This window comes from Marmota flaviventris, chromosome 6 (assembly GCF_047511675.1).
Source record: "Marmota flaviventris isolate mMarFla1 chromosome 6, mMarFla1.hap1, whole genome shotgun sequence".
Classification (NCBI taxonomy): domain Eukaryota; kingdom Metazoa; phylum Chordata; class Mammalia; order Rodentia; family Sciuridae; genus Marmota; species Marmota flaviventris.
This window is the reverse complement of record NC_092503.1, coordinates 157,989,644-158,129,594: the sequence shown is the minus strand read 5'-3', so window position 1 is coordinate 158,129,594 and position 139,951 is coordinate 157,989,644. Positions and strand designations below refer to the sequence as shown.

Here is a 139,951-nt window from a genome sequence, read left to right as displayed (position 1 = left end):
CATTTTCAGCCCACAACTGGGCTGTTCTCTCCCCTTCACCTTACAAACATGTTATCATCTTTCTCATCTAAAAAGCAATTCTCTGCACTTCCATTCTTCTCCTAGGACCCTTCCTTTCCTCTCGCCTATGCAGTTCCTTGCAATCCTGTCCCCACTGCAGAAGATCCTCTTGGGCTCACTTCAGGCAGAACTCACCCAGTGCCTTTCCCTACAGGGTGAGTGCAGCCCACACTGCTGACTGTGGCTACTTGGCCTGTTAGCCATACTTTGTACAGGTGATCACTCTTCCCTTCCCGGAAACGTACCGCTGTTTACCGAGCCCTTGCTTCCCCAATGCTGAAGTATAACACCAGAGAAGCAGCACGCCGAGGCAAGTTTAGAGTGGAAAGTAGAAGCTTTATTAAGGACAGTAGAAAAGACTTCTCCCCAGAGGAAAAAGGGGACCCAAGAGTGGAATCCATGAAAGGGGGGAGGTCTTCCCTCTTTTATAGCTAAGGTCTTCTTTCAGCTTTCCCGCATTTCTGCCCTTTGTTCCGTTTTCAGTGATGAAATGTAGGTGGGAAGGCCCAAAAGGAGGGGCAAATGGGCCAGAGGAGTCATCTGGGCAGGAAGGGCCTGGGGCGGCCTTTGATTAGCACCTCTCTGTTTGCTGAGAGCTGCTTCATTAACAGTTCCTTAGGATGGGCTCTGGGCCTTGGGGACATCAACATTTCAATCTCCCTCAGTGCTGCTCTGCTTTCCTGGGCTCCATTCTCTATAATGTCCTCCATTTTATCTATCTTACTCGACATTAGGCCCGATTGACCTATAACCACACTGACTGCCTGGCTTTAAATCTGGCTCAGAAACACTGCTCGTTCCCCCAGGATCACCCCTGCTCCTGATCCCCTCAGTCCCTCCTTCCATTCCTCCAGTTTCTCCCCATTTCCCTGACCTGAGCATTGTGGTAACTCCTCCCTTGGCTGGGAACACTTCCCAGCTGTCTGCAGTGTTGGTGTCCCTGTCTCCCTAGGGTATTTGTGGACTCGCTTTCCTGCACCTTCCCCAATGGCCCCCCCACCCCATGGGCCTCTGTCATGCTCATAACACCTACATGGATACAGCTGTAGAAGTCAATTTTCCTCCTCTTCATGGGAATGCAGGCTCAGGGCAGCAGTGATCTACTTTGTGTAAGTACAGCTATATATTCTGCTCCAGAACCTAGAAGACTGGCTTGCACCCAGCAGCTGCCAGCAAATGCACATTTGTGAATGGCTGCCTGAGGAGGAAGGACGTGAACATAAAATATGAAATAGGTGAAAGTTGTCTCCAGGGCCCTTGGACCACCTGTGGAGCAAGACGGAAAATGATCTGATGCTCTGACCAGCCGCAGTTATGATGCTCCCCTCCCACAGCCCCTCATTGAAATCACAGTGAGCACAAACTCCAAGGCACAGAGGCATGAGTGATATTTATTTTCTGGGAGGAACTTTAAGCACCATGGCTAAGAGTTACACAACTATGCACAGTGGTCAGAATCCTGAAAATCATTTCTAAACCTCCTTCACTTTAGGTAAAAGATAATCTGTAAGGATGAGTGTGGATTATTGAAAGAATACATCTATAAAAAATAAAAACAAAATATTCCTTCTATGCAATTCCCAAGAGAAGATATACAATTAGAACATATTTAATTCATTTTTGATAAACTTTGTAAACTACTTTATGCACCAAGTAAAAAGGTGGTGCTGGGTGTGAAAATGTCCTTGAGGACCTAGTGACCTTCTCCTCATGCACTCTGACACCCTACAGCCTCTGATAATAGTTCTGAAGAGGGTAGAGAAGAAAGTGGTGAAACATGGGCTTTGTCAAGGAAAAGTGAAGCTTTTAAGAGAATTCGGAATCCCCTAAGTGGCTTCCAACATGGTGTAGCCACAGACATTACACCCTGCCTCCTGATTACCTGCCTGGCTCCAGATGTCAATTTGAAAGTGATGCATGTCTAAGCAATATTCAGATGTGGGTGAAAATTATTGACATTGTTGTTCTCTGGAAATGATTCTCAAAGAGTTTATTTACAAAGGAAGAGTACATTTTATTTGTGGTGCCAGTAGGATACACACCACGAACCTCTTTTTGCAGAAGTGATGGAAATGCTAAGCCAAGGGTCTACAAATTCTGAAGGCTGGCTGCACATAGGACCCCTTAATAAGCCTCATGGCCTATCATCCTATTCTAATTAGATAATAAAGTGGGGAGAGTCAAATATGTTCTAATGTTCCCACTCTTTGAAAATAGTAGAATATCCTCCATAATCAAGACAAATCAAAGCCCATTCTCACAAATCCTAACAGAGCCACAAAAAATCTAACCCATCTAGAAAAAATACAAGAGTTCATGTTCAAAAACAAGAAAATATGCACATTATGTCTGGCAATGGTGCTTTGAAGAATATTTATTAGGCCTGTGGTATATTTTCTGGGACCTCTAAGCGACTTTCTTAAAATTTTGAGGAAGTGTGAATGAGAAATTGTTAATTGTTAATTCCTCTAACTCCTAAGGGTGCCCCTGTCAACACGTCCAACCCTGTCATCCTTATTCACTTGCAGAAATTTTAGCATGTTTTTCCACATTGTGGGATGGGATTCCTCCCAATGATAGGTCAGGTCTGAATGTCCTTTGGATGGACATTTATTCATTTAACATAAATCATTTAAGTCAGTTTCCATTGTCACTGGAATTCTGCTGTTAGCTTTGTTGGAGTGAAGGGATTCCTATGGTTTCCCAAACTCTTCTCATTCCTCCTGCCTTGATTAAGGTTATTCTGATAGCATATGGGGAAGGTAGAGGCTAAATAATCTTCAAACGTTTTAAGCAAGAGACTCATCATCTTCCCTTATTGCTAACAAGTAGTACTGAGAAATTATCCCCTCTGCATGCAGCAAAAACTCACAATCTTGTTTTGTCTCTTCTTCTTCATGAGCTATTGCTTCACAAAGTTGAACATACATGTCATTGAGCTCAGTTACATAAAAGAGTTAAAATACACAGAACCTACGACTCCCTGGTATTGGAGGTGCTAAGGTTAAATGGTTGACCAACTTATTTGGACTCTCGTTCAGGCGTTTGGCACTACAAAGGCACTGTAGGGCACATTTAATTTTCTAGATGAAGCATAGGTGCTTCTTTTGGACTATTTGAAGCAGTCTCATCTTTGTTGAGGACCTCCTGGGTATAAGTCACTGTGCCAATCTGGCTGGCCACCACATTCACAGCTGGTGTTTCCCACACGTGTCTCACCCTGAGTCAAGCCCGAGGAAAGAACGCTTGGCTTAGAGGGACATGAGGGGCACTGAGGTTGGTCCACTGGAGGGGCTGCATTCCCTCAACCTCACCATGCCATTTCCAGTCACATCAAGGGCCTCCTGGGTCTACACTGCCAGACACCCATTCGCTGGCGAGGTCCAACAACACCCACGGACGAGTCCAAGGCGATTCCCACCTCCCACCATTGCTACTGCCCTTGTGCTGGCCCCTTCCCCAGCACCTTCTTCACTGCCTCTTTCACGTCTTTGTTTCTCAGGGTGTAGATCAGGGGGTTCACACTGGGCGTGACGATTGTATAGAAAAGAGTGAGGAACTTGCCCTGGTCCTGGGAATAGGCGTTTGCTGGCTGGAGGTACATGTAAATGATGGTGCCATAGAAGAGCCAGACGACAGCCAGGTGTGAGCTGCAGGTGTTGAGAGCCTTCCTGCGCCCCACCACTGACCTGATGCGAAGCACAGCTCTGGCGATGTAGCCATAGGAGGTGAGGATGAGCAGCAAGGGTGTCAGGATGATGAAGATGGCCAAGGCGAAGGCCAGCGCCTCGAGGGTCGTGGTGTCTACACAGGCCAGGCCGATGAGAGCCGGCATCTCACAGAGAAAGTGGTCCACCCTCCTGTGCCCACAGCGGGGCAGCAGCAACGTCTGGGGGGCCATGATGAGAGAGTTGCTGAAGCCGCTCAGCCAGGCTGCAGAGGCCAGCTGCCCACAGAGGCGCGGGTGCATGATGACCGCGTAGTGCAGAGGCTTGCAGACTGCAACGTAGCGGTCATAGGCCATGACGGCCAGGAGCACGCACTCCACGCCTCCCAGGGCCAGGACGAAGTAGAGCTGGACCGCACAGCCCACGTAGCTGATGGTCTTGTCGGGGCCCCCCAGGTTGTAGAGCATCTGGGGGATGGAGCCCGTGGTGAAGCACACGTCCAGGAAGGAGAGGTTGGCCAAGAAGAAGTACATGGGCGTGTGCAGCCGGGCGTCCAGGGCGGACAGCAGGATGATGGCCATGTTGCCCAGAAGCGTGAGCAGATAGAAGGCGAGTACCACCACAAAGAGGCCCAGCTCCAGGCGGGGGCGGTCAGAGAAGCCCACCAGGATGAAGCCCTCAGAAGAACTTGCGTTCTGCCTGCCCATCACCTGCCCCCACACGTTACCTGTTGGGAGAAAGCCCCTGTGAGCTGCAGGCACAGGTCTTCAGGACGGAAGGCGCGGGAGGACCGGGGCCGCCCTCCGATCTGCAGGACGCTTGGCCCAGGAGTTCCACAGTAGGACCGCTCACAGTCTGGTCAGAAGAGCACAGTATATGGAGTTTGGGGGGCCTCCTGTCTATGATGACATACCAACATGTTGCATCATTCTGTTCAATATGGCAGGATGCAAAGAGTCACTTTCAAAAGGTGATGATTTTACAAGGATTAAGCACCCAATTTTTTTTTTCTACTTGTTTTCTTTTTAAAGGGAAAGTATCAAATTCTCCTAGTCATCTGTAACCCTGGGTAGGAGAACTGGCTTGTGTCACTGAATCAGAAAACCACATTTGCCATCAGGTGGAATCTCATTCTAAATGGTGTGTCATCCTGAGAAGATTGGCATCAGATCCAAATCCAATTTCAGGAAGAAGAGTCTTACCTCATTGTTATTTTATCTGTAATGGATTCCCATCCTGCTGGCTGTGGCAGGACCCCGATGCCCACATCAGAGAAGCTGGTAACAGACAGCTCACCTCAAACCCCACAGCCCTCTCCCCAGCCTACCCCAGAGCTCTGTGGTCCATTGTGCTTCATACCATGGAGGTGTTTGCTAATGCTGGGACTGCTTCCCTGAGGAGAGGAAAAAAGCAATTCCCAGGGCCAACCCAGTGGGACTGAGGCTTCGCATCTTCTGCTAGCCCCTCCTTTAACAGGCTTTATTCTCTGCTCCCAGGAGTCCTGCCTTGATCATTCATTTATCTTTCCTGATACCTTTAGAGAACTAGCGGTTTTCTATCTTCTGTGACACTTTATATTCTCAGTTACCTGGCAGTGGATTCATGTCTTAGGGTGAGTGAGCAGTATCATGTAGGTCAACCATAGGCAGAACCCCAATTACTAATATTTTTTAAATTTTTCCAAAACAGGTAGTAAAAAGTAATTGGGTCTGACTTTTATTAAGAAGAAATATTTTTTTTATCTCTTGGGTACACTGGGGCACAGAGTGGGGTTCAGATCCACTGCTTCAGGATGCTTTGCCAGGATTACATCACATTGGCGTGTGTTCCGCAATGGTTATAAGATATTGTGCATTAGAACTGACATTTGCCAGAATTGAAGGATTGCCAAGGTCATCCTTGCAGAGGCTGAAACAAGCTTCTACAGGGGTGATGAGTGGATTGACAGCATTAACAATATCTAATTGGGTAGAGAATGCTTTGATTTGCTAACTGAGGGCCCATCCATGTTGTCTGTCCAGCGTGTCAGTACGGGCTTTCCCTTCATCTCCTGTAAATTGAAAATCCACAAGAATGGCATTAAGTGATAGTTTAGAGGGAACATACAGGTATGTGCAAAGGAGCCAGGAGGGCAGGTGCCAAAGGGAAAGAAGCCAGTGCCTCTGCAGAGGAAACCCATCAAAGCCTGGGACTTACTCTCTTTTGTTTCTTTAAAAATCACTGTTTGGAAGCATGACCATGGAGGAATGGCTGTTCATTCTGAGTGGCAGAGTATATGTATTGTTTCTATTAGTCTTAGTAAGTTTCAATATGTTTTGAAATTTCAAAATATGAAAGAAAAATAAAACTATGAATTTCAAGCCACTTAAATATTAGCCTGGCTGATACTGTGTCCCTCTTATGAGCTATGTATAGGTACAGTCATCCACCCCACTTTTTCCTCAGCTGGCCCAGGAGGTGGGCACTTTCACTCTTCAGCTTGCTGGTCATGCTGCTAAGCCAGGAGGGTGACGGATTAAGCTTCAGTCCTGCAGTCTCATCCCACGTCAAGGTGGGCGGCAGAGCAATTACACCAGACCTGCATGTAGGAAAGCTAGCAAGTCAAAGACTGCAACTCAGGTCTTTTGATTTGTTGCCCAAGATATAATAAGAGTTTTCCTGCTTATAAGTTGGACGAGGCAGGTAGGTAGCTGGCATGGCAAAGAGGCAGACAGAAACCACATTTTTACTCAGAAAATGAGGAATGTGATCAAAACTTGCTTGCCAGGTGGTGTGAATATGGAATGCATTGGTGCTGTCTGTCAGATCATCACTCACAGGAGGAGGTGCAGGAGGACTGATTGATAGTGACCATCTTGTTCTGGAATGTTCCTATGACATGTATAGGAATGACCATCAGGCACACTACAGAATGAAAGTAAGTTCTTTTCTTTCTTGATTCTCAAATCAACCAAGATTATCCAAGGATGATTGTCCTTATGAGTTTTTCATTCTGACTCAGTTTTCTGGTGGTTAGACCAGCCAGTCTGTCGGCCTTGCTCCTCGAGTCCATCACTGTGGACCTTTACCAAGAGTCCTTCTGTGAGACCTGCATCCTGCCTTCTTGGGCTTTAAGAAACCCATGGCCAATTCCTTTGTGGGCCAATAATATTATTATTTTAAATGGTATGTGAATGTGTTTATTCTTGTTTGAGCCTAAAGAAGTGACTTCTATATACAGTGGCTCGACAGTTCTTCACAAGGGCCACCACAGGACCTATTTAATGATAGTGAGGTAGTTTACCACTTCTGGAATTTCAGTGATCTCCATTGTTACGAAAACAAGATAAACTGGTTCGTGCTCTGTGACTTCTGGATCCTTGAGCACATAATTTAAGTCTCACAAGAATTTTTTTTAAATGAATCAAATAACTCTCCAATATTGACTATTATCTATTTAGCTTGCAAGGAGCTATACAGGAAGTTTGCTGCATCAAGTCCTAAGGTTAAGGCAGGTATGAGTGCCAAAGATCTGCTCATTCTGTGCCCAGGGGACATGAGGCCATGAAAAGTCCCAGGTGTCCCAGATTCTCCGTAATGAAGTTTAGCATCCCAGAGATGCTCAGTATGCACAATTACTAAGAGTTCATTATTCAATATGCTCAAAAAGGATAATAACTAGTATTTTTTATTCTTAAGATTTCCAAGTTCAGTAGATTCTATGACTTTCTAAATTCATTTTTTGGGGGCTGGGGGGAAGAACTCCATTAATGAGCTCAAAAATCTCCAGCTTCCTCACAGAACTTATACCAGGATCTCTAAGATGCCATCAAACCTATGAAAATAAAGTGCTCAGACATCTCGAGTGTAAAGTATTGGCATAATAAACTTCATTGCCCTTGACTGGACTGTAGGCCAAGGTTCTACGGGTTAGATCAGCTGGAAGTGCAGAGACCTGGGTCACTTTGCTTCCCACACAGGATGGTTAACTCACCACATTTGACTGAGCCTTTAGAAATGCCATATCCACAGCTCTTTCTCTTTCTCAGGAAGTCACTTGAGAGTCCAAGTGGAAAGACCAGAGAGCAGGAAAGGACAGGAGAAAGATGGCACTTAGCAGATCGAGGAGGAGGGGAAAGACTAGGCCGTGCAGGAAGGAGGACAGGGCGCTTAAGCCGCCTGATCTGCCAGGGGGCGCCTGCAGGTGCACCAGCTCCTGCCCCAGCGCAGCAGCCAGAGGAGGAGTAGCCTGAGGGAAGCAGTGTCTGTGCAGCACAGGGGCACTGCAGACCAAAGGACTCAGACTGACAGACAGAACTAGCTGTGGCACCAGGGCTGATCAGGCTGGCTGTTTCCTTTCCTGCCTCACTCTTGGGAGTGGAACTTTTTTTTTTCTTTTTCTTTTTGTTTTTTTCATTTAAAAAATCCCCTTAGCTAATTATCCATAACCAGGGCTGGGAGAGGGTGTAGTCTCTGAGGAGATGTCTATTCCTAGCAGGCCTCCACAGGTCCACCCCAGAGAGGACAGCGCCAGGTTTCCTCACCAGCGACTTACCCACCGCTGGGAGCAGCGAGCCCCAAGGCACAGAGTGGCTTTCACACTCCCTTCAGAATGCATCCTGTAATCACAGAAAGGAGCCACACTTGGCCTTGTTGAGTGGCTTTGTTGATCTTTTCACCTCCTGTGGCAAAGCAGGGTGGACGTCCATTGGCTTTTATCACTGTGTGTACTTGAGGTTATTTCCTGTGCAGATCTGCAACAATAAAGCTTAGTTGGAATGCTTTCTATTTAAAACAGATATGGAGGGAAGGAGGATGGATTAAAAAAGAAAAAAAATTGATTTTGATATTTTAAATCAATACAAACACTTGGTCAAAATATTAAAATAATTTTATCTCAATTTGCCTAATTAGGTATAAAATTATTAACATCTCAAATATGTCTCTGTGACTGACAATGACCTTATCTAAGCATTAGAAAATATTAACTGGTTTTGGTTAAAAAAGAATACCAGTATTCAGTTCACGTTACTACCTGTTAGTTACAAGGCAAACAGTATCTAAACATTTGTGTATCAAAACTAAATATTCTATATTTACCTGAGACTTCTAAGGGAGAAAAATTGCACATTTCATCTCTGTAGCTAAAGATCCTGATTGTACACATGAGATACAACATAAATGTGCTTTGTACATTTTAAATATTAGTTAAATTATAATAATAGTAATTACTGTTAATGATGTCCTGTGATCTACTGAAGGCAGTGACAATTTCTGGGTACTTTCATCAAGTAAAAACAAATTATCTGGCCATTGCCAGTCAAACCTGCTTTAACATTAAAAATCTTTAAATTCTTATCACACAACCTGAACACCATGAATCACGCTGCTTGGATGGGATGTGTCAGCTAGAAACAGTGATGACACCCTGATGAAACACTAAGACGAGCAGTTGAGACCAGTCAGTCCCAACTTTGTTTCTGAGCTCACTTTTGGTCACAGGTGGATGAAGTTTCCTGGAGAGCTGACTATAACACTGGGCCTCAGGCGTTAGCCTGCCCTGTCATTTTTTCGGCCCTCATTTTCACACAGAAACTTGTACCAACAGCTGGAGAATTACGTGCTCTCGTGAACTACTTTATGAGTCCTCATGAGGAGATTGGTTCTGTGAAGGATGTGATTCAGAAGCAAACTTCAGTTTCTTTCCATCTCACTTCTGCCGCTTGTGCTCACACTTGCCCACCCACCCACAACCCATCAGAAATGCTTCAACTTGTAGCTCATGAGGATTTCATAGCTGCAGAAAGTGCTTTTGTATGAGATAAAATAACACAGCCCAAGGGTTACAATGACGGCAGGATGGCTTCTTTGCACCCTATCCAGACTTCATAGGCTACAGGACAAAATCATAGGCTGACTGCAAAAGAGAGTCCACCTCGGGCATCTTTCACACCCCGTGCATCTTTCACACCCCGTGCAATCACATCTAAGTAAGTGCTCTTTCACTGCAATTAAAGCTAATTACTATCACTGCAGCTTTTGTGGAAATGAAGGAATTATTTATGTATTCACAAAATTTTATGTCAAAGATCCCCCACTTCTTTGAACTTTATTTCCTAAACCTACTTTTCATAATTTTCATCTGTGTGATCTGTGCTGCCACCAAATTTTAACACGTCAGTTTTCTCGAGTCATCTTTTTCCTTGAATACTCATGCTCATTAAGTCTGCTCATCCACCAAGATGTCTGTCTCCCATCTCCAGCTCCGACTTCTGTACCATTTCCCTTTCTCTCCTCCTGGTCTGCTTCCTCATTAACTCTTGTCCACTTGCCTTATGGGCCAGTTTGATTTGTTAATGCTTTGTGTCTCACAACTCCAAATCACCTCCACTTTGCTACCAAAGGGTCCTTTCTAAACTGCAGGTGTTCTCATGCCCATTTGTAAAGTCCCAAGAGCAAAGCCCCTGAGGCCCAGAGAAGCACACACTTTTATACTGATTGTTGTTCTGAACCAGCACAATCCCCAGCTCTGTCGTCTAACAAGCTCTTGTTTATTTTATGCCCCCACTGCTCTAAACTACTGACTGCTTCTATAAACAATAAAACATTGAATCATTTCTGGAAAAATATCTAGAATGGCTGAAATACCAGCCCAGAAACAATCACTTCAGGCAGAAGAATTAGAAAGGTCTCTTACTTGGGAGGCTGAAGCAGGAGGATGACAAGTTCCAGGCCAGCCTGGGCAACAGGGTGAAACCCTGCCTTAAAGCAAAAATGAATTAAGACACACAAAAACAAAACAAACAAAGGTTAGAAATCCTCATTACTATCACTGGGGAGAAAAATCACTTTGAAGAATTGTTGAGCTGTGAAAGCTAAATGACACTAAAAGCATGATCCATAAAAGGAAAGAAAATCAATAAATTGACCTTATTTAAAATCAAAGCCTAGCATGGTGGTGCAGCCTGTAATCCCAGCAACTTGGGAGAGCGAGTTGGGATGACTGCAAGTTCTAGGTCAGCTTCAGCAATTTAGCAAATCCTCTCTCAAAATAAAAAATGGCTGGGATGTAGCAGTGCCCTTAGGTTCAATCCCTAGTACCAACAAAGAATAGTTGCTCTGTTAAAAGCATAAAAGCCAGTTGTAGACTGGAAGAAAATATTTGCGATCCATATATTTGATGAAAGATTTATAACTAGGATCTACAAAGAACTCTCAAAATTCAACAGAAAAAAAAAACACAAATAATTCAGTTGGAAAACGGGCAAAAACATGAACTGATAATTATTATGGAGAATATATTATTGACAGCAATAAGTTCATGAAAATATATTCACCATCATTACCCATTAGGGAAGTGCAAATTAAAATCATAGTGAGAAGGTCAGGGTGCAGTGAGAGGGTAGAGCACGTGCCCAGCATGTGGGAGGCTATGGGTTTCATCTCAGCACCACACACACACACACACACACACACACACACACACACCAAAAAATCACAATGAAATACCACTATGCAATTAATAGGAGGCTAAAATTAAGAATACTGATAATACCAATTACTGAAAAGAATGAGAAGTGATCTCTCACATCTGTTGGTGGAAACGTAAGCATACACCTGCCAAATGACCACATCCCTGAGCCTTTACCCAGAAAAGTGAGAACGCATGTTCACATACCAGTTTAGACAGCACGGTTTTCCACACTTAGACACAGCCACCACCCAAAGCCCTTCTGTGAGGAAGCTGCACCCGTATCTCAAAACATGACTGTATTACACAGAGGAACAAACTGTCAACATGTGCAACAGCTTGGGTGGGTGGGAGGAAGGATCAACCTCAAGAGCTTACACTGCATAGTGTCCTGTGACTATCCCCACAATGACAGACCAGAGTGAGTGAGCACATCCGCAGCTGCCAGGTTAGGGATGGGCACTGAGAGGGAAGGAGATACTCTGCAGAGGGAAACCCCAGGGAGCCTGTGGGGATGGAGCAATCAAGCACCTGGATGGTGGCAACAGCTAACAAATCTACACTGCACAAAACTGCGTAGACCTACACACACACATGCACTCACATGTACACACACATGCACCTTATGGGGGGAAGGAACAGAAAGAACAGGAAGGAGGCAAGAGCCAACTCTCTGACACCGGAGATGGATTTGGAAGCCTAGGTATGAACTGTGGATACACACTTATATGCACCCACCCAAAGATGTAAAAATAAAATGTGTATGTGCATGTGCACGAGTGTATTCATCATTATTGCTGTAACAAAATGCCTTAAGATGGGGATAAAGAAAAAGCATTTAGCTCAAGTTTGCACATCTGAAAATCCCAAGGGCATAGTACTGGGACTAGTGAGGCCCTGGGTGACATCTCATGAGATCATGTTGGAAGCACATGTGACAGGGAAAGATGAAGATGTGAGACAGGAAGCCAGACAGACCGTGGAAAAGCCCTGCCACAGATCCCTTCTGCAGAACCAACTGGGGCCAACAGGAACCGCATTCCAAGGTGGAGCTCCAGGATTCACTGTGCTGTGGAGGGCTTGGATCTGCCACACGGGGGACCAGCCTCCAACCATGGACCTCTGAAGGACAACAGAGTGAACTCCAGTGTTAGTTATGCACATAAACATCTCCAAGCTCCATTAGCCCACAGAGCCTACAGGCAACCAGAAGTCAGGCAATGAACAGCACTGGTGTCTGGATCTCAGTCTATTCTCCAGTACAAAGAACCAGAAACCCTCAGAAAAATGGCTGCTTCCAGGACAGGGGTGGCAAAAGTACAAGATGGCCCTGAGCAGTTGGGAGTGGCACAGAGTATAGAGGAACTCAACATTAATGGGGGCGTGTTAAAAGGACACAGGTGCCAATTTGAAGATGCTCCCAAAGGCCAAAGTTGGAACAACCTAAGTAGCCACATAAATAACGACACAAATTAATTATAACCCACAGGACAAAGCACCACACAGACACAGGGCGCCTGCTCACCCTAAGCGAGTGATCATAAAGTACATCAAGGGATCATAAAGGACGTGGTGAAGACAGAAGGGCCAACTCAAAGGGACTGCCAAGGGACAAATCAAGGACAATCTAGCAGCAAGCTAAGTAGTACTGGACTATAACCAATATGACAAGACAAACATCCATGAGTCCATACTGACTTAAATAAATGATTAAACAAAGTGTGAGTGAGGGAGAAGGATCAGCTGTTTGTTCGGTAGCAGAGATTGAGCCTAGGGACTCTGAAGCACCAAGCCACTTCCTAGCCCTTTTTGTCTGTTTTACAGAGTCTTGCTGAATCACTTAGGGACTCACTAAGTTACTGAGGTTGGCTTTGAACTTTTGATCCTCCTGCCTCAGCCTCCAGAGCTGCTATAATTATAGGTGTGCACCACCATGCCCAGCACAGCTGTTCTTTCCAGAGAATTCCAATAATAAATGTAGAATAAATAATGAAACTAGAAATAGAAGTCAGAAACATTGTTGCAGGCAAGAGTCATTGTTGAATCCCAAGTGGCGAATTTAAGAAATTAAGAGTTCACTTCCATAATCTTAAAGCACCCCTCCACAGTAATCACCACTTACCAAAGGGAAGTTGTGAAGAGCATCTTGCCCAGGTGACAAGGTTAGCTAGCATCACACTGCTGCAGGAACATTGCACACTCTCCACAGACACAGGAAGAGGGCGCTCATCACCAATGCAACATTCCTGACAGATGTGCATCCTGGATCTGCACTGGAAGGAATCATCAGACAGACTGAAGGAGAGGGTATCTCTACAAAACATCAGGCTTTAAAATATCAAGGTCCTGAAAGACAAAGGCATCTGGGAACTGTTCCAGTTTCAGGAGATGAGAAGACAAGGGGATTAAACGCCATGTGAAGCCCGAAAGGACACCAGGAGATGGTGTTCTCCTGCCGTCAATTTCCTGTGCCTTGACAATCTTGCTGACTATGCAAGGTGCCAGCTTCAGGGAAACAAGGTGAGGGGTCTATGGGACCTCCACGAACTACTTTTGCAACTTCCTGTAAGTCTAAAATCATTTCAAAATGAAAGACAAAGACATCAGAATTCTTTCAGAACAACTCCTTTAAAGAAAATTTAATTTAAATGTAAAGCAAATATACATGTATATGCATATATATATATATATATATATATATATATATATATATAAACCCTATCTCTCAGGAAAATTAAGAATGTAAGGTGTCTTTTTTAAAATTTTTCAATATTTATTTTTTAGTTTTCAGTGGACACAACATCTTTACTTTATTTTTATGTGGTGCTGAGGATCAAACCCAGCACCCCGCACATGCCAGGCAGGCGCGCTACCGCTTGAACCACATCCTCAGCCCCTGTAAGCTGTCTTTTTAAAGCATTACCAACATGCTTCACCTCACTGTTTTCCTCAGTTGATGGCTCCTTGCCAAAAAAGATAACCTGGCTGCTTATACTCCATTTATATACAACATGTTAAAATGCATTCCACTCTCATGTACAACAAATTAGAACAAATTTTAAAAATAAAGAAATAAAAGGTAACCTCGCTACAAAGCTCTGACAGCCTTTGCTGAAATCCCTCAAGGGCGTATACTGCCTCTGGGTGCCACCCCCATTTGCCTCAGACAGATGGAGCATCTCTGGTTTTCTTGGCTGTGATGGCCAAGAGCCGGAGACACTTGCCTAGAGAAGGATGGGTCCCAGAGTCTTCTCTTGCTCAGGCCACACGAAGAGCCCACGTTTCCTGTGAGCTGATCTGTAATAGGCAAGAGCAATATGTTCAAATGGAGTTTGCTTCTCCTTCAAAATCGAAGTTAGCTCAGTTAGTCCATCAGTCCCTGTGGCCGCTTTAACAGATTGCCATTAACTTGGTGACTTAAAACAATGTACAACGTTTACAGTTCTGAAGGTCAGAAATCCAAAATCCATTTCAGGGGGTTAGAATTAAGATGTCGGTGATGAGCTGCCAGGTGTCAAGGTGGTCAGTCTGGAAAACAAGCCCAGCTGAAAGGGACAACCTTTCTTCCCGGTTTCCCAACATTCCATTGTCTCTGAGGAGCAGTGTGGGGCAAAGGTCCGGTGGGAAGGTTTGGAGGGAGGTAGTTCTGATTGCAAGAATCCTGCCCTTTCATGGGCCCAGAGAGCCCCTAGGGAGACAGGAAGGAAGGACCAGGACAATCGGTGACTCAGAGCACAATGCCTTCATGAAGGCTGCCCTCACCCCAAGGGCAGGCATCCAGACAGCAAGTGGCATCAGGCACTGGGCAAGGAGACTTGGTCAGTGACACTGCACCTGAAGGTGGCCCTGTAGGATTGTAACAGGGCTGGAAAGTTCCAGTTGTTCAGCGACATTGCAGCTGTCATAGTGTAACATAGCTCCCATGTTTGAGGTGATGCTGGGGTAGGCAAAACTACGGCTGTTGTGTAAAAGTGCAGCAGTCAGCTGTGCAGTGGGTGCACCCGATTCCTGCTGATGCTGCTAGTGAACGTCCTTACTGCAGTTCACTCTGACTGGTATCTTAGAGTGCAGTCCATCTGCTTATCAAACAGAGTTTACCTCATAGAACAGCAGCCCATCTTGTGCAGGCAGCAACCTCCTGTATCTTGAGTTTACTACGTCTCTTGTTTGATCATAAAAGGATTCAGGTTGGGCCTGTACCTTTTATGATCTTCACAATAGGAAACTTTACAATAAGTGTTGCATTTCTCAAAACATCTCCTGTCCTTAAGGGACCCAGGACTATGTATGAAAATGGCTGCTGGGGTCCCAGGGGACATGACAGGCAGGGCTGAGTTCCTGACTCCAGTTTCTCCAGGGACACACTGTCCTAGCTGCAGTGAGTTTGGTGTGCAGAGGACAGCAAAGGCCTGTGGTCAGGAAGGTTACATAGGACTGTGGCCAAGAACTCCTGCCAGTCATCAGGACTCTTCCTGGAGGCTCTGAGGAGAGCCTATCTCTGTGCTGGGTCTAGCCTTTACAGTTCTGCATTCCCTGGTGTGCGGTCCCTGCAGCTCTCTACTCCCCTCAGAAAAGCCATGGGATTACAATGGGCCTCCTTACAACAACCATAACTTCTCCATCTTGTGGCCTACTTAATCCTAACTGCAAAGTCCTTACAACAACCACCATAACTTCTTCATCTTGTGGCCTACTTAATCCTAACTGCAAAGTCCTTACAACCACCATAACTTCTCCATCTTGTGGCCTACTTAATCCTAACTGCAAAGTCCTTACAACCACCATAACTTCTCCATCTTGTGGCCTACTTAATCCTAACTGCAAAGTCCTTACAACCACCATAACTTCTCCATCTTGTGGCCTACTTAATCCTAACTGCAAAGTCCTTACAACCACCACCATAACTTCTCCATCTTGTGGCCTACTTAATCCTAACTGCAAAGTCCTTACAACCACCATAACTTCTCCATCTTGTGGCCTACTTAATCCTAACTACAAAGTCCTCTCATGGACAATGACATAGTCACAGGCTCTGGAAATTGGGGTGTGGATGTCTCTGGGACACCGTTCTGCCTCCCACATTCCTGAAAGGGAGAGGGAGGTGCAAGATGAAGCACCTTGACTTTAGCTTTAAAGTAGACACCTAAAATACTTTAAAGTAGACATCAGCAGGAAGTACTGGAGCACAATACTTCCAGAAGTGTCCTGATTTTTGTACATATAACCTTCCTCCATTGGTAAGGCCATATGTTCTAACCCGGTTATCTAAGTGGTTTGCATTTCCAGCTCAATTGGTCCATTTAGCATAGTGTCACTAGTATACCGAGTCAGGCTGAGATCCTGTTACATGACAAGATGGTGCAGGACACTGCAGTCTAAGTTAGGGCTCGGAGCTTGCGAGTTGACACAGCCCTGAGGAATCTATGTATAATATTTAGCCCCTTTTGGTGTACTGCTTATTGAAATAAATTTTCAAAGAAAACGCCGCTTTAATATATACATTCCAGGAACCAGAGGTTAGATTAACCCTTAAGATGTAAGAGGACTGTAACTCTGGGGTCAGTTGCGATTCAAATGGCCTTCTGACAAGGTGCATAAGCATCCATTTCATCCAGCAGATTCACTTGTCTTATGCACAGGCCACAGAGACAATACAACTGGGGACTAATGCCTCTGTCAAGTCTTTCATGGAAGCATTACTCTCTGAAGTCTCCCCGAGTGAAGAACCACTGAGTGCAGATTTGTGGCAGTCTGTCGACGCATGGAGTTTTCATTTGTGTTCATTCTATGTGGCCCCAGGGTGACCATCGTTCTAGTCTGTGGCACTTTCCCGACTCCTGACTCTCTCCCTTCCCTTTGGTGAGCATCTCCCTGAAAGTGAAGCCTAAGCTGATTGGACATTCAGGCCACCATATCAGAGAAGCTGTCATCTCTCATAGCACTTGTGTGTCCTTGAGGTCTTTCCACTGAGACACTGGTGTATTTACTGGGGTCCATCCTCTGGGGTAGCCATGAACTGTTGACTTTTACTCCTCATGCCATAAGAATGCTGAAAATCCGGCTGTATTTTTCAGAGGCCTTGGGCATAGTGTTTAAATTTCTTTCCCTACTTTATTTAAAGACTTGTCAAATACCAAGTGGGAAAGGTGCCTTGTGTCTTGCCCTCAAATCATTTTTGTCACTTTTGTTCTACAAAAATAACATTTCTCTTTGTTGTTTTTCTTTATCCCCTAATCATGTTTTCTTTTTTTTTTCCCAACTGCTGACAGAACGATCAACTTCCTTCTTGCATGCAGAATCAGCAAATTCCCATAAGGAAAAAGCAACTGCAGCTCAACATCCAAGTTGAAGAAAAGCACATGTCTGCAGTAGGGATCAGGCAAGATGCCCAGAGCACCCCTGATAAGAACCACCTACGCAGGAAGCAACCATAATACACATCAGTGAGACACTGGAAAGCCAAAGTCAGAGCATTGATGCAGTATTGATAGAGTGTAACACCGCTTAGTAAAAAAGGGAAAAGATACCAGGTCTCACAATAATGTGTAAGAATTTCAAAAGCATTATTCTCAGTAGAAAGTGCAGGCGAAAAGTTACATGCTATCTGATTTCACATGTAAGCAGTTTCAGGTCAATGGAAGAGTGTGCATGGCTTGCACCAAGTATCGGGAATATGTGAGGATATCAGGGCTCAAGTGAGGTGGCCCGCATGGCAGGGAGATTGACTACAAGAAGATTGCAGAAATGAGTGTTGATGAACCAGGTTTCTTCCACACGGGAAGAAAAGTATATATAAATAAACAAAGGCAGAAGACTCGCATAAACCCTATTGATGGAGCTAGAACGAAAGGTAAAATCCAAACTCCTGTATTTACTGTATAGATGTGTTCATTAGCTTTCTGTTGCTGTGAAAAAAATACCTCAGGAAAACAACTTCAAGGGGGAAGCACTTATATATGTTGGCTCAGTCTCTAGGGTTTTAGTCACAGCCATCTAACCCTCTTGTCCTGGCCCTGTGTTGAGGCCAGGATGGAGTTTGGTGGGAGGGCAGCGTGGAGCCAGCTGCTCACCTCATGAGGAGGCAGAAGCAAAGAGAGAGAGAAGGGAAAGGGCCAGGGACAAGATGCTCTGTGCAGGGCACCGCCCAGAGACCCACTTCCTCCAACTAGGCCCACCTTCGACAGATTCAGCCACCACCTAGTAGTCCCTTCAGGTACAACCCCGTCAAGGCGTTAAGCCACTGATGTGGCCAGATGATCAGAACCTCATGGTCCAGGCCCTTCCTAAAGCCCCACCTCTGTCTATGGCTGCGCGGGACATCAGACTGCAGCACCTGAGCTCTGGGAAGCTTCCCCTAGATCCAACCATGACTATAGGTGGATAGGCAGAGTGAGGGATATATCTGTGTGTACATGTGGGTGTGGGGACAAGCACTCAGTGTCCCTAGATGTGTGCATGTGGGTAGGGGATGGAGACCAGCACACATCATCCCTGGCTGCATGCATGTGGGAAGGGGGCAAGCACACACTATTCCTAGATTTCAGTTTCTAATTTCCGTTCTCTATTGAAAGAAGCCAGGGCTCTTCAGAGTAATAGCTATTTCAGGCCTACCTAACTGTGCTGAGATTGAGGAAACATTTATAGAACCAAGCGGAGAAGACAAAAGTTTATAGGAACCAGCTTGAAGGGACTTCTGTTGGAAACCTAGGAAAACTGGAGTATCTAAACAAAGATAGCAATCAGTTACAAGCAACTGAAGGAATCCATGAGTGTTAGACCAGGACGCAAAGAAAAGACCACTGACTCCAGTTAAAAATCAAATTTAAGCAAGCTTATTATTTCCACGGGCCGGGCTGCCTCTCCCAACAAAAACCACGGGAACAAGACAGCCGTCCAGCTTTCCTGCAGCCCAGCTTTATAGTCCAGAAAGTTACACAAAGGGGGGTGAACATCAGATAGCAAAACTCTGACGAGCATGACACAAAGGCTAGTTTACATTTTTGCTGGCCCTGATATCAGAATTTGTGAAGGTCATTAGAGCCTCAGAGAGACTCGTTATCTGTCCAGGGAAGGCCAAGATATATGAGGCATCACTAAAGCTTCTGAGAGGGCTGCTGTCTGGTCAGGGAAAGCCAGGCATGGGTGAGTTCAAGGCACGGGCAGGCATTCCAAGCAAGTTCAGAATTTGCAGCAATTTATAGTAAAGCCGAAATTAGCTTTTTATGTCTTTATGGCGAGATGGCTCTAATTTTAAGAGGGAATCAGACTGGGTTTATCAATGAATCCATACTGCTTTAAATTTGTGAATAAGTAAGTTGGCATTTGGCATTTGGTAGAATACCAACTAGTAAATTCAGAGGATGGTAACATTGGAAAAATCACCACTTCAAAGCCATCACTGTAGTAACTGACTCAGATAAGAGTCAATAAAGGCTGCAACTAGGGGTAAAATTTGAACAAGATAAAGGATGTTTACATAATTTCAAAGTAACTCTACAGATACTTCTTAGTTAATAAATGAAAAATACTTATGAGTTAATTTTAGAGTGAACAAACTTATCAGATTCTTTATAAAGCAGGTCATAAAAGACAAAATCTCCACAAATGAGACACATTGACAACAGTTACTTCTAAATATAACAAATGAGATCATAACAGCATTTCTGTGGCATTCCTGCTGTGTCAGGGTTCTCTAGAGGAACAGAACTAGCAAGAGGTATGGTTATAAACAGGGGATATATTAGGTTGGCTTACATGACCAGAAGCTGGTTAGACAGTGGCTGTCTGCATGGTGGAGAGCGGGGGGAGCCAGTAGCTGTTCAGTCCAAGATGCGGAAGCCTCAGAACATGAAGGATCAGCTATGCTACCCCAGTCTGAGACCATGGGTTTCTGGAAACTCCCTGGCAGAGCCAGCTTTGAAAGAGTGAAGGTCTGAAATCCTCAGGTGATTGCAGCAGTAATCAAGAACCCATTCAAGAAGAACTGAGCTTGCATCTACTGCTGCTTCCTTGTTCTTCCAACTTTTATTCCACCCAAACCACGATCTTATTGGACAGTGCTGACCACACTTAAGGAGAGTCTTCACTTCAGTTGGCTTCTCTCTCTCTCTCTCTCTCTCTCCAGTTGTAGCATCTATATTAAAATACTCATGTGCACCAGGGTTGCCAATTGACTGCCATCCATGAATGTGCATGCACACACACAGGCACATGCATGCTCACACCACACATCTATACATACCCAGCAGAAAGTCACTACAACCAGTTGCATTTTTCTATTATAAGAGTGACACATGAAAAAAAAAAAGGTGACACATGTCCAGTAAGGAAATTTAGAAAAATCAAAACCAAAAATAAAAAAGAGGAAATTCAAATTATTACTTATCTCACCACCCAGAGATAAGGTTAGTGTCATTAATGCAGAAATCAAAGGATATAAACTATCTATAAATTACCATCTCCAGCAGTTTGAATCCTGCTTTTCTTAATTTCACAATTATGACATCAACATTTCTCCACTTTGGCATTTCTTAATCCAATCAAGTTGACAATTCAAATTAACCATTACACAGCCCAAGATGAATAATGATAAAAAAGAAAAGAAGTCCCAAAGTCCCAAGTAGAGAAACCACCTGTTAAGTGAGGGACCTGTGTTTCCGAAGAAGTCCACATCATGGAAGACAAGGAACACGGAAGAGCTGCTCAGACACAGGGAGATAGGGACATCTGACAAGTGCGGGCAGCATGGCACTGGGCTGGACCTGGTGGAAAGGGTGATTGGAAAGGGCATTCTCAGGGACACTGACAGAATTTATAATGATTTGGATGTGAGGTGTCCCAATCCAAGCTCAAGGGTGAGACAATGCAAGAAGGTTCAGAGGAGAAATGATTGGGCTGAGAGTCTTAACCCAATCAGTGAATTAATCCCCTGATATGGATTAGCTGAGTGGTAACTGAAGTGGGGTATGGCTAGAGGAGAGGGGGATTGGGGGAATGGCTTGGGGTATTTATTGGTATCTGGCAAATGGAGACCCCTGCCTCTGCTTTCTGATCATCATGTGAGTTGGTTCCCTCTGCCATGACGTTCTGCTTCACCTTGAGTCCCAAGGAATGGATCTGGCCTTCTATGGACTGAGACATCTGAAACCGTGAGCCTCTGATAAACTTTTCCTCCCCTACAATTGTTCTGGTTAGGTCCTTTTAGTCACAGCAACAAAAAAAGCTGGCAAAAACATAATTCAAGTATGTGGTGTCGCTGGGATGGTAGTATTTGTATCAAGATTACTTTCCAACAGAAATGGTTAAACTGGAAACATTCTTGTCCTTGGGTTATACACTTTGAAGAATTTGGTGGCAGTGGGCATCATGTCCACAACTTGCAAATGATTCAAAAATGCACACATGAACATGTATGTGTAGGTATGCGTGCACACACACATAGGATGTGCACAACACGGAGCATGGGGCTTTTGTACTGAAGGCTTTGTTGGTTGTTTTTTTTTTTTCAGCCACATGAGTGGGATTCAGTGAGGAAATCGGTCTTGACTGCCCTTGTTTGGAGCAAGCCCCACACTCCCTTTGCTCACTTAAGACAATCCTTGTCCCCTGTACTGGGTGCTAGGAGTTCACTAGGAACAGGTATCCAGAGTTGGGAGTGTCCTAAGCCACCTCCACCCCTGGCCCAAGAAGCCATGTCTCCAACCTCCCAAGCTATGACAATGTTATCTTACAGAAAACCACCATTGTCTGTTGACTTTGTTACCGTAGAATTTGGTAGTAAAAGTCAATATATTTTTCTATTCTAAAAAAATAAAATGTTCAGAAAATAGCACTCAAAATAGACTGTTCCAGAATTCTTGCCAAGTAAAATGAGAGCTGTGCTAATGGGTAGCTTTCTGAAGAATAAGTTCTAGCAGTAAGAAGGGAGGCACAGGGTTCTTTGGGTGACTTGCAAAAGGAAAAATAATAATAAACAGAGTGGAATTTCCACATAATGCCCAGTTTCCTAATACGTTCTATTTTAAACTGCCTGGGCCTCATCCTACATCCATGGGATGGAGACAATGAGTGAATTGCCATTCTTCAGGTCTCCTGGAAGGACTGAGTGACAATCTTCTCAAAGGACTCAGCACCGAGCACCTGGCCAATGGGAGGAAGGGTCTTCTCTCTTTTCAGGACCTGGGAAAGTGGGCATCACTTGTGTAATTTCTAAGTTTAAGAATCTGAATCAATGTCCACTTGTGCATACTTAGTCATTCTGCAGAACAAATATTCATCTTTAGTCATATTTTCTTGCTTCACCATTGGTTTACTTTCTTTTTACAGTTTGGTTTTGTTCTTGAAATTGCAACCTGTTAAAAAATATTGTTAAAAATTTTCACATGTGATACAATTTTTCTCCTCACCATTCCTGCTCTTACTCCTACTTTTCTCTCCATAAGAAACCACTGGTATTACATTTTTTAAAAGTTTACCTGTACCCAAAGCTTTTGCTTTCTCTTTCAGTTTTGTTACATGTTCCATTTTCCTCCCCCCTCCTCCTCTTCCTTCTTTTCTTACTGAGAAGACATTGCCTCTGCCTCTCTCCAGGTCATTCTCCTTAATTATCTAAGTAGTGTTTTTTTTTCTATTATTATGGAGAAAAGCACTTGTATTTTCTCATATATTCTCATACAGCTAATACAGAAAATCCTATTTAGTGTGCTTTAAATCATTATTTTACAAAATTGGGACTATATTATGTATATTTCTCTGCTTCTTCAGAAATAAGAAATATTACTTTATATTAGAATCCATTTTGCTCATAAAGCAACACTTCAGGAAAATACCTGCAAGCCTATTAGAGCAATAATCCCTCATTTTAGACAGATGCATATTATTTCATTCAGTGAGTATATTAATTATTTAGTAAATTCCCTACCATCACACCGTCTCTGGCCATTAAGATATTTCTATCAGAACATCACTTTCCCTTTGTCCTTACCCTTTGTACTTCTCCATGGGATGGATTTCTAGGAATCATATACTAGACTGAAAGTGTACACAAATTTTTAGAAAATGCTGCCATATGCCTCTCTAGGAAGCCTGTAATACTTTCAAGATCCACCATTTGTGGAAGGAGGGGATTTTACCTTTAATTTTATCAGTAAAAACTTCAACTCTCATCTTGAAAATTATGAGTTGGGAGCTTTGTCATCATTACTTTAACATGTCTTATTTTTATTTAATAACTCAATCATATCTTCTCATCTCTAATGGTCATTTTGATCTTCCATTCTGTAGCTTGCTTAATTTATATAAGTTGCCATTTTTCTATTGAAATATTTCTGTTTTTTTTTTCTTTTTTCCAAATTTGTAAAAAACTTATTTTTCCTACTTCATGGATAAGAAATATTTTTTCCAGAATTTTATTTCTTCCAAATCCATCTATCTAGGAAAGAAATTGAAATGAAACTGAATATTACAGAGTATAAAATATGTGTTGCATTCTGGTTGAATTAAATATTATATTATAAATAAATACTAAGGCAGACAATTTCAGTGTCTATGCACAATCTTGAGCTGAGGAAAAAACTAAGCCTAGAGAGTCAGAATCCATGGATGAGGAGATGTACTAAATATGCTGAGCATATCTTAATCACTTTTTAAGTTGTTTTATGTGAAATATGTCTCAAACCAAGTTAATAAGCAGTTTTCATAAACAACTGGAGACTCCTTCTGATGTAGAAATCAAAGGCTTAGTCGTCTAACCTCAGTTGACACCTGAGAAAGTTAACCCGTGAACCAAAGAATTCCTTCCTGATGGAAGTAAGCGGCTGCAGAGAACTCACTGAAGAGTTTACAAATCCCAATCCATAGCACAACTACCGACCCGGACTTTTGTTTGATAAGGTATTTTAGTCCCATTGTCATTTCCTTTGTATTAGAAGTTCAGGATAGAGTCCCCAGAGAAAGGCTTCCTTCCTGCAAATCCACGATGCCAGAGGCATGCAGTGGTGGGGATGGTCCCTCCCCAGGGTGTGCCAAGCCACTATAAACGGTGGGGAAGGGACTCACCAGTGCAGTGCCAAGAGTTCTGCCAGAGACAAGAAGCCAACCCTGATAGGGAAAGTACTTGACCCGTAGCAAAATGGACTGGGAAAGGTCTGTAAGGTTAGCACAGATGTGAGTTTTGAGCGAAAGACACCATCAGAGCACACTCCAGCACCTGCAGGGCTGCCCCGACACCTGCCAGCCCTGAATGGGAGACCCCATAGCTTGCTGGTCACTGAGGAAGTCGATGTGTTTCACTGAGTTGCTACACAACTGAGAAACACAGGAGGATGTCATTTATCTGTGCACTTTAAATTGATCCTATTGAAAGCAAGACTTCTTGAACATAAAAATAAATTGATCTTCTCTAATGCTAAAAATCACAGGTAAGCAGAAAACACTTTTTAAGTTACTAAATAAAATTACATTGAAGTTTGAATGTCACTTTTTACATATAGGAGAGTCTTCAGTTCTAATCTTCAGTTTGCTATTTAATTTACTCTGGGAACTTGAGAAAGCAATTTAATTTCTCTGAGCATAAAAATTCATGTTTCTGCCTACAAATTTCATCTTTTATGAACTGGGAAATATTTATGACAAACATCCTTGTTCTGCTAAACCAATCTACAGAGTGTTAGCTGAGTGGGGAATAAAAGGATTTATGTCATTTATCTTTATATTCTAGCCAAAAGAAGGTTTCCGAAAAACTGTCTCATGTGGATGTGAGGTAATTTGAGAAAACATAAAACAATTCTTTGATGAAAGGAAAACATCAATCACATCATGTTATAAAAAGTAAAACTAATATCCAAACTATTGAGTTTATTACAGTTTACTACTATCAAATTAAGCAATGGCTTTCAGGCAGATTGGGGACTAAAACTCTTACTGCCTTTCTTGTCTTGATGTTCTTTCATGATGGTGTTTAAAAAGAGAATCTCGAAACTCTGCTGAACCTCGTCTTTTTGAATACTCAAGTTCAGATAGGGAATGAGAAAATTCAACAGGGTGATGACCAAAAGGCCAGCCAATGCACAGGTTAACAAAGGCAGTGAACATCAGTATTTGTCTGGCATGTGCTCTAAACTGGCTTAACGCATCCTGTGGTGATCACAGACACTGTGAAGCCCTGTGAGCAGCCTCTGAAATCGGGATCTGCTAACCTCTGCCTTGCTCCACCTCCACTGTGCTGTTTCTGGTCTGCTGGGCAGCTCACGGAGTTCAATGAATTCTTTTGGATCCCAGGTGCATACTTCCCACTTGAAAAGAGAAGAATATTATCTTGGTATGCTGGCAAGGCAGCTTTACCCGACATTGGGGAAATCTACCTGATGCCCCAAGATATGAGCACAAGTTGCAAATGACTGGGGCAGTTGTTCACAGCAAGTGGTCCGGAGCCTGCTGGACACGATGTCAGAGAGGCAGATCAGGCACCCTAGTTGTATATTGTTTTCTTTTACTCTTTATTTATTGACACTTCACTCCTGAAAGCAGTGATTTGAATAGATTTCAAATTACTTAAAACTTGTAAAACAAAATTTTACCACGACTATTTATCTAAAGATATGCTGCTAAGAGTGAACGGCATTTGAGGTCCCTGGAAGACGGGTTAATGAGCAAACACTAGGTAACGCTGGGTGTGAGCAAGTGGTACCCTGAGACACCCACCCCTTGCCTTCCAGCCTCCATCCTCCTTATTCTGACCCAGGTCTTCCTGCGAGTGGTCAATATTTTTCCTCTGCCTGGACACCCAGACAAGGCAGCTGCTACTTTGTAGTAAATGGAAGAGTGGGGAGGTCAGTTGGCTAACAGAGAATTCACGATTTTCTCAGCAGAGGATCCCTGAAGAGGCAGCCTTGCTGAGTTCTAAGGAGAATCTCCAAATCCAGCACTGGGTCAGGAAGGGCTGAGACCCAGATTGGAGAGAGAACAGGCCTTGGTCCCTGGTGGCCAGAGGGCTCGGGGCAGTAAGGGAAGATCGCTCCCCTCCTTGGTGCTGCAGGCCGGGACATCATAACCGTCCACACCACGCAGGAATCCCAGAGCAGAGGTGACTCCATCTGCAGGTGTACCAGGATGGCAGGGGTGCACCCGAGGCACACGGCACCCTGACAGTGTGGGTTTGAGGGAATCTGTGCAACTCAAGGACTCTGTGAAGTGGGGGACATCTGTCACTGAGCTACAACCTGCTTTGCAGGATTCCTAGCTTCTCTGGCAAAATATGTTTTGACTAAAGGAAGATGAAATGCTCCCGCACCCCACCCTTTAGATCCTAGTTTGTGCCTGAATTTTAAGGAAATATCAAGAGTTTTTTTAAAATTGGATTTCTTATGAAGATTAATACCTTCATGGAAACCAAAGTGTTCCCTAAAGCAAGGCTCGTCTGAGAGAAGAAAGCAGAGAACAAACTGGTGAGTAGGCAATCTTTTAAAAATTTCTAAAGTAACACACACTTATTAAAGAGTGGGGGAAGAAAAGGCAAATTTGAAAGTCAAGTTGGCTTTACACGCCCACCTCAGTTCCCAGGGTGAGACTTTCTTTACAGTGCTCAAGGTAGCCTTCTGTTTACATCTAACATGCGGCTGATACTGTTTTCCTCCTTTATGTTTAGTAGCTCCTTCTCTCTTAGAGATACACTGGGACATCACTTCTGTATCTGTCTGTATATCTCAGATTTCATATCAGACGAGGTCAAGGGATATTTTTCAGGAGACTGACAATTCTATAATAAGTAGGAAAAATTAAAACACACACTGCTAACCTTTGGGTAAATGTGAATAAAGCTGAATAATATATACTCTGATATTAATAAAATTATTTAATTACCATTGAGACTTCCTTGGGAGAGTTGGCATACTAGACCTTCAGGTTTAGGCTCTGAGCAGTCTCTGCTAGGAGCATCACAGTTCTCATATGAGCATTGCTCCTCTGCAGACCATAGCACTTCTCTGTCCTGGGCATTATGCACGGAGGACATTTGTACTTCACAACAGATGGTCCCTGTGTCTCTGTTGCTGAGGCTGATGCCTGAGGTTGGTTCCTATGTCTCTATTGCTGAGGCTGATGGCTGGGGCTGCTCCTGGTGTCCCTATTGTTAAGGGTGATGATTGGGGCTGTTCCTGTGTTTCTGTTGCTGAGGCTGATAGCTGGGTCTGGTCCCTGTGTCCCTATTCCTAATGCTGATGGCTGAGTCTGGTCCCCATGACCCTATTGCTGAGGCTAATGATTGGGGTTGGTTCCTGTGTGTCTGTTGCTGAGGCTGATGGCTGGGGCTGGTCCCTGTTGCTGGGGCTGAGGGGCTGGGGATGGTCCCTGTGTCCCTGCCTTCTGGGTAACATTGGATATTACATGAGGAATGGAAAGCGAGTTTCATCAGGCAGCACTCTTTCCACTGGCAACCCAGGAAATCTGAAGGTCTAAACATCATAATCCCTGTATGAGTACCTCGTTCCTTGGATCACTGCACTTTCTTTCATCCATACCCCTGTTCTAGAGGGCAGCATCTAGACTAAGAAGTGTGCAATCATGCTACATACCAGGAAAACAAATGAGGAGCCTGAAGATCAGAGGACCAGAACATTCCCAGAGCACTATAACTGACCTGAAAGGGAACTGTCTGACCCAAGGCCTGACAATTTCAAATGTCATGTTATTAAATCATCCTGTACAAATTCCACATTTTCTAAAAGTAGAAGAATGTGTCTCCTTAAACTACATCTGATAACTATCTAGGAAGAGCCTATCTGCATTCATTTGGGAGGTGGGCACGAATAGAGGGAAGGGGAGGTTAAACAATTTAATCCCCAAACCAAGGAATCTCATAGGCATTGAGGATAAATTAGAACCAGTGGAAAGGCAGGAATAGCATCTTAATCTGCCTGATAGAAAGCAGTGAGAACCAAGTAACAATGAAATACCAAGGGAAAACCCTGTGAATGTAGACATCGCTGATATGCTTTAACTTTCAAAGTCATCTTGCTAAGAAGCTGTTACAAAATTGTCAATTTTTGAAATACCTCGACAAGTAGATATTTATATTTTTCCAACTGTTTTCACATTCTTAATATGATCAATCTATAAATTTGTGCAAGTCACCAGCCAAATGCGTAGCTAACTGGCATAATCAATAAGATTATGTTTATTAATGTACTGATGTGTTTTTTATTTCAGGAAACCAAAGGTCGGGTCATTTATCATGAGCAGGGCTAACGAGAGTGCCCCACAGGAGTTCATCCTGCTGGGTTTCTCAGATCGACCCTGGCTAGAGCTTCCGCTCTTTGTGGTGTTCCTGGTCTCCTACGTCTTGACCATCGTGGGCAATATGACAATAATTCTTGTGTCTCATCTGGATCCTAAACTCCACACGCCCATGTACTTCTTTCTCACCAATCTCTCACTTCTGGACCTGTGCTACACCACCAGCACTGTTCCACAGATGCTGGTGAACATCCGCAGCACCAGGAAGGTGATCAGCTATGGTGGCTGTGTGGCCCAGCTCTTCATCTTCCTGGCCCTGGGTTCCACTGAATGCCTTCTGCTGGCTGTCATGTCCTTTGATAGGTTTGTGGCTATCTGCCGGCCCCTCCGGTACTCCGTTATCATGCACCATGGGCTCTGCCTGCAGTTGGCAACTGCCTCCTGGGTTAGCGGCTTCAGCAACTCGGTTCTGCAGTCCACCTGGACCCTCCACATGCCGCTGTGTGGCCACAGAGAAGTGGACCATTTCTTCTGTGAGGTGCCCGCGCTGCTCAAGCTGTCCTGTGCTGACACAACAGCCAACGAAGCTGAGCTGTTCTTCATCAGCGTGCTGTTTCTCTTAATACCCGTGACCCTCATCCTCATATCCTACACATTCATCGTCCAAGCAGTGCTGAGAATACAGTCAGCAGAAGGTCGCAGAAAGGCATTTGGGACATGTGGCTCACACCTGATTGTGGTGACACTTTTCTATGGCACTGCCATCTATATGTACCTGCAGCCGCCATCCCCCTCCTCCAAGGACCGGGGGAAGATGGTGTCTCTTTTCTATGGAATCATCACACCCATGCTGAACCCCATCATCTACACCCTGAGGAACAAGGAGGTAAAGGGAGCTTTTAAAAGGTTGATTTCAAGGGCCTTCTTAATAAACAAGTAAGGGATACCTGATGGCAGGCCTTGAAAAAGGCCAGAGGATTCACATGGCTTAATGTAGTCCCTTCTGCTGCTTTACTCTCAAGAAGATCATGGTGATCTGCAAATGAAAGGCTTCCATGGAGAACTGCATTTGTTTCTACTGCTTAAGTGTGTTTATTGGGTGGTCCTGAGAACTAGTCTTTTATGACTCCCCCAAATTCTGTGGTTTTAAATCTTTACATTCTCAAGCTTTATAAACCCTGGTTAGTATATTTGAAGAAGAGTCTTGGACTTCTTTGAGATTAAATTAAAAGCCCAGAAATTCTTCCCCAAAAAATAAAATGCTTTTATGCGCGCGCACACACACACACACACATACACGCTGACCTTTAGACATTTGCAAATCTAACAGAAGGCTATAAAGCTACCCATAGCCCCTTCTTGATTATAAACACAAGGTTAGTAGCCCTAGCCTAAATTGCAACATTATTCGCAATACTAAAATCCATGATAATTTTTCCCAGAGTTTCACTCTGATCTCCCAGTCTTGTTTCTGTACTTTCCACTTCTCCTGCATTGAAATCCCATCCCATCCCATCCACTGAATAAAACTGCAGCTGCAGCTCACATCCAAATCAAGTCACTGCCTCCTGACACTTTTCTTTCTGATTTCTCCTACTGTGTATATTCTCTCTCTTTCTGCGTGAAGTCTGGGTAGCTCATCACATAACCACATCCACTGCATGTTCAATGATCTTCTTCTAGGAGGAAAGCAGTTAGCTCAGTACTCAGCCCTCAGGGAGCACAGACTGTGACTTGTTTTTCTTGCACTAGGACTTCAGAACTCATCAAAGTGTGAAGGAACTATCTGCATGTTGGCAACTGCCTCCTGGGTTAGTAGCTGGGTTAGTTAACTACCTGGTTAATTGTGTGATTTGTTGCATTGCAATTAACTGCTTATTCACTATCCTTCTTTTTCCAATGCTTTCTTCCACCAAATATATCAAAAACAGAAAATACAATAACTAAGAAACACCATTAGGTCATTTTTTCCTCAACACCTTATAGTAACAACTGATATTTTGCCTCACTATAATGCCATGATTTATCTTAACACTGTGACATACATCCAAGTCCCTTGGAGGGCTTCTAAAATTCAGTTCACTCTTTTTATGTTTTCTAAAATGAACAATTGATTCAATATATTGTGTACTAGTAAATTTTAAAGACATTCACATAAATATTTTGCTATCAAGATATTTATAAATATATATAATAAAATAATTTGTAAATAAATATATGATCACTGAACTCCATTCTAGATTCATTTAGAACAACGACAATAAAAATCTAAATTTCAGTGCTTTAGAAGCTACAGACTGATTACAGTAGGGAATATTGTGTGTGTGTGTGTGTGACATGGTTGATTTCTGAGTAGAGTTTGCAAAATTTCTCATCATGCTTTTGCATAATATGGAGCAATGATGATCAAGATGATAGAACAACTGTTTGTTCCCATCTGCTTGTGAAACCCTACTCAAAGTGAAAATACAATACTAGGCCTTGGAAAGAAGCCCTACTGCCACAGACATACATCTCTGTCCTACTAGAATGGGCATTTAGTGATACATGGCATGAACTGAATGAGGACAGGCTGAACAAGCTAAAAATGACACTGAAGGGAGAGAAATGTCATAAAATCTAAAAACAGAACTTAAAAACAAAAGAAAGAGGTGGAATTTAGCATGGCTCAATATGGACATTTTACTTCATTGTACCTTCTGCAGGGCGTGGAAATAGGACAGGCAGTGAATCCCCGAGGGTCTCATCTGGGAATATGTGCTGATAATCAGAGGCTGATAAGCTGTTGGTTTGGAGATTTGCATTTAAGAGCTGTCTACAAAAACTAAAACACCAGCACAGAATAGTGGCTGATGCATGGAGTGAGACCACCATGCTCCCTCAAGAGCTCTGGAGCTTTGGGTGTGTCCATGTGGAGCAGGGAATGCTTAGGCCAAGCAGAGCAAGTGGCTGGCACCAAGCACCAAGCATCAAGGGTGGTCATGAGCACAGTGCAGTTTGTTTCATAAAGGTCACATTTCTAAATAATAGGTGAAAATTGACAGATTGTTTAGCATGATATAATAAAGGACTCACACTGTGATGAAACAGTTGAGCATTCTGGTATATGGGAAAAAGGAACGCTGAGATTGAGTTAAGAAACCGACACAATGCATTTCTTTTTTAAATTCTGTTTTAGGAACTTCCTACAGTGAAATCATAATTTGTCACAATCATTTAACCTGTTAATGATCAAAGGAACCAATACAGGGAGGGAAAACCATAGCTATAATCAGACCTGGGGGAAATGTCAGACTGAGGTGGTCTCTTGCAGCATGTAAGAGAAGGGCTGGGAAAGCTATTCTGACTTTGCACATACAAGTCAGCCCTGGAAAACACGGAATAACTTGGTGGGAAGACAGCTCTGTGGAGATATAATTTCAACACTGGAGGAAACTGGGCTACACAGCTTGTAAGATCCCTTCCAACCAAGAAGCCCATGGCTTTACCAATACAATATAAGAGGAATCCAGTTAGATATAAAAATAATTTCTATAAAATAAAATTTTGGATCAAGTGAAGTAACCAATGGTATTAGTTCCCTGCTAAAGCATACTGCCACATTATGGTGGCTTAAGACAACAGAACTTAGTTCTTTTAAGTACCAGAGGCCACAGTCTGAAATCCAGGGTCAGCCAAGGCCATACTCAGGTTGGAGTATGGAGGAGAAAGTGCAGGGCCCTGAAGGGTGCTTTGTGCTCCTTGGGTGCTTCTTCCCTGGAGCCACCTGACTCTCACCTGTGGGGAAGGGAGCTACATTCTTCTCTTCCTTGGGCACTTCTGTCAAATCTCTGCCTGTATCCTAAGGATTCATGATGGAATCCAGAATCCACCCAGATAATTTAAATAAATGCCTCCCCTTGAACTTCCTTACAATGTTTTTTTGCAGATAACTTTCACAGATCACAGGCATTACCACGTAGACATGTCTTTTGGGGGGTAGAGGGCATCACTCAACACACTATACCATCTGTATTGTTGAGAACTGTGTAGCCCATTGTGGGGAGCCACATTGAGTTACCACGCCTTCCAGTCCTGATGCACCATGGGATCTGAAAGATCACTGTAGTCTCTCACAGTAGTGCCATGACTCGTGACTCAGCCTTTTCCCCTGCTCTGATAGCAAGGCCAGTCTTCTGAGTAGGCCTACCCTGGGGTTGGGCTACACTCACCTATTCTTTTATAATCCTACCCCTTTGCCCTGTTTGGGATAGAATGTTCCATGGAATTCCCTTTGTGTGTCCTCTTCTCTTGCTCTGCCTTTGGGTGTGGCCTTCCTAGATGTCAGTCAATCTGCTGACAGCAGACATCATAAAGCTAGACTCAATCCCCTGAAACCTGACCCCTTGCCTCATTTGAATGGCTTCTCCCCAATAAAAGGGTTCAGCATGAGCACTCGGGAACACGCTCTGTTCTCTCTTTCTGTGGACCATTAAGGTCAGAAAAGTGGTCACAGGACCCAAAGAAAAAGGTATCTCTGTCTCTTGTGTAATTATTTCCTATAGCCCAGTTCACCTGGAGTGACCTCGAGTGTTTCAGTCATGAGAAACTCGACAGCCCATCATAAAATTAACATTTTGTGGGGAGGGGATCCAGATTGTATAAAAACAAACCCAGTATACACTGTCTACAAGATATAGACTTCATTCTTTTATTTTTATAAATTAAGTTTATTTAAACTGATTAAAATATAAAATGTGCACGTTAATGGCCTATCATGTGGTGTTTTGATACATGCATATATTGGGTAGTGTTTAAATCAGGTTAAGCATATCTCTTCAAGCATTTGTCACACTCAAAGAACTGTCTTCCCACTCTGTGAAATGTGCAGGGTATAATTGTCATCCATAGTCATCCTATTGTGCAGCATCACAACAGAGCCTCTGGCCCCATCTGACTTGGGCCCACTGATCAGCGTCTCCATTCTCTCTATATTCTGATTCCCCCACTCTACTCTCGACTCCTGTGAGATGGACTTGTTCTTGTTCCACTAAGAGATGTGCAGTACTTGTCCTTCTGTGCCTGGCTTAGCATACTTGACACATGATCTCCAATAGACAGGATTTCATTCTTTCCTATAGCTGTACAGTCTGCCAATGTGGATGCTTAGGACACACTTCCCCAAAAGATGACTGCAGAAGTCTGGTGTGCTATCTCAAAATACACTCCTGTGGCATGTTTTAACAGACGGCAGATTCAGGAGGAGCTCTGGAAAGCTGCCCTTTTGCAGAGAAAACATACATTAGCAAACATACCTGTCAGGAGGCAGGTTGTTCCAGCCACTTTTGTTACCTGGGACAGTCTTCAGCATAAGTCGACCCTCAGTCACTGTGCATTTCCTCCCTTCATCCTCCTCCAGTTGGTCTCCACCCCCACCTGATTCCCCTTTCCTATCTGTAGCTCTGGGTGCTATATGAGTGTCAATCATGGGTCTTTGTTACCCAAAGAGGACAGCTTCCCAGGCAGAGCAGGGTGCCAACCATTAAACCAATGGGTTCTGCAGATGAGAAATGGATTATTTACCAGGTGTAGGGAGATGGGAGCCCCAAGTCAAATCGGCTTCCATGAGGATATGATTCAGGGGCATTTGTAGGACAAAGAAGCCAGTGGTCTGAGGCATGGGGACAGACTGGAGGCAGAGAAAGTGAAGTATCTGGGGGTTGCGCCTGCTGAATCGAACATGGATCTTCATAAGCCACAAATTCAGATGATGGTGGCCTCAGCATGCTCAAGGGAGGAGCTTTCCGCCCTCTGGTGTCAGAAGGCTGTCATCAGACAGTTGTGAAGGTCCAGGTGGAGGGGCAATGGATGAAGTGGCCTCCACATTTCTTAAAATAATAAAAAAGTGACCACTACTATTGTGACCCCATGGTTAGGTGTCAGCAATGCTACTGGTGCACACTACTAAGCCATGTGACATCCAAAATTAAGCTACAGGGAAGTAAGGAAGAGTAGGAGAAGTCAGAGAATTTTTGGACACTTGCCCTTTTGTCCTGGGAGGCTTCTTTCTGTGCAGGACTTCTCTATATGCACATGTAACTTCACTGGTTTTTTCATTGCTGTCTTACATCGGTTTTATTTGAAGCTCAGCCCAACACCTTGCTGGACTATATGTCAGGCCTTGTTGGGTTTCCCCTTCAGTTTGCTCCTATCAGCTCATACCTTTTCTTCGTACAATCACATTTCTACATGGCAGTCCATGCTTTATCCAAAAATAATTCACCCTAGGACTTTCAGAATAGTTCTGAAAGTTCCCATGCCAATGAAAACCTATGTCAGATAACTTTGTTACTTTCTCTTATAAACCTGCCTATGGACATGTCAGCCTATGTGTTCTATGATGGACAGGAGAGGGGTCATCTCCTTTGTTGCCCCTGCTAGAAAGAACCACGTGTGAGGAATTTAAATGAAAGGATGACACGATCAACTCCTAGATCAGAGACTGTTTTGCTAGCCTCGGAGGGACTGTGTAATGGCTCAGGACAAGAGAAGCCAGAGTTCAGCACCTGAAGGAAAGACAGTTCACCAAAGTGCAGGTAGCAAGCACTTTGTTCCGACTGACCAGTAGAAGGAGCCATGCAGTCAGGCCTTACCACAGAACAGGGGCCTCTGTGGCTTCAGTCAGGGAGGAAGGATGAGGGTTGGAGAAGTCAGAGGAAGGCCTGGCACAAAATGCCGTTGCTGCACTAGTCCCCCTTCCTATGGACAGAGTCCCTTTCTCCCTGGGACCAGGAATTGTGAATTGAATCTGCTTCCAAGCTGAGACTTGTTTTTTATTCGAAGCTTCCAAAACTAGGGTGTTCTCCCCGCCGCACCGGTCTCTCTCCCTGTCCCAAGGATCCTCTGAAGTAACCTCTTCCTAATCTGAGTCATCTTTTTAAACATATTTTGGCTGACATCCTTCGTCAGGTAGGCTATTTACACTTCCTGTCTGTGCCTTGTCTCTGCATTCTCTAAACAGCGCTTTTCACTAAGCACGTTTTTAATTTTGAAACTGCTGGGCTTTTCCCCCACCATTTGGTTGAGGATTTTTCTGGTTACTTTCATAAAAGACAGCGGGATGTTATTTTCCTTTGTCTCCCAATAGTTTTTGAAACTCTAAAAGTTCTGGGGGATTTCCCCGCCCCTTTTTCCTTTGGGAGCGGAGTTGTGCTCGGCCGCAGTGGAACTCTGGCGGGAGGTGGCCGCACAGACACCGCTGCCGCGCGACGTCTCGGCGCCTCTATAAACGGCAAGCACAGCCTCGACCGCACGTCAGAATTCCCGTCCTTTCCAGAGCCGCCCGCACTCGGGCACTCGGGCACTCGGGCACTCGGGCACTCGGCACTCGGGCACTGGGCACTCGGGCACTGGGCACTCGGGCACTCGGGCACTCGGGCACTCGGCACTCGGGCACTCGGCACTCGGGCACTCGGCACCTCGGGCACTCGGGCACTCGGCACTCGGGCACTCGGGCACTCGGCACTCGGGCACTCGGGCACTCGGGCACTCGGGCACTGGGCACTCGGGCACTCGGGCACTCGGGCACTCGGCACTCGGGCACTCGGGCACTCGGGCACTCGGCACCTCGGGCACTCGGGCACTCGGCACTCGGGCACTCGGGCACTCGGCACTCGGGCACTCGGGCACTCGGGCACTCGGCACTCGGGCACTCGGCACTCGGGCACTCGGGCACTCGGCACTCGGGCACTCGGGCACTCGGGCACTGGGGCACTGGGCACTGGGCACTCGGGCACAGGGCCTCCGCGCGCGCTCCGACCGCCTCCGGTGCTATTCCAGCTCTCCCACCCCGCGCACCGCCTCACCTCGGCGCCTCGCGATTGCACCTCTTCGCCAAAGGGTCCCTTAGAGCCCTGGCTCTCCCTGTGCCTGAAGGAGCGTCCAGGGCTCCTCTGCCGCGGCGCTTCTAGTTCCAGACCCCGGAGTCCGCGCGGGGGTGTCCGGGCGCCCTCGGCTCCGGAGCCAGCGACGCTCGTCGGAGGGCGCCTCCGAGTCCAGGAGCGCCCGGGAACGCGGGGCGCAGCGAGCCAGCCGGCTCAGGAGCAGCACGGCCCCCACGGCCCTCAGGACCCCGACGCGCAGCCCCCCCACCACCCTCAGGACCCCGACGCGCAGCCCCCCACCACCCTCAGGACCCCGACGCGCAGCCCCCCACCACCCTCAGGACCCCGACGCGCAGCCCCCCACCACCCTCAGGACCCCGACGCGCAGCCCCCCACCACCCTCAGGACCCCGACGCGCAGCCCCCCACCACCCTCAGGACCCCGACGCGCACGGCACCCCCTTGACCCTCACGGCCCCGTGACCCCGCGCGAGCCTCAAGGCACCGCAAGTTCCCCCACCGATCCGCCTCGACCGGGTCCAGCCCCGAGAGTCCACCTATGTCGCTGCCTGAGGCTTTCAATTCATAGTGAGTGGGATTTCCCTGAGAAAAAAGAAAGAAGGGCCGCTGAAGCTCTGTTAGTAAAAGTGAAATTACTGAAGCTTACTTTTTTGAAAGGAAAATATGTCAACAGTTTGATTTAAAAAAGAAAAAAAAAAAAAAAGGAGGCAAAGCAAACATTCTTAGTACCATGAGAGGTAGACGCCGGCCAAGCATTGGTGGTTCAGTGGTAGAATTCTCGCCTGCCACGCGGGAGGCCCGGGTTCGATTCCCGGCCAATGCAGACTAGTGTCTTTTGTGCTTTTTAACCTTCTCGCCACTGCTTCCCCACTAGGAGCTGGCGCACTTCGCTTCTTCACGGAGAACGAAGCCAGCAGGCTGCGTGCAGAAGGGCTAGTTTCCTGCGGGAACATCAAGCTGCTCTCCTCTGGGATGTTTCCAGCCAGTTGCCCTCTGGGTCCTTTTATTTAGGAATGAACCAGGACAAACAATTCGCTTGCAAGAAGCTGAAGGTAAGGTAAGGTGGGGTGGGGTGGGGTGGGGCGGGGAGCCCTTCTGTGGAAATAATAAAGATGCTATTATCTCACGTCGGGGCCAGGCAGCAGAGTGGCGCAGCGGAAGCGTGCTGGGCCCATAACCCAGAGGTCGATGGATCGAAACCATCCTCTGCTAACTTTTTTCTGTCTTGCCTTTTCAAGGATATTTTCACCCAAAAATTCTTCTAAGATTTTAATACACGTTTCAGAAAGCAGACTTCGGTTAAGACATGCGAGGCGATAAATTAATATTAACCCATCACTGGGAATATTTCTATCTCTGCTCCTATCATACTGTGAGCCAGAAGTAAATTCCTGCCACTTCACTTGAAAGGAAATAGCTTTATGTAAAATGGCTCTCCCAACAATCCCTGCCGTGTTCCTCCTCGGCATTTATTAATATACTGTATTTTGTTTACTCTCTTAGTATTTTCTCCCCCATGGGAAGTCAATTCACCAGGACAGAGATCTTTGTGTCTTAACACTGTAGCTTTTCATTGTACTTAGAACAAACTCTGGTGCCACCTGGCACATCTTAGGTTCTGTTTTGTTTAATATTAGTTAAAGACCACAATGTCTAATTCATTGAACACCCGTATTCAACGTTATCCTTCACTGTCTTTTACTTTTTAAAAAACTATGGAAGAATACAAAAAGGACCACACAGAATTAATCTATTATTTAATATCATGATATTGACTACAAATCTATTTTATACTTTAATGAAGAAAAGCAACCATTCATAATATGTAAGTACTGTTCAACTCCATCCCCAGTCCTGTATCCACTTTCTTAGGGCAACTGTATCATTGATGTTTATCTGTCCCACTCCATTTTCAGTCTGGCCTAAATATGGACATATGGCAATACAATTGCCATCTGTCTTGAATTTTAAAACACTTCCCTGTGACAAGATTTTTAATCTCATAGATCTCCAAAGACACATGTAATTTGCCTGCAATAATTGCCAAGCGAGATAAACCATTATTTCCTATTTATTCATGGGATCTATTCAAGTAATGGATTTTTAGTTTTTTCTAAGACATTGTAACTACATAAAGAATACTATTTTAATGTAGGGAACTCTGTTACCTCCTAATTCCTACAAGGACTAGTTCTTGGCTCTATGCAGTTTCCTACTGGTAAGCATGGAAATGAAAAGGGTACAGTTGTATAAATGTACCATTTTGAAAAGAGCCAGCCCACAGGCCTCAAAGCACATTCTCTTCGTATAGCACTCTTCCAAAGACTGAAACAAATGTCATCTTAGTTGCGTCTGTTGTGATAGTTTCACTGACCCACAGGGAGGAGACTCATGCTGGAAGACATTCTAGAGATCACTTTTAATTGAGGTGAAGGGGATCAGGAAGACCAGACCAGTAAATCATACAGAAAGTGGATTTTCAAGCAGCAGGTTGGAAGACAGAACTCGAGCCTCTGCTTCCTCAAAGTGTAGTCTTCAGTTGCCCACTTTGTATTGGAAATGCCAACTGTGGAGATTTCCCAATCTCAGAATTTCCTAGGGCGGCCTGATACGCTCCCAACTGAGAACTGCATGTTTCTGTGAGTTTTGGAGGAGAAATGGGAACTGAGACTCCATGTCTGCCTTGTTTCCTTTCTACACTCTCCACCTGGAATAATTTGGTATTTTATCAATTGTTTTTACAACTTAAATTCTCCCTCTATTGAGCTGTAAAATAGTCTAATAAATCAAGGACAATCAAAGATGCAAATCCCATGGATTAGCTCATTCCTGGTACCTACCTAGAGTCTCCTCTGTCCACTTGTAACTAAGTGATGACTCAGACCCTTTTATTAGTAGTCCTCTTCTTCCCTATTACTTCTCCATCCCAGTGTTCAGCTGAAGTCTGTTTTTATCTAAGCACTAAGTTGACTCTTGAACATCTCACCTTGAAAACACAGGCCTCCTACTGCTGAGAGACTTCCTCACAGCTGCAGAGGGACAGAAAATAGACCCCACTGCTAATATTTCAGGTGAAGGATTTTCAAAGGCCACAGACTTCTGAAGACTTTCATGACCCATGAAAGTCCTGCCTGTGGTCCCAGCTACGCAAGAGGCTGAGGCAGGAGGATGATTTGAGCCCAGGAGTTTGAGGAATGCCTGGGCGACATAGTGAGACCCTATCTCAAAATAGCAAAAAACAAACATAACAAGCTAAAAGTCTGTCATTGACTTTTAGTCTATTAGTCTTGCTTCTAAAAAAAAAAAAAAAAGTGTTGCCCTATAAGATGCAAGTTGACATCTTTTCCCACTCAAAATGTTTCTTTAAACTAGACAAAAACAACTGGTTCTTCCTACCTCTCACAGAAAAAAAAAAAAAAAAAAGACTAAATCAGTGACTCGTTAGATTTCATTAGATAGCTGATTTAAGCCTAATCTGAGAGATCCTGTACTTTATTTCAATAGACTGTAGGAAGCAGTAAGACAAAACAGAAGGCATCAATCACAAAGAAATGGCAGGGAGTTCTAGAGAGAGTACCAAAGGAATTCAGGCAGAGGGGACTATATCACAGTGAGACAGAGGTGAGTGGTGACAGATTTGCTAATCATTACACATTGTACACATATATCAGAACATCCATTGCACACCATGAACATACACAACTGATTTGTCAATTAAAAATAAAAGCCAAATGCAGCAATGCCCACACCCTCCACTATTTCCACCTCTTGCTGTCAGCGGCTGAGAATTTTAATTTTTACTTCAGTTCACTTCTGTATACACTCAAAGAAAATGGCTCCTGACTGCCTGTGGTGCGAGACCCTGCATTAAAGAGGTAATTAATGGGCTAAGGGTGTAGCTCAAGAGTAAAGCATTTGCCTAGCATGCTTGAGGTCTGGGGTTCTATCCCCAGCACAAAAACCCTGTTTCATTACAGAGGTAATCAGGGTTAAATGAGGTCATAAGGGAGGGGAAGCCTAACCTGATAGGACCCAGGAGATACAAATGAAAATGTGTAGAGAAAAGTCCAAGAGAGCACAACCAGAGGGAGCCTTCTGCAAGCCAGGGAGAGGCCTCAGAGGAAACTGAATCTACCCACACCCGGATCTTGAAATTCCATCCTCTTGAACTGCAAGAAAATAACTGCTGTTCAAGCCACCCAGCTTGTGGCACAGTGTTGTCAACCTTGCTGAATTAACACAGGAGTTTTAACAGGATGTTTGGACACAGTGAGGCAGTAGAAGCTGTCAAAGCAGGACTAACAAACATTTGAAAAAGAAAGTCTACCTGCAAAGAAGGCAAGAGAGCAAACAGAACATAAGAACAACCATGTTAACGAGAAAAAGGAAAAGAAAATGTGCAAATCATTGAGGTTTCCAAGTTTACATTGGCCAGGTCACCGTGGAAAAACTTCAGCTGGGTCACACAATCATCCTGCCCCTAGGTGTTTTAGCCTAGGTGTTTTTTTGTTTGTTTGTTTTGTTTTTGCCTCTGTGACCAAAAAGAATAATTTTATAAAAGAAAAAGTTTATTTGGGACTCATGGTTTCAGAGGTCTCAGTTCATAGACAGCCAACCCCATCTCACTGAGCCTAGAGGTGAGGCAGATCATCAAAGCAGAGGAGTGTAGAGAAGGAAAGAAGTTCTGGACATGGCACCAGGAAGCAGAAATATAGCTCAGCTTACCAAGGACAAAATATAACACCCCTCCTGAAAAACCAGCCTCTACCTCAGAGCTGCCCAAGGAAGGGACGTGACCTTTGTCCTTGGAAAGACCCACAGAGCACTCCTAAGCACATTCCCACCCTGCTGAGTTGTTTATCTACAAATAACAGGAGAGATCTGCAGCACCAGGTGTCCCTGACTCAGTCAGGCTAGGTGGGGATCCATAGCAACCCCCTAGCAGCCACCAATCAGCATGAGACAGGGAAATACCTGGGATGCCAGATGACCCCCAGTAGTTTATGGTGGTGGATAACGTGTTGGGAAACCATGTAGTTCAGCAGTACTCCCCTCGTGGCCTAAACCAATCAATTCAAAGGAATCCCCCTCTTGTACTAACCAATCACCCCTACCCAACTAGTTCCCCCCAGTGAATGTGCTAATCATGTTTTAGAGTTGTTTTATGATTTTTCCTGCAGTGTGTGATGATTTGCTAAGAGATGCTATGATGTATGTGAAGTCCCTGCCTTCCCCAAAGAATGCATAAAACTGCTGCAAACCCTGGCCTCTCAGCGTCACCAGTTGCTGTGTGTGTGCGGAGGACCCAGCTAGCTCGCCATAAACGCCTCTTTGCTGCTTACATCGATCTTGGTCTCTGGTGGTCTTTTGGGGGTCCCGAATTCGAGCATAACACCCCCAAAATAAAAAATTTAAAAAAAAATGCCCCTGTTGACTTATCCCCTCCAGCCACACCCCACCTGCCTACAATTACCACCCAGTTGATCCATATCAGAGGATTAATCCTCTGATTCAGTTAAGACACTCAGGTACCTTTCATTTCACCTCTAAACTTCCTTGCATTCTCTCACACGAGCTTTTGGGTGACACTTCACATCTAAACTTCAAGTCATGACAAACCTTCCAACAGCAGCCTCGCAAAACTCAGGAAGATCATTGTTTTTTGTCAGTGTTTAGGTTTATAGGAAATATTTAGGTATTTGTTATTTTGAGGGCCAGAATTAGAAAGCATGATCCTATTATTTTCATTTATTTTAGGATACAGACAATTTTGTTTGTTTTTGTTTTGGACAGTTTGATCATACCACAGTATGTCCCCTCTCTCCCTCCACTCCCCTGCCCTCCCCATTCGCCTCCCCTCGCCCACGCTTAAACTTCAATCCTTCAGTTAAGACCATCAGTGGAAACCTTCCTCTAACGTGTAGACTGCGGCACAGAGAGATGGTGTCAGTCCCCTTAGAACAGCGCCTTGGGCATGGGTTCGTCTTCTACCACACGAGGGCAATAAGTCTTCTCCCGCCGGCTCCAGAGGTTCATCCCTCAAAGACAGGGAACAGTCTTCCCGGAAAGCAAAGAATGAAGGGAGGTGACAATTGTGAGGCCTACAAATTCAGGAACACCAGGAAGGCAGCTCTTCTGAGGACTGTCCCCAGTCCCAGTGCGTCCAGCCTGAATGACGGCGCAGAACTGAGGGACGAAACCCTGTTTTAGAAAAGTAAACCATAAATCCGTGCATTTTTCAAGATCCGCTGGCCTATTAGTATGACTTTGGGGCTCTTTGTTGCCTGTGACAAGACAGAGAACGCAACCCATAGCTTCAAGGAAAAGGAAGACAGAGCAACAGAAAAGCCTTAAATGGTGGTTTTGGAGTCCCTGGTGAGATCCTGGGAGGGTAGAACATGGATTTACAATACAAGTGTTCTATGGCAGAGAGGATAACAGGTGGCAGAGGTATTAATACTATGAAATGCCAGAAAGGAGAATTTAAGCACCATTGGGATACTGGGGAGGGAGAGATTGAGGAATTTTACATCAAGCATTGAAAGTCTCCAGAATACTCCTAGCGAGCCATGGCGTCTGTCTCTCTGCCTACCTCTGTGGCTTTGCTGGATATCTGTTCTTTAGGCACTAGGTTCTGCAACCTCTTTTGCTGATAATCAAATCATGGACTCTCAAATCCCAGCCTGATAGCTACCTCTCTGAACCAGCAAATGCTTATCTCCTGATTAAAGATTTTAAGAAAGTGGCTTCTCCACGTTGCTGGGTTCCTTGCTCAACATTTTAACCTGAAGGAGCTTCCCTGGCCTGTTGCGCTTGGATGCAAATCATTTCAGCTCGCCTAAGTGCAGCACTGCAGAGCTTATGCGAAACGGGCGCCAATAACAATTCTTAATTGTACCTTCCAAATAACTCCTTAAAAAAAATTATTCTTAAGTTTTAGGTGGACACAAAATCTTTATTCTACATTTACGTGGTCCTGAGGATCAAACCCAGTGCCTCGTGCTTGCTAGGCGAGCACTCTACCTCTGAGCCACAATCCCAGCCCCCCCGAAATAACTTCTTTGAAAAGCACGACCCCGTGACAACTTGCAACCCCTGGCGGGGTTTTTCAAGTACTGCTACTTCCGGGAGTTCAGTGAATTAATTACGTTGCCAAAAGCGAATTTTGGCTATTGTAGCAGAAAAGAAAACTACAATGCATTTCCGAACGCGATTGGGAACACAAACGAACCTGACACTGCCTTAAAGTGCCTAACGTTTGCAGCGCTTTTTGCGTTCTACCGGCCCTGCGGATTCTTTCCAGCTTCACTGAAGGAAACTAAACAATAAATATGTATCCGCTACTTTCCGTGGAAGCGTGGTTGGCTCTGAAGAGAACCTTTGTTGTATGGGCAGCCATTGGCGAGCCCACGTGGCGGTGGTGTACTTGGGCAGCGGCAGGCGCACCGTGGTCTGGATCTCCCAGAACTCGTGCGCGATTCTTTCCATCCTACTTCGGCGCCTTGGTCCGCACCTTCTTGAAGCCCTCGTGGGGACCGAGGCGGACTCCACTGGCTCGGGTATAGGAAACCTTAAGTACCCAAACAATCACTACCAGACGGGTCCAGTCCTCTTTCTTTAGAACTCAACTTGCAGCAGAGTCTAACTTGTGATTGGAGGACATATGGAGCTCTCGGTTCAGTATTGTCCAATCAAAATGCGTGTTTTAGAAATTGCATTTACAATATTTAAAATGAACTTACAACTTCAGCCAATGGCTCAGCTTCTTTTTCGCGCCCAAAGCGGCTATAAAGCGTGTGGGGTTTTTTGTTCTTTCACACACGTTTTTGGTGTAGTTTGAGCACGCCCATCATGTCCGGACGCGGTAAGCAGGGTGGCAAGGCTCGCGCCAAGGCCAAGACGCGCTCCTCCCGCGCCGGCCTGCAGTTCCCGGTAGGGCGAGTCCACCGCCTTCTGCGCAAGGGCAACTATGCCGAGCGGGTCGGGGCCGGCGCGCCCGTCTACCTGGCGGCGGTGCTCGAGTACCTGACGGCCGAGATCCTGGAGCTGGCTGGCAACGCGGCCCGCGACAACAAGAAGACGCGCATCATCCCGCGCCACCTGCAGCTGGCCATCCGCAACGACGAGGAGCTCAACAAGCTGTTGGGCAAAGTCACCATCGCGCAGGGCGGTGTCCTGCCCAACATCCAGGCGGTGCTGCTGCCCAAGAAGACCGAGAGCCACCACAAGGCCAAGGGAAAGTGAAGTCAGCTTCCCACTAACTTTCCTAAAACCAAAGGCTCTTTTCAGAGCCACCCACCCTTTCTGAGGAAGAACTCAGCACTTTATTCTCTGAATGTGTCAGGTGCCCGGTTATGTTGTATGCACATTGAAGTAGTAAGATCAAGAATGGTGTTTTGAAGATTCACTTTGAATAGAACCCCCCTCCCATTCTATATCGTCCCCTTCCTCTAAATATTTCCGGGTCGTTATATAAACATTTTTTTTGTGATTTGCCGCAGTGAGTGTAATGTCAAGACGACTTATTTTTCAGGATTTTTTTTTTTTTTATAGGAGAGTTTGATGGTCTCGTAGTCAACTAGAATTCCTTCCTAACAAACGGCCTTTTCAGGTCTGCTTATATTTAATGTAAAAGACCTTAGTGTACATCAATGCAAACATCACTCCGCGGATAGTAAGGGAACCTTGAACCAAGCAACCATTTGATTGCATCACCATCAGTTATGTCGGAGACTATTGGTATCATAGTCGAGCACATTTCTAACCCTTCGCCCCACGCGCCCCAACCACTACTTCCCCACACCAGGCAAGACAAACAAGTTTTCATGTTCCAGGAGCCACTGTGCCAATCTATTTTCAAACTTTTTTTTTCTTTTTTTCGGGCTTTGGTACAATCGTTAAAAGTAGTTATGAAACACTTTTATTTACTAACGATTGCATCATTCTACTCGTAACTTTTTCAATTTATCTGAAAAAGGAAACAAAGCTTCAAAAAATGCTTTGGTTTAAGAACAGTTTAGACTGACTCCCACGAATTCCAATTCCAATTCCATTTTCATTAGATCTTATTTGCTTGAAACCGTAAACAAAATAACAAAAATTCTCTCAGAAGAGAAAAATGGCTCAGAGGAAAACGGCTCGGAGGAGGGGGGTAAGAAACAAAGATTGAATTAGAAGCCAATCAAGTTACAGCTGCAACAGCTCTGACCAATCAGGATGAGATCGTCAGTATAAATTCAGGTCCTTGCAGCAACCTTACAGTTCCTTTTTCTGAGGGTTCTGGTGATTTCCCATGGCTCGTACCAAGCAGACAGCGCGAAAGTCCACCGGCGGCAAGGCGCCGCGCAAGCAGCTGGCCACCAAGGCCGCCCGCAAGAGCGCCCCGGCCACCGGCGGCGTCAAGAAGCCTCACCGCTACCGGCCCGGCACCGTGGCGCTGCGCGAGATCCGCCGCTACCAGAAGTCCACCGAGCTGCTGATCCGCAAGCTGCCGTTCCAGCGCCTGGTGCGCGAGATCGCGCAGGACTTCAAGACCGACCTGCGCTTCCAGAGCTCGGCCGTCATGGCGCTGCAGGAGGCCTGCGAGGCCTACCTGGTGGGTCTGTTCGAGGACACCAACCTGTGCGCCATCCACGCCAAGCGCGTCACCATCATGCCCAAGGACATCCAGCTGGCGCGCCGCATCCGCGGGGAGAGGGCGTGAGCTCAAGACTCCCTAGCCACCTTCCCAAAGGCTCTTTTCAGAGCCACCAAAGTTCTCAGTGATAGTGCTGCTCCACATTGAGTTAGGCTTGGTCTTTTCTTTTCCTCGTAGCTCACGTGAGAAGATCCTCGGCACCACAAGGTATTTTTCGTTACTCAAATCAGTGAACCTTGATCGGAAGGGCGTCAGGTTGCGGGAACTTGAAAGAGTTAATTTCACATTGGCTCTGGAGCCAGGCCGTGTAGTACAGTAGGCAACTGTGGGAAGTGGACTTGTTGTTTGGGGAGCTATTGGAGATTGAGCTGAGTCACATCCCCAGCCATCACTAAGTTGCTTAGGGTCTCGCTGAAATGCTGAGGCTAGCCCTGAACTAGGCTAGTCCTCGGCCGCAGCTTCAGGAGTCAATGGAATTACAGGCGTGCACTACCGCGCTCCGCTGAGGAGTCCTTTCAAAGGATGATTGCTTCCTCCACCAAGGTAGAGTTTGCCAATAGGTCATCTTGCGGGTTGTGAATGCTACATAGTTGGGTGGCGGACAACTATCCCTACAGGTTCCCAGGAGGTGAAATTGTTATGTTAAGGGATGGCACCTTTCAGGAAACAGGCACCCCAAAATGTCCTACCCATCCCACCCGGATTCATGAGATGAAGTGAGGACGTTTTACGTCCGTACCTCAGTAACAGGCACGAGACTATTAGAATGGCAAAGGAGAAAAGAGAACACACAAAGAGTGGTCCTTATAGAGAGGAGAGGGATGGGGTGCCCTCCAGTTTTATTGGGAATTCCCAGAGGTTTCCACAAGTCCCCATCTTTACTTGGGATTGACAGCCTGGGAGCTGCATGGACCTTCTCCAAGATAGGATGGTGTGATGTTCAGAATTGGAATTTTTAAGAAAATTGAGAACCCCTTCAATCAGTTTATTACCTACCCTTTGGACAGCTACCATCAAGCTTTCTGTGTAAGGGTCCTGATGTTCTGGTTGCCAGGGTGATGGGGGTTTGTGACAGGTTTCTGTGATAAGGGAGGGTACAGGCTACCAGGGAGGCTGTGACTTTGTTGTAGGGACAAACCAGGCCGAAGACAGCAGGAAACAGTTTTATTTGGCTGCAGCCAGGTTCAGAGGGTATAGCCTTTGCTGTAATCAATCAATCCCCTGAACCCCAAGTTCAGGGAGTTTTAGGATTTTATACCCAGCGTGTAAGGGGAGGGGCTCAGAAGTTCACATAAAAGCAGCTTTTTCTTTCACTGTTGTAGGCAAGTTAACCCTTCAAGGACAACACCTGAGAAGGGGAGAGCTTCTTCTCCCCTCTTTCCTCCCTCTGCCAGCTGTTACCATGGAGCCCAATTGTAACTTATCTTAAAAATGTAGACATCTCTGTGAAGCCCAGCTCAAGGCCAGAGGCCTTGTTTGCACATTTCTTCAAAAGTTTGTGAAAAACTAGTAAGGGGGTGTCCAGCACCTGGAGTGCTGGTATCTTCTCGGCCAGTGGCCTAGTAAACAGGGTGACATGAAAATAGGAAGTTTATCTACATTGGACTCTTGCAGAGACTCTTTTGTTGACAGTCCCCAAATCAGCCATGGTGAAGAGGGCTTTTCTGTGGAGAAACGGGGTGCCACTTCAACTTGATCTTGAAACTAGCTTTTTTTGTTTGTTCATTTGGTACTGGGGATTGAACCCAGGGGCACTTTAGCACTGAGCTACAGCCCTTTTTTAGTTTACAGTTTGAGACAGGGTGTCACTAAGTTGCTTAGGGCTCTGATAATTTGCTGAGGCTGGTCTTGGACTAGAAATCCTCCTGCCTCAGATGTGACTATGGGTGAGGGAGGTTTGACATACCAGGCCCCATCTTCCAGGTGCTTATCTGTCAGACAAGTCTCCCTGTGGTTTTCACTCCTTTCCTGCTCTTCCATTCAGGGCTGAACTAGCTACCTAACAGGTGGGTCTCATATTCTCTTACCCAGTACTATGATTGTTAAAGTGTCACAAGAACCAAACCTGAATTCAGCTGAGCCAGCTGAACCACTGTTACCAGAAAGAAGGACATGGTCGTGTTCAAATGAGCATTCTGGTTCCCATGAGAACTGACGTTTTGTCTGGCAGTGACTCACCTGATAACCTCATAGGATAAAGCTCTGAAATGTACATTCCCATGCTAAGATTGTGATGTTGTAAAGTTAGCACCTTAGCCTTTGGTCTTATTTGCAGGAGCCTAGTAGTGCAGCCATGGGCCTGAGGGGCAATTCAGGGGCATTAGGCCATCTTAACTGTAGGCCAATCACCTGATGCTACACTAGTGATTTACCAGGCAGAAGCCAGAGTGGATACCACCTGGTACAGACCTGTCTCACCTGGGGCAACTGAAAGCTTCTAAAGACTTGGATCCTTGCATGACTGATGTGCATGAAGTCCTAACCCAGGAGACAAGGTGCTGCCTAACATCTGTGAAGCTAAGTGGTAACAGTTACATTTTGCTATTTCTTTTTTCCCCTGTAGAAGATGCAAGTCATAGACCAAAGATTTGTTGTTTTTGCTCGCTGCTTTATTTCTAGGATGGATTGCTAATTTGCTATCACTCAGGCACAGATTGCTCCAACTCAGCCCTCCAAAGGCTTTAGGAAAACAGAAGATTCCATTTTGGAAAAGGCATCAATAGCCAGGGCAGAAGGCCTGATTTCCTTCAATGGAAAAGACAGACACACAGGCCCATGCAAAGGTCTTCCTGCTCTATTTCAAGGACACTGGCTGGGATTTTAGAGTCTTCTGAGGTCTGCTGTTTCAAATGGAATGCACACTTAAGTGTGAACTTAGAAATTATGGTTTCGTTTGATGCTCCTTCCTTCAAAAACTGGAGCCTAATTCTAGTCCCCTGCATGTACCCTGAATTTAGAGATGAGTTTCTAAGGAAAAAAAAGTCCCGCCGCTTAAAGACGAGGTCATGACAAGCACTGTACTTCCTACTGGCTAAATCTAGATGCTCTGGACCCCAGGGGCCATGTGGAAGAACCCTCCAGCAACCCCTTGGAGAGGCCTGCCTAGTAAGAAAGTGAGGCCTTCAACAGTCAGCCAAGAACTATAGCCAGGAAGTGAGCCAGTTCTGGCCCCTGTCAAGCCTCAGATGACTATAGCCCCTGCAACAAGTGGACTCTGCACTTCCTGAAATACCCCAAGCTAGACCCCACACAGCTAAACCACTGTGTACCTCATCTTCAGAAAGTGAGAGAGAGTAAACTTGCTTTTTTAAGCTGCTACATTTTTTAGTAATTTGTTTCACAGTGAGTAACTGATGAGACAGGAGAGTCAGGAGTCATCCTAAAGAATCAAGTAGCCCAGGCGGGAGGAGTGCCCACAGCTTGGTCCCTGGCTACAGGGAAGTCTGGTCCACCGGACCTCTCCTTTCCTTCCTAGGAATCTGCAGGATTTATTTGTGTTGCTATCCAGAGGCTGAAAACTAGCCTAGTACACTAAGAATTCAGAAGGAGGAGGAAAGCTGTGGCCTCTCAGGCAGAGCAGCTGTGCAGGTAAGCACCTCTGGCCAGCAGCTTTGAAGGAGAAAGAAATCTTTAAGTTTTTCAGTTCACTTAGAAATGAGTAAGACTCCAAGAAATCAATGTCCCTGTGAACAAATATTGACTTATTAAACCAGTATTCTATTTTGTTTTAATTTGCCATTTCCAAGGAAACTGGCTAAGAATTAACTCAGTTAAGAGACTGCATGTGCAGGAAGCCTCTCTGACCTTGCCCTGTTAGTGCTAACAATTGTTTCATGCCCTTCTCTTTTAAGCTTTCCCACATTTACTATCACATCTGACTATTAAAGGAACATTGTGAGGTAGGCACCCAGTTAGGGTGTAGCTCATTCATGCAGGGAAGGGGTGGAGGGGGCTTGGCCCAGAAAATGTTCTTGGTGCAGGTGGCCCAGGCATTATGGCTGCACCCTCCAGTTTTTGAAAAATTTCTGTGTGTCAGAGGTACCATCTCTAGTGGTCCTACTACTTGTTAAATAAGCCTTTACAAATCATTATTCTCCTTTTTCTACATCCCACACAAATTTATACCAATGCAGGGGAGGAGAAATATCTTCCTTCTGTTTAAATTCATAGGCCAGAGCTTCTGTAACAAAAGATTAATGAGAGAAAAGCATGCAAATGTATTAAATGTAAATTTTGTATGAACAGTCTTGTTAAGGCAATGAGTACTACCAAAAAAATATAAGTCCTCATGCCAATCCAATAATGAGGACACAATTGTAAGGAAAAGAAAAAAAGAAGTCTTATTGCTTTGCTAGCAAAGGAGAAATACAGGGGACTTCTACCCCAGAGGCTGTGATTCTGCCTGTCATGGGAAACAGGACTTTTAAAGAGGGGATTCAAAGGCTACATTCTAAGCTGTTCTTTGTCATGGGTCATAATTCACATGTAGCATTTCTTAGACCTGGGGCCATCCCTGAAGTCTAAATTACTTCATTCCTGTGGTACATAAGCTCAAGGACAGGTAACCTGGCCTAGGATGGGAAGAAAAGTGATCTTGATTCCCCAAGGTTAGGGAGGGGAAGAGGGAAAAGAGGTGAGGGAAGGGGATATCAGTTTTAAAATAAGCCTCAGTGGCAGAACAGTGAAGCATGAAATGAACCTGTTGCATTTGGACCCAAAGCAGTTAAACTGGAATGTTGCATGCTGGGGGTGGGGGTGGGGGGGTAGTTACCAAGGCCAGCTCACCAGAGGGAGTCCTGTGGCTCTCTGTCATTGAACATAAGGGCATTCCTTTCCTCTGGACTTAAGACTTCAAGGGAAGGTCAGAAATCCTTCTTGCATGTGCTATTTCTCAAGTTCCTGCAACTTTAAATACCCCAAATCCTGGGATAGCATGCTCTGAACCCATCACTCACAGTTGATTTCATTATTTGAATGCCATTTTCCTGAACTACCTGTCAGAGGTACCATCTCTAGTGGTCCTACTACTTGTTAAATAAGCCATTGCAAATCATTATTCTCCTTTTTTCTACAAAACAGGTCTTTCCCTTTCTTTAAGAGATGTTTTAGAGGTTAAATGAGGTGATATGAGACAGTGCCTTGATCAATGCCCCAGAGAACAAGTTAGTTTCCTCTCTGGATTTTGGTTAGGAGAGCTGGAGAAACAAACCGAAGTCCTCTGATGAGACTAAACTGGGGTTTAACTCTTGTCACTGGTTAAAACTTAGGAAGCTATCCAATTCAATGACTAACACATAAACAAGTCAATTTTATGGCTAATCTAATAGGCAAATAGCTAATCTTATTTCTTTGGCAATCTGTTAGCTTTTGTTTTCCACAAGGCAGACTCCCCCGCACTTCTCTTCAAATTCTGGACACTACATGGAATACATGAAGCATCAATCTAGGAGGCAGAAAAGATGTTGGAAACATTAGTTGAAAACTAACACTCACAGGGCTGCTGATGCTCCCCAGAAGTGCCGAGGTCCTGAAAGGCCTTCAACAGGAGAGCAAGCAGAGTTCCAACCATGCACTCTAATCCAAGCTCAGGGAGGTTTCCACTTCATAACGGGAGCTGCTGCCAGAAGCACTCCCCACTGGCCTGGCTCTTATAAGGATTTGGGCCATGGAAACATACAAGGGAGCATTCCTCTGGTGAGCAAAGTCCCGGAGGGTAAGGGGCACCCGGTTATCCACACTTGGAATATTCTAGTTTCTCCCTGAAACTAGTAAGATAACTCATACATGTCAGTGCCTAGCTGCTGTCCTTCATGAGGAGGCTCTGTGCTAGGGTCTTATCAGCCTCCATCTTACTGTCAGACACTCAGCTTCTGGGCATGAAGGAACTTAGAAAGTTCCTTTATAAATGAAGCTGGCCGCTCAGATGAGTAGTGCCCTTTTTACTTCGCCCCTGCATCTTGCTTGCTTCTGTCTCTTTCTGTTTCTTTATAGGCTCTCATCAGGAAAGAGGGTTTAAGATGTAAAAAACTGAATTTATTTAGGTATCCCTGCTGATAATAATAATAAAAAAACTTGAATACATTTAAAATGCTGTTCTTTCTGAAATGGAAAATGAGAGAAGCTGTATTAAAATTTTCATTTACATAAGTAGCCCGAAAGAGGGGTTACACACACTAGTTCTATATAAGAAAATATGCTTTGAGTGTTTTAATTTAAACTGAAGAAAAATCTTCAGATTTTTAATGGAGAAGAAATTTTTCGACTTCACTTGTATTCAGAGACATTCAAATGAAAACAGCAAAGAAGAACTGTATAACACCCATCAGACTGGCAGAATAAGAAAGCTAGTGTCTGAGTCCCCTAGCACTGTGACAGCAAAAGGTTCCAGAGCCACCTGTTTGTTGGCTTACGAACAAGATACTGCCCTCTGTTCTAGGCTAAGCAGTCCAGTATGATCCATTTCCTTGTTCACTGAACAGTGAACCTCAAGCTGTGTCCTAAGACTGCAGAAGGGGCAGGCAGAGCTCTGGGACCTCCACTATTAAAGCCCTGATCCCATTGTAAAATCCTTGAACTTGTGACCTGATCTCCTCCTGAGGCCCTGGCTCTCAGCACCATCACTTGGGGGATTGGGCTTCAACATATGAATTTTGGCACGACAGGAACATTCCATCCAAAGCACCAAATGTAACTGTGCCTTGGTAGGAAGTGGAGAGACCCATGTGCTGAGGTGGCCCTTTGCCATGACTTTGTACAAGATGGATTGGAGAACCACCTAGCCGTCTCTCCCATGCCAGGCCCGTGCCCCAAGGAAGCCTACAGATCCATGAAGTCATATTCATGATAATAGGAAGGCAGGGAGAATTTAAGGGGATAAGTAAAATAAGAGTGTAGGAATACCAAAAAATGCCTTCTTTTGTCTAAGGTAAGATTAGAAGTAAATGGCAAAAGCCAAAGCTGAACTCAAGACTAAGTCCCCCTTCCTACAGGCACCAGTTCACACCTGGGAACACCAGTGCTGGGAACTGAATGGGATGGCCTAGCTCTAGTCCCAAGTAGGCTGATGACCACAGAAGGAGTCCGACCTGTGTGGCTTTTAGAGAAAGCCACATGGGAGTGCCTGTGAAAACTCCTGCCCCTAGCCTGAGGCCAGAAAGGAGAGTCGGCATGGTAGTAGAGGGCTACATCATCTTTACCTTGGATTCTGTTCTCGCGACATCCAGGTTGGGAGATGTTAGCAAGAGGTGAGGAAGAGAGTAAGAGCTAAATATTGGCCTGAAATGCATGAAAACCAGCAAAACTGAGGGAAGTCTAGAGGGGAGCCTAATGATCTGCTGGGAGCCATTAGCCAAGTAGGTATGACAATTTCCTTGCCAGCGTACCCCATGTTGCTTAGTGGAAGGACTCGTGGAAATAGGACATTTTGCAGTGACATTGCATGTAGGTGACCTTGCTCAAGGACCAGGGCGGATCCGGGTTTAGGGTGTTCCCGGTTTAGTTTCCAGGTTTAAGGTTATTCCTGCTGGGAATAGGGCGTATCCTGCTGCCTGAGTTCCCTTTGAGTTCTCACGGGATTCAGACAGTATTTTTTGGGAAACAGAAGCCCAGTGGGGGTGGATTTGGGCAGAGAACGTGGATTTCCCCAGAACGTGATTGTAGATGGCTGGTGTGAGTTCGGGAATAAAGAGTTGCTGTTTGAATCTACAAGCTGTGTGGTGGCTCGTGATTGTGTGCCCAGCCAGACTGCGGCAATGATCACCATTGGCTACGTGCATAAGGACACCATAATGTGTCACCCAAAATATGCCTCTTTGGCATAAGGATTATTTTAAGCAGATGGTCTTGAGAAACTATAGACATGGGACAAGTTCTGAGACCAAAGGGTTCTTTTGTAAGGGGAATTTACATCTAAGCTGGAAGTCTCCATTTGTAATGCTCTCTCCCTCTCCATGCCAGGAAAGAAAGGAGGGCTGCCTCAAGATGGATTCTCAGTGACCATTTGCAGGCCAATCCTTTTCTTGTTGCCATGCTTCTCCAAGTCCCCATAACTGGCCTCCCATTCCTGCTCCTGTTCCAGCTGAAGATAGTTTCTATGCCACTTCTATGAGGTGCTCAAATTCCTTCATATCTTTTGTTTATATATGAAATATACATCCCAATAAAGATTTGTATGTTTTGTTTTTCTTCTGCTTACCTGTCTTTTGCTATAGGGTGTTCTACTTTTAAGAACTCAGAAAAAAGTAGAGGAAAAATTATTTTTTCTTCCCTGAACATACACGGCACCAGAACACTGCAAAAACAGCCAGGGCAGAGAGCGCACTAGGTCAACAAGAAAAAAGCATCAGGTACTGAAAGGCTCTCAGTACTGGAAGGCATATTTGGCTCTTTCTGTTTTTTTTTTTTTTTTTTTTTAATAGGATCTCCTAAATTGCTGAGTTGGGCTCAAACTCACAATCCTCTTGCCTCAACTCCTGAGTCATTTGGATTACTGCGGGACCATACTTGGGTCTTGAGAGAATTCCAGGAGCAAGTAAGGAGTTTCTCTGATAAAGTGACTTTACAATCAGATTCCAGAGGCTATAGAATTGTGGGCCTTAGGAGAGATGGTGGGATAAGGGCAAGAGAAGAGAAATCTGGATGGGCAGTGTTTTAGTCAGCTTTTTCACGGCTGTGACTAAAAGTCCTGACCAGAACAATTTAGGAGAAGAAAGTTTATTTGAGGGCTCATGGATCAGAGGTCTCAGTCAATAGACAGCTCAACCCATTCCTCGAGGCTTGAGTAAGGCAAAACATAATGAATGACAGAAAAGTGTGGCGGAGAGAAGAAGCTCACATGATGATCAGAAAGAAGAGAGAGAGTCCATTAACCAGATACAAAATACATACCCCAAAGGCAGGCTCCCAATGACCTACCTCCTCCAACCACCCTACCCTCCTTCAGTTACCACTCAGTTATTCTCCTCAGAGGATTAACTCCCAGATTAGATTAAGGCTCTCATAACCAAATTGTTTCTCTTCTAAACCTTCTTGCATTGTCTCACATATGAGTTTTGGGGGGATACCTCACATCCAAACCATAATAGGATGGATTCTGCATCTGCAACATTCTTTAAGTGGTCTTAGAGGAGCTTAGAAAACAATAGCACAAAATATGCCACTTATTTTTCCCCTCAAACCAAGAGCATCCGTGGAACAGCAAATGCAGGGAGAGGCTTTCTCTGAACAGAGTTCCCATCTATCTAAAGGCCTGATCGTTGAGAAGATATTCCATGTTGTGACTCCCTTCCACAGATATCTCATCATTAGCAGGAGACTGGCGCACCTGGAAGAAAGACCAGAGCTGACAACACAACTACAGCCCAGATACACTTTTTCTCAGGACATTCCCTGTCCATTCATCTTCCCTAAAATCCATGCACTCTTCTACAATCACCTGCATCCCTAGCTTCCCTCTCTCCTGAGAGGAGAGTTTATAAGGTGCTTGACTCTGTTAGGAGGTGCACATGATAGATTTGCATGCCTTTTCTCTGCTAACCTGTCTACTGCCAGTTTACTTCTCAGACTTGAATTCCAAGCCTTCAGAGGGAAACAGGGCTCTTCTGCTCCTACAGTCTTAATGACACATGGAGACAATGCAAACTGAAGGATCTTTAAGGAGGGTAGGGATGGTGTTTCTGCTCAGCTGTGACCAAGGAAGATGGGAAGTTCCATGTGTCTAGGTGTTGTGATCATGTTTTATTTGGGGTAAAATGCATGGAGGAAATATTTGAGAGAGTAAGTACATGGGAAGAAAAAGATTGAACAACTAATGGTCTTTGCATTAGTGCATATGTCCAGGTGTTCACATGTGTGTTTGGGGATAGGAAAATGAGAATTAGGAGAGGCATTGATGAACTATTTTTTGAAAGAAGAGAAAGAAAAGAATATACAAAACACAACCTATTAGAGAAACAAAAAATTATATGCAAAACACAATCCACTAGTCAATTCCAAAGCTTTAAGCAAAATAAGCAGGACAAAATCAAGTGTCAAGGAGATAAGTAAGGTAATATATCAAACTGAAAATTTAGTCACATTAAAAGAGATCGAACCCAAAACCTTGAATTAAGAACATTAAGAGATTGTTAATAAGACAAGTACAGATCAATAAGCAAAACATAGAGCCTTGTTTATTCATTTGATCAGAAAGAAAGGGAATTGTATGAAAACTGAAATGGTCAACATTTCTCTTGAGAATGTTATGCTCGAATTCAGGACCCCCAAAAGACCACCAGAGACCAAGATTGATGTAGGCAGCAAAGAGGTGTTTATTGAGAGCTAGCTCAGTCCTCCGCACACACACAGCAACTGGTGACGCTGAGAGGCCCCGAGCCGAGGGTTTGCAGCAGTTTTATACACTCTTTGGGGAAGGCAGGGACTTCACATACATCTTAGCATCTCTTAGCAAATCATCACACACCAACAACTCTAAAACATGATTAGCACATTCACTGGGGGGAACTAGTTGGGTAGGGGTGATTGGTTTGTATAAGAGGGGGATTCATTTGAACTGATTGGTTTAAGCCAAGAGGGGTGTTCATACTGAACTACATGGTTTCCCAACACCATAAACTACTGGGAGGGTCATCTGGCATCCCAGGTATTTCCCTGTCTCATGCTGATTGGTGGCTGCTAGGGGGGTTGCTATGGGTCCCCACCTAGCCTGACTGAGTCAGGGACACCTGGGGCAGCAGATCTCTCCTGTTATTTGTAGATAAACAACTTAGCAGGGTGGGAATGTGCCTAGGAGTGCTCTGTGGGTCTTTCCAAGGACAAAGGTCATGTCCCTTCCTTGGATAGGCTTTGCTCTGAGGTAGAGGCTGGTTTTTCAAGAACATTCATCTCCCCTAATGTAAGGAAAATACACAATGATTTATCACAATCAATAAGAATTTATTGGGCAACTCATGCTAACTAGCATTACTATTTCCTGGGGGGGGGGGGGGGGGACAATTTGCACCTACTTAATTTAAATGAAACTAGATTCTCCAACTCTTTAAGAAATCTCAAGAATCAATTAATTTTCTCCACATAGGTACAAGAAGAGAATTTTAAAACTCTGATTTGACAAAGAAAATTTACAAGCATTCACATCCCTAAAAAACACACATGTCCATGGTGTAGGAGTGACCCCTTTTCTTACCATTTTGCTGGTCCTGGCTGGCACTTGAAAAAAGACAGGCTAGGGGAAGAAGACCACAGCAGACAGACCTCATCGTTTCTCCAGACAGGGAGCCTTCAGAAATGAAAGCCCAATAACTCAGCGCAGACTGCTGACGTTTATGCTTAGACTTGGTGAGGAATGGGCAGCTGTGGACAAAAGGTTGCAAACCTGGTGTTCAAGGACTGCAGGGGAGCCCAGCAAGGCCCATCTGTCCGGATTCTTCCTGGTCTCTCTGTGGCATGCTTTACTCCCGGATATGGGGCAGGACCCCTCCAGAATGGGGTATCAAGGGAGATAGGAGAGAATGACCTCTCCAAGGGTTAGGGCCTGCCTCCTTGGGAAGAGAGAATTTCTAGTTTCTACTACCCCCTCCCCCCAGCAATTCTGGCTTCTATCACTAGCTTTGGAAAGGAAAGAAGGGCAGGGAAAGGCTTGTGTCTGAGGTCTTTCAACTTGAAGTACTAGTGCACAAAGTGCCAAATTCTGGAACATTGCTTTCTGAGCCCCCAACCAACAATGAAATATTCTCAAGGCCAGCCATTGTTAAGCCAATCAAACCAGAGCCCTTCCTGAGTTATATTTGCAGGGGACCATAATAATATTCAACTGCAAACTAAGCTACTTGGGTGTAAGGATTATGCTGAGCACATTACTTTAAGAAACAGCAAACACAAGAAAAGTGCAAAAACGGAGTAAAAGTTTACTCTTGAAAAAAGAAAAAAAAAATCCTTACATTAAGGAAATTTTCAGGGGTAAAAGTATCTTCCTCTACCATACCAGAAGAGGAAAACAACTCACAGAAGGACATTCTCATCCCTGAGATAATTAGAATCTGCAGACTTCACTACATAACCTTCATCTTCATAACACTTATCTTCCAGTAGTTTGCCCTGCAGGTTTACCTCACCCCTTTAAGATGGCCTATAAGTCCCCCTGGGGTCTATTTGCTTCTTTGGGCTTTCATTCCTTTTTTGTAAAATCTCCCATATTTATATATAACAAACCCCATGTTAATATGCCAATTTAATTTGTAAGGCCCAGCTACTAACCCTGAGCTGGAGGAAAAGTATCTGCTCCTGGCACTTCCTATAAAAAGTAGCACTCCTAAGGGTTCTCACTGTTTCAAGATTTCCTCATATAAAGTTTCACTTTAAAAAGAATAACTGCCATTTAATGACGAATAATGCCCGTGGATTTTCGAGTTGCAAGGGAAACAGATTATGGTGATTATGCCAGTAGAAGAAGCAGGGCTAACACCTTCAATATTAAACATGGGGATTCCATATTAGCCAGAAGACGGGAAAGACGAGTTCAATGAGAAACAGATTATATAACAGGAGCATGTAATTAATGCTTTGCATGTACAATAATCAGTTCACAGTGCAGGTGGAGAGACTAACTTCTAAAATATCTTAGACATTTGTTAAAGGAGTAAATAACCAACCAAACATGCCTGAAACAAAAAATAAACATTCCCAAGGTTGGGAAAAGGAAAGTTAAGAACTCAAGACTTGCATCAAGTAAAGGCAGCTGACTCCTAGAAGCCAGGGGAGGGTCAGAGGAAGTCAATCCAAACTACTGGCGAAGTGGAAACAGCCCAGCACTCTGCCTTTGAAACACTCTTTTCCCTGGAAATAAAGCATCCCTGGTTGCCGTATCGGGCATTATGTAAAATTGAGAAGTGTGGGCTTCCAGTTAATTTTCTTCAATAGAGGAGATGCTGGAAGGGCCCAAGCTACATCACATTTGCCTCACTCTCCAGAAAAAAAGAAAATGAAACGCCCTTCTTCAAGCAGCTTCCGCAAGCTTTTCCCAAGCAGAATAAAGACAATATTAGTCACTTATCCCCAGAAATACGGCGGCGGATGAAGGAAAGAAAAAGTGAATCATGAGAAGGGCAGACAACCACACTTTAGAACAGAGAGGAAGCTACACCTGAGCAGAAGATGGTCACTCCTCCGGCGGACTATGCCCAGATCCTAAGAAAGCACAATGCATACCAGCTAACTTCCCAAATACCCAAGTGGCTGCGATGGCCTCCCTTGAAATGGCCAAGTCGATTTCAGAAGCGAGAAGGAACTGCTGCGGCCAATGTTAAACAAGAGGCAGAGAACTCTAGGAAGGGTCAGTTAAAGGAGAGGGAAGGTAGCGCAAAATATTATGAAGTTGGACGGAGAAACTTTTAAATATGTCTCTTCCTAGAATCTGCAGTTTAAGCACCGCCCTTTTTTTTTTTTTTTTTCTTGAAAACGTGGGACGGGCTTTCTCTGGGATTTCAGTGAGCATGTGCCACTGGCTTGAGAAGTTCTCAAACAGGTCCGAAACGCTGCTATATACATCATCGCTCAGAGGTTACAGTGTCAGTGTCCACTTTCTTTGGCGGGATGTCTGGTCGAGGCAAGGGAGGCAAAGGCCTGGGCAAAGGCGGCGCCAAGCGCCACCGCAAAGTCCTGCGGGACAACATCCAGGGCATCACCAAGCCCGCCATCCGCCGCCTGGCCCGCCGTGGCGGCGTCAAGCGCATCTCCGGGCTCATCTACGAGGAGACCCGCGGCGTGCTCAAGGTGTTCCTGGAGAACGTGATCCGCGACGCCGTCACCTACACGGAGCACGCCAAGCGCAAGACGGTCACGGCCATGGACGTGGTCTACGCGCTCAAGCGCCAGGGCCGCACCCTCTACGGCTTCGGCGGCTGAGTGTCCTGGTGCCGCCATCGCTTGTCAACCAACGGCCCTTTTCAGGGCCACCCACGAAATCTCTTAAGGGCTGTAGGCATTTTAAAAAGTTTTCCCAAGTTAAAAAAAATCCTCACTAGCACAACAAATCTTGCGTACAAAGTTAGGCTGATTCTCCTTTTCAGCATTTCTGTTAAGTGTGGTTTTAGTCATACCCTGATCGCAACTATTTAGAACCGTCTTTTGTCTATTAAGGAATCAGTATGTCTCCCTTTGGTTTTCCCTTTTGCTTTATAGTGGCGAGGACTCCCCGTACATTAAGTCATAAGTATTTTAATGTAACCCTTTATAGGAAGTTAAGCATGGTAGCATGGCGCATGCCCAATATTAAACCAGTAAATTATTCGCAATTATTAAGCCGAGATTTCCCTGACACGTTTCCCAGCATGCTTTATTTTTTTATGTTCAAAGTAATGTGACTTCGACTGGCCACATTTCCTAGCTTTTTAATGCACGTAAATGCTAAAAACTCATTCAGTCAATAAAAAATTTCCTAAAAGATAAATGTGGAGGCGGAAAAGCTCCCTCTTTAAGAAGAGGATTGAAGTAAGAACCAATTCGGTGGGTGGAATGAGGAGCCACAGTCTGCTGTCCAATCAGGACGCGAAGCTTGCTATAAATACCGGAATTTCTTGCTCCTTTGCTCAGTGTGGAGAGTAGTGAGCTCGACTATGGCTCGTACCAAGCAGACAGCGCGCAAGTCCACCGGCGGCAAGGCCCCGCGCAAGCAGCTGGCCACCAAGGCCGCCCGCAAGAGCGCCCCGGCCACCGGCGGCGTCAAGAAGCCTCACCGCTACCGGCCCGGCACCGTGGCGCTGCGCGAGATCCGCCGCTACCAGAAGTCCACCGAGCTGCTGATCCGCAAGCTGCCGTTCCAGCGCCTGGTGCGCGAGATCGCGCAGGACTTCAAGACCGACCTGCGCTTCCAGAGCTCGGCCGTCATGGCGCTGCAGGAGGCCTGCGAGGCCTACCTGGTGGGGCTGTTCGAGGACACCAACCTGTGCGCCATCCACGCCAAGCGCGTCACCATCATGCCCAAGGACATCCAGCTGGCCCGCCGCATCCGCGGGGAGAGGGCGTAAATTTCTAGTGGCCAAAAGTCTGCACTACCCCCAAAAGGCTCTTTTCAGAGCCCCTCACTTATCACTAAAATGGCGCTGTTCCACGGATAATCTAACCCAAGGTCGGTTGTCTTCCCAAAGGACTTTGACGTTTTCTCGAGTCCTTTCACACCATATAGTGATGGTGTATTGTTGGGTCATTTTTTTTTTTTTTTTTTTAAGGCTGGGAATTCACTTTCAGTGGGGATTTAGAGCTGTTAACTGATTTTCATAAAACAGGCAAACTTCAGCTCATGTGCTCTTTCTGTGTACATGTCTCTTGGGGTGTGCACATCTTGACTGGGAATAGTTCTGGAAGGCCGAGTTCTAGATGTCAGCCAAACAGGCTTATCACAGCAGCTGGCTCTAAAGCTTTCTGGGAACTGGGCATTGATGAAAGAAAGTTCTGAAGGACAAGGCTAGAAGGTCTTCTAATTTAACCTCAAGCTCCTGCCATGCTGCCTCTTGCTGGCTTCAGTGTTCTCTCCCCCCATCTTCTGTTACCTTCCTGCCACGCTAGAGGTGAAACCAGGCGTCTAGACAGGATAAATGCCACACTGTCCGTTGCTAGCTGTATAATTTGCCAAGTCATTCTCTAGGCTTAGGCTTGTACAGCTATAAAATGTGGCAAAAGAAGTAAAGCCTGCAGAGAGTACTTAGGATCACTTGTTATTTACTAAATGCCACAAGAAAGGCATCCCATATGGTTACACACTTGTTCCCCTCAATAATGGGGTTTGGAGTCTTTCCCCTCATTCTTAAAAGTTTTGTGATTGAGATTGCGGAAAGCTCTTGGTTAGAGTATTGTATTGTTGATCTTCAGTTCTAATTTGCTTTGTTCTGAAAGAGACCTATAGCATCATCTGTCTGAAGTTCAAAAGAGCAAAGGGCCAAATAGCAAATATTTTTAGGCTTTAAGAGCCACATGGTCTGTGTCATGTATTTTTTTTTTTTTTAACCATCCTTTAAAATGTAAAGACAGTTCTTAATATGAAGGTCATATAAAAAAAGACCACTGTCCAGAAACAACCACTTTGCCAACCCTGCAACAGTTTTGCACTGGCAAGTACTAAAGCAACTTGATTTTCATTTTTTTTTTTAACTTATTATTGTTGTTATTATTTTGCTCAAAAAGAACCTTAAAAAAGAAAAAAGAAAAAAAAAACGGTTGATTTCATTTGAGATCTGAATTAAATCTGAACAAAACTCTGTCCATTTCCCTTTTCACCCCAAAACAACAACCCTCACCTACTTAAAAACTTCAAGGTCATTATCTATAACTCTAAGTCCATCATTCAATACTCAGTGCAGTCTCACAGTCCATATCCAGTTATTCCACAATATTTGTATGTCTGCACCTACACACAAAAAAATTCCATGCCCATGTATGCTGGCTTCTTACAAAAAAAGTATTTCTGATACTGCAGCTTATTAAATGCTAATGGAGATTTCACTGTGAACACTTTCAAACCTCACAAGGTCCCAGACCATCTAAACAATTTGTGCATTTTAGGGTTACAGAAAGTTCTCAATTTTCCTCAGGTTTTAGAAATTTTTTCAAAAGCAAATTATCTGTATTACACATTTTAATAAATTTTCCCAAGAAATAAAGAGAGAAAGAACTTCCACCAGAAAACATACCAAATTTAATTTTGAATTCAGCTGGCGGGTTTCTGAAGTTCAAGTGATTTCAAAATCTGCTTCAGCAATGGAAGAAATCACTCTGACAACTGAGTTTTGCCAAGCTGCAAAATCTCATTTTTTATAAAAGACATCTCCACATGGAAACTAGTAGGAGGCAGAACAGGTTTTTAAAATAAGGTCTGTGATGTTAATTTCAGATTGTAGCCCACCAGACCCCTGCGCCTGTGTTTCTTGCTACAGTTAGAAACAAAGTTTATGCCCCAACCAGGGAAACTATTGTCTTCCTTCTTGCAAAAATCAAAGGTGGAAACTACTGACAAATCCTTTCAAATAATGTTTATTGGACACTTACTAGAATAACATAATCCCCTCAGTCTAATGGATTCTTATGAAAAAACTAAATAAAGGGAGTTTTAAAAATATCTTTCATATACTAGGTGTGACAACAGACAATCATGTAGACATAGAAGATGTTCTCTTCCTTTTGGCGCTTTAAAACACAAAATTCTGGGCTGTTGTTTTCAATATTTAATCAAATTTGCGGGACTAACAAACACAATTTAGGAGTTCAACCTTGAGCCATAGCGGCCTGAGGGCGGTGGATTGGACGCTCCACCAATCACAGGCCAGCGCCGGCTTATATAAGCCTCAGGTCGGAGCTAAGGAGCATTGCAAAAGTTGCTCTTTAGATTTCGAGTCTCTTCTGTAGGAGTTCTTCCTATCGCCATGTCCGAAACTGCTCCTGCCGAGACCGCCGCCCCGGCGCCAGTGGAGAAATCCCCTGCCAAGAAGAAAACCACCAAGAAGGCTGCGGGTGCTGGCGCCGCGAAGCGCAAGGCGACAGGGCCCCCTGTCTCAGAGCTGATCACCAAGGCTGTGGCCGCCTCTAAGGAGCGAAATGGCCTGTCCCTGGCTGCGCTCAAGAAGGCGCTGGCGGCCGCCGGCTACGACGTGGAGAAGAACAACAGCCGCATCAAGCTGGGCCTCAAGAGCCTGGTGAGCAAGGGCACCCTGGTGCAGACCAAGGGCACCGGCGCCTCCGGCTCCTTCAAGCTCAACAAGAAGGCGGCCTCCGGGGAGGCCAAGCCCAAGGCCAAGAAGGCAGGGGCGGCCAAGGCTAAGAAGCCCGCGGGGGCCACGCCGAAGAAGCCCAAGAAGGCTGCTGGAGCCAAGAAAGCAGTCAAGAAGACCCCGAAGAAAGCCAAGAAGCCTGCGGCGGCTGGTGTGAAAAAGGTGGCCAAAAGCCCTAAGAAGGCTAAGGCTGCTGCGAAGCCCAAAAAAGCAGCCAAGAGCCCGGCTAAGCCCAAAGCGGTTAAGTCCAAGGCAGCCAAACCCAAGGTCTCCAAGCCCAAGGCAGCGAAGCCCAAGGCGGCCAAGGCCAAGAAGGCGGCTTCTAAGAAGAAGTAGGAAGCAGGTTGTTCCCAGCAACCGCAGCCCCAAAGGCTCTTTTCAGAGCCACCCACCGATCTCTGAAACCAGCTGCACACTTATTTTTTCCCCAGCTCTTCTCCAGAAACATAGCTGGCTCTGAACCATCTCGTGTTGTATTTCTAACGAGTTGTCATTCCACAACTTTCTACTTGGCTTTGTGGTGGCTCTCGGTCTTATTGGGCAGGACACCGCCTTGCGCGATGGTCACACGGCCCCGGAGCTTAGTGAGCTCATCGCTGTGGGTGGCAGCTGCAGGTGGCGCGGGATGGTGCGCGTCTTATTGTCGCGTGCCGCGCTACCTGCCAGCTCTAGGATCTCGGCCGTCAGGTACTCGAGCACCGCCGCCAGGTAGACCGGGGCGCCGGCCCGACCCGCTCGGCATAGTTGCCCTTGCGCAGAAGGCGGTGGACTCGCCCTACGGGAACTGCAGGCCTGCGCGGGAGGAGCGCGTCTTGGCCTTGCACGCGCCTTACCACCCTCCTGTCGGCGTCCAGGTTTTCTCAATAAGACAAACCGCCTAGGTCCCTTAAAGCTGATAGTCAAGTAGAACACACAACAGTCTCCTGGGCGCGAAAACGAAGCTGTAGGATTGGTTGGGTTTCATTTTCATTTTGATAAATGGAACGCGCTTTTGCATGTCGTGAACTGTGATGGGACAAAACTGCCACCTGACGTCAGGCCAAGTTAACCACCAATCGCCACAGACCTCTACTACTCCTCATTTACATAACGTTCCATACTTAAAGAGGCGCCGGTTGTGAACTCCTCACTTTCACCAGTTCGTTCTCGCCATGCCTGAGCCAGCCAAGTCCGCTCCTGCCCCGAAGAAGGGCTCCAAGAAGGCGGTGACCAAGGCGCAGAAGAAGGACGGCAAGAAGCGCAAGCGCAGCCGCAAGGAGAGCTACTCGGTGTACGTGTACAAGGTGCTCAAGCAGGTGCACCCCGACACCGGCATCTCGTCCAAGGCCATGGGCATCATGAACTCGTTCGTGAACGACATCTTCGAGCGCATCGCCGGCGAGGCCTCGCGCCTGGCGCACTACAACAAGCGCTCGACCATCACGTCCCGGGAGATCCAGACGGCCGTGCGCCTGCTGCTGCCCGGGGAGCTGGCCAAGCACGCCGTGTCGGAGGGCACCAAGGCCGTCACCAAGTACACCAGCTCCAAGTGAATTTGTCTGACTGCCCACATCTCAAAGGCTCTTTTCAGAGCCAACCACGGTTTCCAAAAAGACTGATGCACTTCGATACTTCTGGAGTAGCAGGCCAGAGGTGCTTTTCATCTGAAGCATTTAATTGAAAAGGCACATCAAGTGTGATTTTTCTGCTTTTCGAACTCTTACGTTGATATTCAAAGTGTTTATTTCGCTTAACATCAGGGTGGATTTAAACTAGTAATTGCCTGGTTTTGTTGTGTGTTTTGTTTTGTTTTTAGAGGGGGCGGCCATTTAACCCAGGGGAACTCCACCACAGAGCCACATCTCCAGCTCTTTTTTTTGAGACGATGTCTTTGCTGGGCTGCTTTGGGCCTTGCTAAATTGCTGAGTCTGGCTTTGAACTCGCGATCTTCCTTTTTCCTCAGAGCCTATGAGATCACAGTTGTGTGACACTGTACCAGATGGGCAATTTCTGATGCCTAGCAGGCCTTTGTACACCAGTGCCTTCAGGCCTCTCAGGAAGAGGTTCAATGGATCTCAGGTACATTGGACAAGGAAATTTTGTGGGTCCTTCCTGTTTTCTTTTGTAAAATAAGTGCTGGAAATGTGCCTTTTTTACTTTTTCTCAGCCTAATTTGACAAAAAGACTAAAGGGTGTTGGGATGGGACTGAAGAAAAAAGAAGTTAGGGCTTAAGTCTAGCATGGCTTCTCTCCCTAGCAAGGGTTGGATCCTCACTCCCTAGTCAGATGCTGAGCTGGCCTTTTTTTAAAAGCAGTGATACTGTACATTTGTCCTAGGTGGACCAGGGTTCTCTGCCCCTCCCTACCTCCACACCTTCTGTATGAAGTCCCTCTTGTCCCTAATACAGCTTGATCCTGCTACAGGTGCTCCCCTTGTTTTCACATGGTCACATTTTTTCTTCCTTATGAAACTGAATTTGCATGCACAGCCCACATGAAATCCAGAATGGCTTCTTCACACCCACTGGAGGCTAGGGGTGGGCTGGGACCCCAGCCTGACAGGCACAGGGGGAGCACAGAGAAGGTTGCTCACTGAAGCCTGTCTAACAGGTTGAATCCACATTATGTCAGTTTCCTGCTCTATCAGTTCCCTGCCTCCTCTCTTTAGATGTCCTAATTTTCAGATTTTGGAGATAGAACCTTTGAAACAATTGTCTCCTAGCTTCCCTCTGTAACAGGGCAGGGACCTTCCCTGAAACTGAGACAGCATGAAGACACTCCCCACTTCATCCCATGCTTGAAATTAGACCCCCCATATATACACCCTTCACCCCATGTCACTCAGAACAGGCATGAGTTTCTTAGAAGGAATATGAAAGGGAAATGGGGACCCGCTCAAGGGAGAGAGTGGGTCCTCTCACAAGGGCAGCCTTTCCAGCTTTACAATTTCATTGTGGTTCTCAGGGATTTCTAGAGTCCCACCCAGGTCCATCTCTTGGTTTTTGACTGACAGTCTGATGACATCAGACTTTCAAGTCCCCACTGCCAAGAAAACTCAAAGTCACTTTGGCCTATGCTGACCTGTTCTATTTGGACCCTGTTCTTGCAGATTTTACGGTTAGGGGGAATTATCTTTTTCTCCCTGAGTTCTGAGATCTGGTCTGTATAAGGGTCACAAAAGTCCCCCCCCCCCCCACACACACACACACAGGCCTGCATTTTCCTGCAGATAACACGTGAATGGCCAAGGAATGTGATATATCCTGTCCATTTAAGTCAGGCAAGGCTGTAGGTAAATTTCTTTTAAAAAATGAAAGCCTGTAGGGGTGAGCACAGTGGGCCCAGTTCATAGAATTATTTCCTTAACCTCATGTGCCCCCCATTATTTCAAAATAGGCTTTGAATAAAAATTATTTTCCTACCAATTTGACTGAGAATATTTCAAAAGCAAACAACACTATAACCCAACCTCTTTCTTCTGGTGTATATTAGAGTCCTCTGATAACAACTACAAGAGTTCAGAGAAGGTCAAGATTTATATGTTGTCTTATTTGTGAAAGCTAGGGAGGAAAAGGAAAAGAAAGGTGGTGATGATGGGGGAAAATCTCATGAAACTCAAAAGGAGATAACAGAGTAGAGGAAAGGGACCAATGGGTGGGAGGAGTGGAGGGAAAGGAGAAATACTGTTATATTGTGTGCATGTACAAATATGTAACAATGAATCCCACCATTATGTACAACTATAATGCACCAATAAAAAAATGAAAATTGCAAAAGTTAGAATGTAAGTCAGTTTCTTTTCTCAATCAGCTACACATTTCATTCCTCTGTTTTGCTCTCAGGTTGGTTTTGTTGTTGTTTTTAATAAGGGTAACTTTCTGAGCAAAACAAGCTTTTTGCAATATGAAGGAGGGATAGAAAAGAGACATTTTTTTTTTATCCAAGAGAGAAATGCAATCTCCCAATATTTAGGTTGACAGAGTCCTATCACCCCTTTCCAGGAATCAGTGGAAATATAAGTTCCAATCATTCCACAGACCATTGGATATTAAGATCTTAAAACCCAAACACCTTTATTGCTTTTCTAGATATAATTAAATCTTTTCCATTAAAAGGCAGGAGACCTTAAATGGACCCACAGGAGTAAAATGCACAAAATTTGTGCTTTTTGAGCTCATGAAGCAAAGGGCCAAGAATTAAGCCCTGTCTGCCAATATAGTGCCCATTCTCCTGGGCCTCCAGGTGGCTGCACACACCTGCAGACCTTTAGAAGTTTAGTATTAGTCCATTTTGCTACTAGACTCACTAGCCTTGTTGAATTTGCAATTAGTATTGATACTGATGAAAAGAAGAAATGGATTATTGGGCTCATAAAGTTCTTTTTTTCCTGAAATATACCTTCTCTGACCACTAATCAAACCCTGTCCTGTGAGCCCACCCTAAGGTTTACCTTCTGCAAGGCCTTTCCTGTTATTGAAGCTTGGCTGCTTCCCCTTTCAGCCTTTCTGACAGCACGCCCTGCCTCTGTTGGGGGTGCGGGGGGACAGGAGGGGGTATTCCTGTATTTCCAGCTACTCTAGGCCAAATAATCTCAGAAGTGTCATTTGTTTCTAGAGTCTTCTTTGAATTAAGGTTTTGTAATACATGCTTAGCCAATATGTCTGTCCCCTTTACTATGGCTGGTCTATGGGACCTGCACTGGTTCCCAGATTTGAAATTAGGAGACTCACCCCAAAACATCAGGCCACTTCAAGAGGTCAAGATTTTAACTCCCAAACCCTTAGTTCCTACACACGTAAACTGGAGACAGGAGTAATTCATAGTCATATGACTGTTGAGGCTGACAATGCTTTTTGCATTGTGGATTATATATATATATTGTTTCTTTTCTGGTGTCTTTTCTTGTATCTTTAGTTCTACCTTCCTCTTTTCTTCTATCTCCTTCTTCTCTCTCTCTCTTTCTCTCCATCCCTATGTGTGCATGCATACATACATTTTATTTTAGAATTTTTTAATTTTCAGCATTTCTAATTTTTTAATTGCTATGTAAAAATAAAATTGTACATATTAATAGGTGTCATGTGATGTTTTGATACACATATGCACTTTGTAAGGTTTAAATTGGGTTAAACATGCCTGACTCCTTCAACATTTACCATCTCTTATGGCGAAAGCTCAGAATCCTTTCTAACTTTTTGAATTATACAGTATATATTTGCTATCTATGGTAGCCCTGTTGTGCAGCACACACCAGAATTTCTTACCCTTATTTAACTGTTACTTAAGAAGCACTGATGGGTCTGGGGTTGTGGCTCAGTGGTAGAGTGCTCACCTTGCACATGCGCAACCCTGGTTCCATCCTCAGCACCACATAAAAATAAATAACTGAAATAAAGATATTGTGTCCAGTTACCACTAAAAAATTTAAAAAAAAGAAGAACCACTGATCAAACTTTCCACAACTCCCTTTCCCCCACATTATATCTGGCATCTGAAAGACTTCTACACCCTTGCCACTCATATAAGAACCTCAAAGTTTAGCCCGGTGTTGAAAACCCATATAGTAGTTTTCTCGTTCAATTTTTTTTCCAGTATATATTCTTCGGGCACCTGCTATGTAACAGGAACACTTTAAGGTAGCAGAAATATAGTAGGAACTAAAAAGATTATAAGTCATGCACTCACAGAGGTTTTTTTTTTTTTAGTCAGAGAACATATAAACACATACATTTAAAAAGAGTTCCAGATAATATTAAATGGGAGAAAAACAAAACAGAAGAGAAAGAAGGTCAAATTTAACTGAGCAGTAATTTAGCTGAGCACATCTGTAATCCAGCTACTGAGAGGCTGAGGCAGGAGGATCACAAATTGGAAGTCAGCCTGGGCAGCTTAGCAACACCTTCCTCAAAATTTAAGCAAAAATAAGGTAGGGGCATGGGCCTTTGGAGAAGACTATTAGAGTGGAAGAAAGAATGAATAAGAGGCTCCGGGGCCTGTGGGGGTGGAGACGTGTGGGAGGAAGAATGGAGGGGACAAGGCAGAAAGGACAGGAATTCCCAGATGTGGAGCCCTCTGTGACTATAATGGCTTTGGATGGTGTCCTACTTACATTTCCAGTGCTGTTGAAAGCTGTGGGTTCTATGGCCTCTCGCCCTGATACTGGATGCCAAGGGATATTGCACAAGGCTCACTGCCTGCGTTGTCATTTTCCTTTACTTAAATACCCTGGAGGATGGAGAGAATTGCCAGGTTGTGGGGGCATCCCAATTGTCAAATCTGTCCCTAAAGATGTGGGGACCCCAGGCCTTGCATTCCCAACATTTGCATTTGGTTCCAGAATAGATCCATTTCCTACAACCCCTAAACTCTCAAATGCCTGTGGAAGGTCACAGTCTGCTTCCTGTTTTGGACAACAGGGATCATGCAAACATGGGCCTCTGACAAAGATCATCCTTGAAACACTAAAGCCACCACTTGATGCATATGTCCACTCCTGGGTTTGAAGATTTCTGCCACTTTGCAAAGTTACCTTTTTTCCACCCTTGTCTCCAGAAAATGAAATCTCTCAAACTTCCCCCCATGAAACATTAACCATGCAACTGAGCAATAGTAAACAGGACTTTTCAATTGAATATCAGTCTTAGGATCTCAGCTTTGCATTCTCCATCCAGTGGTTCCCAGCTCTAGCCATGCATCAGAATTACCAGTAAAACTTTGTTTAAAGGCTTAGCATTGGCTAGGCTCCTCCCCAGAGGTTCTGCTTCAGTGCATCAAAGGCTGTGAGGGTGAAGATGTGCATTTCTGTGCCAACTGTGGGAAGCAGTCTACAAGATGTCACCAAAGGACCCCTGAAACTGGTTCCTATGCATGACTTTCCCACACTGTGCCACAGCTGGTCACAGGAGGTGGCAGACATGATGATATGTCCCTCCTGAGATGACAAGAGATCTCTGGTTTGATGGCTTCCACTCTATCTTAGAGTACTCCCTCTAGAGGAAGGGAGCCAGCCCTTGTCAGGAGCAGCCTCGAGGAATCCTGAGGCTCCAGTCCCCTGCAGCCAGTGACTGATCAGAGATGGGAGAAGAACATCCAGTCCCCCTGCTCCCAGAACCTGACCTTCATCACTCTGGCGAGAGTCACTAAACTTGGGGTAACGTCACATAGCAATTGATAATACCTTACACCAAGCAAAGTCTCAGCAACCCTTTAAGGGCTCACCTTTGTCATGCCTTTCCCAAGAAATTTCCCAGTCACCTTCCAGAATAATATTTACCCTTCCACATTTCCACATAAATATAATAATATGTTTATATAATAATATAAACATATTATGATATTTAGCAGTTAGTGCTAAATATAATAATAATAATTTACATATTATATAACTTATATAGATATTTGCAAAGATAATATAAAGTACAGAGTTTTATTTTGCCATTTATGATTTTATAACCTTTTTTGCAAAGTCCTTGCAAAAGAGGAGGGCCTTATTCCCATCTCTTGTCTTGCAGACAATCCAGGATCACAGTCACATTGCAGTTTCCAGGTCACCCAGCTCAACCATGGAGCAGGGCATCTGTCTCCCAATGGTTTCCAGGGCCTTCCCCCTCAGGGAGCTTTGTTAATGTGGAATATCAGAATAATCTGCATTAGTACCTGTCCCATTTTTCCCTTTACTGAATTTTATTATCATCCATGTTATACTTGCCTCCCTGCACATCTGAGAGTTCTTGATTTAGTTTGCTCTAATATTCTGGTGTTCTAATATACTCTCAGAGTTCACTTCATGGCTTTGTACTTAAGAATCTTCCCTCAAGCAGTGAACAATATGGCCCTTAATTTTTTTTTTTTTTTTTTGGCATGTTGCAGAACATATTGATGGCATCATCAGCTGCCTCTCCTGGAGTGTGTGATGTCTCCTAGATACCAGGTACTATCTAATTTGCTTCCTAGCCCTGCAAGGTTGGCACTAGTAGTATCTCTGACCAGCAGGCCAAAACAGAGTGGACTAGACATGTAATAGCATATGAATGTTTCCACTGCTATATATGGCCAATGGGCTATTGTAGCAAAGTACCACAGACTGATTGAAAAAAGAAATCTATTCTCTGCTATCTTCTGGCGGCCTGGTTTCCACTAATGTCTACCTCCTTAGCTTGCAGATGGCTGTGTCAGGAAAAATAAAGTGTCGGCTTTTCTTCTACTCATGGTGTAGAGCAGCGAGTGAGGCAGACAACAAAGTGGAGTCAATCCCTGAAAACTTTGGCTACATATTTCACTAGCCAACAGACACTTACAAACACTGAATATATGTTGATATGTTACTGGATGGTGTAGGACTGGAGTTATGGAATAATAAAAAAATGGACAGTCCATGTCTTTGTAATTTTTGGTCTTCTTAGAGTGAGGATGTTAGAAAAATGAAAATTTTGTTTTCTTTTCAAATAAGTGGAGACTCATGTGAATGTAATCACTGCAAAGAGAAAACCGTAATAATTTTCTTACATGTATTAGTTGTAGACTCATAAAATCAATCTTATACAATTGCATTTTAAAGATTCGAAGCACTGAAAGTCCTAGAATAATTTAGACCTTGACGTTTATGAAACATTTTATATTTTACTGTGCTGAGGAGTGTATTTTTAGTAATAGTAAATAAATGACTCGGATCAACCCTGATGCTTGGAACAGCTAGGAAATCATCTTATTGACACTGTAGGTGATAAAGTCTTCCTTTGCTCTCTTAAGGCTCAATAATGAACTCTAGGAAATAAATAGCAGGCAGGACAATAGGAAAACTGGTACAAATTTGTTATGTGCATCACAAGAAGGGAAAGGGGAAAAACAGATGTAGACACTTATACACTATCTTCATTAGGCACAGGGGAAGGGAAATAGGCAACTGGGGGAGTATAGGATTTGGGGGAAGTCAAGTGGTCCCTCAGGAGAACAGGGGACCGAACGAGGCAAAGTCCACCTGGGCCTGCTGTGAACCTCCAGCCTCCTCTCCTATGATGCCAGCCTTCCCTGGTGGACACATTCCCAGGGAAGGAGTCCCTCACCACTGAGTTCCCCCAAAGGATCTGTCTCTGGGTAGATCCTCAGTTTGAAGTCCAATCAGCATATTTTGGAAGGAATTTTCTAAACTCCTTGGAAAGTATCAGGAAGCTACCAAGACAAGGCAGAATCACAGAGCCGACAATCAGAAAAAGAAAACCCAGAGTGTTTTGCAGCTGGAAATAAGAGAAATTCCCTATGTGCTGTCATGGAATGATTCTCAGGGTATGCATGTTCTAAGTAAGATAAGCAAGATAGAAAGACAGTGTGTGTAGTATGTTACTATTAATCTAATAGGGGGCCTTCAGAGTATATATATATATATATATATATATATATATATATATATATATATATATTTTGTTTGTTATTTTTTGTTTCATTCTATTGTTTGTTAATTATAAGCATATATATATATATATATATATATATATATATATATATGCTTATAATTAACAAACAATAGAATGAAAAATCAAAACATTAAAAATTATTACCTGTCAGTTGATAGAGGCTCTGTTCTAGTCAGCTTTTTGCTGCTGTGACCAAGACTGATAAGAACAATTAGAGAAAGAAAAGTTTATTTGGGGGTCATGGTTTCATTAGTCTTAGCCCATAGATGGCCAGCTCCATTGCTCTGTGCTGGAGGTGAGACAGGGCAGAAGGGCAGAAGGGTGTGGCGAAGGATATGACAATCAGGAAGCAGAGAGAGACCTAACCTCACTAGGTCAAAATATAAACCCTAAGGGCACATCCCCCAGTCACCTACTTCCTCCAACCACCCCATACTTGCCTTTAGTTATTAACCAGTTAATCCCTACAAGGGCTTAATGCATGGATTAGGTTGAGGCTCTCAGAACCCAATCATTTCACTTCTAAACTTTCTTGCATTCTCACACATGAGCTTTTGGGGGATACCTCATATCTAAACCATAATAGGCCTTATGATGAAGGAAAAGATCTCTTTGAATGTAGTTTCATTTGACCTTGGAACTATGTAAAAATATTTTATGCGATGATAAAACTAAATATTAAAAAGTTCCAATCCCTAAACGTCAACAATGCAATGAGTTAAATGGATCTGTGTATCTAATGGGATGAACACAGAGAAGGGAATCTTCCAAATAGACTGGGAAACAGGATTGTAACTTCTCCTCTGTGACAGACCTTACAGCAGCAGTTCTGACACTTTGAACACAGGGCCCATTTATACTCTTGAAAATAATGAGAATCCAAGGGCTGGGGTCATGGCTCAGTGGTAGACTGCTTGCCTGATATGTATGAGGCACTGGGTTCAATCCTCAGCACCACATAAATAAATAAAGGAAGTAATAATGAGAACCCAAAGAGTTTATGTTTTATAGGTCATTATCATTGACATTGTTCATGTTCTATATTAAAATGAAAAAAAATATGTTGCTAATTTATTTTAAGATAATAATGATAAATCCATTTTATGTTAGCATGCATAGCATAGTTTATGAAAAAATAGATATGATTTTAAGAAAAAAAGTAAGAGAATGGCATTGCTGTACATCTTTGTAAATCTCTCTGAAGTCTCACTTAATAGAAGACTAAATCTAATTCACTTTTCTTCCGGATCTAAAAGTTTCATTCTTCCCTGTCATACAAAATATCCCCCTACCAAAGTTAAGTTACCATATTTGGGGTTGTTAATTCTAAAAAAAAAAAAAAAAAAAATGTATTTAAAGGACGTGTTATGGTGTGGTAGGAGGGGTATCCCAAAAGCTCACATGAATCCATGTAAGGATATTCAGAGGTGGAATGATCAGATTAGAAAAGCTGTAACCTAATCAGTGAATCACTCGACTTGAATGGATTAACCGGGTCGCTGGAAGCATGCCTTTAGAGTTCACGTCATTTTGTCCCTGGCACTTCCCTCTCTCTCTCTTTTAGCCTGGTACTGCATGTCAGTGAAAAGGATGTGAAAACTGAAAATAAATTTGGGGGATATTTTGGGATGGTGGCCCAGGCTAAGCAGCTGCCAGGTGCTTTGTTCCATGTTTGGCCATGGATTTTCACCCAGGGCAATCTGACTGATTTAGCAGGAGAAAATGTAGACATCAGGTGACCTGTGGCTAGAGGAGGCTCCCGAGGCTCTGCAGTGCAAAGGCTGCTGCAAAGCCTGCCCGGGAGGCCACTGGGCGGGGCTGGCCCCTTGTCTGGGTTGGCATGGCTGTGCATCATGATTTTAGCAGAATCAGTTTCCCATGGGTTCTTAAGGTGTATGTAGGAGCTCCAGTATCTCAGTGAACCCCAGAGGCGGCCAACAACTTGCAGTCCAATGTCCTCCTCAGCTTTGTTTGTCCATCAGGCTAAAGCTGCATGTGACTCTCATGGCTGTTGCCTTCCTTGAAAGCCAATGGGGTGGACACTTGCAGATGACAAAGCTCCAGTAAATGATGAGGTGGCCCGTGCCAGAGCTGCTGAAGAGGACTTATGACTTGGTGACCCTTTGGCCTGACAGGCTGTCCACCTCTTCAGCATTAAGACCCTCTGCTCATTCTATTTCCATAGATAAGCTGCTGGGAAGAAAAGGCACTTAGAACCACCAAACCAGGCATGTGGACTTACTGGCCTGTCTGGGCAGGTGCTCCAGAGTTCTGGTGATACCTCAGTTTTGCAGACTATTTCTGGAGACATTCTTGGATTTCTTCTAGACCCTAGCAGCTTTGCTGTGTCCACTGCATGGCTTCTACAGTAAAATAATTAATGTTGGTGTTCTCATAGAACAGTGCCAACCCTTAGAGAATATTCTAGAAATTAGGCAAGTCAGCTTTTGGTTGTCCCACTGATTAGAAAGAGATACACTACTAGTAAAGGACTAGACTTCCTGCAAAGAGTTGTCTTATGTCATGTCGCAACTCCACGCCACGTATCTCAAAGTAAACCTGAAGGTGAAAAATCTCTCTGAGCCTAGAACCTAATTCCTCTACACATAGGCACAAGAGGCAGGTAGTTTTTGTGTGTAGTTTAATATGCACTAAATTTTCCAAGAATGTAATCACTTTATGAATTAAGAAAATATTATATTTTGTTCTGTTCAATGTCATCCAAGAGTTATTAACATTTGCACTAAAGAAAAGTGGCATCATTGAGAGCAACTCTTGCTGGCATCTAAGTCACCTGAGTTGGCCAGCTCCATCTGTATTTGGGGTAATTCCAATTGAGATAAAAACAGCCAAAAACTTCAATTTTCTAGTGTAAGGCCCATGCATTTATATGTGGAGAACATGTCCTTTATTATTAAAATAACTCTCTCTTATTTAGCTTTTATACCATAGTAAGTTATTTTAGTGATTTTTTTCGTTTTTTCAAAACATTAAGAGAAACTTTACTACCTAAGAATTTGATTTCAGGCTGGAAAGGGGACCAAAAAAAATTAGATATAAGCAGATAGACTTGGGACTGACAGGTGTGGGAGCACGGCTTCTCACACAGAAGCTGTAACCTCACAGGAGAAGGTAGAAGGTCAGAACACCAGCTGTTGCTCTAGGCCTGCACTGGGACCTGGCCTTCGAATTCCCTGACTTGGGTGTCTGCCTTTGTGTCTTGGGATCTAAAGGTTCTCCTCAAATCAGTAACTTCAAAACCTCTGTTCCCTTCTCACTTTTCCTAATTTCTCAATTCAAAAATAGAAAGCATCTCTCTAGCAGGACCACAGAACTTTAGTTCAGGTGCTCTGTTGTTCTTCCTTGAACAGTGGAGTCCTGGGGCTCCTGTGGGGATGGCTTACTTGTCCTTAGAACCTATCAGTACCCAACCTCCAGCATTGCTCCTTCCACCTCAGGTCCTCCACAAACCCTGGTGAAACCACTCACATGCATCAACCCCAAGGAATATTCATTTGCAAGCAATTTCTTAATTATTTTCAAGTCTGGGAAAACACTCTTGGGTTGTGTTTTGATTCATTGGGGCTTTGGTGCTGCACTTTTGCATTACCAAAGTCTCCCAACAGGAACCAATTTAAGATCTGATGATTGTATCAGAAAAGCACAGCCACAGAAGTCAAAGTTAGGAAGCGAAAGGCAATGGATAAAATGTCCACCTGCAGAAGTAGTGTGTTTGAATGGCTAGCATATCTGTCCACTATAAGGCCATAATTGAAGCAGGGTGGCATGCCTGAATCTGGAAGGACTGAAGTTAAGCTCTGTCAAGTTTCTTACTGGCTCCCAGGGAAGGAGTGCTCTCTTTCCAATGAAGTTCCTCTAGGCTGAATAAGGGCCCCTTGTGGTGACACAACTTGGGGTAAAGTCCTTCAAGATCATATTCCCTCTTCTACTTCAAAGGTGGAGAGTGCTCTTTTCTGCTCCATAAATTGTTCTTCAGGGAAAATCTTTTTTCTTTTTTTCTCCCTAGTACTGGGATTGAACCCAGGGCCCTCTTCCACTAAGCTACATTCCTGGCCCTTTTTATTTTTTGAAACTGGGGGAAAGATTGACAAAAAAAAAAAAAAAAAAAAAAAATACTTGAAACAATTTATATAAATTATTGAAGATACCAGGTATGAATTCCAGAATAAAACAATGAAGCAACATCCTATTTTAAGTTAGGGGAAATCAGTTTCCCAAGCTGGGTGGTAAGAAATGTCATCAATTCATCAAGATTATTCAGCAACAAAAGGTTAGGCACTGGGGTCACCAAGATGCAAATAACACAAAAATCTACCCTTGAGTTCTTTTGATTTGGGATTTGTTTGTTTGTTCCTTTCTTTGTGTGTTTCCAGAATTTTGACTTTCTAAATAATGGAGACCAATGATGCTGATACATAAATCTTTTGAGAGATCACAAATTCCTTCTGTATGTTTCTCCATTCTGCACAGATTTTAGCCACCCTACCCCTGCATTCTTCTAGACTTCTTCCCTTCTGACAATTCCAAGTCTCTCATGTAGGTCCTGATAACCAAAACTTATTATATATGCCTGTGACTTCCCTGTGTAATTTTAATAAGCAGTAGCCTCTGTCATCTTCATCCTGGCTAGAGAATATACTTAGAAAACTTAACCCCTCTAAATCATTTTCATTTCCTCTCCTGGATTGTATCCGCTGCTTCCCTCATTCTGGATAACTGGTTAGACCAATTTGCTGCTGACTACATTGACAGAAGTTGAAAGTCACCTGTGCCATAAAGAATCATTAAATAAACATAGAGTGAATTTACCCTCCTCAAATATGTTGGTGGTAAGAAGTGGGAGAAGATATATAACTGAAAAAAAAGTACAATGCCTGTTCTAACAAAATGATGGAGGGATGCACACCCACACCTGTAACGTATGGCATACAAAATACCCATGCACATAGACACCACAGAGAGATGGCACGGAGATTCTGGGAGAGGCTGTGCAGATGTGAGGTTTACAAGAGCTGGAGGAACTAAAGGAAGTCTAGTTTTACCCAGGCCTTATTCTCCAGGCTCCAGCGGGAAACAGACTACAGCCAGCTTTGGAGGCTCACTGGGGATTTAGGTAGCTGCTGAAGCAGGGGAAAGAGCATTTCATTAGCTGAATTTCATGAAGCATGAATTCTACCAGTTTTGTGCTACATGCAGATTCAATACATCAAATAATGTGAAGAAACCAACTGAAGTCCCACCAGGATCCCCCAAGAACTTCCTAGAAGTCTGCAGAATCAGGAGCAAAGATATCTGGAGGTTGGATGCTGAATGAATGTTAACCAAAAGAATGAGCTTACTGAATCCATGGGCCTTTTTAATGGTCTGTCAGGCTTCTTTTCCCTTTCCTTCTCTCTAAAAGAAATAAAATCTGGAGAAGCACTACTAGGTACAGGGTTCTCATTTACACATTTTTCTGAATACAAGTTACATGGCTTGGAAGTTATTTTTACATGTTTACTTTCACTATTTGCAGTACAATATTTGATACATGAAGGGAACATAGATAATATACATGTAAAGTATAAAGCAAGCAAATTATATCAAACACACAGGCCAAACTTCTAACCTCCAAAATAAAATGCTTGCAGCTATTTGTCCTTACCTCTGTGGCTTTCCCCATTCCACTTCCCTGTTTTTATTACCAGAGGCCACTGCTGGATATTTTTAAAAATGTATTTATGAATGTCTCCTTTTAAAAGTTTATTATCATATACATGCTTCTAAATACACTTAAACACTATATAATTTGGGGTGTTTTTTTTTAACCTCTAACAAAAGTGATATCATTTTTTTTACATTTATAAAATGGTATCATGAAGCTAATACTGACGTTCCTCTGTATGATAAGCATCCTGTGAACATACCTCAATCTTAGAGTTTATCCTTTTTACCATAAACACGAGCTCGCTGTTAATATTGTTGCTCTATTCTTGTATGTTTCCTGTTGCACGTGCGCAGAATATTCTCACTTAAACACCCATAAATCAATTAGTTAAGTTACTGGAGTACACTAACTGAATAAAAGTTATCATTAAACTTTCCGCAAATAAAACTGTCCAGAGGCAGTCTGGGTTGAGGGATAGTGGAACGGCTCTTCTTTCTCCTTTCCTTTTCAAATTTATTCCACTTAGTAGAGACATATGAAGTGAGAGTGACAGAGAAAGAAAATATGTGGACCACATCAAGAAAGGAGAGCAGGAACCAACTTGTCCTAGAGAGTGAATTCCACAAAGTAAAGGATTCCCCCACCAACAGCCCCGCCTCAGTCTCCCAACTAGTCAAAGAAACGGGTAGCTAATTTTCAAATTGCCCGCGCAGCGTCTGGATTGGCTATTGAACCAACTCAGCCCTGATTGACGCGTAAGATTCACCAATGGGGTTCTGGCTTTTGCTTTTCTTTCCTAACGTTTGGCAAATTCAAATAGGGGAAAAACAGCATCGCTTTCAAAAGAAAAATTTAAATGAGTACTCTCCATGTCTTGATGTCTAGAGCCCCATTAATAAGGGACACTGGTAAATTATGCAGTGTCCAACTAAATTTCGCCAGGTACACGCACTTACAGAGTGGACTATTTTTGGGGAAGAAAAAAGTAACCTTCTTTATATGCTCGTGAATTGCAAAGTACTTTCAAACAAGACGTATGAAACATAGAAACTATTTTGTGCAACAAATAAATGTGCACGATAAAATATGCGAGTGCCAGTTCTCTTTGGAGGAGGGAGTGGCTCTTAAAAGAGCCTTTGTGGTGTGGGCTGAGGCTACCGCTCCGCGGTGTGCGAACTCACTTGGCGCTGGTGTACTTGGTGACGGCCTTGGTGCCCTCGGACACGGCGTGCTTGGCCAGCTCCCCGGGCAGCAGCAGGCGCACGGCCGTCTGGATCTCCCGGGACGTGATGGTCGAGCGCTTGTTGTAGTGCGCCAGGCGCGAGGCCTCGCCCGCGATGCGCTCGAAGATGTCGTTCACGAACGAGTTCATGATGCCCATGGCCTTGGACGAGATGCCGGTGTCGGGGTGCACCTGCTTGAGCACCTTGTACACGTAGACGGAGTAGCTCTCCTTGCGGCTGCGCTTGCGCTTCTTGCCGTCCTTCTTCTGCGCCTTGGTCACCGCCTTCTTGGAGCCCTTCTTCGGGGCGGGAGCGGACTTAGAGGGTTCTGGCATGGTGGAGAGGACCTGCCGAGAAGTACAACAGGAACAAAAAGTGTACGACTTAACTGCGTCTCCTTTGGAAGGTTCTGGGGCAAAGTTGAGTCCCTAATTAGTGGTGACTCTAGAAACGTCATCTACTAACTTTATCCAATCAAACTAAGTATATTTCACAGCCATCATACCATTGGTTAAAGTGAAAGTGTAATTGGAGCCAATGGCAGAGTGTCATTTTCGCGCCCGGGAATGACTATAAGTAGCCAGCTCTGGATAGTTCAGGTTAGATTGCAGCGACTTCCAAAGTCACTTCAGTATGTCTGGACGCGGCAAGCAGGGTGGCAAGGCTCGCGCCAAGGCCAAGACGCGCTCCTCCCGCGCCGGCCTGCAGTTCCCGGTAGGGCGAGTCCACCGCCTTCTGCGCAAGGGCAACTACGCCGAGCGGGTCGGGGCCGGCGCGCCCGTCTACCTGGCCGCTGTGCTCGAGTACCTGACTGCCGAGATCCTGGAGCTGGCTGGCAACGCGGCCCGCGACAACAAGAAGACGCGCATCATCCCTCGCCACCTGCAGCTGGCCATCCGCAACGACGAGGAGCTCAACAAGCTGCTGGGCAAAGTCACCATCGCGCAGGGCGGTGTCCTGCCCAACATCCAGGCGGTGCTGCTGCCCAAGAAGACCGAGAGCCATCACAAGGCCAAGGGAAAGTGAAGTCCCTATAACCTAATCTTCCTAAAACCAAAGGCTCTTTTCAGAGCCACCCACCAGATCAAGCAGAGGAGCTGTGATGCACAATTGTTCCAATAGTTGATAGCCTCCAGTAGTTTATGAAGAGTGTTTGGCGCTTACACGGTGTATGGGAATCCACGAATGCAAAGTTGCCGTGTGCCCGCATACTACACGGCTGAACTCCCATCTGGGGCAAATTAAGGATCCTGTGATGAGCGTCCCTTTTATCCTTGGGCACGTGTTAGTGTCCTGTAAACCCCCTTTGTGTAACTTTCTGGGCTATAAAGCTGGGTTGCTGTCTTGTTCCCGCAGTTTGGGGTGGGAGAGGCAGCTCGGCTGGTGGAAATAATAAGCTTGCTTTAATTTGGTTTTAATTGGAGTCAGTGGTCTTTGCATCCTGGTCTAACACCTCCAACCCATCAATCTCAGGTTTACATAAATGATACTGATGGTAATAAATACTAAGTACCTCATGGAGCAAGGAGGAAGTGCAAGTGCTTAGGGGGACCAGTGTTTTGGAGAGATACAAGGACTCCTGAAAAGGGCAGAGAACTACAGAGTATCAGAGCTCCTAATAATACATGCACATGCCTGAGCCTCCCTAACAATGCTTTTCTGACCCTTTTTCCCTTGAGGCTATTTTTGATGGCTCCAAAATTATAATTATCTGTTATTCCAGATTTTTATTGATTATGCTTAACATTTCAATTACTTACATGAAAGCAATAGCTTTACTGATATGATGGCAGTGTCTGAATGGGGTCTGTATAAAGAGGGACTGGCAGTGGGACATTGAAAGTGATCACCTTCCCTTTACAGTTTCAGCTGTTGTGACTGAAGAGGCTCAGAACATATCACCCCAAATAAGCAGTTTTAGTATTTTGATTATTTTGAGCTGAAGAGAACTGAGAAGCAGCCAACACAGAAAAATCTCCTTCACCCTCGACCGCATAAAATATATATTTCCCTTTTGTAAGGGAGACTCACACTTATAAAGGAAATTTTCACTAGCAAAGTCACTTGGACCAAAAAGCACACAGAGATGATTTTGTAACCTGAGAGACTCATCTGTATAACAAGGTGACTTTCATGCCCCATACTCTTCCCTTCAGCTTCCCTTTGTCCCCACTGTCCCCCAGGAACCCCAAAGTCTTATTCCTTTTATTCTGGGGGCCTCCATTATCTGGTAAGTCAGTTAATAATACAGTTAGAGATTTTAAATTTGACATATTAAAAAAGAATAAAAATTGCAGTTATTGGTTCCAAGTGTAGGGAAGAGGTAAATATATGTTTAGTGTGGAAAATAATTATTTAAAAAAAAAAAAAAATGTGTCTGATTAGCGAATTGCTAGGGAATTGACCAGACACCTACACAGAGCAGACCTTGCTATAAGCATTTGCTGTGTCCAGCAGTTAGAACCAAGACAGCAGAAATGAGGAGACTGGGCTTTCCTCTCCAGCTGCACTGTGATACCCACGCCAAAAGGAACTATAGTCTTTTGTTACTCCACGGGGTTTGCTAGTGTTGCTGCCTGTTTAGTACTCTGCCCTGGCCCAGCATCTCATATTACTGACAGAGGTCTCAATGGGCATTAGGAAATTAGTTCAAACCTTCATTCAATAAGTTCCTTGAATAACTACTGTTTCAAACCCTTACTTGGCACAGTGATACAAGGAGAAAATAAAAAGAAAAGAAAGAAATCCCTCTGCCCCCATGGTGCTACTTTTGCTAGAAGACAAACTAACTGGTTTTTAAGATCTTCACTTTGCTATATCTCGTGGCCAATTATCAGCATTCCGTCTTCATTTTACTTGGCTATTGAAAATACTGACACACTGGACTGACAATGTCTCTCTTCTGTACTTCCTTCACTTGAACCCCAACTCATCCCCACCCCCCTAGCCCTACCCACCCAATGGTTCTGTATCTACTGCTAGGCCATATCTTTTCCCCAACCCCTCAACAGACAGCAGCACAGGGCTGATTTTAGGACTTTTCTGTCTGAACTCACTCCCTTGGAGATCTCATCTACCAGAACCTTAAACTCCATCTGTACATCAAAGATTTCCACTTCTACATCTCCAACCCAGGTTTCCCTCCTCCAGACATATATTCAACTCTGCTTTCTTTCCTCACATGCATACTTCATAAACTAAGGGTGATATATGTAAAATGGAACACCTCATATTCCCCTGCCAAGTCTTATATTTAGAAATCACCCAATTTGGTTGATAATAATTTCACCTGTGTCTGTTTTTACATTTTCATTCAATTTTTTCAAGAAGCTTCTTCTTTTCTCTTTCAAAAAATACCCAGAAATTACCATCTCTCAAGACCTCCATCTGTGAGGGACTATCTCCTCTGTGGCCTTAGTCTCCTTAATGTTTTCTTGCTTCCACTTTTATCCTGTGGGAGTGATCTTGAGGCCAGGGTAGTCTCCAAATACATTACCAGATGAACTCTCCCATGGTACAAAAAGACTACATACAGCCAAATTAAAAGGCTGGGGATAGATGGCATATGGAGTCATATGCCCTGCAGCTCAGGAAAGCCAACAACAAGACGAGAATGGAGCAGGTGGGCCACAGCAGCGGCACAGAGGGATGGAGAGTGCTCATGTGTTCCATCTCTCTCACAGATGCATCAGCCATTGTCAGTGATGGTGGAGCTATTAAGAACAGAGTCCAGGTTCAGGCAAGGTGGAAGGTACCTGCATTTCATGGAAGGTACCCTGGTCCACGACAGGGACCTACTGTATTGAAGAAGAGAGACAAAATATGCCTGGCCACAGCTGGTGCTCAACACAAGCTAGAGAACCATGCATTTTGCTTGCTACCTGGGCACAGGCCACATGGGCCAGACTGGGTATTGCCAGTGGGCAGCTGAATTGAGGCACTTGGAATCTCCAGCATGTTTAACATCCAGGTGTATCCTGTAGAAGTACTGCCTTCTGATCATTTACTCTCAGTTCTTTATCCCCCCTTCCTTTTTTAATTGCAATATATTTGAACATGTGCTGTACTTACTAATCTTCTACCCTTAACACATGCGGGGAATTTCATCATCACAACTAAATATTGTCAAGTAAAACTACAGTAGAGCCATATTTTCAAATGTCAGGAAACCAAGACCATGAATTCTAGCAATTATGATCCAACCCTTAAACAAGTATTTTCATAATATGGTATTTGAATCTAATCATTTGTCCTACTTGGTCTGTTTTCATGATAGAGTTGTGAAGAGATAAAAGACTGCTTGTTTTAAGAAAGAGTGAGTCCTCTGTCAGTAACTACATCCCTATGAGAAGTACCGGGGCATAGTAAAATTATTTTGTATAACATCCAATCTCTCCTCTGTTGTTTTCTAAACAAGGCCAGTCCATATGTGTCGTATATTTCCTACAAAGACATTCTTAAGTATTCCTAACAATATATCAGAAGATGTTCAATATTTTCCTGAAACTGGAAATTGAAAAAGATAGCAACTAAAAGTAAGTTAGGAAGAAATTAGTAAAGGAATTTTAGCCACAATAAAATCAGTAATTTCACTCCTAACTAAATAATTCTAGCCTTGTTGATCTTGGGTGAAGCATTCTGCTTCTATTGTGTCCTGAAAATCTTAAATCAGTCCTCAACTTTAGTCTGAACGGTATCTGTAGGCTTTTCTTTTGATACTTCTTCTTGAAAACTCAATCTCAGATCTGTAATTTGTAGTAGGAAGCTTTGGATAAGTGTATGTAGATGATGGAGATTATGTCTTGTTCAGTATATCACTCAACAACAGTAGGCAAAAGGATGAAATTATTTATTTAGGTATCATACTGTCAATAATGGGGACCCAGACTTCCAGGCCTTTTGATTTATCCCATAAAAATATTTCCTATTGTATAACAGCAAAAGTATGTATACCTAGGAGCAAAACCAATTGATGTAAGGCCAATGTATTACCACTTTTGTGCTAATCTTTTTTTAAAAAGCATAATTGGTAAACAATATTAATAACATTTTATCTGGTTAAGAGACAAAATTTCCTTTCTTGACTTGCCCCTTTTCTTATATTATGCAGAATATGACTAACTATAAACTCTTGTAATATTAGGAAACAATACATACGACTTATGGTCCCTTAGGCACCTCCTAAAATATTTCATATATAAATAATGCAGTGGCTGCATGTCAAAAGCTGGCCCTTGATTTGGAAAAGGCTGTTGTTACATGTGTTACATGATGCTTCACTACATCAGGCAATAAGCACAAGTCAGATTTCTAAGCCAGATTTTAAAATGTTAAATATAAAAAGAACACTTAAAGTATGTGCAATATAATATACTTAGTTTCTCTTTAGCACTGATCAAATCAAAATCATTCAACAAATCAATGGAAATTATCACAAGTAGGTTTAAAACAAAAAAAAAAAAAAAACTTACCATATGTAAGGAAAATACCATACAAACAAAACCACCAGTCCAGAAAAATCCAAATACAATAAAGTTTCATTAAATAAGCATTAATCCAGAATGTGAAGCCTATCACAGGCATCAGCTAAAGGGGTTACAAAATAACGTTTATAATGGTATAACTCAGAGCTGCCTCCTTTTGTCTTAAAGGTTGCCTTGGTGAGGCAAGGGCACCTTATATCTTAACACTTCTCAAATGTGACCTCGTGTTTGTGTTAACTTTGTTGAAACCCTTTGATGGCTTCCCATTCTTAACATTGGTCTCAGAACCACTTAGCTTTCAAGTCCCTTCAACCTACCGATGATCCTAGAGAAAAAGGCTGAGTGAGACCATTAATAGCATCCACCCCTCGTGTAGAAGAAAATGCAAGGGGGTCTTGGAGTCTCCTAACAGGAACCCCGAAGCCCCAGTGCTTAGGGAGGATCCGCTTCATCTTAACCCGAGGTCGCGGGCACCAGGCCCAGTCGCGGGCCGGCGTGGGCTCGCGAGTTTAGGCGAACTTGTCCGTGCTGCGGCCCCTCCGCGGGAGTGGGCGGCCCTGAAAAGGGCCTTTAGTTGGGGAAAGCAGGTGATGGCGGCACCAGGACGCTCAGCCGCCGAAGCCGTAGAGGGTGCGGCCCTGGCGCTTGAGCGCATAGACCACGTCCATGGCCGTGACCGTCTTGCGCTTGGCGTGCTCCGTGTAGGTGACGGCGTCGCGGATCACGTTCTCCAGGAACACCTTGAGCACGCCGCGGGTCTCCTCGTAGATGAGCCCGGAGATGCGCTTGACGCCGCCACGGCGGGCCAGGCGGCGGATGGCGGGCTTGGTGATGCCCTGGATGTTGTCGCGCAGCACCTTGCGGTGGCGCTTGGCGCCGCCTTTGCCCAGGCCCTTTCCGCCCTTGCCGCGACCAGACATGGCAACTGCAAGCGAAGACCAAAAGCCACGAGCACAACGCTAGCCCTGGAGGCTGGCCTTTATACGTCTCCGGCGGACCAAGCTGAGAACCACGGGAAGGAGGCGGCAAGACGGGAGGGGGAGGGGAGAAAACGCGAGTTCGTACTTCCTGGTCCCATGTTTGCCGGGGAACTTTTTTCGCCCCGCCTTCAAGCTTTATAAAGCTGCTTTTGGACGCAAAACAACACCCTGTGGAAAACAGGCGTGCAGTTGGGTACCCTGCGGGGTCCCGCCGCACAGAACCCACCCTGCGGCTCACAGATCCAAGACGCCGCCTGCAGACAGCGCCAGACCGGGCGCTTGCAACTTCCATAGGCTGATTGCATTTTAATCAGTCTCCGTTGAGAGAATCCAAAAGTGATTTTCGAGTCAGACCTTTTCGTGAGTTCAAAAGACAGTCTCACCAATTCACTAGCAATCTGATTTTTTTTAAAATAACTCATCTTTTACCCACTTATGACCTACCACTTTTACCACGTGCAATTACTATTGAAATTCTAATCTATTACATAATTTAGCCAGTCTTCCTTGCCAAAGAGATTGTTTACAATTTGATTTTTGACAATCAGCCTCAGGAAAAATGTTAAAAGTCACTAAGTCTCCTTAATAGTCCATCATAAAAAATTTCTGATTCATTTTAACAAATGTCTAGTATTTAACAATAATATGCTTTCTCAATTTTCTCCTATAAAGGAAATTTTGATATTTTCTGGGGATGGCTTCTGTTGAAATGTTTTGTCACAGAGGGTGCAGCTTTAAAAGTATTTGATTAATATTACTACCTTACCCTCAGAAAGCTTTTTAATCCTCACTGAAAATAGCAGTAACTTTATAAGTGTACCCTCACTGGCTGTTGTGACTTTTGTAGGTGAAGTGTTGACCATGTGCATGAGGGGTCTATCACTGGGCTACACCTCCAGATCTAGTATGATTTTTTTCAATCTATTATACTCAGAATTTATTTTTGATGTAGATGATTGAGTCAGGTTAATCAGTTGGCCACTTAGCCCTTAGCCTGATTTATTGTTTTCAAGTGATAAAATATTCTTTAATATATTAACTTCTTGGGCTGGGGATGTGGCTCAAGAGGTAACGGCGCTCGCCTGGCATGCACGGGGCGCTGGGTTCCATCCTCAACACCCCATTAAAAAAAATAAAGATGTTGTGTCCACCGAAAACTAAAATAAATAAATAAGTATTAAAAAATTCTCAAAATATATATATATTAACTTCTTTACTAGGAAAAATTGATGTACTTTCTATTTCATTTCCACTGAAAAGTGTTTGAAACATTGTAACTAAATGCAAGTTTAAGTAAAAATAAATGAAATCTTTTTAGCATTTGGATCATAATTTATTAATAATTTGATCAGCGTTTATTAATAAATTGAAGCAGAAAGAGTGGCTGCGGGGATAGAAAGCTGTGATCCCTTTCCTCAGACTCCTATAACAAAAGACAGGCTAACAAGAGAAAACCATAAATTATTTATTTAATCGAAATTTTACATGACACAGTAGCCTTCAGAAACAAAGATCAAGAGAAAACTGTCTCCTTTTAGGCTTCGATTTGATGAACACTAGTTGTATTGAAGTGAAAATGTGCAAAAGGTTCTGATTTAATGGCAACAGGCTGAGAGGAACCCAGCAACTCCTGTCCAGATGTCTTGGCCTCTCCTGGCATTCCTCCTCCCAGGTGTAGGGCAGGACTGCTCCAGAAAGGTGGTTTTGTCTACCACCAGGCAAGGAAGGTCAGAGACTTTCTTCATGGCTAGCACTTACATAGAAGGGCATGAGGAGGTTAAGTCATATCTCTGTGTTTTATCTGTGTCGTTTGGAAACTCTTTGGATTTGTATAAAGAAGTGAGATGACCCAGGGTGGGGCCTGGTCACCCAGCAGCAAGACCAGCCATAGGAGGATGAAAGTCAGCCCCACCGTTCAGGGGGTCTAGGAATTAAGTTCAATCACAGAATGTTTCAGTCATGTCCATGTAATTCAGCCCATAAATCCCTGGACATCAAGGCAGTGAGCTTACAGCTTGGTGCATACATAGATGTGCTGGGAAGGTGACTTCCTGAACCTACAGGAGATGATTTCCAGAATCTGCATGGGAAGGGCACAGAAGTGCTGCTTTCAGGGAATTTCCAGGCTTTGCCCTGTGTGTTTCATTTTACTGACCTCAATTGGAATCATTTTATGATAGAGTGTAATCAGAAGGGCAGACTTTTACTTTATTCTATGTCATTTTTCCAAATTATAGAGCCTGAAGGGGTTGTGGGAGACTCTGAATTTGATGACAAGTACTTGGAAGGACAAGGGGCCTAGTAGCCATACTTGCAGCTAGTGTCTGAAAGTAAAGACAGCCAGTCTTATTGGAAACATGCTCTTCAACCTGCGCCCCTCAATTGGTCGTCTCCAGCCTCTTAGTGCCACAAATGAATTGCAGTACAGCAGTTGGTAGGACTAACTACCAAGCAATTCATGTACATGGTTAAAAATTCAGAAGATACAGATTAGACACACTGGGAAAAAAAAAAAAAAAACTAAACTAAAAATCACAGTTTAAAGGTAACCCTAGCACTGATATATATATCTATGAAAATATTCATCTCTTCACATATTTGTTATTTTTCAACATCTATTGGGATGCAGGTGTTTGCTGAGTGCCAACCCAAAATATGTTCATTTACACATCAAATTGAAGGCATGTGAGGAACAGCAAATACAGCAAGGGGCTTTCTCTGAATTCCCCTTATCTAAAAATAGAGAAAGAAATTGTGAGGAATTCTCTTCCAGGAATCTCATCAAGTAGTGATGAGCTGTATCCTAGAAGAGACTGAACGTCACCAGCATGCAGACAGACCTTGCCACAGGACCTCACCTGTTCTCCTGAGGGCCCTTCATCTTCCCCCAAAACAATTTGCTTTTCCCTCCCCATTATGAGGAGGGCATAAACTTCTAGACTAACAGGGCCTCAGATGTTCATCTTTCCTTCACGTGGTGCCCCGTGCATGTAGTAAATGTATAGGCCTCTCCTTATAGTTCATCCACACTTGGAGGGTGGAAAGTGCTCCTTCCCTCACAGATCTATTGTGCAGTTCTTCTAACTCTAAAAGAAATCTTCACAAATCCTGACACAATGTAAAAATGTTAACTACTTCTTTTTCAGGTTTTTGGTGTAGTTATGACCAGGGAATAGTAAATAGTTCATTCTACCATCAGACAAGCCTAGACTTGAACCCTGGCTTTGGTGCAGTTACTTCTTATTTTGCCTTAATTCCCTCATCTTTGTGAGTGTGAAGACAATAGCATTTGCTCCAGAGGACACTAAAAATTAATGGCGATAATCGAGTGAAATGATTAGACTAGCTCATAAGATCTTACTAGTCACATAATAGCTAAAAAAATCTATTGTTAGCATCTGCTCTTTTGATATTCAGTTTTGATATTCAGTTACCTGTTGACTTTTTATGTGTATACTTTAATTAACATTTATTTGTATTTATTAGCCTATATAAAGTGTTTATTACAATAATTTATTTTCTTTAAGTTCCTACTATATTTGGATACATCTTTACCTAGAATTTTGTTTTGAAACAATTTCTAAATAGTATCTTACAGCTAAAATAGGAAAAAGTCACATTAAGATCCTCCTTGAAGCTTACTCTCCTGTTTTCTACCTTCAAACATTACCACCACCTCAAACAGAAGATACACACGTACATGTGGTTAAAGTCAAGTCTCAGTAAGCAGACGAAAGATATGAGAGAGGAGTTATGAAACCAAGAAGCCACCTAAGAAGGAGATTGCTTTCCCAAATCTGTCATTACCTTTGTTAGAAACACCTGGTTTGTCTGTATGCCTCACGGAGGAGAAGAAAAATTATTTTCTCTCTGCTCTTTTGAGTTCTTAGTTGGAGCTGAAAAGAGAAGAGCAATGCAGAGAAGAAAGGGAAGGAGAGAGTAACAAAAGCCAAACAAGTCCATTGACCTGCTAATGGTGTATAGCATACGTCTCCCAGAAATCCTTAGTTCAGAAAGGTGAACTAGAGCTCTAGTTTACATAGCATGTTAAACAGAGAACAACATGTTTTTAGAAAAGTGGCAAACCAAGGAAAAGGATCATGCTTCAGAAAAATCAGCTGTGACATTTGAGTTCAATGCAAGGCTAATGAACATAGAACATGACCTGGTCCAGTTGGTCTGGCCGATGGCACCAGTGGCTTTGAAAAGCTTCCACATGTCCTGCAAGCTACTTCAGTCCATCCAACTCAAGCTGCTTTTTCCACTTTCATCTTACACCACCGTCTTACATTTTCATCATAATAAAATTCAACCATTACAGCTGAATAATAGCTACATGTTAAAATTGATCCATTGTGCAAATTTTCTAAATTGTTACATTGGGCCCGGTTCCCAAGGTGAATTCTCTCCTATCTCTCCTCCATTGAAAAAAAAAAGTAAAAAAAAAAAAAAAAAATCAGGAGCACTTTGACCATGAGTGATAAACAGCAGGTATGGTGTCTTCATTGAGGCATAGGAACAATGCAATTAATGCAAGGAATTGGTATAAATACCTCTAGTAGCAATGCAAACACTACTACTCTGGTTTATTAGAACACAGATTTCTCAGAAGTTGACTCATTATTTCTAACCATAAAGATCCAAAGGACATTTAAAGAGGGAACAATGGAATAAACTAGTTTAGCACTGCGGTTTGATTTGAATATAATGTTATTTGGATCAGAGTTCTGTGACTGTCCTGCTCGGTCAAGCCCAACTCTGCCAGAGACTTAGCATCACAGCTTCGCCCAAGCGTGCTCAAGTCTTCCTGAGCCCTGTCCTTGCTCTACTCAGGGCTCACCTGAGAGCCCCGTGTTAAAGACCGAGGGACGATGCACGTCTTGATTTCCCACCGTGTGCAATATTCTCTTCCTCGTAGGTTTGTTCTTGGCCTTGGCATTTTGCATGCTGTCGTTGCTTTACAGGGCTAGCCGCCCGCATCCCCGCGGAGCCGAAGCAGCTGGGGAGGTGCTCGCTCACCTCGCCAAGTGCGCGGAGTCCCCGAGCGGCGGGAGCTGCCCAAGCCTGGCAGAAAGCGTTTGCGGGGGACTGACCGGGAAGACAAGACGGGCGCAGGGTCCTAAAGACCGCCTGTTCTTTGCAATCTAGCAAGAAAGAATCGCGAGTGGGACGCACATAGTAGTAGGCGGAATTTATTTGGGAAAATAAGAAAAATACGTGTACTGGATCTCCTCCGAAGAAGAAGGCGTACGTTCCACAGAACCGGGAATTTTTAAGGAGTTTGAAACAGGCTGAATTTGGAAAGCCTTCCAGCTCTTAAATCCGGAAACACAGATGTCAGACCCCGGAAGCCTCGGTCCCTTTAAAGGTAATAAGGAAGGTTCCCGGGACTGAGAAGAGGCCAAGCCAGTGAGATCCTGCATCTTTGAGCCCCGGAATCTTTGGTCGACGTAAAACTCATGAATTTCTTCTGCAGATAACAGATTTTTGCTGAGAATGTAGCATAGCCTATTTACTTAAGCCAGGACAAGGCCGCAGGTAAACTGCCCTTTAAAAGAAAGCATGTGGGGGATCAGCACAGTAATTTAGACTCAAGAATTATGTCAACATCCGGCTCCCATTGCTCACTTCTATTATCTATCACTTCTACTCAAGAAGCTTGTGAGTTTAGGATTTCATGTATGAGAAGCTTCTAAATGTGAGGCTCCAGAAATGTGGCCCATTCCCATTTTCCTTCCTCATTGTCCCCTGTCTGAGCTGCCTCAGTGTTCCAGAACAACTCAGTCCTTGTGCCTGAGATCAACCCCTGGTGCCATGAGATTAAAGAGTTAGAAGAGTAAGAACAGGAGAGTTAGACAGATCCAGGATTGCATAGAGTGCAACTTTTTGAGGAATTATTGACAGAAGCATGGTTCTGGACAGCAGCAAGGATCCCTGCAGTTTAGGTCAGAAGGAGAGTATTTAGGTGAATTAAGACAAAAGCAACTTCATTCTGGCTGGACTGCAACTGGCAAGTCTCGAGTTAATATGGAAGAGTTGTGTACATTCCTTGGGCAGGGTCACGTTGTAAAGTTCCACACACCACTGCAAAGCTTTGGTTTACTTATAGTTTTCTGGAAAACTATGCAGGAAAAACTGACTGGCGTTCCTCTGGGGCAGTCGACTCAAGGCGGATGCAGGATGGTGAGCTGAATTCACAAACTGAAGCTTCCCCTTAGTCTCACTTCAAGCTTCATTAAGTTTATTCCTCAGATAACTTGCTGACCCTCTATCTTTTCAGCTATAAAGTGGGATTAATAGCAGAGCCTATTTAAGACTGTTGAGACAATGAAGTGAATTAAAACAAAATAATTTGAGTATAACTTACAGTTAACAAGCCATCAATAAATGTTAAATAGGTCAATAGGTTCATTATTATCCCTAGAAAATACTAGTTGGCTACACAAATTGCTCTATCAACCAAGGGATGTACATCAGCCAGAAGATGCATACTCTAGAAGTCTGAGGTCTGAGGAGCCTAACTTGTAGTACTCACTGCATTCAGGCACTTTGTTGATAGGCTGAAACATGAGAGTGTCTTCTCTGAGGGTCAAAAGCAGTCAAATGTTGTGTGTGGCTCAATTTAATATTCTACTCACTGCCATATTGATAGGATTTCTAACAATGCCTGGCTCATAGTGGATGAGTAATAAATATTTCTAGTAGGAATGAACACAGTAAATTGTCTTTTCCCCCAATCCTCCTTCTGCAAGCTTTTTCTTGACTATGTTTTGTGATAAGGAAGGTTCCAGGGACTGAGAGGCCAAACTTGCCGCAGTCCTGGTGAAATTCTGCATTTCAACAAAGATGAAATCTACATGCCATTCAGGTTTGTCCCCAACTGCCTTATTTCTAATCTTGCTGCTGAACAGAACCCCTCAGGATCTTAAAGGCCTCTCTGGCAGATCCTGCCACATTTATCCCCAACCACTCCTGACACCAGCAACTAACTCTAAAGGACTCCTCCATTCTACTCTGCTCAGATCCCTGCCTGACTGCACGGGTTCTTATCACTTGAAGCAGGGTCTACTTTGCTTCTTGCCCATTTTAGAGCCTACATTCCCATTTTTTCCAAGATTCCATTTGGACTTCCCCATTGCAGGAACTTTGCTTGGTACAAATTAGGCACTTAAAACCAGTTTGCATAGCAAATACATACGAGTAAAGGATGGTTAGATGGTCTCTTTATAGAGAAGTGCGTGATAAGAACAAATGGATATGCTGGCTCCAGATTAAAACAAGTCTTGGGCAAGCATGGTGGTGTACACCCATAATCTAGAGAATAGCAATGTAAGCAAAAAGAGGAAGAGTCTCGCCAATGCACCAAGGCTTTCTTAAAATAAGAATCAGCAGCAGATACAAAGAGACAATTCCAACAGGTTTAGAAAACATTTCTACCTCAAAAAAAAAAAAAAAAAAAAAACCCCACACAGCGAATTGGCTCTTTTTGAGAAAACGTGGGTGGCTCTGAAAAGAGCCTTTGGGTTTAGTGAACGCGGCCTCAGGAACATTTACTTGGAGCTGGTGTACTTGGTGACCGCCTTGGTGCCCTCCGACACGGCGTGCTTGGCCAACTCCCCGGGCAGCAGCAGGCGCACGGCCGTCTGGATCTCCCGGGACGTGATGGTCGAGCGCTTGTTGTAGTGCGCCAGGCGCGAGGCCTCGCCCGCGATGCGCTCGAAGATGTCGTTCACGAACGAGTTCATGATGCCCATGGCCTTGGACGAGATGCCGGTGTCGGGGTGCACCTGCTTGAGCACCTTGTACACGTAGACGGAGTAGCTCTCCTTGCGGCTGCGCTTGCGCTTCTTGCCGTCCTTCTTCTGCGCCTTGGTCACCGCCTTCTTGGAGCCCTTCTTCGGGGCAGGAGCGGACTTGGCTGGCTCAGGCATGGCGAGAACGAACTGGCAAAAGTGAGGAGTTCACAACCGGCGCCTCTTTAAGTATAGAACGTTATGTAAATGAGGAGTAGTAGAGGTCTGTGGTGATTGGTGGTTAACTTGGCCTGACGTCAGGTGCCAGTTTTGTCCAATCAAAGTCCGCGTCTTGCAAAAGTGCGTTCCATTGGTCAGAATGAAAATGAAACCCAACCAATCGTACAGCTTCGTTTTCGCGCCCAGAGGAGACTATAAACACTGCGTCCTTCCACTTGCCTTTCAGCTTTAGAGGCTCCCGGCGGTTCATCTGTGAGTATGTCTGGACGCGGCAAGCAGGGTGGCAAGGCTCGCGCCAAGGCCAAGACGCGCTCCTCCCGCGCCGGCCTGCAGTTCCCGGTAGGGCGAGTCCACCGCCTTCTGCGCAAGGGCAACTATGCCGAGCGGGTCGGGGCCGGCGCGCCCGTCTACCTGGCGGCGGTGCTCGAGTACCTGACGGCCGAGATCCTGGAGCTGGCTGGCAACGCTGCCCGCGACAACAAGAAGACGCGCATCATCCCGCGCCACCTGCAGCTGGCCATCCGCAACGACGAGGAGCTCAACAAGCTGCTGGGCAAAGTCACCATCGCGCAGGGCGGTGTCTTGCCCAACATCCAGGCGGTGCTGTTGCCCAAGAAGACCTAGACCCACCACAAAAACTAAGTGAGCTCCAGATTTGCAAGTGCTTAAAAAGGCTCTTTTCAGAGCCACTTACACAAGTCATGAAAAGGGTGACACTAAGTAAGCGTTAACGTCTCTTAGATGTCGTTAATACTGTCTTTTTGAGCGGTAAGACGTCCAGTGTGCGCAACCCCTTTCCTTACCATAATTTTCAGCTGGGAGCTATGAGGGACATGGGTATTTGTTGACTTGTGCTCTATGGTGTGAAGTTCTTCACAAGAACATTTAATTGGAAATAAACCCATTCTTTCAGTAGGTGATCTTTTATGCACCAGAAGGATGGTTACCCCTGATGCTTAGGAAATGTTTAGAGACGCAAGCAAAAAGCTGCTGTTGATTAATAAGATAGTCTTTAGATTTATTATTTTTGGTACTGGGAATTGAGCCCAGGGGCACTTGGCCACTGACATCCCCATCCGTTTTTGAGACTGCATGTCTTTAAGTTGACTGGCCTTGAATTTGTCCTCCCGCCTCAACCTCTAACTTAAGTTTCCTTTAATGTAATAGTACTCAGGCATAAGTTATTTTAGCCAATCTTTTTTACCCTCAACTATTGAAGTTGCAAGAATTTAAAACTAATAGTCCCGTGTAGGTGTGTTTCACATGTAGGTTTTGTTTTACAAAATACCTTTAAAGTTGTGTAAGAAGCATACTGATATTTTCCAGTTCTATTCTGTATATTTCTAGTTTACCTTTTTGTACCTGTGTATTCTCATAGACCCCTCACAAACATTGTTATGGTTAAATGAGTTAAATACCTCCTCAGTACACTAAGCAGACTAAATAGCTGGCCAGGTATAGAAGCCCAAACTCTGTTGTAATAATAATTATGCTACTGAATGCTGTTATTCCAGGAGCGCTAATGGGTGGATATCCTAAGTTGGAAAAAAAATTAAAATATATGTAATATATTTACATATATATTTATATATCCCTATACATAACATCCACCTATGTGTATATCCATATATCCCACCAAAAGCCAATGGCCATTTTAAGAGTAGTGAGGTCAAAGATTCTCATTGTTTTCCATATGTCTATACAGGCATAGTGAGTTTCTTTTATTCTGGAGCCTTAAAAATTATTCGAACATTTATGCCACTTACCAGTTTTTCCATCTTGGAAAATTCAGATGTAAGGACTACTTTTCTTTTTATTAAATTCTAGTTTGGCTATTCTTTTTAAAAAGTTGTTTCTGTCCTAAAGAGACAATTTTACTGAGAAGAAGCAGAACAAATAATGAAGATATTATAGCTAAAATAACCAAAGCATAGGTAATTAGGAGAACATAGAGGAATAGTATCTGTGGAAGGTAATGTGTGATATGAGGGAAAGGGAAATTGGAAATTATGGGGGATCCAGTAGCAAATGCCCATCACCAAAGACTTGGCTTTGCTGAAGAAACCTAATACGATTTTCAATTGACAGTATGACAAAGGTTATAAGAGACCGGCCAATAGGAATTTTGTAGGTCACTCCTTTAGTTTTAAATACTTTTTATATAATAATGACTTCCAAATCTTTTTGTCCATCCCAAAATTTTTTCCTGAATTCATACATGCATATTCATCTACTTTCTAGATTTCTCAGCCAAGAAAGTCATAAGACATACATACCCCAGATTGACCCTGTTTTAGTGAATAGCATTGCTATCTACCTCTTAGCATGAACAAAAATAATCTGGCATTATTGATTATTCGTTTTTGTGTGCCATTACTATAGCAAAAATGAATTCCTATATGGGAAGTTGAAAGCATGCATGCTCAAAGTTCAGAAAATATTACCAGACTACTGTAGTTTACCACAGAGTGTTTTCAGAGAATATCCATGTACTTATAACTGCAACTAATCACTGTCCCCTGAACAAGTGCTTCATATAATCAGAATCTAAGCGTTAATTGTGAGAAGTATATTGGCTGCAGATTCCCAGAAGGTGCCCAATCTATCCAGCAAGAGTAACATTTGATGTAAACCTGGAAAAAAAAATTATGTGGGGTCTTCCTGAATTATTAATGTTATTAACATAACTGTTAGTTTCTCGACCAGGAACGAAGGAATGCACTGCTTACAACACTCAAGAATACCGTCTGTTTAGCAATTAGCCTTAGCTTGGATCAGCAGACACTTAACCTGCAGTATTCACCAGAGGCTCTGTGATCCCATTGTTTCCTTCCTAAACAGTGTTTTCCTCCCCAGAAGAAAGTTAATTCCCAATTGTTATCTAAAGCTCAGTCCTTGATGCCAATCCAATAACGAGGATATTATTTTGAGAAAAAGGGAAAAGTTTTATTGCTTTGCTAGCAAAAAAAGGTATTCCTGTCCGAGTCTGATTGTCTAATTTCTAAAAGGATTGAGATTGTAATTCTGATTACTGGATAACAGACATTAATAAGGTTGATTCAAAATTGATTTTTTCCCCCCAGACATTTTGCAAACTGAAAAGTTCAGGACAGAAATGGGCAAATCTACTAGGTCTTATTTAGATGCTTATAAAATCACATGTTGGAGAACCCAAATGATATGGAACTAACGAGTACACGTATAATAGGACATACTTCAAGTTTTAGAATGAGATTCTAGGAAGTCCAGAATTGGGACTAGGAAGCACAAGCAACAGTTCTTTTAAGCGCGCGTGTGGGTGGCTCTGAAAAGAGCCTTTGGGAAGGTGGCTAGGGAGTCTTGAGCTCACGCCCTTTCTCCCCGGATGCGGCGGGCCAGCTGGATGTCCTTGGGCATGATGGTGACGCGCTTGGCGTGGATGGCGCACAGGTTGGTGTCCTCGAACAGACCCACCAGGTAGGCCTCGCTGGCCTCCTGCAGCGCCATGACGGCCGAGCTCTGGAAGCGCAGGTCGGTCTTGAAGTCCTGCGCGATCTCGCGCACCAGGCGCTGGAACGGCAGCTTGCGGATCAGCAGCTCGGTGGACTTCTGGTAGCGGCGGATCTCGCGCAGCGCCACGGTGCCGGGCCGGTAGCGGTGAGGCTTCTTGACGCCGCCGGTGGCCGGGGCGCTCTTGCGAGCGGCCTTGGTGGCCAGCTGCTTCCGTGGCGCCTTGCCGCCGGTGGACTTGCGCGCCGTCTGCTTAGTGCGGGCCATAGCTCCAGACCAGGGTTCGCGTAAAGAAAGAGAAAGCCGCCCGCTTACTTATAGTCGGAGTCTGAAGCTGATTGGACAAAAATAAGCCAGGCCCCCAACGATGATCAGATTGGTCAAGGACTTGAGACGTTCGCTATTGTACCTCAAATACTTTGATATTCTTAGTTTATATGACCTGTTCCCCCCCCCCCATTTTTCCTGTTTGCTTTATACCAGCTATTTCTAGTGGAAATAAATGCGAGTGATGTAATTTAACATTTCTAGAGCCAAATTACAGCAAAATAAAACGATGAGAAATGTTTCAATATTTTTCTTAACCCAATATGTCCACAATATTTCAATATAGTATTAGCATAAAAACTACCATACATTTTTTGGCACGCTAGATTTCGAAGGACTAGTGCCAAAAAGTACAATATTTAGTACAGCAGTTCTTACTTCGGACTTCCAACTTCGAATTTGCCAGTGATCACGCGTTTGGCTACCATGTTAATCACTTAAACTCTACCGGTGACCTCAATGTTCAAGCCTTCACTTTAAAAATTTTAATTTTATTTTGCACCAAGAAAATCTGACTTGTATGTGAAAAATTTAAACTAATAATCTGGAAACATCCTTGCACGAGATAGTTTTCAGTTTTGGATAACGCAGCACAATTCTATTTTTAAAGTGATTCCCTTACATTCATAAATCGTTTACCCATTTACACAAAATAAAGAAACCAAATCAAAGTCATCTTTAAAGTAGAATCTAGCATGTGAAAAAGGCCATCAACTTGTAGCATTCACAACTGCTTTAACAAAAAAACAGTAATGACAGTCAGACACACAAGCCAGTAATTGTTCAAGTACCATTAATTAAATTGCACCCTTGGCTCAGGAATGTAAAAAACCCTACGTGCTGAGGACTTATGTGCGAAAACTCAGGATATACCTAAAACCATTACATTTAGCACTGAAAATCCCTTCACCTGATCCTCTTTCGGGAGGACTAACAAGGGGGGGGGGGGGCGGTGAGAGTGGTGAAAAAACGGGCAGTCATGACACTTGAGTACGAAACATTTGAAAGTGTAGATCTTTTAGAAAACTACGATTTGAGGCTGATTGAGCCTGAAAAGACGTAAGCCCAGCGTTCAGTTCTTCTACGGAAAATTGTAGGTGGCTCTGAAAAGAGCCTTTGGTTTTAGGAAGATTAGGTTATAGGGACTTCACTTTCCCTTGGCCTTGTGGTGGCTCTCGGTCTTCTTAGGCAGCAGCACCGCCTGGATGTTGGGCAGGACACCGCCCTGCGCGATGGTGACTTTGCCCAGCAGCTTGTTGAGCTCCTCGTCGTTGCGGATGGCCAGCTGCAGGTGGCGAGGAATGATGCGCGTCTTCTTGTTGTCGCGGGCAGCGTTGCCAGCCAGCTCCAGGATCTCGGCCGTCAGGTACTCGAGCACCGCCGCCAGGTAGACGGGCGCGCCGGCCCCGACCCGCTCGGCATAGTTGCCCTTGCGCAGAAGGCGGTGGACTCGCCCTACCGGGAACTGCAGGCCAGCGCGGGAGGAGCGCGTCTTGGCCTTGGCGCGAGCCTTGCCACCCTGCTTGCCGCGTCCAGACATACTCACAGATGAACCGCCGGGAGCCTCTAAAGCTGAAAGGCAAGTGGAAGGACGCAGTGTTTATAGTCTCCTCTGGGCGCGAAAACGAAGCTGTACGATTGGTTGGGTTTCATTTTCATTCTGACCAATGGAACGCACTTTTGCAAGACGCGGACTTTGATTGGACAAAACTGGCACCTGACGTCAGGCCAAGTTAACCACCAATCACCACAGACCTCTACTACTCCTCATTTACATAACGTTCTATACTTAAAGAGGCGCCGGTTGTGAACTCCTCACTTTCGCCAGTTCGTTCTCGCCATGCCTGAGCCAGCCAAGTCCGCTCCTGCCCCGAAGAAGGGCTCCAAGAAGGCGGTGACCAAGGCGCAGAAGAAGGACGGCAAGAAGCGCAAGCGCAGCCGCAAGGAGAGCTACTCCGTCTACGTGTACAAGGTGCTCAAGCAGGTGCACCCCGACACCGGCATCTCGTCCAAGGCCATGGGCATCATGAACTCGTTCGTGAACGACATCTTCGAGCGCATCGCGGGCGAGGCCTCGCGCCTGGCGCACTACAACAAGCGCTCGACCATCACGTCCCGGGAGATCCAGACGGCCGTGCGCCTGCTGCTGCCCGGGGAGCTGGCCAAGCACGCCGTGTCGGAGGGCACCAAGGCGGTCACCAAGTACACCAGCTCCAAGTAAATGGTCCTGAGGCCGCGTTCACTAAACCCAAAGGCTCTTTTCAGAGCCACCCACGTTTTTCCTAAAAAGTGCTGGGATACTTATTGATGTCATTTTCCTGGCTTTTGCGGTTTTACGAGATGAAAAGACAAATTAACGGTGAGTTGCAACTAAGCAGTCACCAGATGTTGTTAGCGGATGAAGCCATGGAGTGTTAGGTCGTGGCGTTTGAGCTGGTACACCACCCCCGTGGCCGTGATCTCGGCGTGCTCCTTATAAACCCGGGAATACGCTACTGGGGTAGGCCAGGCAGCGGTTGGCGAGTTTGGTGATGCCTGAATGTTGTCACGTGTCACCTTGTGTGGCGCTTTCCTCCGTCCCCCCTACTCCCCGCTCTCTGCTAAACATACTTATTTTGGCAACAAACGTTTAGAAAACCAAAATCCGGTAAGCATGTTGCCATTGACTTTCCTTGACTTTCAAGGCTTCGGACCAAATTGAAAACTGGAGGAACAGCCTTGCAAACCTCACAGTTGTAGTTTCGTCTCCTGGAGGAGGAGACTATCAGCGCCGCCCGCTGGCAGTTATCCAAGCAATCTTACGTGACCGCAAGGCTGGCTCTATGCTGAAGCCTTGAGCATCCTCTAGTCTCCGAAATATGGTTATTTTAGGCAAGGAATTGCTCGGTGAAGATAGCTCTCTGCTTGCGGAAGTGGGAACGTAGTGTAACAAAGTTCACAGCCTAGGTTGGATAGGATGAAAGACCTGCCTTCTGGCGCCAGCGGCAGCACTTGCCATGTGTCACCACGAATAAATTTAAGGACTCAGTTATCTGTTTATCTGTAGAATTAATGTATTATTACTAAGCACAGCGTGTACAGTTTGGCATGTTACAGTGTTGGATTTGTGTTAACTTATTACAGCAGCACCATAATGAAGTAAGTACTGCCATCTTTGGTTTCTCAAATGTCCAAGGTCATACAAGCCCAAAGCGGGGTGAATAGAACTTAAGCAGCCGAACTCTGGAGGTGTACTGCTTGTCTTAGGTCATAACCCTGCAAATAAGCACTAAAAGAAGCCTTTGCTTTTATCTGTCACTCTTGCCTTACAACTGTTTGTTTATTCAATTTTGTTGGATATTAACATGTTCAGGTACTGTGCTTGACCCTTAATCCACTTAGGCCAGTTCTTACCTCTGTTTTGAAGCAGGTTAAGCAGTTTCTTGTAGATGTCTTTCCTCTGTAAAATGTGAATAACCTGGAGACTTCAATGACAATTTTAAAAGAGGATTCATCATCTAATAGTCACTCGGTATTTCTTTTTCTTTTTTTCTCTTGACCTTTGCATATATCAGAATCATGTATGTGAAGACAATATTACAATAATAAAGCATTTTCCTACAGGAAAACCAGTAAATCAACAATCTCTGGCCAAATTTTTTTTAATGAACTGCCATCCTGTTGCATTACGGTATTAACAGAAATTAGGAGATGCTTTTTAATCACCCTTTCCTGGTTCTAAGAGAAATTTCTGCAACTGACCAGCCCAAAATGATCAGTAAAAGTTAGCATCTTGACTCTTCTTAATGGCTTCACTAGCAAACCAGATACTAAAGTATATTTTTAAATGTTTTTCTTGGTACTATTAGGTAGAAATTAGACAAGAGCAGGGGATCAACCCTTTAGGAATACTTGGTACAGAGCACATGAGTTAATCAACAGCCCTACCTCATTGGCACTCAGTGATGTAGCCGACAGGACAGCTACTTCAGGACCCTTAAATGGTCTCAGCCTTACAAACTACTCCTTTAGAATAGAAGGAAGATAGGTAAATTCAGGAGAGGACAAGGATGTATTTGCTCAGAAGGGCCTGATTGATAAGATGTCTTAAACAAGACACCACACAAACAACCCAGACCAGAGATCCCCAGACTTGGGGAAGCAGGATGATTGAGACCAGAGCCTACCACCATAAACTATGTAAAACCAGTTCCAATTAGGACCTGTCAGCCAGGCCAAGATGACCCAGAGCTGCCTCAGGTTCTTAAGCTAATGTGTTTGTGAATCCAGAGCCCATAAGTGATATGAGGGCAGCACCTTCTCACAATCTCCCTCCTTGCCAAATAAAAGCTAGTACACAAAGAAGTAAGTTGCCCTTCTGAGATCGATATCTCTCTCCTCTCTTTCTCTCTCTCTCTCTCTCTCTCTCTCTCTCTCTCTCTCTCTCATGCTTCCCCCTTCTACTTTCTCTTCTAATAAACTTTGCTGTACTTTCACTAAGTCTCATATCTTGCTTGAAGTCCTCTTATGCAAGATCACAAAAGCAGAGATCACAATGCAATCTCTGTTAAAAACTTTTCCCAGGTATCATGTTATCTCTGCTATTGGTACCAGCTGTATTTCCTAAACCATTCACCACCCAGTAACATTTTATTCAGTATCTACTATTCACCATAATCCATTCATTGTCTGCTGGGATAGGAATGGAAAATCCTGAATAAGTCTTTAATTCTTAGTTCAATGCTGGTGATCCTGCAACCTTGTAGAACATTCAAAAAGAGTTTCACCAGGTGCAGTAGCACATGCCTGTAATCCTAATGGCTCAGCAAGCTGAGACAGGAGGATCACGAGTTCAAAGTCACCCTCAGCAAAAGTGAAGCACTAAGCAACTCAATGAGACCCTATCTCTAAATAAAATAAGAATATGGCTGGAGATGTGGATCAGTGGTTGAGTGCCCTAGAGTTCAATCCCCAGTTACTCCACCCCCAACAACAACAACAAAAGAATTTAGTAATATCTGTCAAAATTAAAAGTTCTTATATGTTTACACCCAGAAAGTCTACCTATATAAAATTACTATTTTAAAAAAATGTGCAAAATGATATATTTACAGGATTTTTCAGCAGCATAGTTTGAAGTGCAAAAGACTAGAAGCAATCTGAATGACCAGCAATAAATTTCAGTACACCATTCTACTTGGTGGATAAACAAATAGGAATGCTCTTTTTCTTCCCTGTGCCACATAATGTTCTAAAAGTTCTTTAAATAGTTTAATTTTTCATAGCAACTTTATGAGATTAAATATTATTATAACTGTTTTACAGATCATAAAGTGAGGATTCAGAGGAATTGCACAAACTGCCTGAGGTTGTATAGCTGGTTAGTAGTGACAACATGTTCGAAACCAGACTTTGGCTTCAGAGTCCATATTACAGCTACTGTATACTATACAGCCTCTCTAGGCACTTGTGGTGACAATCTTCAAAATTTACTGTCAAATACCAAAAGCAAGTAGAGGATAGTGCAGTAGAAGTGTGTGCATGTGTGGTGGTGGGTGGGTGTGCTTGTGTAAAGTGTGTGTGCAAGAGCATGTGTGTGTGCACATGTGTACATGCGCATTTGTGGTATGTGTTTGTGGTAGGTATGTGCCTGTGTGGGGGTGCTTATATAAATGCAAACTATCTCTGAGAGAATACTAAATAACTATAATTGTGGTTGCCTCTGAAGAAAGATAGCTGGATGGATGGAGGATCTTTTCATTATAACTTGTTTAAGGTGTTTGGATTTTGATTCATAAAATGCACTGTTCATTCATAAATAGTACAAAGAATACCTTCACTCAAATATTGCTAAAACACATCTTAAGACAATATAATGAATATTCCTGGAGAGGTGTGTGAAAAGCCCAAGGGGCACAGAATAAATAACATTGCTGATAGGAGTAGAGGGAATGCAAGACAGCTTTCTAGGCAATGAAGTAAGAAAATCAGAAATGGTGTGGTGGGCCTAAGGTCTGCAGGGACAGATGGAAAGAGCAGCCCAAGAGGAAGCTGTCATAGCTACACAAAGGTCTTCCTTTGAGGTGTCTTTAAATGATGACAGAGCTTGAGGATAGAACAAGTAGATATGAACTGTGAAGAGCATCAAGACTCTGAAATATGTACAATTCTAGATGCCAGTTTAACATGACATAGTTACTCATTAAATCAATCTAGCAATCACAGTGTTTCTTTGTTCCTCTGAGCAGGTGGAAGAAAGTACCATTAGTCCCTTTTGGAACTAGTAGACAAATCTGACAAGTAATAATTCACACTTAAAAAGAGAGAGATCAGCTTCCTCACGGTTTCTGCAACACGGGCAGGGGAGATCCAGCGGCTTCGGGGTGTCTGGTCCACTACCCGTCCTTGGTGCCATGTTTAAGGTGGTATCAGCATCCTACAGAAGAAGAATTAAGAATTCTTGCAGGGAAGCAACAAAAAGGGAAAAGCAGAAAAGACAGGAAATATAATGGTCACATTGAAAATAAACCACTAACCATTCCAAAGGATATTGACCTTCATCTAGAAACCATGTCAGTTACAGAAGTGGATACTTTAGCATTGCATTACTTTCCAGAATACCAGGTGGATTTCACAGTGGCTGCTACAGTTATATATCTAGTAACTGAAGTCTACTACAGTCTTATGAAGCCTACACAGAAAATGAATATCAGCTTAGTATGGTGCCTGCTGGTTTTGTCTTTTGCAATTAGAAGATGGTGGTGAAAGATCAGTTTGTGTCACCTTTGGATTTTTTTTCCTCGTCAAAGCAATGGCAGCTTTTATTGTAACAGAGAATTATCTGGAATTTGAACTTGAAACTGGGTTTACAAATTTTTCAGACAGTGCCAAACAATTTCTTGAAAAGCAAGGTTTAGAATCTCAGGGTCCTGATTCAAAACTTACTTTCAAATTTTTCCTGGATATTTTCTGTTCACTCATTGGGGCTTTTTTGACATTTCCTGGATTACGGCTGGCTTAAATGCATCTGGATGCCCTGAATTTGGCAACAGAAAAAATTACACAGTAAGCGGAAAATGTACATAAGCACATGCAGATAAATATATGTTTTCCATCTTAATGAAGAACATTACTTCATATCAACTTCTTGGCACTTTTATTTATGGTTCTGCTCTGGGTAAAACCAATCACCAAAGACTACATTATGAACCCACCATTGGGTAAAGAAAGTGTCCCTTTAATGACAGAAGCTACATTTGATGCTCTACGACTCTGGTTAATAATCCTGCTGTGTGTTTTGAGATTGGCCATGATGCACAGTCACCTGCAAGCATATTTAAACTTAGCCCAGAAGTGTGTGGATCAGATGAAGAAAGAAGCAGGCCGAATAAGTATAGTTGAGCTACAGAAAATGGTGGCTCGAGTCTTTTATTACCTTCGTGTCATTGCCCTGCAGTATATGGCACCTCTGGTAATGCTGCTTCATACAACTCTGCTTTTGAAAATACTAGGTAATCATTCCTGGGGGATTTATCCAGAATCTGTCTCTACCTTGCCAGTGGATAATAGTCTACACTCCATTTCTGTTTACTCTGACTTACCATCTGCTGATGGGAAGATGAAGGTAACTGTTACACAAATAACAGTGGCACTGAGCAGCTTAAAAAACACTTTCACTCCTCTCCTTTTTCGAGGATTTCTATCATTTTTGACATGTGTTTTGAGATTGGCCATGCTGCTTGCCTCTTTTCTACAAGCCTTTTTGGGCTCTTCTATCATCAGTATCTGACTGTGGCATGAATCTCAGTTAACAAAAAAGGTCATCCAAGTCACACTCTGAATTCAAATATTTGTGTCCTTGAAGGGCTAGCAAAAACCAGAAGAAAGCAAATACAAAGGGGGAAAAAAAAAAAAACATCAAAGTATCCTGTTTAAAATGCTTCCTCTGTATTCTCAGGGTGAGTTAATGTTGTAATATTTAAAATCACAAGGTGGATTGTTAACTATTACACTGTGTCATTGGAATTTTAACTTACTGTTTTAACTAATGTGAGAGGGCTATCTGCAGGGGTAATACTTGTGATTACCTTGGTTTACAGAAACCTCCAGCAGTCTTTCAAACTTCTATTATGACTCTAGTTACTGAATGCTCTTCATGGTATTAAGGTACTGTTAGTAGTCCTAGTGGCTGCCTATAGAACAATCTTCAAACTGAGCCATGCTTTAGGGGAGAGAACAGAACTAAAGTCATTTCTGTTGGTAATATATTAGTTACTCTTCAAACAACAACAAAAATCCAACAGAAAGGAAGAGATAGCTACGTATATTACAGTAAGGAAAGCTGCATAGATACTTTAAATTTAATGGAGTTGTATGTGCTTGATATCTGCAAGTACTGCTCCTTGAGAGTAGCAAAAGTGTTGTTTTAAATTATATTTTACCTAAGTTGAAAGTTCTTTTTTTTTTTTTTTTGAGAGAGAGAGAGAGAGAATTTTTTAATATTTATTTTTTTTTTTAGTTTTCGGCAGACACAACATCTTTGTTTGGATGGAACATGGGCATGCCAGGCAAGCGCAGTACCGCTTAAGCCACATCCCCAGCCCAGTTTAAAGTTCTTTTAAAACTGTTGGCCATATGAACATTTGCAGTCTTACTGTTAGGTTTGGGCCTGCCATATTTTATGTTATTCTGTGATCCTAGATAGTTTCTTTTAATTGTCTAAAAATATTTATCAGTACTGATCAGACTTTTAAGAAATTACTTTGAAATCCTGTTGACTACATGTATGTATTGTATATATAATATATTAAATATATAATATATTGAGATTATAAAAGATGAAAATATTGGGATCCTTATAATATTTTAAGCTCTGAATGTATGTTAAAAACTGATTTGAATGAGATGTATTTGTATCTAGAAATTTTATTTCTGTTTGGAATGAGATTAAAATACATTTTGAAAGTTCAAAAACAAAGAGATATCAGATATAATATTGCTAGTTTATAGCTTATGATCAAATAGGAAATGGGTTGGAATTGCACACCACACAGATAGAGATCTATGGGATGTGCAGCTATGTCTAGTGTTTGCACATTTAAGGAGACTTGGTACAAGTGAGATGACCCTCCCTGTTTGTGTTAATTTGAACAAACAACCTGGTGCAGTGGTACAAAATGCCATCTGGTAAGCAAAGCACCATCCCTCAGCAAACTGAATATATTGGCTCCACAATCTTGAAATCCTGCCTCTAGAAACATATGAATAAGTTTCTATTATTTACAAGCCACCTAGCTTATGGATTTTTTGTTATAACAGCCTAAATGGATTAAAGTGCACAAAACTGTATCATGTGGGAGAGAGAAAGAATTTCACATGCCATCTCAAATTCTTTGACCTCATTTATAAAAATAATTATAATTCTTTTTGCTTCAAGAAAAAGGGAACATGTCCTTTGATTTTCTTCTAGTCATTTTGTTAATTACAAACTTCATTTATGAAACTAACTAGATTCTGAATTTGTATTTGTAAATATGATAAGATAAAGTAGGCCTGAATGCATATTTTGCATGAAGAAACAGGAGAAAGCTGAAGAAGATGCGATTTCATAACAAGAGGATAGAAAGCATGTAGAACCCATATAGTATGCTTTGTTTTTTTTTTTTAATCTTCATATATTTAGTGTAGGTAGATTCAAATTCTTTTACGCAAGTTTTTTCTCATTTTTCAAAAATATTATAGCCTCATGTTTCCCTATGAGAATCTGCTCTTCAGTCTCTCAGAACATATTTATAAGACACAAGATAGAGTGGAATAATCTGGGGGATTTAAGGCTGGGAAACCTTGAGGCATGTCAGTCCGTTTGTGCTGCTATAAAAGGATGTCTGGCTCTTTTGCTCGCCCATGGCATTGACAAGATGGGCAAGTTTCACCGTCTTCGTACTGCCAGGAAGCTCCGTAGTCACCAATGGGACCAAAAGTGGCATGATAAACAATACAAGAAGGCCCATTTGGGTATAGCCCTGAAGGCCAACCCTTTTGGAGGTGCTTCCCATGCAAAGGGAATTGTGCTGGAAAAAGTAGGGGTTGAAGCCAAACAACCAAATTCAGCCATCAGGAAGTGTGTCAGGGTCCAGCTGATCAAGAATGGCAAGAAAATCACGGCTTTTATACCCAGTGATGGTTGCCTGAACTTTATTAAGGAAAATGATGAAGTTCTAGTTGCTGGATTTGGTCCAAAAGGTCATGCTGTTGGTGACATTCCTGGAGTCCACTTCAAGGTTGTTAAAGCAGCCAATGTCCCCCTTTTGGCCCTATACAAAGGCAAGAAGGAAAGACCAAGATCATAAATTTTGCTGATGAAAACAGTATTCCAGAAATGTTTTGTATTTTATTTTCTCCCTCTTGCTGCCACAAGTTACATTGTGTGCTTTACCAGTTTTAGGAAATGGAAGAATGATTATTTGAGCATTTGTTAGAATAAGTGGGATTAGTAACCTAGAACAGCTTCCCTTCCTTCATGGAATAAAGGAAATGACTTAAACCTTTAATAAATGCACAGTTTTTTTACTCTAGAGTACTTTTTAAACTGATTGAATTTCTAGATTTTATTTTAGTGGTTCTCAGGTTTCATTGAGCAGGGATCCATGGGTATCCTTGGAAGCACATGCTTGCCACCATCTTCCTGGGGCTCCAAGATGATAAAGAACCCTCATAAGTTGCTCCCTGTTCCGTTGAATACCTAAAGGTATCAGGATGTATGTTGTAATTCCATATTTATGTTATTCTGTTTAAAGTGGGAATGATTTAGTTGATGGAAGTACCTGCCAGGCAAATTGAGGCATAGAGGGAAAGGTTATCAAAGAGCAAGGAAGAATCATAAGCCACATAATTAGTCTTTTGGGTGCCCTTTCTCATGAGTATCAGTAAATGATATATTTTGACCTTGACAAGCTTTACTTGTATGTTGTGTTTTGATAACTGTTGAAGGTGAGTGTTGAGTACATGGAACTTCTAACTGTCAAAATTTTTGTTTTTGAAATTTCCATAAAGGGCATGGCTGTTAGCCTTCTGGATTACATTAGTGATCTAAAAGATTTCTGTTGACTGCATTCATAAATGTGGTTAATTTAAAATAAAAATAAAAGAATCTCTGACACTGGTTCATTTATCAAGAACAGAAATTTGTTTTCTCACAATTTTGGAGGTACAATTTGAAGTTCAAGGCCCCAACAAGTCTGGAATCTGGTGAGGGCCTGGGCTATGCTTCTAAGATGGCTATTGACCTCTGTGTCCTCAGGAAGGGGGAGGGAGTACTGTGTCCCCACTGCCTACTGCAACCCAAGGGCAAAAAGCAACCCACCTCTATCTCCATGGGACACTTTGATGATGGCATTGACCATAAATGAGGACAGAGCTTTGTGACCTAACACCTCCCAACAGGCCCCACTCCTCAATGTTGTGGCATCTGGATTAAGTGTCTATCACATGAATTTGGGGGGACGCACACAGATCACAGCAAGCAAGGCCCCACACACTGGACTCTCCCCTAGCCAGTTCACATCAGCAGTGTGATAAGGTGTAATTGACTAGTGCAAGCAGGGACCTTATCAGGATGCTTGCACTTGATGGATACACTCACGTTGCCAAAACTTAGAAGGCATAGCAGTGCATAGCAGAAAGCTTACGAGAACTTTTAGAAATTGCTGTTATAGAAGATGTGCCTGGCCTAAGCTCTGACCACAAGTTCTCCATCAAAAAGTATTTTAGCGAGGAAAAAAAAAGGCAAAGTAGATGAAGTAGCCTAATCACTAAGCAGCATTCCCACAACTCCAGGGGTGTGTTATAACTTTTCTCACTGGCAGTCAACACTCTTCTGTTTTCCTTCACTTCTTAGAATTTCTTTCTAGATTTTAAGCATGCCAGTTATAGACTCATGCTCGGGTCTGTCATTAAATTGTTACCATTTCACTTTGACTTTTACATTTGACTTGATGATTTTCCTAAGGTCTGGGAAAGAATATTTTATTGTGGTTTTGCTCATATGATAACCAAGTTCTATCCTTTCTTCAAATTCTGGGAAAGAACTCCATTTGAGGCCTATAACACAAATTCCTTGATGACAGCCTCAGAAGATGCATCTTAGAAAGCTTAGCACAGCTCAGTTCTCGAGTATGTTGAGCTGGAATTTCAGTGTCTGGGTGTACAGAAGTCTACAGGCTCAGAATTTTAGTCAATTTTGCTATGTATAAGAACTGTGTGTCAGAAAGAAAGGAAAAGAGTGCAAAGACCTGCAGGCTTGACCACGCAGATGAGTTTAAGTTCCCATTCAGTCGCCCACAGCTCTTCCTGTCCCTCCCCATTCAATGGAAGTAGGAGCTAGACCATCTAGCCTGATTCTGAGGTCAGAGAGAGAAAACAATCAGGATAGGCAGACAGACAAAAGCAAGAAAGGGAAAAGAAACTGTAACTTTAAATCTGAGCAGCTCCACACCTTCACCTTTACTCCCCAGGCCTGAATTCCTAAAATGCCTTTAAATCTTAGAGTACTGTGAGTCTAGATGATTAATGCCTGCATGCATGGCTAGCTTACATAACCTATTTTCTTTAGACTAAATAAAGCCAAGGGAAAAAATATTGTTAGAGACTTGTCGTGGGTATATTCCAAACATCATCTGTTCGCTGGATGCAGTCAACCTAGAGATCCTGAAAGGATCAAGTACTGAGGAGCCTGTCTGTGCTCCATGGCAAAGAGAATGCAATTCACCAGGCTGTCACCCCAAACAGTCCCAGTCTCACCATTTACAGTTTCCTTTAAAAGAAGAGCCAAAGACCCCAAAAGTGCCTCCTCTCACATGACTTCTCCCTTTGAGAGAGCATCCTGCACTATTGCTGCCTTCCTGAATAAGTCGCCTTGCTTTCCTAAAAAAATCTTTTCACGCATCCTGAAATTTCTTTCTGGGCAAGTCAAGAACCTGCCAGGACTGAGTTGAGGTCTCTTCTTCCTTCTGGGAACCTCCTCAGACCCCTATCCAGTGACCATTCCTTGATGAGAAAACAAAAACAAAGCAACAACCTGAGGATCTGAGGCCACAAAGGGGCCTCCAGCCCAAGGAGGCAGTTATTGCTGTGCAATTAGACCTGTGCGGAGACTCATTCTACCCAACCTCAACTGCAGAGTGGGAAGTAGGAAACCAGCCCGGTTTCATTGGAAAGTGGTAAGAACCAAATAAGAAGTCCCTGCAACAGAAATAATCAAGCACCATGCATTCAGGGGGATGAGAATGATACTGGAATCACAGGGGGACTTTGGGGAGCGTTTTCTTATCCCTAATCATCTTATTAATATTTTTTACTTTTTCACATTTCACTCCACTCTCTCACACCCCAGGTCAACAACATGGTGACCAACCATCAGTTCTTAAATAGTCTCGTAGGGAATCTTTGAACGTAGTTGTTCACTAAAGCATTAGTTAAGGCAGCAGAAAGCTGGGGTTCGTCCAACCGGACGTCAGTGAGAGAGTGCTTAGGTCAAGATCCTGTGCTGGTTCCTACTGCCACGTGAACCAGCCTGAACCCCGGGGGCATGAAACACATGTCATATTCCCGGTCCGCAGCCAGAGATGGCCACGGGCAGTGATGCAGACGGCGGGCGAGTGTCTGCGCTCTCTAACAGCAAGGCGGCCCGTGCGCAGCCGGACGGTCACCGACTAGCTAGGGAGGGATTCCGACTCCACGGACGTCGGGGCAGCGGCGAATTCCCGTTTCAAAATGAAGTGAATAGGTCCTGATGAGCGCTGCCAATCGCCTGCGAAGATGATTTTGTGGAGGCTCCAGACAATCCCGGGAACGAGCATTTCATTGCCAGAAAAGGCCCGGGAACACCCGGTGGATGCTCAAGCTGGTTTTCCCAAACTTGTGCGTCCTGAGGTCAGTCCCCGGTGCCGGGCCGCAGTGGGCGTGGCAAGACTTCCAGCATCACCTACCCCGACCGTAACCCCCAAAGGACGGTTGGCCCTGGACCCGCAAAACACCCACAAGTTTCCCAAATGCTCCGCTAGGGGGCGCTGGGATCTCACTGAAAACGAGCGTCTTAACATTTCATGGTGATGGTGCAGGGATTAATTTTTGTCACAAGAAAAACTTGTTAGAAGAGGCTGCTTGCTGGCCCCATGGTGTAATGGTTAGCACTCTGGACTTTGAATCCAGCGATCCGAGTTCAAATCTCGGTGGGACCTCATCCCTTTTGTCACTTTTCCCTGCAAATCCACCGATATGTTTATCCTTTGAAATCCACTAACACCTGAGACCCAAATCTTATCTTTTCAAACCTTCGTGTCATTCAGCCCACCCACCATTTACTCTCATGAGCAAAGTATTCTCAGTCCTCAGAAGTGTGAGCCCACCTGTGCAAGCAAGCCCGTACGCAGAAATCAACACTTCTAGATGGTGAGGGGCTCATCCCTCCGGGGTCTCCCTTTGGCTTGATTCCTAGAAAGGAATGTGTGCATAAAGGAGAAGTGCCTGGTTTTAAAAGAATGCTCACATTACCTGCTCCATGCCTGGAAAGCAGCATCTAAACTCAAAAATCGAGGGCAATGAACTTGGACCTGCGCTTCCTCCAGGCTTCGCTCTTCCACGGAAGGTTGGCCTACAAGCCCAGCTCAGGGAGGGGCTGGGTTGTGGCTCAGTGGTAGAGTGCTCCCCTAGAGTGAGGCCCTGGGTGAGGCACTGGGTGAGATACTCAGCACCACGTTAAAATAAGTAAATAAAAATAAAGGTGTGGGCTGGGGATGTGGCTCAAGCGGTAACGCGCTCACCTGGGATGTGTGGGGTGCTGGGTTTGATCACACCACATAAAAATAAAATAAAGATCTTGTGTCCACCGAAAACTAAAAAATAAATATTAAAAACTCTCTCTCAAAATAAGTAAATAGAGGCGTTGTGTCCACCTACAACTGAAAAAAATACTTTTAAAAAAAGAGTCGAGTTCACAGGTGGGAGCAGAAAGCATCATGGCTGCAAACCTCACTGCCCATGGTGAAGCCTCTCCCTTGCACTGGGTTTCTCTGTACCGCACTTAGCGGTTTGAAGTGCACAGCCCTGGAGAATCACTCCAGTCCTTTACCTTCTGCTTGAGGCTGCTCTCTACATACCAACAATTGTCACCCTAGCCTGCACACATCTCCAACCTATTCGCCACTTTTCCTGTCACACACAAAGCCCAAAGTCAGCTTCCATTTCGTCCACTCATTGTTTCCTATTCTTTTGTTTTGCCTGCAAAACTTTTTTTTCCTCCTCTCCACCTTCATGAGATCTAGATCTCTAATTCTCTTACATACTCATTTGGACCTCCCAGACCTTCCTACTGGGGCCTTCCTAAAGGGATCCCTCTGCTGGGATCCCTTTACCTGGGTTCAGCTATCCCATCTGTGTCTGGTTTGGGTTACCTGCCAGTTGTAGGAAGCCCAGCTCCCATCCTAGGTCTGGCTCCTGGACGGCACTGTCTACATCTGGAAATTAAATTGAAGATTTTATCACTGCAGAGTAGTCAAGGATCTAGGCTGAAGGCGCCTGTCTCCTTCCTCGACATTGGCACTTACTCTTCCCTGGTCATCAGGGCCTTCCTTGATGCTCTATTCCAGCTGACCTGCAGGAGAGTCTGACAGCACTGCAGGCTATGGCCCCAGAGAGAGCAAATGAACTCACTTTTGACCCCAGGCAGGTCTGCTGCAGAGGCACCTCTCCATGTGGGGCACACTAACTAACAACTCAAGAACTCCATGGAGACAGAGTCATCAGAACTATTTTCCCCTTTGGCATTGGAAAATGGGAGAAAATCAATGTATTCCCTTTGGGTGGATATGCTCAGGGACCAGAAGCCCATGAGCTCTTCCTGTGCAGGTAAAAATCATCCCCGTCATAAGGTTTTCCCACCAGGTTTGGGCATTTGGAATCTTCCTGTGGAAAAGTTTGACTCTCTCCTGCAGGGTTACTACCCTCTCTATGCAAAGAATTGTTCTTCATCATTCTAGGTCTTCTCTAGGCCTGAGGAAAAGTCAACTGTTCAGAAAAGACCTGATATAAAGACCTTGTCCTGTGACAGCCACTGCAAGGGACACTCACAAGAAACCTGTTATTTGTAGGATGTGTTAGTCAGCTTCTTATAACTATGACAAATACCTGAGAAAAACAACTAAAGGATAAACCATGTTTTGGCTTATGGTTTCAGAGCTTTCTTTTTGGTTGGCTGGCTCCAATGCTCCGGGCTTGAAGTGAAGCAGAACATCAAGTCAGAAGGGCCTCAGAGGAAATGTGCTTAACTCCTGACATCCAGAAAGCAAGAACAAAGAGGAAAGAGCCAGGAACTGGGAATACTCTTCCAAAGCATGTCCCCAGTGATGCCTCACGGTTTCCATACATCTCCCAACGCCATCAAGTTATGAATCCATCAGAAAATAATCCACTGATGAGATCAGAGCCCTCATCTCATGGCCCAATCACTTCCCAAAAGCCCCACCTCTGGACTTCAATGCGCTGGGACCAAGCCTTCAACACAGGAGCCTTTGGCGACATTCCAGATCCAAGCACAACACTGGAGTTACCCGGAGGTGGTTTGAGATTTGTTGGGGTGGGGGTCGGGGGAGCTGGCGCCTGAACATCCGCAGGAGGATGCATCCTCGGCTGGGCATCCTCGGCCTCTGGAGTCCCCGGCCGTGACCTTGGTGAAATCTTTCCTTATTTGTCCTCAAAAGCGCCCATACCACCCGAGGAAAGGAGGGTTTCCATGGAATCAGTAAGATCTGATAGGGCAGCGGAGTCGAGGGTCCCGGGTCTCCCACAGGCTCCCACCTGCCAAAGAGAGCCCACGGTGCCAGCTGCCCGCGCACTGCGAGCCTTACGCGAGGCCAGCTGCCCAGGCACTGAGAGCCTTACACGAGGCCAGCTGCCCAGGCACTGAGAGCCTTACAGGAGGCCAGCTGCCCAGGCACTGCGAGCCTTACAGGAGGCCAGCTGCCCAGGCACTGAGAGCCTTACACGAGGCCAGCTGCCCAGGCACTGAGAGCCTTACAGGAGGCCAGCTGCCCAGGCACTGCGAGCCTTACAGGAGGCCAGCTGCCCAGGCACTGAGAGCCTTACACGAGGCCAGCTGCCCAGGCACTGAGAGCCTTACAGGAGGCCAGCTGCCCAGGCACTGCGAGCCTTACGCGAGGCCAGCTGCCCGCGCACTGAGAGCCTTGCACGAGGCCAGCTGCCCAGGCACTGCGAGCCTTAGATGAGGCCGCAGCACGAGGTGCTCGTCTCAGAACCTAGCAGATGTTTGGTGCAACTACCTCACTTTGTTCCGGGGAAGACGTAGAGGCCAGGACTCTAAGCTCCGTAACCCCTCGGGGCTGGGCCGGGCGGGGTGAGGCAGGAGGAGGCGGTCCTGCCCCAAGTCAGACGCGAGAGGGATTCGGTGCGGGCTTGGGGAGAGCGGTCAGCGCCTTGGACGGCCCGGAAGAAGAGGTAGGAGCCTGAGGCAGGAGCCCCACCCGAGCAGCACACAGAGAGGTCTTGGTAAAGCCCTTAGAAAGAGCAGGCCCCATGGTGTAATGGTCAGCACTCTGGACTCTGAATCCAGCGATCCGAGTTCAAATCTCGGTGGGACCTTCTTAATTTTCTACATTTGTTCCTCCCAAACTCCTGATGGTTTTGTTGTTTGTGATTTCGTCCCAATTCACAGTCACGTCTGAAGACCCTAGAGCTAAATGGGGACAGGGGTGAAGGGTACTTACCCCAGCCCTTCCCATAAGGATAAACTTCCAACACAAGTTTGCTTTTTATATACAGAGTACTTTTAAAAAGTTATGTATTCGCTTTTTGATGATTGCATACTGCCACTAAATTTAAAAACCAATGAAAAAACTCAGGGAAATATTGGTAACGACTAAAAATAATGTCTTCCTTTTTACATATTTTTCTGTTTCAGAGCGCTATGAGAGGTAGCCAGTCATAGATTTTAAGCATAAACACGTAACATGTTGAGATAAAATTCTATGGCAGATCGGGAATGGAAAGAGAGAAGAAGGATTCATGAATATTTTTAAACTGATAAATAAAACTATAGAAGTATATTTTCAAATAATTCCAGTTCATGACAGATTGTTAGATTTTAGGTTACAATAGACAATATTCATTAAAAGCTCATTCTTCTAATGTTCAAATTATCACCACATGCTGGCAATTCCATTCTCAAAATTATTTAAATTTATGAAAAACCAGTTCAAAGACCAGTGGGAAACAATGCATGGAAGCATAAAAAATATGGTGGCAATTGGTGAACTCTCAAGGGTTGATAGAGCTTGAGGACACTGCTTTTGATTGACATGATGAGAGAACAGCTCATCCTCATTGTCTCATGCTCAGACTCCTCCAGACTCCTCCATTTCTATTTTTCAAGTGGATTTTTGTTCTGTGATATTGTATGCATTTGAGTTAAGATAGTTTGTATTTTTATTTTGTAAGAATTCATTTAAGCATTTTTATTAAGCATTCAATGATTAAATATTTTTAACAGTTATCAAATCAATGTGTTTTCTTCTGAGTTCTCAATTTCAGCCATATTGGCTATTTATATATTGTATTTAATCACTACTCAATTTTATATCTTGTATTTAAATCACTACTCGATCTGGAACTTGATTTGTCATAAAAAATAGTTGAGTGATAAATGTCCCTTTTTTATTTTCTTCCATAGGCAAAGTTAGATGTGCTGTCACAATGTATTTTAAAATTACCTTTGCCTACGGACAAGAAATATTAACTTTCTATGCATCCTTGAATCCACTCTTAATTAACATATTACCCTGTATGCATACATATGCTAAAGAAAATCTTTTAATTACCTTAACTTTTAATACATTTTACTTCCCCAAAGTATTTTAACCCTAAGGGTATTAGACATTTTCAGCACAGAGAAATGAAGAGGTAAAACTTATTGGAATTAAACCTGAAAATATTGCTTTTTCTTCCCAAGTATGACTTGCCTGTCTTTGAAAATAGTGAAAAGAGAGCTATGCAAACATCTGAACAAGGAAGAAGAAAAATGTCAACCACATTTCTTAAAGAGGACAGCCACAGTGACACAATCTATTTAAGAGAGCAAATAGGTTTTTTGCAGGCATCCTAAAAGCTGTGGTAGTTCTTGAAATAGTTAGAACAGGAGTTTTGATCCATGAACCTCCGGGTTAGGGGCCCAAGCACACTTCCACTGCACCAATGTGCCAGCATCCCAAAAGGTCTACTCATCTTCTTCATCATGTGATTAAACATCCATTCTGTTACATAAATGTTTTGCATTTTCTATTTCATTTGATTTTTCTTCCTCTCTTTCTTTTTTCTTTCTCCTATCTTGACCCTTCCCAGATCCATGCCTTGAGGACCAGATGACCCAAGCAGCCCAGCCCCAACCCCAGCCCAAAGCATCTTTTCCCAATCTGCCGAAGATGCTTCAAATGGAGACATTTTTGCTTCCAGAGCAGCTTTGAACTCAGTGGAAACTCCAGAACAAGTTGAGCAAAGCTCTCAGGAGCCCTTTCTTAGAACTGAGGACAGAACATTGTCAGACTTATTGTCTTTAAGGAGGAAGTATCTTAACCAATCTTTTCCTGTCCTACAAAAATTTCTTCCACGAAACTAGTAGCCTTTGTGCTTATTGACTGTTAGAGTCTGTAAACAAGTCAAAATAACACCTGGCATTTTGCCAGGGGAATGTTAAGACTTCGTAAACAAGTCTGGATGGCGCCTGGCATTCTGCCAGAGGGAGTGGTTTGAGAAGTAACACCAGCGAGCCATTAAGTGTGGAGATTCCTGATTGGTTGACTGCTGTATCTAGTTTATGCTAATTAGATAAGCTGTGTGGAATGTATAAATACTGCTCCTGTCCTGCAATAAACGGCTCCCACTCCTGCTGTATCAATCTACACAAGTTGTTCGTCACACCCCGGTTATTTTGCTGCAGCCGGACTGCGGCAGCCTTTGTGCTTATTGACCAAAGGCATTTGCCGCTTCCCAGATGCCCTCTCCTGTGGTCACCTGTGGACAGCTTTCTTTCACTCTCAGCCAAGACTGACTGCCCCAGAACTGCATCTTGGTGCTCTATGGCTGCACCACCTATGGTCCCTTCCACCAACTTCCTTTTCCTGTCTTTTCAGACTTCCTCATTTTCATTAAAGTCTTATGTCTCCAGTCCCAGGACAAGGATGGAGTTAGTGGCCATTACTCTCTGGAAATTTCATTTAAATTTTTTTCTTCTCAAAAGCAAAACCCAGGTGGAGACACTGAGGCAGATACATTGGTGCCGCAGTCCGGCTGCAGCAAAATAACCGGGGGGGGGGGGGGCCTGGGGGTGACGAACAACTTGTGAACGTTGATACAGCAGGAGTGGGAGCCGTTTATTGAAGGACAGGAGCAGTATTTATACATTCCACACAGCTTATCTTGCCACAGTCTGGCTGGGCACACAATCACGAGCCACCACACAGCTTGTAGATTCAAACAGCAACTCTTTATTCCCGAACTCACACCAGCCGTCTACAATCACTTTCTGGGGAAATCCACGTTCTCTGCCCAAATCCACCTTCTCTGCCCAAATCCACCTTCTCTGCCCAAATCCACCTCCACTGGGCTTCTATCTCCAAAATATACTGTCTGAATCCCGTGAGAACTCAAGGGGAACTCAGGCAGCAGGATACGCCCTATTCCCAGCAGGAATAATCTTAAACCTTAAACCTGGAACCTAAACTGGGAACGCCCTAAACACGATTATCTTAAAACCGGGAACACCCTAATCTGCCTTGGTCCTTGAGCAAGGTCACCTACATTCAATGTCGCTGCAACATGTCAGCAACATGGGGTACGCTGGCAAGGAAATTGTCATACCTACTTGGCTAATGGCTCCCAGCATTATCTAATTAGCATAAACTAGATACAGCAGTCAACCAATAAGGAATCTCCACACTTAATGGCTCGCTGGTGTTACTTCTCAAACCACTCCCTCTGGCATTTTGCCAGGCACCATCCAGACTTGTTTACGAACTCTAACATTCCCCTGGCTAAATGCCAGGTGTTATTTTGACTTGTTTACAGACTCTAACACACTGGGGTTAGGGAGATGTTACAGAACAGGAGCAGGAGAAAAGTGGTGCAAGATTCATGTGGACAAGATGCATCCTGAGTAGAATTGAACCAGGTCCCACCAGGAGGTGGCCCAGGGCAGTATCTGAAGTTCATCACCGTGAACTGCCACCTGCCCTATGGGGCTGATGCACCACCTCATTGTAGATGTTTCACTGGTTTTCTGAGACCTCTCACTGCACTAGCAGAGGCCTTGGGTGGATCAGGAGGCTGCCCATCATGTGCCTGTAACCAACTTCTTTCAGACAAGATCTGGGTAGAGAAACGTTTCTATCCCTCCAAGCCAGGATCTCTCTTTCCTCCTCCATCCTCCAGAGCGTTTCTTCTTTCCCCCAGAGGGGTTAGGGTTGTGATGCGAGGGCCTCCTCTCTTCCCTGGAAAACCAGTAAGGAGGTGGTGAGGAAACTGAGACTTGGTTGGATACTCAGGCAGAACCCCACCTCAGATAACTACGGCTTTGCTTTTGCAAAAGCGAGGGCACTGAAGCATGTATCTGCAGTCCTTCTCCTGCACGTGGTGATCATAAGGGTCTACTTCATTTCCAGTAAAGGAGCTGATGCTTTGGAGAAGAGATGAAGGAAGAATTTTAGAGAAATCACTTCAGGAAAAGCTAGTGGCTACAGGAAACAAATGTTTGAACAAGACTGCGAAGGAATCTTGTGCTCCAGGACACTCACCCTGAAGACAGTGTCAAGGAGATGAGCGGATTCTGGCTTTGAGGAATGGGGGTGGAGAGAATCTGCAGTTTCCTGCATCCACACATTCCCACATTCACAGAGAAGGAGGCCAAAATGTCCTTATTTCCTTCTAAAATATTTGTTGTATGGGCTGGGGTTATGGCTCAGGGGTAGAGTACTTGCCTAGCATGTGAAAGGCCCTGGGTTTGACTCTCAGCACCACATGTAAATAAATGAATAAAATAAAAGTCCACCAACAACTAAAAATACATGTCAAAATAACTTTAAAAAAGAGAGTTAGCCCATTATTCCTTTAAAAAAATAAAAAACAAAATATCTGTTTATTATGGAGTATAGAAATGACATTATAGTGTTTTGTGTTCCTTGGAATTTTATTTGTAGTGACGGAAGGAACAATTTTATTTTTGCCAACATTGTTTGGATTCCATAAATCCAGCTGCTGGGAAGCAAGCATCTGCTCCCTACGCTCTCCCTGGCTTGCAGACGGCCATTTTCCCTGTATATGCCAGGTATTGTCTCTGGAAGGACACCATCATTGGATTAGGGGTCATTCTAACACCTCATTTTAGCTTCATGACCTCTGTAAAGAGGTTGCCAGTGGCTCCATTCTGCTCCCCTGGGGCTAGAGCTTCAGCCTTGGCAATTGAGCTCCCAGACTCCTGCACTGGACAGAGCCTGTGATCCTGCCCATCAAGACCCTAGCTCTACTGATTTTTAGGTCTTCTCGGAGAACTGATGCCTATTTTTGTGTGATGCTTTGTTCCTGATCACCTTTCTTGCTTTAAAGTCTACTTTGGCTCTCATTGTGCTCTGACCAGGACTACTGTTGGCACTGTGTACGCTTTTCCATGTACAGTTGGGTTTTTTGTTTTGTTTTTTTTTTAAGCTGTTACGGCAGCCTCTGACTTGGAGGGGCGGGGGTAGGGGTCTGGGTAGAACCCAGGGCCTTACATGCTAGGCAAATGCTCTGCCACTGAGCTACATGCCCAGCCCAGCCTATGACATTTATTTGGTATCTTTAGGACAATGATGTTTAAAGCAAGGATTGATAGTTAGATTAACAGCTATCATCATTATTATTTCTGTATCCATTACCTTCGTTCTTGTTTTCTTTTTAACCTCACTTTTTTCTGCTTCTCTGATTTTAAGTGAATATTGTATGTGATCCTATTTTTCTCCTATCTTAGCATATCAATTATACTTCCTTTTGTGTGTGTGTGTGTATAGCCATCCTAGAGTTTACAATATAGATTTACAACTAATATGCTATCATTTAAATGTATCCCTCAAAAGTTCATGTGTTAGAAACTGATTTATGTTTGTAACTAATTTCAGGAAACCAATTCATGTTCAGTGGTATTTGGAGGTGGGTTTGATGAGGTCACGCAGTTGGGACCCTTGATGGCACTTGACCGTGTGACAGGAGGGGCATGAGCTATTGTGCTGGCTATTTCACCCTGCGATGCCCTCTGCTGTGCAGCAGGAAGGTCTCACCAGATCCAGGGCCATGCTCAGGAACTTTTCAGTCCCCAGGACAGTGAGTCAAATGCACTTCTTTCTGTGGTGAAGTTCTCAGTCTGGGTCACCTTGTTGTAGCAACAGAAGCTGGACTAAGATATGACCCCAAGCTCTGAGGTAACACCGAACCACTTCAGTCTTCCTTCCTCTGCTGCCGTTCATTTCTCTAGGCATCCACTATTGTCACAGAACGTATCGTTGCCATTATCATTCTTAACAAACTGTGATCTGCTAGACTGAGAATAAGATAAAGATCTTTTTACTCTTATTTATTTCTTCTCTAATGCTCTTCTTTGGTCTGTGTAGATTTAGGTTTTTGACCAATCTCATTTTCTTTCCCTTTGAAGTACTTATTTTAATATTTCATATAACTATATCTACCAGTGACAAATCCCTGGTCACTCAGGAGTCAGGGCAGAACACTCCCCTCTACTTCCTGCCTGTGGTGTGACCTCTTGCCTGAGTCAGGTGAGAGAGCCCGCTCACACACACAAGGTAAGTGAAGCTGCTTTATCACTCCCCGACAGGCAAGGAGGGACCACAGGAGCCTACCATTCATCTACAAGGCTCAAGAAGGCCTCCAGGACCCCTTACCAACCCACACCACAGTGCAGGGATCCTGAAGGCAGCCTGCCTCGGGTCACACACCTCACAGGCAACAGGCACCACAGCTACCTCAAGGGGCCACCTTCCTAGCCACTCAGACTTCCTGCCTTTGAGGTAGGATGCATCCAGGTCATCAGTGGCCACTGTCACCCTGATCAGAAGAGGTTGGCAAGTCAGAGCCCACACTGTGATTCTGTGAGCTGTGGTGGTGGTATTTTGTAACCGAAACCTGCCCAGTTAAGACAGGGCACCTAGATACCTCCCGTGTGGCCTCACTTGAGAAACCAAGCCCTGGGTCCTGTTGGTATACACGGAGGCATAAAAATGCCAGTGTCCCAGATCACTGGCAGGAAAAGGGGGTCACCCTGGTTAATGGCAGGAAAAGATCCAGAATGGAAAACATAGCCATTGGTTGGATTTCTCACAGTGAACAACTTGGGAAGCCTAAGGGAGGTATTGTGCTTCAAGGTCTTTGAAGCCATGCCCCTGCAGGAAGAGACTGACACATTAGTGTCCCATCCCTGCCTCTCCTGGGTCTCAGGTATTCCCTTCCTATCAGATAAGAGTGGGGCTCAGTTGCTGTAGAGACCCGGTCTGCTTGTCCCTGTCTCCCTCTACTTCTCCCAACTACCACTTCCTCTCCCAGCATAAGCAGAGGGTCTTACAGGTGAAATCAATGCTACTCCTCTCAGATAGGCCAGGATATGCCCTGAAGGCTCCAGGGGAACTCCAGAGCCACATGTCACACATTCAGGTCAATGACTGAGCCCAGGGAACCAGCAGGCCCTGTTCACTGGGCCACAGTGCCCTGGGGGTCAGGACTTCAATATTAGAATCTTCCAATACATGTGTCCCCCATGCAGCCTGCACTCCCATCATCATGGGGACAATATAGAAGGTTCCATAGGAAAAAGAGACTGGTGAGAGGCACTGTCAGTAGTATCAGGTGCTCTAGGTCCCACTCCTGCATGGGATCCCTGTCTACCTCCTGCTCAGCATTTCCTACCCGTTTTGACCCTCCTGTCCTCCACCTGAACCCGCAGCCTCAGGGCTCCGCTAGCCTGGGCACGCTGCTCTGTGGAGCTCCCCACAGCTGCGTTCTCTTTGTGTGGCACTGAGGTGTGCAGAGTCCAGAGTGCATCCTGGCAAAGCTCCTTCCAGTGCCCCCTCTGCAATGCCGTCTTCAGCTGCTCCTGTAGCGTCTCCCTGAGCTTGTGTCTGTGGCGGCAGGGCACGAGGATCCATCTGAGTGAGCCCGTCACTGTGCGGCTTCAGTGATGAAGCTGGGCTTTGACCTATTTGGATGACATCAGGGTATGGGAAAAGGTGAACAACCTGTTTTCCAGTGTGGTCACCATGTCTGCCCAGGGAGGACACTGGGCTTGGAAAGCCAGGATGTCTGCATCATGTGTCCACAGCAGCAAGGACACACTGAGCCCCCTGGGAACTGGCAAAGGTGTCACGTGGCCCAGCTGCCAAGCTTGAGGGGGCAGCTTCCAGGGGAATGTGTCCCAGTTCTTCTTTTGTGCACACCCTGAAGCTGACAAAACTCAGTTCTTGATGGCCGTCTTGCACACATGGGAGACTGGTTCCTGGTTCCAGAGCCCACTGGATCATGGTGGCTTGTTAATACACTCACATCGCGTCAGCAGCAACACAGGCAAAGCCTGACACTTCCTGATGTCGGCATGGCCAGTTCCTCAGTGCGAGTGCGATTACCAGCTGCCTTGTTCCAGGGGCGTCCTCTGACATGCAGGCCCTTCTATGGTGGCCTCCAGGAGCAGCAGACAGATGGCAGCAGGGTGCCAGTTTCCTCCAGACTGGCACCCCAGGCAGAGTTGCCCTTGATGGCCCAGCTGCCGAGCTCCTGACCTCTCAGCCAGGCCGCTGCTACTGCCCAAGAGTCAGTAAAGAGGCAGCATGGCTCCATGGGGGGCGTGGGCCACTGCCAGCCAAGCCCACCCCCCACTGGGCGCTGCAGCTCCTCCACCATGAGAATGCCATGATGCCCCGGCTCTCAGGTTGGTGACTGCTGCTGCCCACTCACCCCTCCAGGCTCTAGCTGTGCTGAGCTGTAATCATGGTCCCCTTTTGGCTGCGGGGTTGGCAGTTGCTCTGGTGGGGTGGGCATGGCCGTACCTTTTCCTGCCGCTGATGGACACCCTTTTCTCACTGGTCAGGTTTGTGACGCATCTTCCATCTGATGGGCTACTCTGCTGGCTGACCTGACTCGAGCATCTAGACTTCTCCTAGCCCAGGACAAGACGGGGATTTCCGGTCAGAGCACAACCTCAGCATGCAAGGTCGACCTTTCAGTTTCCTCCACGGCCCAATCGTAGACCAAAAGCTGCTTTTCCAAAGAGGTGCAGTGAGAGGCTCTTCTGGGGAGCCTCTGGATCCAGAAGCCTAGGATCGCTGGAGCTCTGGGGCCTTCTCTTTTTGCCAAAGCCTGTAGTCAGCATCATCGCCCAGCGCTGAGACTTGGAATCCAAGTGGGAGGCAGGTTGACAGCCCCGGGGCAGGACCTGGGTGAGCACTGTATAGCCTGGAGGGCTTCATTCTCCCCAGGGGGAGCTCACCGGGTTATCTGGTGGAGAGGGGCCAATGGAACATCCAGGGAGGGTATGTGTTGTCCCCCAAAAGTCCAGTCAGATGTTGGACCTCCTCTTTCACAGCTGGCCAGTTTGACGTCAACAGTTTTGACAGACAGGATCTAGAATTTGTCACTGATCTCCAGCCCAAGTACACCCTAAAAAGGTCACTTCTCTCCCTTAGGAATACTATATTTGAAGCCAGATTTACAGATAGGTAGTTAGTGTAGTTAGGTAAATCTGGTTTAATATCGAGTAAGATAAATGAAACGGAGGCCATTATAGAGAATGGACTCCCGGAAACCAGAGCAGCACTGGGGGAAACTGAAATGTTAATGTCCATGAGACTCAGAACCCATCCTAAGGAACTGTTAATGAAACAGCTCCCAACAAACAGGGAGGTGCTAAACCGCCCCAGGCCCTTCCTGCCCAGATGACTCCTCCAGCCCACCTGTCTCCCACCCTCTGGGCCTTCCCACCTGCATTCTCTCTCTGCAGGATAGAGGGAAACAAAGGTCAGGAGGGTGGGAAAGCTGAAAGAAGACCTTAGCTATAAAAAAGGGAAGACCTCCCCCTTCCACGGATTCCACCTTTTGGGTCCCCTTCTTCCTCTGGGGAGAAGTCCTTTCTCCTGTCCTTTAATGAAGCTTCTACTTTCCATCTACACTTGCCTCGTTGGCGAGCTTCTCTGGTGCTATACCTCAGCATTCGGGGAAGCAAGGACCCATCACCGTCAACAGCGGTAACATATTGTCTTGGTGGTACTACACTACGAGGTCGAAGGAGCCACGGTGGCTCTCAGCTAGACTCATCCCACTGTGATGGCTGAGATATTTTTTTAGTTGGGGCATAGCCCAGTAAGCACTTCAGCACTGTGCACTGTATTACCAGGTCAGTCCCTATGGTACACTCAGGGGAAGGAAACACCACCACCCACACGTTCAGTGAGCCAAATGGCCCCGCACATAAGCAAGCAAGCATCTCCCTATTGTCAAGAGCCTTCATGGGCCGTGTGTGTGAGTGCATGAATGGACTGGACGGACACTGATGAGTACAGGAGGGGACTGGACTGACATTGCTGCTCTGAGTGGGCTGTGCACATACGTGTCCTTCTCACTCACTCTGCCTATGATCCCCACACAGCACCTGAGATGGGTGTGGCTTCCCAAGATGTCCGTCAATCTGCTGACTGTAAGGACATCACCAAGCAACCCCCTGAAACCCAATCCCTTGCCTTACTTAGGTGGAATTTTCTTGAATGTTTGAATGTCTTCCCCCCTCAATAAATAGGGGGGTTTTAGGCATACTCTCTCTTTTGCCTGCCTCTTTTGCCTCCTTTGTGGGAGCTGAGGTTTAGAGGATGCCACTGAACCCCCCCAAAAAGGTATCTTCTGTCTCTGTGTGGTCATTCAGCCATCCCAATTCACCTGGTATAACCCTGACTGATTCAGTTGCGTGTTGCGGCACCCTACCTCGTATCCCCTTAATCGCCCCAAACCTTCAAAGATCACCCTACCTCCTGCCCTTCTGCTGGTCCAGGAGCCTGCAGAGTGATCTGAGCCTCAGCGTCTAGCAGTACAATGTAAGTTAGAGTCCCATTGCCCACGTCCACTCTAGCCAGCACATAGGCCTCTGTTCTTCAGGAGCTAATGGGGATTTCCTCCCCACCCTTATGCCTGTGTAAAGAGGCCTGGGCACAGAATTCTTAATGCTTTCCCCCAGGAAGATGACTGCCAGAGAGACTGAGGGCTGCTGCTACCTCTGCTTGTCCCAGTCCTCCTCCTCTACCCTTAGCACCTGCTGAGTCCTGGTCGTACCAGTACCAGTGGTATTGATCAGACACTGGAAATCATCAGTCACTCACTCAGGGGCCCTCAGCTTCATCAGCCAGATCCACACGTTGTGCCAAGTGGGGGCCCCAGGAGGCACTCCCCAGTACCAGCCTAATTTAGCTTTTTGTAGCATCCTCATTCTGCTGTCAGACTTCAGAAAAGCTTTTCAGTGTTTCTCTAAGTGCAATTCCAGGAGGAAAGGGCAAAAGCAATGGGTCACAACATGAATGAGCACCCTGCTCTACGAAGTTGTCAATATTGTGTCTAGACAACTGAGTGTCAGTCAGTTCCCCAGGATGCCACCGCACCTGCACAAGGCTGCGGCAGCCTCATCCTCAGTGGGCCAAGAGCACGTAGAAAGTGAAGACAAGTCACCTGGGTCAGGTCGGAGGTTGGAGCCATCAGTTGTGTGACTCTGCAGTCTGTGGCTGCAGCACTGGGTGCTGAGCCCAACTGCCCAGCAGTGCCATTGCTTTCAGGATAGCAACTCCTCCTCCACTACCCAGTGCTGGGAGCCATTAGCCAAGTAGGTATGACAATTTCCTTGCCAGCGTACCCCATGTTGCAGTGACATTGAATGTAGGTGACCTTGCTCAAGGACCAGGGCGGATTAGGGTGTTCCTGGTTTAGGATAATCGGGTTTAGGGCGTTCCAGGTTTAAGATTATTCCTGCTGGGAATAGGGTGTATCCTGCTGCCTGAGTTCCCCTTGAGTTCTCATGGGATTCAGACAGTATTTTTTGGGAGATAGAAGCCCAGTGGAGGTGGATTTGGGCAGAGAACGTGGATTTCCCCAGAAGGTGATTGTAGAGGGCTGGTGTGAGTTCGGGAATAAAGAGTTGCTGTTTGAATCTACAAGCTGTGTGGTGGCTTGTGATTGTGTGCCCAGCCAGACTGCGGCATCTGTGCCCAGCCAGACTGCGGCAACCCAGGACATCCAAGACAACAGGTCCTCTCCTGGCTTTAGCCCATTGCAATCCCAGAGGTCACTAATTCCGCTTCCATGTTGATTTCTTCTCAAGGGCCTCTCGGACCAGCTGAGTACCTCTTGCCCACACCTACTCTGCTGCCTCTGGTCTGTCTGAGCACTAATCTCTTCAGTTTTCAGGGTCCTCCAGCAATGAGCGATTACATAAGCACCTAACAACCACGGGATCTTCTGTGGCACATTCCTATCTCTCTGCCTCAGTCTTGGCAGCCAATCCATTCACATCTGCCAGGAGGTGTCCCATCTGTCAGGCCTCTGCCCCACAAAATATCCAGCTGCATGTCCAGACCTTGAACCCCAGGTTGACATTGCACCTGGACCAGAGGAAGAGAATATCCTCCCTCCCTCTTCACCTGTGAGCTGTGGCTTTGTCAGACATGACCCAGCTTACTGCACCAACTTTGTGTTCAGTAATCACCAATCTCAAAGAAGGACCCCGACATGGAGGAAAATAGCCAAAATCACACATCGGCCTATGCCCAGGAGTCAGGTCAGAACTCTCCTCCTGTGCATCCTGGCTGCAGTGTGACCTATGGCCTGAGTCAGGTGAGACAGCACACTCACACACACACAAGGTAAGTGAGGCCAGTTTATTTGCATGTGTAGTTCCTTCCTCCAAACTTACTTGGAACAGATAGAGTATTCAAAACTATCTCAAGTTGTTTCTTAATATACACACAGGCAACAAAGGACCACAAGAGACAATTCATCTAGCTCTAGAAAGCTGCCAGGACCCCCACCCCCCACCTGTGCTACAGTGGAAGGACCCCAAGGCAGCCTGCTTTGGGTCACACACCTCAGGGGCAACAAGAGCCACTGGCAAGAGCTTGGAAGGACCACAGCTGGGGCCATGAGTTGGGTCCTCCCTGCCTCAGGACACTGCCTTCCCAGCGACTAGGAGAACTACATGTGAGAAGATGGAAAAGAAACTGTATCAGCCAAGGCTATCCAGGGACCATCCAACAGAATCCAAGTAGAAGATGAAAATTTCTGTTACACAGAAGGGAATTACAAAAAATGTTTGCAAATACAAAGAAACATTTTAAAATGTATGTGAATTCAAGATGCACACATGTATCGGCTTCTTGTTAAATGCATTATTGGGGGACATATAGTACAAACAGAGCTCTTCATTTAGTCAGCAATATTTGAGGATCTATTATGGGCCTTGTACTCTAAACATAACCATAAAAATGTGTGGCTCCCTCCTCCTTCAAACTTACTTGGAAGCCAGGCACAGTGGCACAGACCTATAATCCCACGGGCTCAGAAGGCAGAGGCAGGAGGATTTTGAGTTCAAAGTCAATCTCATCAAATTAGCAAATAAAATATAAAATGGCTGAGAATGTGGCTCAATGGTTAAGCACCCCTGGGTTCAATCCCTGGTACCAAAACAAAACAAAACTTACTTGGAACAAATAGAGTATCTAAAACTAGGCTGGGGTTGTGGCTCAGCGGTAGAGTACTCACCTAGTATATGCGAGGCCCTAGGTTTGATCCTCAGCATCACATAAAAGTAAATCAATAAAATAAAGATATTGTGACCAACTAGAGTATTTAAAACTATCTCAAAGTGTTTTTAATATACATTAAATAAATCACTTAAAACCAAAGTATGAGAGTATTAAACATTCATTAGTTAGTATGCCCCCCGCCTCCATCCCCACACACACTAACCCGGCAGATATGTCTTTATACATTTTTCTTTTTGACCTATTTCTTTGTGAATATGGATTGTCTGCTCATAATGTTATACTCATGTGATTGACCTTAGCATACCTGAGTATTGATGCTTGCAAATATACAACGATTATGGCTTATTTTAACAGGCAGTTTACTAGTGTTTTCATATTTCTCAAATAAATTACTGTTTAAAAATAAAAATGTCTTTTAAAGAAATTTTAAATTGTTTTTCCCAAAATCATATTTTCAGGATTTTGAATTTTAGAGATTTTGACCGTTTCGAATTTTAACATTTTTATAGTATTCAAGATTGTCTTTCGGAATTATGGTCCAATTACAAATCCACTCACAATTTTGAAATGGACTCATTTTCCAAGGAGTGTTGAGATTGTCACTTGTTAAATGAAGTCCATTTAACTATTTGCCTATGTGAAAAGGAACAAGCTGGGAGCTCAGTTGCCCACCTGTAATCCCAGCAACTCAGGAGTATTCCAAATTGGAGGCCAGCCTCAGTAATTTAGGGAAAACCTGTCACAAAATAGAAAAAAAAAATTAAAAAGGGTAAATCACCCCTGGGTTCAATCCCCAGTACCAAAACAGAAAAAAAAGAAAAAGGAAAAAAGAAAGCAACAGACCTTTCCCTTGTCCTGACAGGCTCCTCTGAGCACTCACAGTCTGCTCTTGGATCTCACCTTTACCACATGTTCTACTTTCAGCAAGACTCCTGCTCAGTCCTTTGGTGAGATTCTCTCTCTTAGTCCGATCAACCTGAATATTTGATCAAATTCTTTATGTTTCACTCTCAATTTCCTATCACCCTGGCCCATCTTCTGCAAAAATCCTAATAGGTTGCCGCAGTCCGGCTGCAGCAAAATAACCTGGGGGGTGACGAGCAACTTGTGTACGTTGATACAGCAGGAGTGGGAGCCGTTTATTGCAGGACAGGAGCAGTATTTATACATTCCACACAGCTTATCTAATTAGCATAAACTAGATACATCAGTCAACCAATCAGGAATCTCCACACTTAATGGCTGGCTTTTGTTACTTCACAAACCACTCCCTCTGGCATTTTGCCAGGCACCATCCAGACTTGTTTACAGACTCTAACAATAGGTCACTTTGGCAAAGAAATATTTCACCTCTTAGCAAAGTTCTACCTGCTTATCCCCACCCTGACCCTTAGTCATTCATCTTGCTTGTTGGTGCTGCATAGGGAGTTGAAGTTCTCTCTCCTCCACTGCAAAACTCCATCATACTATTCCCCAAGGTGGGAAAAATCTGCCTGGTTGTGATTAGCAGGTGTCATGAACAATTTTTCTTGGGAAGAAAAAAAAAAAACTAAAAGGTTCATTACAACACTGTAAATCAATACCAATAAACTGAAAAAGACTAAAGGAATAACAAATATATATGTGATTCTTTTACACCAATGAATTCTCAAAATAGTATCCTCAAAAACATAGTAGAATTATCTACAATCTATCTACTACTATTTAGTAATATTAATTTTATTTCATAAATGCTCTAAATTTCAAAAAACAATTTGGATGAACGACTTCTTACCTAGATACAAACCTTTTAATGCAAATAATTGATCTTTATAAAACATATTTTAAAGTTTAATCTAATTTGTGACAAGATTTATGCCAAAAAGAGTAAACTAGGGCCAGGCCTGGAGGCCCTTACCTATGATCCTAGCGATGCAGAAGGCTGAGGTGGGAGGCTGAGGCAGGAGGATGGAAAGTTGAAGACCAGCCTTAGCAATTGAGCGAGGTCCTAAGTAACTTAGACCCTGTCTCAAAAATAAAATGCAGAGATAGGGGTGGGGCCTTTGGAAAGTAACTCAATGATAAAGTCCCCCTGGATTAAGAATAAACTAGTATAGCCTCATTCTCCTGCAAATGAGACAGGAATAGCTTTTAACAGGTACCGAAATGAGTACTTATCAAAACAAAGCAGTAATGAATGAATGCTTGTGAATAAGCCCACTTTCAATGTCCCCAACTCTGCCTGATGTCTAGCCCTGTCCTCTGCTTGGCCAGGGGCCCTGAGGCCTGCGATACAGGTGATGCCACAGGAAATGACTAGGCCCCCATTGCTGCAGCCCATCAACCCCTCGGCCACCTCCCTCTATGGGCTCACCAGTTGTGGTTCCAGGGTCACAGTCCAGCCACCCCTTCTACTCTGGAGCTGGCTACAGACAGGGATGCGTTGGCGGGAGCAGCAGTTCCTCCAGGGCCGTTCGCCTGCACTTACAGGCTGGGTGCATCTAGCTGGGGATACCTCTCTCACAGAGCTCCCAGCTCTGCACAGCTGGGGAAACCCAGGCTTCCCAAGACACCCAGGCAAGACTAGAATGAGAGCAGCTCTGCTCCCATGCATCAAAAGAACTGCTGTTCTGGAGCCCTCCTTGCATAAGGCGCTGGCTTGAGAGATGCAGGGCCTGGGCACTGTGGGGACCGAGTGCAAATCCCCAAACCCTCAGTATTCCCTAGCGCCCAGACCCCAAGGGTCTGAAAGGCAGAAAGCCAATGCAAAGTCCCCACTCACTCCCCTTGGCCAGGGAGGAGGTCTTCAGAGGAGTGAGTAGGAGGAGATCTGGCTACAGGAGGACAAGATGGCCCTGAACCAAGATGTGCGCTGATGGCTTTGAAAATGGGCGAAGAGGCTCTGCGCTGAGGGAGGCTGCTGCAGAAGCCGGAGAGGGGAAGGTGCCAGTACTCACCCAGAGCTTCGGGGGCGCCGGAAATTTTGACACAGGGATGTTGGTCCACTGAAGTTGAATTCAGACTTGACCTCTGGAAATGTAACAGAAAAAAAAATGGTCATTTATTTTAGCTGATATGTAAACTAATTCAGGCTGCTGAAACAAAGACTGTAGACTCGTGGCTTAAACAACAATCATTTATTTATGTAAAGGTTTAGAAGGAGCACAGTTTTGTTTTATTGGGAGGATCAAATGATGGTATGCTGACTTGAGAGCTTGGTTGTACAAGCAGGAACCTGAAAGTTCCCTTTCTGGCATGCTCCAAGATAGATCCCTTTATTTGCATCTTTCTTTCCTGAGGCCTCTGATTTAAATCCAAGGTGGAGTACAAATGTGACTCAGTTGCCTCAATGCATTCTTGTGCCTCACAGGAGATGCAGGACCTTGAACCAATCAGCAAGTTGCTAGTACCAATACCTGCAGGAGTGCAGCCTGATGGCGAAGTGTTCCTAGGTTCCCCACGGCCGCCCTGCAGCATCTGGGCAGGAGTGTTCCTTTATCAGAGCTCCAGAGTTCCGTGGACTGAGGTTCAAGGTCAGGGTGCCAACGTGGCCGTTCTAGTGAGCACTGCCTGTCCCCCTTATGTGGCAGAAAGGAGCTACGCGGAGCTCTGGCCTCTCCTTACCAGACCACCATCCCATTCATGAGGAGCACACTATCCAGACCTGGAAAGTCCCAAAGCTCCACCTCAAGCACACCCTGTAAGATCAGGGCTTTGTGTTTTGTCTTGGGGACTGAACCCGCGGCACTTTTACCACTGAGCTCCAGCTCCACTCCTTTTTAAAATTGTTCTTGTTTCGTTCTTTGCTTAAAGCAACAGGGTTGAGCCTGAATTTCAACTTGCCACTCTCCTGCCATCCCTCCCAAGTCTCTGGAACTGTTGGTACCCAGTTTAGATTAGGGTTTCAACATAGAATTTTGAGGGAACTTAAACATTCAGACTACCGCCTTCAACCACTGCCCCTCACTTCTTGTCCTTCTTCATGCAAAAATACATCCATTCCATCTCAATAGTCGCCACATTCTTAACCTGATCCAGCATCAGCTCTAAAGTCCAAAGTCTATCTATATGTCATCTGAACATGGTACTAATCAAAGTCCAGTTTATCCAGAGATGAAACTCCACTCTGCCTGTAAAACTGTGAAAACAAGTTATGTACCTCCAAAATACAGCAAAGGATGCCCATCCCTATTCCAAAAGGGAGAAGTAAGAAAGAAGAAAGTTGTCATGGGTCCTGAGCAAGCCCCAAACCTAGCAAGGTCAACACCAGGAGGAAATTTAAAGGACCACGAAGGAGTCAAGTCAAGTCTTCAGAAAAAGGAAATCTGGAGGCATCCCACTTCCTGACCTGAAACAGGCTGCCAAGCGGCAGAAACTGAAACAGCACAGCGCTGACAGGAAAACTGACTTGAGAACAAGGGAACACAACAGGACACCCAGAAATAAATCTACACACCACCTGCAGTCTGGGTGGTTGTTAAGGAGCATTTCTGTGCCTTTAAAGACCTAAAAATGTTTTCATCTACGTCATAATATTTTGTAGTTTTGAGAGTTTTAAAGTAATATAGGAAAATCTGTTTCACAGATTTCATGACAGATATTCAGTACATTGATAGACCAGTGGATTTTCTAGTAATTCTGTTATCAGAAAAAGCCCAGGACCCCAGCTGTGGCTCATCACCTTGCTTCCTGGTGTCAGCAGTTTCTGTATCCCTGGTCTCAGTCGCTGTCAGGAACTGTGGCTTGGCCTGCAGCAGCCTGGGCTGTCCTGGCAAAGGGCTGCGGGCTGTGTGACGTGCTCTTTTGAGCCGACTTCCTGGCAGTGGGGGGTCTGGTGATGAACTGTCTGTAAGGGACAGCCTCCTAGTGAAAACTCAACATTGCTCACCTTGAGAACCTGCTTGTTCTATGGTCTCATTGACAGTGGCAGGAAATATGCTTCAGATTGTGGAATCCTGATATTGAGTGCAGCCAGGATCCTGTTCAATGGGGCTCAGCACAAAGACAACTGTACTCGGGCCCTATAAAGGATGTGGTACGTGAGGGGGGTAGGGATCTGTTTTTTATGACTATAGAGTTTTAGTTTCAGATAATAAAAAGTTTCAAAAGAGATGGTTAGTGGTGATAGTTGCACAGTGATATGGACACGTTTAATGCTACTGAATTGTAGACCCCAAAATAGCTAACGTAGATTCTATGCTTCATGATTTTTACAATTTTAAGAAAGCAAATCAGTACACACACATCCCTACACACACAGCACCAAACCAGGCCGAATCTGACAGATGCTCTCTTCCACTGTCAGAGGTAAAGGTTTCCTTCACCTTAGGAACTGGAGAAACAACTAAGAGTGAGACCCAAAGTCATCTTAAAGTGAACATCCAGGCACCCAGAGGAGAAGGGGAATGGGAGCTAAGTCTGAACTGTGCGCAGGCAGGTGAGGAGCAAAGCCCAGGACTCTCAGGAAAAGACCGGAGGGGTTGAGCATGAAGAAGCTTATGAACCAGTGTGCAGTCTGTGTCAAACACAGTGGGAACATGAAAAGTGCTCAAGCAGCAAAGAGATGAGCGTATCCCTGAGTTAGATTCCTCCGACTGCTATGCAAAACAGGAGCAAACAGAGGACAGACATGAGACTCAGAGACCCGGGGGAGATGAAGACAGCAAACATCAGCCACATTATTTTGGACCAGGTACTTAAAAGTGGGCAGGGGGAAGCAATGGAGAGAGAGGAGAGAGAGGAGCAGGGAGAGATTGACCGGGTGGGCAGAGGGGACTGTCAGGAGAAAACTTTGAGTCATATCTGTTAGAAACTAAGTATTAAAACATTGAGAAATGTGGCGAAACTATGAGTTGTAGGTCGTACCTCCTGCTAATCAGTGTTTTCTCATCCTAGGGCAAGACAAAAGGAATGCTTTTTTCCTCCCCAGAAGGATCTGTCTTGGCCTGCAACACATCCTGGGGCTCCCCGCACTGCTGTTCCGGCTCCGGTTAGTCCAGGCTAAATGGTTCTTGGTTTCTCTAGAGGCTCATGAATGAGGCAACAGAATCAACCCCTTCAAGAACCCAAGGGAAAGCACATCAGCCCTCCTGTATCCATCGTGCTCATCTGCTTGCCTTTGAGATAGAGAACGTGAGGAGAACAGGGGGGAATTGGGAAAACATACAGACTCACTTCAGAGGAAACAACTCAATAGTTCCTCCCTAGGAGCAGCCTGAATCTATCAGTGTTCCAAGGAAATCATAATAGGAGAGAGAATTCCTTTTCTTTTATTGGCAGGGGGAAAACAGAGCTGTGAAAAACGTGTTAAAATGTGTTGGGTAGTTAATGCATTTGAAAAGCTGAAGGGCAAACACTTCTCTGTATTTATTGTGCTTAACTAGAATCCCTCCAATGGTGTGAGACCCAGACACATATACCATGTTCACTGTCCCTGGTGGTCACAGTGGCCCCCAGACAACATGCATTTTCACATCAATGGCTCCTACCAGAAGGCATTTTGTCAATGAAATGTGATTCGAACACTTGGGTTCTCCTGCTTCTGTTCTCTATTAACCCTTTCACCTGGTACTTCTAATCCCTAAAGCAAAAGAGAAAAGGCAATGTCTAAGAGTGACCCTGGTCATTACATATATTTTTGATTGTTCTGTTAAAGAAAGTCAGCACCCAGCCACATTGACACCAAGACTCAACTGATAAAGTGTCCTTCCCTGCACTCATACAGTGACACTTTTCTTCCTCAAGGAGAGGCAAACTTGTCATTGATGACAGCTCAGCCACAATCTCATTGCCCTCGCTGTGTACCTCTGCCGTTCCACTATGGGACGTTAGCATGACTTACTGCTTCTGTCCCTCTCTCCTCTCTCCTTGAGAGTGAGGACGGTGCAGTCTTGTCCTTTGCTCCTCTGGACTCCCTAGTGCCCACATATGGTCTGGCTGGAGGTGTGCTACTCAACTATTTGCTTTTGCGAATGTGGATGTGTTCCTGACAATATTTCTGAAGACGATTGTTGCTACTAGTCTAGTCTTAGCTGACCAATTCGGAGGTTCAGTCTTTTGCCTTTGACCCATGAGGTCCCAGCTAGGATCTGTCTTGGCCTGCAACACCCCCTAGTGTTCCTCACACTGCTGTCCTGTGAGCATCATCTGTGGGCTCCAGTTAGTTCAGGCTAAACGGTTCCTGGTGATCCAAATCCTACCAGTTATGTTGCTTCAAGGAAAGAAGCTACACCCTATGCCCAGCACCCATGCAAGATTGAATACTCAAGTGGGGGAAAATAAGCTCAGACTTCCTCTGCACTGGCCTGTGAGTCCAAGCACCATCTCTGCTCCACCAAGAGCCATGGTGCCATATCTCCAAAGTGGGTCTCGTGGCAGAATCTGAGCAGCAACTTGCCCATTGTTGTACTAGGACAGTGGGTGGAGGGAAGACGGTGAAAGAGGACAGGATAGAGAACGGGGCACACACACTTCATCTTCCTCTTCTAAACCAAAGGACGCTGAGCAGGCATATCCCAGAGATGGAATTCCATGTGAAACAGAAGAATCTTATAATGCTGTCCCTGGCCTCTGATGTATCTCACCCTGAAGACTGATATTCAGCCCTTGCTCTATGAGAAGAGAGCTTGGCCCTACAGGTACTGGCTCCTAAAGGACCATTTTCTGGCACCAACAAGGTAAAGATTACAGCAATTGCACAACAGGATTTGGACACTATGAAGGAAACTTCTTTAAGATCAAATCATCCTCTTCCTATTTTTCCATATGTGTGAAGTTTTCCTGCTTGGCATATGCAAAGAAAGTGGACCCATGGGTGAACACTGCCACCCGTACAGCTTGGCTGATGTCAGTGCACTGAAAGTACCAAGACTTGGAGCACATGATCCCTGTGACAAGGTACTGCAGGAAAGAGCTGCTTTAGGCCCTGATGCAAACATTATACAAGGTATGAATGTAGGATTGGGGCTGTAGCTCAGGGGCAGACTGCTTGCTCAGCATGTGTGAGGCACTGGGTTCTATCCTTAGCAGCACATAAAAATAAACAAATAAAGGCATTTGCCCATTTACAACTACAAAAAAAAAAAAATTAAAGATGTGAATGTATTGAAACGTCCCTAAATGTATACAATTTATATTTATTATTTAAAAAAAAAACTGACAAGAAGGAAAAAAGAATTTTAAGGCCATAGAACTTGGGGATGGGGAGTTCTAGAAAAAGTCTACTTCTCATCTGTAGAAGGGATGTGGGACCAAGAGCTAGCTTCTTTGATCCTGTTATTGCCACATTTGCCAACCCAGGAAGGTCCCTTGGCTTGAAATCCGGCAGGAAGGAAACACCATTCTTTTTAAAGGAAAAATGAACCCACTGCCGTCTACAGAGTGGACACTCCCAAGCCTTCCCCGGCCCTAGTGTCTTGCTAGCTCGCCCATTTCAGCCTGTCTTACAGGTTTCTGGGGGACCCCAGTTGTTGTTGACAGAATAAAGCATCCTTCTTGTTTCCCGTGCCCTGATGGATAAGAATCAGAATGCAGACAGCGAGATCGGGTGCTCCCACCATCCCCCCTCCCAGGTTCACAAGGGTTTCTAGAAGGAACTGGAGCTCCCCTTCTAATTAGAGGCTGGGAGGCAGTGTCATTAGCCAGTCGTTGCCAGGGGGTAAAAGGCCTCCTTTATTTAACTAGCTTCTTAACCCCGAGGAAAGGACAGGGGCGTTGGAAGGAAAGTGGAGGAGCGCAACGGCATATGAAAGTTCCAGACCTCAAGGAGAGCAACTCTAATGGTCACGTGAGCGCACCCTCTGCTCAAGGCTGTCCAGACCCCCCCTCCGGGATCTGCTAGGTGTCAAGGGCTTTGCTCTGCCTTCGGGTGGGGGCGTTTCCAAAGTAGTGAGCCACCATGGCCTTCCTTTGGGGGCATGCTGGGAGCCACGGGAGGACCCTCAGCAGGACCTACTTCTCCCGGGCCACAGGCCTTGGATTCCTGGAGCTCTGGGTTTGGCCTCGCTGCGGTGGCGCCTGCATTTCCTGGATGCAGCAGACAGAACGCTCGGCAAAGGGAATAGGCACGCGGGTTAGGGTTCACGGGCGCCTGCGTCCCTTATCAGTGCCCCTCCGGGCCTCCCGAGAAACCGGGCCACTGCTTGTTTCTACTGAGCATTCTCCCCAGAAACAACATCCAGCTCAAGCGGTGACCGTCCGGATTGAGAGAAGGGGTCCAGTTGCTCCTGAGGCAAGGATGGCATCCTAGTCAAGGCTGCACAGGAGCAGCGACAACTGCTGCGCCCCTCGCGCGGGTCCTGTAACCACCTCGCGCGCCTCCGCAGCAGCCGGGGAAGGCCTCACACCTCACACCTCTGCAGCACAGCCACCAAGAAAGGGCACTTATCTTCCCTCGGGCTGAGCCTTTAGGCCCTGACACTTCTCTCTACTCTGCAAAATCTCGCTCTCGGACCTCCTAACCCATTTTGATGGGGAAAAAAGGAAAATTCCTCTGGCATGTTTTTATTTGACATCTCATATTTTATGAATAATTTAATCATTTAGACGGGACGATGATCTCTTCTTATCATGATTATTGGCATTTAAATTATAGAGTTCTCATGGCGCTATAGTGCAGCTCAATGGTAGAGTGCCTACTTAGTGGGCAGGAGACCCTGGTTCCAATCCCCAACACCAAAACAAATACAAAATTCCTGCATCATTTAAAAATATATTCCACCGATTATAAATAGAAGAGCAAGTTGGATATAATTATCATTTGTAGCAAAAAAATATATATGATCAAGTTCTTCTATACCTTGAAGTGTTTTTTTTTTCTTTTTGAAACTAAATTTCCCATAGATTTCTCCTCTAATGTAGTTTTTTGATGTTTAGATGGTTTTAAAAATAATTTTACCCTATCCTTCCTTGCTAATAAATGTAAATATGTACATTACTATTTATTTACTTTTGTTCTAGGGAACATAATGTTCTACTTTTATAAGAATTCCTTTGGGTTATTATTACAGTTTTTAGTTGTACAGAACTAAACATGAAAACAAACAAATTCAAAAGTAGTTATTAATATTTTAATAGGTATAAAATAATGGAAAGTATATCTAAATAGTATAAATAGGTTTAACAATAAATAGGCATAATGACTCATAGACACATGAATCTTAACATTAATTTTCAACATGAATTCTACACCTATTTGTATGGTGTAAATAACGACTAAGAAATGTATTTTACTATATAAAAAAGTACAGACTATTTATCAAATTCCCCTCAACTTAAATTAGGTCATTGAGGCTTTATATTATCAATAGCAAGTGGAAAGAGAAAAAAAATCATCATAACCCAGAAAAAAATCTGGAAAAACTGAGAGCAGCCATGATAATGCATTAACAAAGAATGGATCAACCTGCCCAGGAAGTGGGTTTCTATAGTGTAGTGATCATCACATTTGCCTAACATGTGAAAGGTCTCTGGATCGAAACAGGTTTTGTTCACTTTCTTTCCCAATATTCACCTTATGCAGCTTTCTCTGGCTTGTCGTGGACCCGGCATCCCACCTCCGCTCATCCCTCTTCCTAGCTGAGGCTGGCTTTCTTGGACTCGGGAGAGCTGCACATGTGGATTTTTTGCAGCTTTCTCAGGGATATCGAACAAGGAATAGGCTCACTTTGAGTCAATCAGGGAATCGGAGTCTCTTTTCTTGGAGAGCTGAAAGGAGTGGCCTGAGGCCACGCTGGGCCCAGCCGGCTCTGGCCCTCTGCTGCAGAGGGTGCTGTTCCCAGAAGCCCCACTTCCCAGGATCCACGCGCAGCTCCACTTGGACGCAGAGCGTTTCTGGTTGGTCTTGGAGTTAGGATGGGCTTACTGTACCCTCATAGAAAACATTCTGTGGGTCCCGGGCT

The 139,951-nt window shown here is 44.6% G+C and overlaps 17 protein-coding genes, 4 non-coding genes and 1 pseudogene across 24 annotated transcripts; 16 read left to right on the top strand and 6 right to left on the bottom strand.

The window, feature by feature from the left end:
• Positions 1–3,493: 3,493 nt before the first annotated feature.
• LOC114102602 (putative olfactory receptor 2W6) lies at positions 3,494–4,435 on the bottom strand. The gene has a single exon (XM_027948072.2). The coding sequence runs from the start codon at positions 4,433–4,435 to the stop codon at positions 3,494–3,496; it is 942 nt and encodes a 313-aa protein (XP_027803873.1).
• Positions 4,436–28,405: 23,970 nt separating this feature from the next.
• On the top strand, positions 28,406–29,347 carry LOC114102710 (olfactory receptor 2B2). Its single transcript, XM_027948211.2, has one exon. It carries the CDS (start codon positions 28,406–28,408, stop codon positions 29,345–29,347), a length of 942 nt encoding a protein of 313 aa, XP_027804012.2.
• A 7,694-nt stretch (positions 29,348–37,041) lies between these two features.
• Trnag-gcc (transfer RNA glycine (anticodon GCC)) lies at positions 37,042–37,112 on the top strand. The gene has a single exon. It is a non-coding gene; the product is annotated as a tRNA-Gly (tRNA).
• Positions 37,113–37,429: 317 nt separating this feature from the next.
• Positions 37,430–37,501, top strand: Trnam-cau (transfer RNA methionine (anticodon CAU)). The gene has a single exon. It is a non-coding gene; the product is annotated as a tRNA-Met (tRNA).
• Positions 37,502–42,166: 4,665 nt separating this feature from the next.
• Positions 42,167–80,378, bottom strand: LOC114102782 (histone H2B type 1-K). 3 transcript variants are annotated; one of them, XM_071613736.1, is made up of 2 exons: positions 79,918–80,378; positions 42,167–42,490 (listed from the first exon to the last, which is right to left on the bottom strand). In XM_071613736.1, exons 1-2 carry the CDS (start codon positions 80,292–80,294, stop codon positions 42,391–42,393), a joined length of 477 nt encoding a protein of 158 aa, XP_071469837.1. In that variant the 5' UTR covers positions 80,295–80,378; the 3' UTR covers positions 42,167–42,390. The 3 variants fall into 3 exon arrangements, 2 of the variants coding, with proteins under 2 accessions (XP_071469837.1, XP_027804103.2); XR_011707805.1 differs by lacking the exon at positions 42,167–42,490 and adding an exon at positions 74,965–75,258 and having other exon boundaries at positions 78,996–80,376; XM_027948302.2 differs by lacking the exon at positions 42,167–42,490 and adding an exon at positions 74,965–75,258 and having other exon boundaries at positions 79,918–80,377.
• LOC114102678 (histone H2A type 1) lies at positions 44,141–44,566 on the top strand. The gene has a single exon (XM_027948163.2). The coding sequence runs from the start codon at positions 44,141–44,143 to the stop codon at positions 44,531–44,533; it is 393 nt and encodes a 130-aa protein (XP_027803964.1). The 3' UTR covers positions 44,534–44,566.
• Positions 45,571–54,109, top strand: LOC114102684 (histone H3.1). Of its 2 annotated transcripts, none has more exons than XM_027948170.2 (2): positions 45,571–46,133; positions 53,883–54,109. In XM_027948170.2, exon 1 carries the CDS (start codon positions 45,582–45,584, stop codon positions 45,990–45,992), a length of 411 nt encoding a protein of 136 aa, XP_027803971.1. In that variant the 5' UTR covers positions 45,571–45,581; the 3' UTR covers positions 45,993–46,133; positions 53,883–54,109. The 2 variants fall into 2 exon arrangements, with proteins under 2 accessions (XP_027803971.1, XP_071469836.1); XM_071613735.1 differs by having other exon boundaries at positions 45,571–46,469.
• Positions 59,504–60,258, top strand: LOC114102785 (histone H4). The gene has a single exon (XM_027948304.2). It carries the CDS (start codon positions 59,514–59,516, stop codon positions 59,823–59,825), a length of 312 nt encoding a protein of 103 aa, XP_027804105.1. The 5' UTR covers positions 59,504–59,513; the 3' UTR covers positions 59,826–60,258.
• On the top strand, positions 60,522–61,212 carry LOC139706086 (histone H3.1). Its single transcript, XM_071613734.1, has one exon. It carries the CDS (start codon positions 60,536–60,538, stop codon positions 60,944–60,946), a length of 411 nt encoding a protein of 136 aa, XP_071469835.1. The 5' UTR covers positions 60,522–60,535; the 3' UTR covers positions 60,947–61,212.
• On the top strand, positions 63,320–64,030 carry H1-5 (H1.5 linker histone, cluster member). Its single transcript, XM_027923778.3, has one exon. It carries the CDS (start codon positions 63,335–63,337, stop codon positions 64,013–64,015), a length of 681 nt encoding a protein of 226 aa, XP_027779579.1. The 5' UTR covers positions 63,320–63,334; the 3' UTR covers positions 64,016–64,030.
• LOC114082419 (histone H2B type 1-C/E/F/G/I) lies at positions 64,816–65,474 on the top strand. Its single transcript, XM_027923650.3, has one exon. The coding sequence runs from the start codon at positions 64,831–64,833 to the stop codon at positions 65,209–65,211; it is 381 nt and encodes a 126-aa protein (XP_027779451.2). The 5' UTR covers positions 64,816–64,830; the 3' UTR covers positions 65,212–65,474.
• A 214-nt stretch (positions 80,379–80,592) lies between the features above and the next one.
• LOC114102778 (histone H2A type 1) lies at positions 80,593–81,276 on the top strand. Its single transcript, XM_027948298.2, has one exon. It carries the CDS (start codon positions 80,593–80,595, stop codon positions 80,983–80,985), a length of 393 nt encoding a protein of 130 aa, XP_027804099.1. The 3' UTR covers positions 80,986–81,276.
• Positions 81,277–84,832: 3,556 nt separating this feature from the next.
• LOC114102786 (histone H4) lies at positions 84,833–86,428 on the bottom strand. Its single transcript, XM_071612837.1, has one exon. It carries the CDS (start codon positions 86,360–86,362, stop codon positions 86,051–86,053), a length of 312 nt encoding a protein of 103 aa, XP_071468938.1. The 5' UTR covers positions 86,363–86,428; the 3' UTR covers positions 84,833–86,050.
• A 7,491-nt stretch (positions 86,429–93,919) lies between these two features.
• Positions 93,920–94,360, bottom strand: LOC139706010 (histone H2B type 1-C/E/F/G/I). The gene has a single exon (XM_071612836.1). The coding sequence runs from the start codon at positions 94,351–94,353 to the stop codon at positions 93,973–93,975; it is 381 nt and encodes a 126-aa protein (XP_071468937.1). The 5' UTR covers positions 94,354–94,360; the 3' UTR covers positions 93,920–93,972.
• A 248-nt stretch (positions 94,361–94,608) lies between these two features.
• LOC117794886 (histone H2A type 1-H-like) lies at positions 94,609–95,308 on the top strand. The gene has a single exon (XM_034636968.2). It carries the CDS (start codon positions 94,654–94,656, stop codon positions 95,017–95,019), a length of 366 nt encoding a protein of 121 aa, XP_034492859.2. The 5' UTR covers positions 94,609–94,653; the 3' UTR covers positions 95,020–95,308.
• A 2,006-nt stretch (positions 95,309–97,314) lies between these two features.
• LOC139706009 (histone H3) lies at positions 97,315–98,187 on the bottom strand. Its single transcript, XM_071612835.1, has one exon. The coding sequence runs from the start codon at positions 98,149–98,151 to the stop codon at positions 97,741–97,743; it is 411 nt and encodes a 136-aa protein (XP_071468936.1). The 5' UTR covers positions 98,152–98,187; the 3' UTR covers positions 97,315–97,740.
• A 1,021-nt stretch (positions 98,188–99,208) lies between these two features.
• Positions 99,209–99,800, bottom strand: LOC139706008 (histone H2A type 1). The gene has a single exon (XM_071612834.1). It carries the CDS (start codon positions 99,749–99,751, stop codon positions 99,359–99,361), a length of 393 nt encoding a protein of 130 aa, XP_071468935.1. The 5' UTR covers positions 99,752–99,800; the 3' UTR covers positions 99,209–99,358.
• A 244-nt stretch (positions 99,801–100,044) lies between these two features.
• Positions 100,045–100,485, top strand: LOC117794887 (histone H2B type 1-C/E/F/G/I). The gene has a single exon (XM_034636970.2). It carries the CDS (start codon positions 100,052–100,054, stop codon positions 100,430–100,432), a length of 381 nt encoding a protein of 126 aa, XP_034492861.1. The 5' UTR covers positions 100,045–100,051; the 3' UTR covers positions 100,433–100,485.
• Positions 100,486–104,611: 4,126 nt separating this feature from the next.
• Positions 104,612–106,083, top strand: LOC114102774 (transmembrane protein 161B-like; annotated as a pseudogene).
• Positions 106,084–108,102: 2,019 nt separating this feature from the next.
• On the top strand, positions 108,103–108,549 carry LOC114102775 (small ribosomal subunit protein uS12-like). The gene has a single exon (XM_034636969.2). It carries the CDS (start codon positions 108,108–108,110, stop codon positions 108,537–108,539), a length of 432 nt encoding a protein of 143 aa, XP_034492860.2. The 5' UTR covers positions 108,103–108,107; the 3' UTR covers positions 108,540–108,549.
• Positions 108,550–112,355: 3,806 nt separating this feature from the next.
• On the top strand, positions 112,356–112,427 carry Trnaq-uug (transfer RNA glutamine (anticodon UUG)). Its single transcript has one exon. It is a non-coding gene; the product is annotated as a tRNA-Gln (tRNA).
• Positions 112,428–115,770: 3,343 nt separating this feature from the next.
• On the top strand, positions 115,771–115,842 carry Trnaq-cug (transfer RNA glutamine (anticodon CUG)). The gene has a single exon. It is a non-coding gene; the product is annotated as a tRNA-Gln (tRNA).
• The last annotated feature ends 24,109 nt before the right edge of the window (positions 115,843–139,951 follow it).

Bases quoted from the DNA above. Each gene is read 5' to 3' on its own strand.
- LOC114102678 (XM_027948163.2), top strand. From the start codon at position 44,141: ATGTCCGGACGCGGTAAGCAGGGTGGCAAGGCTCGCGCCAAGGCCAAG.
- LOC114102778 (XM_027948298.2), top strand. From the start codon at position 80,593: ATGTCTGGACGCGGCAAGCAGGGTGGCAAGGCTCGCGCCAAGGCCAAG.
- LOC114102710 (XM_027948211.2), top strand. From the start codon at position 28,406: ATGAGCAGGGCTAACGAGAGTGCCCCACAGGAGTTCATCCTGCTGGGT.
- LOC114102785 (XM_027948304.2), top strand. From the start codon at position 59,514: ATGTCTGGTCGAGGCAAGGGAGGCAAAGGCCTGGGCAAAGGCGGCGCC.
- LOC139706009 (XM_071612835.1), bottom strand. From the start codon at position 98,151: ATGGCCCGCACTAAGCAGACGGCGCGCAAGTCCACCGGCGGCAAGGCG.
- LOC114102775 (XM_034636969.2), top strand. From the start codon at position 108,108: ATGGGCAAGTTTCACCGTCTTCGTACTGCCAGGAAGCTCCGTAGTCAC.
- LOC114102782 (XM_071613736.1), bottom strand. From the start codon at position 80,294: ATGCCAGAACCCTCTAAGTCCGCTCCCGCCCCGAAGAAGGGCTCCAAG. The intron at 42,491-79,917 runs GTGAGTTCGCAC...TTTCTAAAACAG, and splicing joins ACCAAGTACACCAGCGCCAA to GGTTTCGTCCCTCAGTTCTG.
- H1-5 (XM_027923778.3), top strand. From the start codon at position 63,335: ATGTCCGAAACTGCTCCTGCCGAGACCGCCGCCCCGGCGCCAGTGGAG.
- LOC114082419 (XM_027923650.3), top strand. From the start codon at position 64,831: ATGCCTGAGCCAGCCAAGTCCGCTCCTGCCCCGAAGAAGGGCTCCAAG.
- LOC139706008 (XM_071612834.1), bottom strand. From the start codon at position 99,751: ATGTCTGGACGCGGCAAGCAGGGTGGCAAGGCTCGCGCCAAGGCCAAG.
- LOC117794886 (XM_034636968.2), top strand. From the start codon at position 94,654: ATGTCTGGACGCGGCAAGCAGGGTGGCAAGGCTCGCGCCAAGGCCAAG.
- LOC139706010 (XM_071612836.1), bottom strand. From the start codon at position 94,353: ATGCCTGAGCCAGCCAAGTCCGCTCCTGCCCCGAAGAAGGGCTCCAAG.
- LOC117794887 (XM_034636970.2), top strand. From the start codon at position 100,052: ATGCCTGAGCCAGCCAAGTCCGCTCCTGCCCCGAAGAAGGGCTCCAAG.
- LOC114102684 (XM_027948170.2), top strand. From the start codon at position 45,582: ATGGCTCGTACCAAGCAGACAGCGCGAAAGTCCACCGGCGGCAAGGCG.
- LOC114102602 (XM_027948072.2), bottom strand. From the start codon at position 4,435: ATGGGCAGGCAGAACGCAAGTTCTTCTGAGGGCTTCATCCTGGTGGGC.
- LOC139706086 (XM_071613734.1), top strand. From the start codon at position 60,536: ATGGCTCGTACCAAGCAGACAGCGCGCAAGTCCACCGGCGGCAAGGCC.
- LOC114102786 (XM_071612837.1), bottom strand. From the start codon at position 86,362: ATGTCTGGTCGCGGCAAGGGCGGAAAGGGCCTGGGCAAAGGCGGCGCC.